Source organism: Scleropages formosus, chromosome 13 (assembly GCF_900964775.1).
Source record: "Scleropages formosus chromosome 13, fSclFor1.1, whole genome shotgun sequence".
Classification (NCBI taxonomy): domain Eukaryota; kingdom Metazoa; phylum Chordata; class Actinopteri; order Osteoglossiformes; family Osteoglossidae; genus Scleropages; species Scleropages formosus.
Genome location: NC_041818.1, coordinates 6,393,591 through 6,535,422, shown reverse-complemented (window position 1 = coordinate 6,535,422; position 141,832 = coordinate 6,393,591). Strand labels below are relative to the sequence as shown.

At 45.2% G+C, this 141,832-nt stretch overlaps 9 protein-coding genes across 12 annotated transcripts; 3 read left to right on the top strand and 6 right to left on the bottom strand.

The window, feature by feature from the left end:
* Positions 1-22,162: 22,162 nt before the first annotated feature.
* On the top strand, positions 22,163-30,560 carry plp1a (proteolipid protein 1a). The gene is made up of 7 exons (XM_018737478.2): positions 22,163-22,228; positions 25,810-25,996; positions 26,809-26,965; positions 27,055-27,223; positions 27,350-27,423; positions 28,892-28,957; positions 29,230-30,560. The coding sequence occupies exons 1-7, from the start codon at positions 22,225-22,227 to the stop codon at positions 29,308-29,310; spliced, it is 738 nt and encodes a 245-aa protein (XP_018592994.1). The 5' UTR covers positions 22,163-22,224; the 3' UTR covers positions 29,311-30,560.
* rab9b (RAB9B, member RAS oncogene family) lies at positions 30,552-35,863 on the bottom strand. Its single transcript, XM_029257590.1, has 2 exons — positions 35,733-35,863; positions 30,552-35,032 (listed from the first exon to the last, which is right to left on the bottom strand). The coding sequence occupies exon 2, from the start codon at positions 34,897-34,899 to the stop codon at positions 34,288-34,290; it is 612 nt and encodes a 203-aa protein (XP_029113423.1). The 5' UTR covers positions 34,900-35,032; positions 35,733-35,863; the 3' UTR covers positions 30,552-34,287.
* A 266-nt stretch (positions 35,864-36,129) lies between these two features.
* On the top strand, positions 36,130-44,318 carry pofut4 (protein O-fucosyltransferase 4). The gene is made up of 5 exons (XM_029257559.1): positions 36,130-36,604; positions 37,170-37,323; positions 39,640-40,325; positions 42,254-42,876; positions 43,572-44,318. The coding sequence occupies exons 3-5, from the start codon at positions 39,642-39,644 to the stop codon at positions 43,717-43,719; spliced, it is 1,455 nt and encodes a 484-aa protein (XP_029113392.1). The 5' UTR covers positions 36,130-36,604; positions 37,170-37,323; positions 39,640-39,641; the 3' UTR covers positions 43,720-44,318.
* A 223-nt stretch (positions 44,319-44,541) lies between these two features.
* On the bottom strand, positions 44,542-49,374 carry LOC108925483 (zinc finger protein 185-like). Its single transcript, XM_018737462.2, has 8 exons — positions 49,312-49,374; positions 48,043-48,084; positions 46,077-46,145; positions 45,894-45,971; positions 45,671-45,739; positions 45,226-45,325; positions 45,006-45,105; positions 44,542-44,792 (listed from the first exon to the last, which is right to left on the bottom strand). Coding segments are annotated over exons 1-7 (459 nt in total). The 5' UTR covers positions 49,314-49,374; the 3' UTR covers positions 44,542-44,792; position 45,006.
* A 538-nt stretch (positions 49,375-49,912) lies between these two features.
* On the bottom strand, positions 49,913-71,820 carry znf185 (zinc finger protein 185 with LIM domain). Its single transcript, XM_018737469.2, has 36 exons — positions 71,680-71,820; positions 69,622-69,675; positions 68,177-68,303; positions 67,941-68,054; positions 67,287-67,316; positions 67,140-67,196; positions 65,358-65,408; positions 65,166-65,246; positions 63,826-63,906; positions 63,575-63,619; positions 62,478-62,570; positions 62,300-62,365; positions 61,177-61,242; positions 61,039-61,083; positions 60,447-60,506; positions 60,248-60,307; positions 57,715-57,774; positions 57,501-57,560; positions 57,203-57,262; positions 55,528-55,587; positions 55,326-55,391; positions 54,896-54,961; positions 54,684-54,761; positions 54,378-54,428; positions 53,581-53,631; positions 53,419-53,478; positions 53,166-53,213; positions 53,016-53,063; positions 52,716-52,787; positions 52,500-52,550; positions 51,124-51,174; positions 50,962-51,021; positions 50,714-50,761; positions 50,564-50,611; positions 50,261-50,335; positions 49,913-49,982 (listed from the first exon to the last, which is right to left on the bottom strand). Exons 2-36 carry the CDS (start codon positions 69,629-69,631, stop codon positions 49,913-49,915), a joined length of 2,169 nt encoding a protein of 722 aa, XP_018592985.2. The 5' UTR covers positions 69,632-69,675; positions 71,680-71,820.
* A 3,695-nt stretch (positions 71,821-75,515) lies between these two features.
* On the bottom strand, positions 75,516-80,552 carry nsdhl (NAD(P) dependent 3-beta-hydroxysteroid dehydrogenase NSDHL). Its single transcript, XM_018737215.2, has 8 exons — positions 80,464-80,552; positions 80,176-80,255; positions 78,418-78,579; positions 77,035-77,181; positions 76,738-76,866; positions 76,364-76,506; positions 76,134-76,236; positions 75,516-76,042 (listed from the first exon to the last, which is right to left on the bottom strand). Exons 2-8 carry the CDS (start codon positions 80,194-80,196, stop codon positions 75,710-75,712), a joined length of 1,038 nt encoding a protein of 345 aa, XP_018592731.1. The 5' UTR covers positions 80,197-80,255; positions 80,464-80,552; the 3' UTR covers positions 75,516-75,709.
* Positions 80,553-81,013: 461 nt separating this feature from the next.
* Positions 81,014-86,270, top strand: cetn2 (centrin, EF-hand protein, 2). Its single transcript, XM_018737049.2, has 5 exons — positions 81,014-81,190; positions 82,912-83,070; positions 83,158-83,286; positions 83,934-84,071; positions 85,192-86,270. The coding sequence occupies exons 1-5, from the start codon at positions 81,188-81,190 to the stop codon at positions 85,279-85,281; spliced, it is 519 nt and encodes a 172-aa protein (XP_018592565.1). The 5' UTR covers positions 81,014-81,187; the 3' UTR covers positions 85,282-86,270.
* A 3,287-nt stretch (positions 86,271-89,557) lies between these two features.
* On the bottom strand, positions 89,558-94,659 carry gcna (germ cell nuclear acidic peptidase). Its single transcript, XM_018737137.2, has 12 exons — positions 94,570-94,659; positions 94,227-94,410; positions 94,060-94,138; positions 93,085-93,131; positions 92,766-92,829; positions 92,604-92,683; positions 92,134-92,508; positions 91,679-91,853; positions 91,368-91,512; positions 91,124-91,259; positions 90,593-90,797; positions 89,558-90,241 (listed from the first exon to the last, which is right to left on the bottom strand). Exons 1-12 carry the CDS (start codon positions 94,657-94,659, stop codon positions 90,010-90,012), a joined length of 1,812 nt encoding a protein of 603 aa, XP_018592653.2. The 3' UTR covers positions 89,558-90,009.
* Positions 94,660-97,729: 3,070 nt separating this feature from the next.
* ogt.1 (O-linked N-acetylglucosamine (GlcNAc) transferase, tandem duplicate 1) lies at positions 97,730-112,145 on the bottom strand. Of its 4 annotated transcripts, none has more exons than XM_018737344.2 (22): positions 111,742-112,145; positions 110,191-110,371; positions 109,179-109,422; positions 108,598-108,666; positions 104,996-105,112; positions 104,758-104,837; positions 103,103-103,298; positions 102,868-103,008; positions 102,565-102,665; positions 102,220-102,373; positions 102,026-102,127; positions 101,737-101,916; positions 101,462-101,620; positions 101,075-101,164; positions 100,840-100,965; positions 100,518-100,688; positions 100,262-100,378; positions 99,984-100,148; positions 99,733-99,885; positions 99,162-99,414; positions 98,774-98,924; positions 97,730-98,687 (listed from the first exon to the last, which is right to left on the bottom strand). In XM_018737344.2, the coding sequence occupies exons 1-22, from the start codon at positions 111,776-111,778 to the stop codon at positions 98,507-98,509; spliced, it is 3,168 nt and encodes a 1,055-aa protein (XP_018592860.2). In that variant the 5' UTR covers positions 111,779-112,145; the 3' UTR covers positions 97,730-98,506. The 4 variants fall into 4 exon arrangements, with proteins under 4 accessions (XP_018592860.2, XP_018592862.2, XP_018592861.2 ...); XM_018737346.2 differs by having other exon boundaries at positions 110,191-110,341; XM_018737345.2 differs by having other exon boundaries at positions 98,507-98,687; positions 98,774-98,897.
* Between the last annotated feature and the right edge of the window lie 29,687 nt (positions 112,146-141,832).

Genomic DNA, 141,832 nt, shown 5'->3' with positions numbered 1-141,832 from the left:
AGACTTGCGTCGATTGTTACTCCCAGACCCTTAGCCAAGGAGGTAGGAGAAATGAGTGAGTTATCCAGTTTGGTCAACAGATCGTGACAAGAGGACAGGCCAGCTGGGAGGTAAAGAATCTTTGTGTTACTGCCTGCCCCGGTAGGCTAACCTCTGGAACTTCCCACCTGGAGCAAAACGTAAGTGACCCCCTTCAGCCTGCCTCGCAGCACTTGGTTCCCACTGTCTTATCTTGGAGGATGACTTAGATCTTGTCTATGACATGCATAGACAATGGGGCAGCAAGCAGTTTCATGGATCTTGCCTCTGAGGAGTCTCAAGGCTTCTTCAGATGAGATAGTGATATGTGTTATGGGTTAGCACTCTCGATGGGCAACCACTGGGGTCTGGCGTAGTACATTCCAGAACTGTGCTGCTTCAGCCCCAGGTTGGGGCATGTAGCATGGCGTACATCTCCTTCTACCTCATCAAGTCCCCTGACAACCCTGTCATTCTGGGATATACTTGGTTGGCTAAACACAGTCTGGTAATCTTTTAGACCACTGGGGAACTCAAGGCATGGGGGCCACAATATACCCTGTCATGTTTGTCTCTGCATTGCTGAGCCACTTCATAGAATGCCTAGGGACTGCTCAACAGCTAGTGTTAGCTGAGGTCTGTCACAATGTCTTGGAGATCTTTAGAAAAGAGAGTGCCGCAGCCCTGTCCCCACATTGACTATTGGATTGCGCAATCGATTTTTTTGCCAGGTAGATCTCCCCATAGAGACCGAGTACATCTGTCATCCCTCCCTGAGCAAAAGGGTATGGAGGATTATATCTCAGAAGCCTTGGCTTCTGGCATTATTCAACCTCTCTTGCATCCATGGGATCTTTTTCATTGAAAGGAAGGATGGCGGGTTGCGTCCATGTACCAGTTACCGCAGCCTCAATGACACTGATGATTAAATTACCATTACAGGAATGGAGACATTGGCTGGAGTGGGCCGCTCACCTTAGTACTACTGACCACTGCAAACTGGAGTATTTGCAGAAAGCGTGCCCACTGAATTCCCAGACAGGTGCGGTGGGCTTTGTTCACTTGATTCAGGTTCACGGTCTCATATAGACCTGGGTCCAAGAAGACCAAAGCCAACACCCTGTCCAGGGGGCATGATAAGGACCCAGAGCAGGCTGAAGTGGAGCCTATCCTGCCTCCCTCCTGTTCCCCTGGCACCTTGACCCCGAAGAAGTATCGGCGGTGGATTCCTTATAACAAGGGAATGGGGAGGTCTGGAGAGTAGTCCATCTCTGCCAGAGTGTCCAACAGAGCAAACGGCAGGCAAACACCGCACCTTGTTCTTCTAGCTGCGACAGAGGGTCTGGTAATCTACCCGGGACATGTGCTGAAACTGCCACGTAAGAAACTCTGCCCTAGGTACATAGGACCCTTCAAGATTGTCCGGCGAGTAACTCCAGTCACGTACTGCTTGCAGTTGCTTCCACCTTTCCTAGAACCGCCTGTGGAGGGGGGGTACTGTTAGGCCCACAACTGCTCCTCAAGCAGCAGTACCTGGTGCTAATCAGCAAAGAGGAGTAAAAAGGGTGCGACACCATCAAACCCAAATCTCCTAGAAACAACCATCCTAACCTGTGCTCTTGAGCTTCTTCTTGACCTTGCCTGTTCCTTGCCCAGTATCTCCCCACTTTGCTCTTTCGCCCACCTCCTGCTCCCTGTACCCAGTCTCCCATGACATTGATCTCTGCCTAGCTCCCTTGACCACGACCTTGGATCATCCCCGGAACCACATTCGTGCCTTGCTTCGGACCCACGCCCAACTCACGAGTATCACCTTTCCTGTCACTGTTTGAGCCCCTGGCTCTTGCATCTGGGTCCTACCGCCATCCTCCACCATAACAGATTGTTCGTTTTTTCTGGCACATAAAAAAAAACATCCGGGTGTGGTACCTGGAATAACAGACAGTGGGAAATAGTGGGGCTGTTGTGGTTTACTATGCCACGCAATTTTTTACATGTCATTCATAGAAAACTGACAACATCAAGCAAAATTTGATCTGTCACTATACAGTTTATACTGGCATGCCACAAAACAAAGTATTTTAAAAAAATGTACCTTTTCTGTAGACTTTTCCAAGATGTACATGTTGTACAGACTTTAATGCCTTGTTTTAGGAATTTTTTTGAAAATATTTTTCTATCAACATAAATTTAAGCCTGTAGTCTGTGTGCCTTTTAAACCCTTTTAGCAGCAAATTGCAGAATGCACAAATTGGTAAATTTCAGAAAAAAGTGTGCAAACTGGATAAACAATTTAGACTCTGTCTGTGTCCATTAATGTTTGCCTGTATGCCATTTGCTGTACAAATTAACAGCTATGCATTACTCATTAACTGAGCAAGGTAGATTAGTAGCATTGAAATCAATATGTTCCCAACGTAAGGCTTCGGCTGGTTTCTAAGCATTTTATAATTTATTTACAATTGGTGGAGCAGATTAAGATGAAACAATTTTCAGTTCCTGACAGTGTACTACATCTATGTTTTCATATAATTACAATGCAATGTAGAAAAATGAATTGCATTTATGTGATCTCCCCCCCCAAAGAATATTAAATAAATTTTACTGGAGCAATTCAGGGTATGTACCTCAATCAGTGGGACTGCAGCAGCAAGTGGGTTCTGAGCCTGTGATTTCTGTCTGGAAACAGCAGGTCTAACTACTACACTACCTGTTGCCCCTGTTGCCTTTTCATATCAAGATACCTTACAAATTCGTTTGCTTTTTTATTTGCAAATTTTTTCAGATTATGTAACCACTTAAATAACATTATCAAACACCAGGCACCTCATTTACAGAATAATATTTGCATGCGATCCCAAATTTCAGCTAGTCAGTTCTTAAAATGTGTTTTCGCATAATTCATAAAAATAAGAGTATGCTTATTTAAAATTGCAAATTTAACACATATGAGTAATAAACTGAGTTCAGGTAAACAATCTTTGCAAGTCTACCTTATAAGAACTTCAATCCAGGTTCATTATCGTGTAAAAATCTAGCATATTTTTTCGAGCTGAAATGTGATAGTGATCAAAAAGCTGTTGGTGGTTCTACTGGTGATAAAATATTTCAACATCCATTCACTTCATATAGAAGCCTTGCCAGTGCCTTTGTTCAAAAAGTATTGCACTTTACTGTTGCACTACATACTGTTTTAATTTATTTTAATTTATTCAATATACTTTTTATTCTTTTATTCTTCCAACTGTATACATAATTGTACATACTTATATTTTTATCTTGTATTTTTAACTTGTATTTTTCCACTTGTTTTATATGTTTTTTTAAATATATATTGCAAGTATTTATCTGACTTGTGTTCTGCTACTGTAACATAATTTCCCTTGTGGGATCTGTCTATCTATCTATCTATCTATCTATCTATCTATCTATCTATCTATCTATCTATCAATCACACGTATAGGCTGCTACAAGAAGGTTCCTGAAATGCAAGTCACCTTGAAGCCAGATTGTATTCTGCACCCATTCCTATATCAAGATCAGTTTCTACGCTTCCTAGGGCTGATCCTGGCCACTTAAACAAACAGCGAGCGTCGCCACACAGTTGCACATAACAGGATGAATGAATGATAATACTTGCAGCGTAGATATTTACACTATTCATTTATGAGATACCTTTCCCCAAAGTGACTGACAATGTTAAGCTGGTTACAGTTATTTACCCATCTACACAACTGGGTAATTTATCTGGACCAAGACTCTGGACCTAGACTCTGTGTCCATTAATGTTCGCCTGTATGCCATTTGCTGTACAATTTAACAGCTATGCATTACTGATTAACTGAGCAAGGTAGATTAGTAGCATTGAAATCAATATGCAGGGGGAGTGCGGTGGCGCAGTGGGTTGGACCACAGTCCTGCTCTCCGGTGGGTCTAGGGTTCGAGTCCCGCTTGGGGTGCCTTGTGACGGACTGGCGTCCCGTCCTGGGTGTGTCCCCTCCCCTTCTGGCCTTACGCCCTGTGTTACCGGGTAGGCTCCGGTTCCCCGTGACCCCGTATGGGACAAGCGGTTCTGAAAATGTGTGTGTGTGTGTGTGAAATCAATATGCAAGTAAGTACTTTGCTCAAGGTTATGAGAGCTGGAGGTGGGATTTGAACCTGCAGCAGCTCAAAGCGCTACGCTAGCAGCTGCCCCATGTACAATAACTTTTAATTAGTATTCAGCTGATACCTTTATACAAGGTGACTTAGTGTTAGATACACTGCACTAAACTTTCAACAAGTATTCACCCCCCCATACATTGGAGCAATGTAAGACTCATACACACAGTGCAGGCAATTTGGAGTCACCTATTCATCTGAAACACGTCTTTGGACTGTGGGGTAAAACCCAGATGAACACGGGGACAACGTGCAAGCTACACACAGACTGAACTGGGGCCGAGCCCACGTCCAATAGCGCTGCCTACTGAGGAACTAGCACTACCCCTCGTGCTAACATACCAATGCAACTTTCCATTTATAGACCAACAGTAAATACACTGATAACTTTGCAGTTTAAGGTGAAGAAGGCAAATTCCTTTTGCTTCAAATACTGTATACAGAAAATAAACCTCATGGACAATGATGTCTGAGTGCAACACACATGCGTTAGGAGGTGTAGGACTGGTAGGAGGTTTCCAAAATTCTTGATCTGTCAGCTAACTCCCCATTAGCCAGACTGCCGTTTCTGGGTGGGGCAACAACTGGCTACTCCAAAGGTTATCACGGCTGACTTCCTCACTGCAGAGAAGAGTGGGTTTGAGGCAGTGCCGAGGATTTTTGCAAATCAGTTGAAAAGTATATTTGTAAAGAAGTTAAAAAATATATTGTGGTTACCTTTTGACTTAGGGGAGAACGGGGTAAGATGAGCCAGTGGGTAAGTTGACCCACCCCCTGTATCTAGGCAACTATGCACATTTGTTGTCATGTGACCATAAATTTATGAAGCTTGGATCTTTTATATCTGGCTGTAATGGACTGAAGCACTTGGGAGAAGAGGAAAGTATTTTTTGACACCAAAATTTGTTTTTTGCATGTCAAAGTATTTTCTGCATGCCAGGTACAATGTCTGTTATTTTGAAGCAAATTTATCCAGGTCTAAAACAATGTATCATACATATTGGTGATTTACTAATGTCTAAATCCACGTGGATAACTTAGTTGAAGATTGGCCTGAATTGCTACACTATGCATTTTTTTCCAAAACGGTGGCTATGGGGCAAAGTGAACCAAGTGCTTTGGGGTAAATTGAGCCGGTGCTTCAACTTAATTCCCCCCAGACATGATTTATAATGTTGATGAAACAGGTGTGACAACAGTGCAGACACCAAAGCAGGTAGTGGCAGAAAAAGGAAAGACACAAGTGGGAGCCATTACATGTGCTCAGAGAGGAGAGCTTGTGACTGGTCAGCAGTCAGTGCAACTGGAATGCAGTTCCTCCCATGTTTATCTTCCCAGGGGTTAGATACAAAGACCACTTAACTAAAGGAGCACCTCCAGGATCAGTTGGTACCTCCACCAGATCTAGCTTGATCAAGGAAGACACCTTTGTTGAGCTTCTTGAACATCTGGTTCAGCACACCAAGTGCTCCACTGAGCAGCCCATGCTGCTAATCCTCGATAACCATGAGGCACACATTTCACTGAAGGCACTAGATATTGCAAGAGCAAAAGGTATTGTCATGCTTACAATTCCACCCCACACTTCACATCGCTTGCAGCCATGGATAAGTGTGTTTGTGGTCCATTTAAGACCTATTACAACAGAGCTCTTGATGGTTGGATGAGATCAAACCCAGACAAAACAGCCAGTACATATCAAATCCCTGGATGTGTAAATGAGGCTTTCATGTCGGCGATGACATGATGGGCTATCTCTTCTGGAGTCAAGTCCACAGGATTTTCCCTTATTACAGAGATACTTTCTGTGATGAAGAGTTTCAGCCATCGATGGTGTCAGACAGACCAAACCCTGAGCTGCAGCCTGCTGCTCCAGATGTATGGATGAGTGACCCATTGTAAGTAGTGTATCTAGCAGTGTAAGTCACCTTGGTGAATAAGGTGTGTGGGCTAGTAACACTACATAGTATCCATTGTAAGTTGCTTTGGAGCAAAGCATCTGCTAAATGAATAGTTGTTTTTGTTGTGCAGTGGTCTTGAACTTCTAACTATGGCATATTTGTTTGTTAAGGTCTGGTGGTTTGTTTTCACAAGTTCAAAACTGCAAAACTGCTTGTTAAATTATGTTCAAGTTTTAACTTAAAAAATCTGTTGGTCAATTTACCCCCAGATGGCTCAACTTACTTGGATCAATTTACCCCTAATCTGGGGTAAGGTGAGCCACGTGACCACTTTTGTTTGTGAGAAGTCATATTTCCAAAGCTGTTTGCCATAGATGCATTCTTACAATTTTGTTTGATTGCAGACATCCTGAAATATAAGATGTTTTCATTTTACTTCTTTCTCATTTTTTCTTGCCTAGAGGACAAGATAAGTCAAAATTGTCTCATCTTACCCCATTCTTCTCTACCCTTGTATGCTTATATAGATTTAGGCAATACTTTTCTCCAAAGCAACTTACAACCTTAAGCTACTTGCAGTGACATGCCCATTTTTGTATCTGGGTAACCTTTTCTGGAGCAATTTAGGATAAGTACTATGCTCAAGGGTAGTACAGCAAGAGGCTGCATTCCAACCTGGCTCCTATGAGTGTAAATCAGCAACTCTTACCAGTGTACCATAAACTACCCCCAGCACTCAGCAGATGCCCCTACATTTTGACAGGCAGTGGTGGTCAGGGTGCGATCAAGCGGGGTAATAGTCCTTCCTTGCTGTCTGGAGTGACATAGTTCTTTGCTCATTTCAAAAAGTTACACTCACTACCCTGGTGAAGTTCAGGGTGGTCAGTTAGATATTATTTTATGGAAGGACTGAAGGTCTGTAAGATAGTTGCTGTAATGGTTCTCTGTGCTTCAGGGTATGCTTAACTCAATAAACTGCAGCCAATTTGCTGTTAAAATGGTTAAGAAAAGCCTTAAATTATGGTTCTGATTGATCGCTCCAACAAATTATTATTCCTGAATGTGTCACACTCTGGAATGTCACAGGTCAGTACAAGTTGGCTGTCACTTTTTATCATCTGAATCATCTGAAAACTTAGGGTGAATCACGTCTGTCTCAGACAACAAATCACGTAACAATGCAATTTTGTTGTTCACCCACATTCTGCTCTTAATGCGTCTCATAAAACGTAGTTAGCAGGAATCTACTTCAGCTTCCACTGAATGCAAGTCTGTTGACTTATCTGCCAGTAAAAGAAAAAAGGGATAACAGATGTTTTTCATATGTGTGAATCATGGTATCGTGGTTATATTCCATTATTATATCCCAGTTTTGCATGACAGAATCACCCAAGAGGAGCTGATCCTTTGGGGACAAAAGTAAACTGTTTGTGGTGGGTATGCACTCATGTTATTTCCCACATGAGTTTTCCCATGCCATTTTGTTGTGTATATCCTGTCCCCAGAAAACGCAGAAGTACTGTGTGGCATCATCCACACAACCTTTGAGAGACATCAAACCCAGCACCCTAATGCATTCATGGCATTTTTGTGACACTTTAATCTTATCACACTATCTCCACTTTTTCCCACTTTCAGTTAGTTATTTACATGCAACATTTGAGAGAACAAGGCTCTGGATTAGCTGCATGCTATGTTGCTGATGTATATGGTTCCAGACTGGCCGTGTATCAGATATGACTGTGTTCGGTATGATTGCTCCTCAAGGGACAGTCCCAGCTCCCTTCCTGTTCACCTTGCTCACCTCTGAATTTAAGTCATGTCATCTGAAGAAGTTCTCAGATGACACAGCGATTGTTAGTTGTGTCAGGGACAGGCAGGAGGACAGGTACAGGAATCTTGTGAAGGATCTTCTTGAGTGGTGGAAAATGAACCAGTGGCATCTCAGCCTTGGAAAGACCAAGGAGATCGTGATGGACTTCAGGAGATCTGAGGGTTCAGTGTACCCAATGTTGATTGACAGACTGGAGATGGAGGTAGTGGGGACTTACAAATACCTGGGGGTGCACCTGGACAACAGGCAGGAGGGAACATGCTATATGGAGGCCCTGTACAAGAAAGAACTGAGTCACATTTTCTAAGGAGACTTAGGTCCTTTGGAGTGTGCAGATCACTGTTGCTGATGTTCTACTAGTCAGTTGTTGTGGGAGCAATATTTTCTGCGGTGGAACACTAGGCCAGCAGGATTACTGCACAGGTTGCTAACACACTCAAGATAATCAGGGCTGCTGGCTCAGTCCTGGGAGTGAGGTTGAATTCCCTGAAGGACATGTGATGGAAACAGGCACTATATAAACTCTGGTCCAATACGGACAATGGCTCACACCATCTGCATGCCACCGTAGTTAAACAAAGGAACTATCAGCAAACTTCTGGTCCAGTTGCAGTATTCCAAGAAGCTACCGGAGGTCATCAGTAGCCGTCAGGCTCTAGAATAAGTTCTTAGGCTGCAGTGGATGACTTAATGACTAACCAGCACTTTCTCTGTGCCTTACCATACAAAGCAACCAAAGTGAATTTCCCTATGGAATTAATAGTTTTATTCATTCATTCACTCATTCATTCATTCATTCATGCAATCACGCATTCATTCATTCGTTACCTGGTTTTCTAAACAACACAACAGTGAGCGAATAGTTCTTCACCCAGTCTTCAGCTGTTGCGGTGTCCATTGACAGATGCTTCCAGGAGACAACCTGCTAGCTCAGGACAATGAACACACCTCTGTGTTATTCTGCATTTCTTAGCTGTGCCCTTGTCTCTCAGGAAGTGCTGCGCTTCAGCCTTGAGGCTAACGCATTTGTCACTGTGTTAGGCAAGACACCAGCTCACTTTATTCATGTTACCCTTAGACCTGCAGATGTATTTTGTGGTAGGATGTCATTCTTTCATCGAACACAGTGCCAAAGCATCATTCTGATGGTGTTGATATCAGCCCTAACTGACAAGGCAATGCTGGGTTCACGAAAAAAATGTTCCTTACCTAGAAGGTGGCTGATAGAGGAAGTGGGGTAACAGTCAGGAAATTATGCAGCACAAGAGGAGACTCGATGGCAACTAAAATGTGGCATGGTTTGTTGCATACATAGGATCAGTCCTCAGCAGTCTGCTAAAGGGTTCTTGGTTGAGCAAAGAGGCAACACAGAGACTGCAGACCTGACCGTATTGACGTTTCTACACTCTGCTCTGTTAGTACACTGATTCACTGAAAAAGAGCAGGGTGGAAGAGCAGGATCAGTGGCTGGAACATCCCGCTTTAGTTGGAATAAAATGCTGGGGTAAAAAAAAAAACACCTAACCATTATTAAATGTATGAAAATAAGACCATTTATCCTAGTAATTGTTCTGCTTTGCAATATATCCCATTATGCTGTTCTTTGTTAATGACCTCTTGAAAGAGGGAGCAAGTATTGGCATCAGGGAGCTCTGCAAATAATGAATTAGATTAATATAACAGGCTCTTCCATGCTTTATATTGCATTTTAAAATTAGGTTCTGATAAAAAAAAGATTTTGCACAGTGTTCTTAGCAGTAAACAACGTCAGCCTTTTCATAGTTCATTATTTTCTGCTAGTAATTTCATTTTTCACTCCTTGGGACTCCTTTTACTCTTCATTATTCATTTTGTTTTGCCAACTTTGGAAAAATTTAATTGTGCTGCTCTCAGTGCTGATGTGAAACTGGCCTGTAATTATTGTTTGCCCGATCTCGGATTGATCAGTGTGTCAGGGATCCATTTATCCATTTTCACTAAGTGCTTGTCCAATACATAGTCATGGAGGTCCAGAGGATACCATGGGAGCATAGTACAAAAGGTACAGCAAATAAAACCCTGAAGAAGTCAGCAGGACTGTACATTGCAGAGCAATCGCACTCACAACAGGTAATGTAGAGTCATGCTTGTGGAAGGAAAGCAAATTGACCCTAAAAAAACCTGCATAAATACAGGAAGAACAATGCAAATTCCACACAGACTGAGCCAGATTCAAACTATTGAACAATGAACAACATCCTGTTTCAAAGAGCTCATCCTTATGTTCAAGAGGTCGGATGAAAATTTGTATTTATTCATTTTGCTGATGTTTTTCTTCAAACAGCCTTACAATGTTGAGCTACTTACGATAATTTACGCATTTATACAGCCGGGTAATTTCACTGGAAAAGAAGAACCCCAGATAAACTGTGTAGATCTGTCACACGAAACATGGGGAGCTGGGACGGCTGGACCCAAGTGCAGCGTCGTTCGTCCAGAGTTGAGGGATGAGATAAGTTCGCTGTATCGGGGACAGGCAAAGGGTCAGTCGATCGGCCGTCAAGGTTAGAGCGAAGATCCATGAGTGAGGTCAGGGGACTTGGCGAAGGGTCAGTCAAGCGGCGAACAGGACAGGAACGAGGATCCATGGACGTGGTCGGGAAACGAAGCGAGGAGTCGAAAGCCGGAGAACGTGAACCGAAAGCTAGCAAAGCGTGTGAGCGAAGCGTGCGAGCGAAGCGTCATGAAGAAGGGCGGTTGTCCCTGACGAGATTCTGCAAAGGTATGGGAACTGAGGAGGGTCTTTTAAAGGGTGAGTGATCAATAAGGTGCAGGAGCATCATCGGGTGCTATCAGTTGCGTTGTGGGCATGGACGTGACAAGATATGAGTGGACTTGGGCCTCCATCTCTCTTCATATGGCTGCTTAAATTGCATGATTCTTACCTCATTCAATCTCTCACTAATTCACACTTTCTGTGTGTCAAACCACCCTGTTGCATTTACGTGAATCTTTACTCAGACATTGATAGGTGCCGGTGCATCTCTCCCTGACAAACTGAACACGTTTTATGGCCGTTTTGAGCTCACAAACCAAGACCCTCCGGTACGAACTCCCGCAGCGCTTCATGACTCCAGTTTTAGCGTCTCTGCGGCACAAGTGAGAAAAACTTCTAGCCAAGTCAACATCCGCAAAGCTGCTGGTCCGGACAGAATTTCAGGATGAGTTTTAAAAACATGCAGGGAGCATCTGGCTACTGTTTTCACAGACATATTTAACACCTTCTTAAAAAGCTCAGATGTACCCATTTGTTTCAAAAACACCATTATCCCCATTCCTAAGAAAACAAAGTGAGCTGCCTTAATGACTATTGCCCAGTGGCACTGACCGCCATTGCAATGAAATGCTCTGAGAGGCTGGTGCTGGGATACATTAAGGACACCATCCCCGATGCTTTGAACCCGCTGCAGTTTGCCTACCGCCACAACAGATCAACTATCACACACACACTTCACAGCACTCTGGCTCACCTGGACAATAAGAACTGCTATCCAAGGCTATTATCTGTGGACTATAGCTTGGCATTTAACACTGTCATCCCAATCAATCTGATCTACAGACTACTAGGTCTGGAACTGAGTGCCACATTGTGCAACTAGATCCTGGATTTCCTCACCAACAGACCCCAGCGTGTGCGGATTGGCAGAAGCACCTCCTCCCCACTGATCCTCAACACTGGCACTCCACAGGGAAGCGTCCTGGGCCCAGTGCTATACTCCCTGTTCACACATGACTGTGTGGCCAGTCACAGCTCCAACACCATCATAAAGTTTGCTGACAATACCACCGTTGTGGGTCTGATCACCAACAACGATGAGACGGCCTACAGAGAGGAGGTGAGGCTCCTGGGAGAGTGGTGCCAGGACAACAACCTGTCTCTCAATGTCAGTAAAACTAAGGAGCTGGTGATTGACTTCAGGAAACAGAATACGGTTCATGCACCCATCTACGTAGGAGGGGACATGGTAGAGAGAGTCAAAAGCTTCAGATTCCTCGGGGTCACCCTCACTGCCAATCTCACATGGACTGAGCACACAGCATCGACCATCAAAAAGGCCCATCAACGCCTCCACTTCCTCAGGCGTCTGAAGAAAGCCCGGATGTCCACTACAGTCCTCACCACTTCCTACAGGTGTGCTGTGGAGTCCATCCTCATAGGGTGTATTGCATCCTGGTGTGGCAGCTGCTCCATACAGGACAAGAAAGCCCTACAGAGGGTGGTCAGAACAGTTCAGGAAATCATCGGCACACAGCTACGAGCAGTCCAGGACACCTACACCACACGCTGCCTCAGAAAGACGATGCGGATCATGAAAGATCATAGTCACCCCGCACAGGCACTTTTCTTTCCTGCGGTCTGGAAAGCGGCTTAGGTTTATTCAACCTCGCACTGCTAGGTACAAGAACAGTTTTTACCCAACTGCTGTAAGAGTATACAACACTCTCCAATGTACCACCTTTTGAAACTAGAGGCAGCACGGTGGAACGTCGAGTAGCGCTGCTGTCTCACAGCGCCTGGGTGGTGCGAGAAAATGTGGATTTGATCCTCGCTCAGTCTGTGTGGAGTTAGCATGTTCTCCCCGTGTCTGCGTGGGTCTTCTTCAGGTGCTCTGGTTTCCTCCCACAGTCCAAAAACATGCTGTTCAGATTCCCCCATAGTGTGTGTCAGTAACACAGAAAGAGTGTGTTCCACTGATGTATGGGTGAGTGACCCATTGTAAGTAGTGTATCTAGCAGTGTAAGTCACCACGGTGAATAAGGTGTGTGGGATGATAACACTACATAGTATCCATTGGAAATCGCTTTGGAGAAAAGCGTGCGCTAAGTGAATAAATGTAATGTAAACTAGAGTTGGACTGTTCCCTCCAAGCACATCGGCACATTACTTGCATTATCACTTTAAGTGTTCTTAGTTTTAAGTACTCTGGCTGTCTATTGTTATTTATTGTTACTGCTCTTTATTGCAATTTTTATTGGCATTGTTTATTATTGGTTTATTTTTGTGCTGTACTATCTATTGTTTTTTATTCATAATCTGTGGAGAAGCACTAAGAAAAGAATTACATGGTACTTGTACACAGTACTTGTACTTACGACAATAAACCTTGAACTTTCACTGACATGGGGAGGAGGTGCGGTGGCGCAGTGGGTTGGACCACAGTCCTGCTCTCCGGTGGGTCTGGGGTTCGAGTCCCGCTTGGGGTGCCTTGTGACGGACTGGTGTCCCGTCCTGGGTGTGTCCCTTCCCCCTCTGGCCTTACGCCCTGTGTTGCTGGGTTAGGCTCCCTGACCCTGTACGGGACAAGCAGTTCTGAAAATGTGTGTGTGTGTGTGTTTCACTGACATTACCTGTTTTGGTATAGAAAAAGAAATGATATCTTTTAGCAGTTACTTAGCCATCATGTGATGCGCAAAGAAACACACACACAGAGTCCCGGACACATCCCGTACTTTAAGGACCCTGGTGGTACAGTGTTATTCATCAGTGCTGCACATTGCACTTTATTAATGCACATTTTTTTGTTCTCTAAATCTTAATTTTAGTTACGCAACGCAGAACGCAGGGCAGGGGACACACCCAGGAGAGGACACCAGTCCGTCGCAAGGCACTCCAAGTGGGACTCGAACCCCAGACCTACCGGAGAGCAGGACCCAGTCAAATCTGCTGCGCTGTCATGCCCCCCTGCAATGAAACAGGGTGCATCCATATTGTATGATCATAAAAGTTGTCCTAAAAGTGACTCCTGACATGTACAATGAAAACTGTACTTGATCTGCTACAAAGATCTTCATGCGAAAGGCATCACCTGCATCAATGTGTACTGCAAAAACACTCCATGTTCCCATGTAAAATGATATTTTGTGGTATTCTAGGTATTTATAGCCATCCTGTATGTTAAGAATAAACAACAAAAGAATCTGAACCCTTCTTTCTGAAGAAAGATACAACCAGCAGAACAACACATGCAACAGCTTGCACTGTTACCTGTGAATCTTTCTTCTAATCTCATTTTCAACAGCATCTCAGAAATCTGTAGAAATACTGGTAAGTAGGGGTGTATATCCGGATAGGCTGGAGATCCCCTCTGACAGCAATACAAAACAAAAGAAAGGAGAATAGATCTAAAGACAAGGCAAAGTTTGATAGGTTTAATAGAAGACATGAGTACAGCTCTCCCCCCAATTTAGGACAGAAAAGTGGACAGAGATGGCCCGGATGCTACGAGAAACATTGCAGATGTAGGCGACCTTGCTGTCCCTGGCGAAGTGGCCGATCAAATGCTTTGGAACATGAGAACCCAACTTGTCAAGAGTTGAGCACCTAGGGTGAGTACCCCAAAATCTGAGCTGACCTTACATTGAGGTTGGAGAAGGATGTCACGCAATGGGGTTACATGAAAGGTAAAGTGAGGTGGAAAGGTCTCTTTTGGCTGTAACACCTGAAAGTTGGTGGTATCTGTTCCATCCTTGGATAAAGAACCTGCTCCACCTGCTGTGCCAAATTGATTGAAATTTTCTCTTATGCTACCTGTACAACATGAAAATGTTCTGTGTAGCAAAGAACATTTGTGGCTTTTAACTGTTGTATGTATCATGGCTTGTCATCTTTGGAGTGCGTTTTACTGATATTGCGCAATAACCTGGGGTACATAATGGCGTGGTGTGAGATATGTGTCTGGTAAATGCCAAACAAGTTTTTAGATTTAAACCAAGCATCTGCGATCTAGCAAGTCTTTATTATGACACATGACTCTGTTATTGTTATGCCAATGTTATTAGACTTGGAGGAGTTTAGTCTTTTCCCTTAGGAGACACTGTGCCAACCCTACAGGAATTGAGACGTAATGTCGAAATCATTGTTTTAAAGACTATGCCGATTCTTAGCAGTCTGTGGATCCAGGCATAAGGTGAGCAGGAGGAGAGGGGTGTATAGAAGGTCTTCTCTAGGGACCCCAAGATACAAGCACCCAGCCTTCTAACATTTTATGTGTTTATTAATGGAGACAGATGCTTGTCTTAGTGACAGAGAAGGAAATCTTCAGTTATACTGATTATTCATCCAGACAAAATAAATGAATTTCCGGATTTTAGTTTTTCAAAATAGCCATGGGTTTTCATGATGCACTTTACAATAAGTTGTCAGTTATTCCCTTGGGCAAAAATCAATCAGGCACAACTTTACTTTGTCATCTTCATTTGATGACATTCAGAAAGTATTCTGCGCCACTTGACTCATGATCAGTCTTTTCATTTGTGTTTCTGGTGCCAGATTCCAAAAAGAAATACAGAAGAAGTGATAATGTCAAGGAATGAAGTAGGAAAAAAGTTGTAACACAACATTACGTGACCATCTGTCTTTCATACCTGCATTATAAACACTTATGGCGTGCTTCCCAATTTTGGACGAGATCCCCAAAAAAGGATGATATCTCCAACACGATCCAAGGGATAAAAAATCTAGAAGTGCATGTTTTCTTCTGCTCTACAGAAGCACGATGAGGATGCTCCCCAAGGTTAAATATTAAATGCGTTGAAAGCCATACTTCTTTCTCACACAATGTTTTACTGTCCAGCTCTCATGATAACCCTAAAAGCAGAACAGTTATGTAAATCCCGGATTTAAGGGCCCAGATGTTTCATCTTCATGTTTCACCGATGCACTTGAGAGGGGCCGATTTTACATTGTGCTCATAATTTCACGTTGCACATACGCAGCAGCCCTTGGGCAGGAGGATTTGAGTTTGAGCAGCTGGACCGAGTGCTTTTTTTAAGGGCATAACAGCAGAATCCTGCTTGGGATTTAAACCCATAGGCCTCAGTTTGTAAAACTTGAGCTCCATCCTCTGCATTACAGGCATCTGATTTATTTAAAAAACTTTGACTATTTATATGAGCCACTTTATTATTACGAGGTATCAAAATGGCTGTCGTGGCATCCGGATGGAAGTCCGACACGGATGCGCATTGCTGTTAACGTCCGAGCACGAAAGGAAAGTAAAACGACCTCACGTGCAGAGTGTTTTTATAAGCGCACGGTGCAAACCATAAAGCACCGAGTAGAGGTGAAACAATGAACACGGGACAAGGAGACACACAGTGTATTCGCGCAAAGTTGAAAAGTAAAACGTGAATCTGTGAGCAGGACTTGAATAGGGAGACATGATGAAATACCGGACTGGAACACTGGACCAGGACTGGAGCACAAAAGGCAGGAGTGGACAGGACGGGCACTCGGGACTGGAACCTAAATACCTGTGGAGCAAAACTTGGGAAACAATGAAACGTTGCTTAAGAATCTGCAATCTATACTCGGCCACATGCTTCTTCCATACTTTGCTAACCACCGGAGTATGAAGAGGTGCACAGGTTCGGGCTACTGGCACTGAGTGGTGCCTTCTCTGGCCCGTAGGGGTATTGCCCCTGTGGGCCATGATAGCAGTTTGTTAGAACCATGTCATTACACACGCATCATCTGAAACCGCTTGTCCCATATGGGGTTGCAGGGAGCCGGAGCCTAACCCGGCAACACAGGGCGTAAGGCTGGAGAGGGAGGGGACACACCCAGGACAGGACGCCAGTCCATCACAAGGCACCTCAAGCGGGAGTCGAACCCCAGACCCACCGGAGAGCAGGACCCGGTCAAACCCACTGCACCACCACATCCCCCACCATGTCATTACCTGAAAATATATTTTTAAACGTTTATTCTTTCTTTTAGAGTAAAAAAAATTTTAATTGCTTATTGCCCACTTTCTGTCATCACCACAAAACAGCAACCTTGAAGCTTTCCTGAGAAGGCAATTACAGTGGATCATTTTCTGGCACTTTGTCATGGGCGCAGTCATTTCCTGTTCAACTGGAATTTCAGAAGTCCCAAGAGCTGCGACAGACTGGTTTTTTTTTTTTTTTTTTTTTAAATCTCAGAAACCACACATTGCCTCTGTATGAAGTGTGACTGTCTGGTATGTTTGTATGGACTATGATTTAAAAAAAAGAAAAAGAAAAACATTGCTCGTGTAGTTCAATAAAGGCATTCGAGAAAGATTCACATTTGAACAAAACGAAAGGTTATTTTACTTATTAATGGCTTCACTGAAAGATTGACATAATGAGGTATAAAGCTGTGCGCTCCAACTAGCAGGTTGTTCAAGTGTTGCCGGTACGCCTGTTCCTTTCTAGAACAAGTTGTTACCAACAATTTCACAGGCAGATTTCGCAGTGGGAATAAAAACAACAATACTGAAATACCTTTTATTTTGTCAGTATGAAAAAAAAGGAAATGCCATTGCCAGGGTCTTAGAAAATATTTCAGATTATATACTATATATACTTATAGCTCTATAATAAGTTCTTCATTATGGTAGCCATAAGTTGACTTTCTTCTTTGTTTGTATCAATTTTTATTGCTTTATGCCTGTGTTAAAGCGCTCTGTGTCACTGCGTGAGAAAAACGCTCTATAAAAATAATAATAATAATAATAAGAATAATAATTATTATTATTATTATTATTCTTATTATTATTATTATATTGAAATTTATGTATAAATGCATGCATGCATGCAGGTGCATGTTATTGCGTGTTGAGGACAAATTTTGCAGGCCAGATATTAGGACAAAGCTATTAAATGTCTGGAACCTGCTAGAAATAGAGGCTAAAGTAGGCAGAAATAGGGAGAGCTAGAAAAGGCAGAAAATACAGAGAGCAGAAAGGGGACATTTGTTTGTTTGTTTGTTTGTTTGTTTGTTTGTGTATGCTTGAGGTAAGAAATTAAGGAATAAAATATGCAAATTAATCCTTTCACTTTATTAGCGTTATGATGTCATTCAAGTAAGATGAAATTTCTAATGAAATTCTTGCTGCTGATATTTCTAGTGAGTGTTAAGCTATGACAGAGTGCCTGCCACCTTGTGGGTATCAGAGCAACATCACTGATACATCTACACCACTCGAGCTGTGGACTGTGGACAGAAGTACTGTGCTTCACACAGGAATTACGGAACATGCCGATGAGTCAGATTCGACTGATGGCGATCGCTCGCAAGGTTTTCATGGTAAGGGAGCAAACACAAGTGGTTTTCCATTGTCTTCTACTTACATCTTCAGATTGTGAACTGGAGTAGAACAATCAAACTCTGCACAGGCTGAGCGGTATTCAAACCTAAACCCAAACACGCAGCTTGGGTACTGTTAGACGTTGGGGTTACGTAAGGCACCCCATGCCACTTAGAGAGTTTTGTAACAGCTTTAAAAGTAGAACAAACAATAACAATACACCCCCTCCTCGTGTAAAAGTGTTAATTTATTGTGTGAACTCGTGCTAGTAATTAAATTCTCGTTAGTGGATCAAATTGCAGTGATTTCTTAAAGAAAAAATAATCCGTTTCTGGAGTATGAAAATCACGTAATTAACTCCTGAATAAAATGCATTCTTACATATGAAGCCAAAATCATATTTTATATGTGTAGAAACATTTCTTGCTTGTCCTTTAACGTTATTTTTTCATCCATTTCTTTATTATCAAGGGGGGTGTGGTGGTGAAGTGGGTTTGACCGGGTCCTGCTGTCCGGTGGGTCTAGTATTCGAGTCCCACTTGGGGTGCCTTGTGATGGACTGGCGTCCCCTCCTGGGTGTGTCCCCTCCCCCTCCAGCCTTACGCCCTGTTTTGCTGGGTTAGGCTCCGGTTTGCCGCAACCCCGCTTGGGACAAGTGGTTTCAGCCATTGTGTGTGTGTGTGTGTGTGTGTGTGTGTGTATTATTTATTACCAGTTATAACTTGTCCAAGTCACAGCTCAGGTCGTGAGGCCAAGTAAATCCTGGAGAGATATTTTGCTCATTTGACTGAAAACAGTTCATAACACTATTAACCACTTTGGAAAAATTAATAGTAACAGTGTGGCATCTGTTATTTCGGTTGTATAGTTAGATTTATCATAACCGCGGACTGTGATTGGTTGAGATTTTCTGTGGGATAGTGTAGCCGATTTACACATACCCCGGTATCCCTAGAAAGAACAAGGAACGGCACTGATCTTTTCTGCTGGAATTTACTAAATATAGGAACAAAAGAGACAAAATTGCTCTTTACACATCAGCCTTAATTTTATAGCTGTCGTCCTCTCTTGGACTGAGAGAGAATCACACAATATAATTAATTAAACGATAATTTCATTATAAAATAAAGTGATTACACACATTATTTTAAAAAAATTCAATAAATGTCAATCCTTAAATTGGAAAATTATTTAGATTAACAACTGCCAGAAGCTGATGCGAAATTACAAGTATAAATATTACATAAACCAAGTGCCCTCCCAGCAAATCAGAAATGTTTTTGGGACAAAATATGTCAAAGGCTTCACAATAACTCCCCAGGAATGTAACACAGCAGTGTTTGTGATGCAGAGCTCATTGTGGAGAGCAGGTCTTAACAGTGGCTCGGTCTGCAGCCGGGACCCGAGGCCGTGGGCAGGGGACTGCGGCTGGCAGGCCCACAACGTCCTCATTGTCCCCACATTATTCTACTTCATCAGCGTCATCGGCATCTGCATGACTCCCCTTGTCCCTCTTTCTGCATTTGCTTTTGTTCATCCTGAATATCTTGCCCTTTGCCCCGTCCACCTCCCACCCCGTGTCCCCAGGGTGCTGACCGCCACCTTCTGGAAAGATCCCTTCACATAAAATTTATTATATTTATTTATCGATACAGGGGGTGAGGTGGCGCAGTGGGTCGGACCGGGTCTTGCTCTCCGGTGGGTCTAGGGTTTGAGTCCCATCCTGGGTGTGTCTCCTCCCCCTCCAACCTTTTGCCCTGTGTTGCCGAGTTAGGCTCCGGCTCCCCGCGACCCCGCATGGAACAAGTGGTTTCAGATGGTGTGTGTGTGTGAGATTCATCAATACCTACAGCAGTAGCAATTAACAATAAGCGGTATTTATAACCAAGGGCACAGAACTAATTAACAAGTAATGCTTTAAGAAGCGAGACATGGGGAGCGGTGTAAAACACGGTGTGACGCGTGAGTGGGCAGCTCGCGCATTCTGTTGAGCTGGTGTTGCAGCTGCAGTCGGGCTGAATGGACCCAGTGAAACCCTGGGACCTGTGACCCATGTCTTCTCGTTCGCTGCATGGCAACAATGGCGCCGCTTTAGTCCCGTGTCCTCGTGATGAGGTCAAGCCACAGCAGGACCATGGGCGCAGCTCCAGCATCAAGTGACTAGTAATTATGTCACAAAATACAGTGATTTGGTACCCTGTAAACTTCCCTTGGTCACCTGTAACATGAGCAGATGAAGCATCCAGCCTGAAAACCACAGTTATAAACATCTTAAATTCTACAACATTATAATATGGTTTTCGCACATTTCCTTTTCTAATGTCTAGTTCCTTTCTTTATTAGTTGTACTGTATCCAGCTTATTGTAGCTCACCCTAATTTTATCATCATAATGTACTTTACTCAAGTTATTATAGTCCACCCAAGTTTATCTAAATTTAGTTAGTGCGCGTTACCCGAGTTAAAGCATTTCACCCAGGGTTGTTATTTCATTTTTCCCCAAAAGTGTACTAAAAAGACACTAATAATGATGGTTTTATGCTAGGCCCACAGTCCTTTGTGTGCTACGTATGCTGTGAGAGTAAATCATCGCTCGTTCCTGTCATCAAGGTGATACCTGTAAAATTAAGTACATAAATCACAGCTCAGCAAGCAACTGATGGGTATGAAAAAATTGCCAGAGCAACATCGCAGTGTGCTGATATTCAGCCTCCAGGTACTTCACATGGAATGAACTAACACACACACACACACACCTACCTCACATGCCCCAACGCATTCTTTCCTTGTCTGAACCTGATCACATTTTTTCAAAGGTAATCTAAGCAAATCACTGTTATTACTGGCTGGCAACACAGACAGAGACACACCAAGATGCACCAGTTCTTATCTGCAAACAAAACACACTAAAATACAGTACGTCACATGAGAAGACATAATCATGTAAAATTATTTTAAAATACACTAATAATTCCTGCATATCGTATCATCCCTGTCCTTACTGTACCAGAGAGTGCACCATTGATGAACATTTGATAGAGCAGTTAAAATACACTGATTGACACTCACACCTGCTTAATGTTAAAAGACAAAAAGTTTATTAAACAAGTGTGATGGTAAGAAAGATGTAATAATACAGATTTGTTCCATTGATTTTGTTACTCCACCAATACAAAATACTGTACAGCACAGAAATATTAACTACACTGCAGAGATTAAATCTATTCATTTCTAAAGGTGTTTAGAACTAATAGTGGGGATAAAATAGAAATATACTAGAATAGAATAGAATAGAATAGAATAGAATAGAATAGAATAGAATAGAGATGATAGAACTGTGGTTACAGTCCCTGCCTTTGGACCTGAAAATCAGAGGTTCAAATCTTATCTCCAGCTATTAACATCAAAAAAGTTGCTCAGCTGCTTCGGTGGCATGGTGGCACAGTGAATAGCACTGCTGTCTCACGGCACCTGGGTGGTGTGAGAGGACATGGGTCCAATCCCTGCTCAATCTCTGTGGAGTTGGCATGTGCTCCCTGTGCCTGTGTAGGCTTCCTCTGGGTGCTCTGGTTTCCTCCCATAATCCAAAGTGATGCTGTTCAGGTTCCCCCATAGTGTGTTCCACTGATGTATGGATGAGTAACCCATTGTAAGTAGTGTATCTAGCAGGGTAAGTCACCTTGGTGAATAAAGTGTGTGGGCTGGTAACACTATACGGAGTTCATTGGAAGTCACTTTGGAGAAAAAGTGCTGCATAAATGTAACAGTCATTTAAAGTAAGGAGCTATTGTATGAATGTGGCTCCATTTGAGGATTATTAATGAAGAATGTATCTTCATTCATCAGCCTTTTCACTTTAAGACAAGTGGAGAGAGTCGAGTGTTAAGTATGAGAGCTGGTGAATTGAGTGCAGCTGGACACGAACACACACACACACACACGCACGTGGTCCCACGTTTGAGAAGCTCTGCTCGGGGGGGTGGCCAGAAACGAACCGAGTATGAGACACGCTGAACCTCTCGAACCCGGGCTTGTTCACTGCGGTGGGATCGCGCATCGCACGGCCTCTGCTCATTGGTCCATTGTAGTTGGGACTGACAGGGGCCACACACACACACACACACACACACACACACACACACACACACACATACATACACACATACCAGTGACCAAGCCAAGCCGAACCGGCTAAACAGTCGCCCGTCTGCCTGGACATGGGTAAGAAACAGCGACGCAGCTCTCATACGTACTTGTTGTCATATTTCGTAATATTTCATAAGTGCAGAAAGATGCGCTATTATTGGCGTTATAACAAGCAGCTGTGCACATGGAGGGGGGTGAGAGTAATCGGCTGTTTCGATTATTTTTGTTGTTGTTTTCAGTGACTGAATGGGTGCAGACTGCTCTGGGTGCAGATATTGTCTCGTGTATTTTCTCCTCTAGGAAACATAAAGCGCCACTTTTCGGGTGGTTATGAATTGATGAGTTTTTCTGAGTGAGGAAGGTGCTCTGAGGTCTTCGGGTTCATATCGGGGCAAAACAGCCTGCCTTTTAAACCTCTTTAAGTTTTTTTTTTTTTTTTCCCCTCTCCCCCAACCAGTTCTGCTCTCGCCCGAACCATCTGTGTACATGTATTAAAATTATTAATCCTGAAATAATTAGGACTGCAGTGCAAAGTACACCAGCTGGGCAAACAGGTTTCCACAGCGTGCCCTTTGAAAACATGAACTTTTTGGAGTAACGTCTGTGGTGTAACACTAGATGACCTCACTACATTACAGTACACACTACAGTACCTCTGTGAAATATGAAATACGCTGATTATGTACCTTGGTTCTCGCAGCGGTGACATCCTACCAATTAATTTATTGGATCATGTGGGATTGTAGTATTTATAATGGTTTTTTGTTAATCCTGGCAATAATGTCAAGTTGGTGTTGTTTTCTGCAGCATGATGTTCCATCCTGGGTTGTTGTCTGACGATCTTAAAAGCTGGTGAGAGCTTTTTGTCCAGATTAAACATTAAAAGTTACCTTGGAAACACTGAAGATGATGATGATGCACGAAGGTGATGATGATGTATTATGCCGCACATGACCATCGCTTGTGCTGGACATTGGCAGCTGAACTGTTGAGGAATTAGTGTGTGTTACCATAGTAACTAACATTCACCTGTGTCTATTTATGGACCAAATAGCCACTTAATTGATAACCTCCTGGACTGAATGCTGTGCACTTTTTCCAGCTTCCCATAGTCTTGTGCAGAAATCCTGGTGTCCTCATACCCTCAGGTGATATCAGGGACCATTTTCATGCACTCTTACCCCAAACATGCGTATGTAATGCTGACATGTTCACCTGCCCCCAATATAAAGGACTATATGGTTATGGGCTGTGAAGCATAATTTAGTTATGCATCACTGCTGAACTATTAATATATTGATGTGCTGGTGGATTTTGCAGGTTGCAGATGCATCGATAATTAAAGCCCCGTCTCACTTAATGTACATTCCCTATGTTAAAAGCCGGATCTTGGACGCAGTGCATCCAAGTATGTGAACCCTATAGGGATGGTCTTCAATCTTGTACGAAATATTTAAGTAAAATTATGAAATCTAAATCCTAAAAAAAACTTATAAAATGAATAAAGGATTGATTTACGCACCCGATTCTACTTACCCTCTTGGCTTAACCAATTCAACTTTGAGTTCACTTATTTTTACACCTGCACTATTTCCGTTTTTCTACTACACACATCATTTCCTCTAAAGTAACATGGAATTGGGCCCAAATATCATTACACACGGTGCAGTGGTGCAGTGGGTTGGACCGGGTCCTGCTCTCCAGTGGATCTGGGGTTCGAGTCCTGCTTGGGGTGCCTTGCGACGAACTGGCGTCCCATCCTGGGTGTGTCCCCTCCCCCTCCGGCCTTACGCCCTGTGTTGCTGGGTAGGCTCCGGTTCCCCGCGACCCCGTATGGGACAAGCGGTTCTGAGAATGTGTGTGTGTATCATTACACACCTATTATGTCAGATGAGAAACACAGCTTCTCATTAAATGACTATTTTGTGGTAAAACTAAGGGACACGGGGTTCACATACTTTCACGCAAGTTACTCTTGGGTGAACTGCAATAACTTAGGTAAAGTACAGTAAAATTATTTATAAAGTAGATATAATGTTCAAATATAGGGATGTCCAGGCTTTTTTGGATGCCCTTGTGCGGGTGACAGGGTCACAGTCGTTACGGTAAACTGGTCAAAGAGCCACGGCTGTAAAAATCATAAGTGACTTACTGAATAGTAGATGTCCGAAGTGGGAAAAAAACATTGTTGTGTTTTATTCTGGTGCGGTAAGTTCAAGTGTGTGTCTAACTATTATCACGTGTTTCAATAGAATTTTTAATATTCATAGCAGATATTATATATTAATGATTTTACAAATTTTTCTTTATGAATCCTTCTGGGTCTGGAATATATTGAGTCCACTAGCTGTGGTAGTACCAGTTCCCGCTGGGTAGGACAGCAGGTGATCCCGGAGTCAGCCGCTCTGCCTGCGTCCCCACGCGGTCACATCCCTCTCCGCCTTGCACCGTCTCTCAAAAGTGCATTTGTTGGAAAGCTTTGGAGAGCGAGCCACCCCAGCCTTTGTTTACTTGACACTGCTGGCCTTTGTGCCCCCCCCATCCCCCACCCTCAATGTTGCACAGACACAAAGGCCGTAGTTTCCCCGGCCTCTGAAAGGAGCCTCTTTCCTTCAGGGCCAGGTTGCTGGCGAGCTCTTCCCGGACCCGCCCGTCCCCGCGGGGGCTGGAACCGACGCGGGCCGACTACTGGCTGCAGAACCGTGCAGTCATCCGGATAGGAAGCGCACCGGTTCAGTAAATGCACCGTGGCTGGAGACGGGAGGGGAATGCTGCCTGGTTGTGGCCGCTGTCCCTGGCAGCTGTGCGAGTCGCAGTTTGGCACGGCGGGACCGGAGATGGCCGGGTTCAAAGAGATGTCAATCGCCCAGTGTTTTACTGTCCAAGGGCGTCTGCTGTTTGTCTCAGGGTGTTATGAAAAGGCATTCCTTTATCGCACACTATTTTACATTTACGTTTACATCGGAACGGAATTTGGTACGGTACCTCGTTCTGAAGGTGTTTTTAAGTAAGGCTGATATTTTTGAGCGCTTCTTCAAAGCTCTTTTCATGGTATGGTGGTCACGTTCTAAGCGTGACAATACCATCGTGAAGGGGAACAGCAGACGATTCCTTGAGTTGCTGGCACGTAGTTCCCTTGAGAATCTTTTTACCATGTACTATGCAACCGTTGCTTTCCTAAGAAAGGAAATTACATTGCATTGCTCTGTCAGTTTATTTTTACAGAGATAAAGATAAAGCAGGACAGTTACACACAAGTGCTTATCTATGGCTGAGACTGGCAAGTAAGGCAGCCGGTAGTTGAGGAGAGGAAAACAAAAGAACTCCCATCCGTGACGAAGGGGAGAAAAATAAACCTGAGGATCTAAGTGCTGGTGGCAGCCCATCCCACCTGGACTTTCTAATGTGGTCACAGCGGATCTGTGTGCGGATATCTATGGCAAAAGGACAAGCATGGAAATAGTACAGGGACGAGAGTGTTTGGTCAAGTCCCCTGTGACTGATTCATTGTGGGTAGCGAATGGTCGGCCACTCAAGAGTAGATCATCATGCTGCAAGGCCAACAGAAAATTTAGGGTCTTCCTACAGTGCTCATAGTCAACATTGGCTCACGTGTGGCTGATCTTGGGCCCTGTGTTTCGCGGTCTACCTTCCAGGTTGCTACGATTGCTGTATGCGCTGCCTGGGCGGCATCCCGTACACTTCCCTGGCGGCCACCCTGTTGTGCTTCTCTGGCATCGCCTTGTTCTGCGGATGCGGACACCAGGCGCTGACTGAGACGGAGAGGCTCATCGAGACGTACTTTGTCCGCAACCTGCAGGACTACATCACCCTGGCGTACATGTGAGCGCATCCCCTAAACACAGCACTTCCTCTAGTGGCTGGGAAAGAGGATTGGAAACGGCTTTCAACCGGCGTTGGCCAGGCCTGCTCGTGGAGGGGGGCGGTCAGATGCGTTGTTTAATTTTGCCACTTGATTTGCACCTGAGCCAGCAGGTGAGATGACTGCCTTTCCAAATGATTACTTTGATAAAGGAGTTGAGCCGCAGCGAAACTCAAACTGCAGACACTAAGGATGAGCATTGAAATGGAGCTTCTATCACTGGGCCAAACACGGTTACTGGTGTTTTCAAAACGCAAGTATAACCGGGCAGGGCTTGGCAGCAGGAAGTGTGGAAGCGGCAGTCGCTGCCTCTGAGGTCTCAGGTTCGAATCCCACCTTATGTAGTACCCTTGGGCAAGGAAATTACCCTGAATTGCTCCAGTAAAAATTACCCAGCTGAATAAATAGGTAAATAATTGTAAGAAGCTTAGCCCTTGGGAAGTGTGTTCCACACATCTTCATATTGTTGGTGTCCCAAGGTTGTGTGGTCCATCAAAATGTCTTTTAAATTTTTAATTATAAAACATACTTCATTATCTAATGTTGTCACGCTTTTTAATCGACTCGATGCCTAGTCACCACCGCAAGTTCTACGCTTCATTTGGTAATTTATGGTCTGTAGATACCACTTGTGCGTGTGAATTTGATATTGTTTATTTTAGTCTCACCCCCAATAATTTGCAGAGAGTTAACACCGGAAGTCGCTTTGGAGAAACGCGTCTGCCGAACGAATAAATGTGAATCGGCTGCTCCTCTCCGCTTCCCTCTGCAGAATTCAGTACTTCCAGTACATCACCTACGCCTTGGCCTCCTTCTTTTTCCTCTACTGTGTGCTGCTCTTAGCCGAGGGCTTCTATACCACCAGTGCCGTAAAGCAGATCTTCGGCGAGTCCCGGAGCACAGTCTGCGGCCGCTGCCTCAGTACCACGGTAAGCAGTTACCCCAGAGCTAGTTAGACTCAACGATATAGGCATTGCGGTACAGAGTGGCTCATTGCAAGGACTCCCTCCACCTCTAGTTCATCGCGGTCACGTACGTCCTGGCCGTCATCTGGCTGCTGGTGTTTGCCTTCTCTGCGCTGCCCGTCTACTTCTTCTACAACATGGACTTCACCTGTCACACCATCACCGCTCTCTCGGAGACGACCTCCAACATCAACCAGCTGTGCATAGACGCCAGGCAATATGGTACCGCGGTCGCTTCCGCTCCTTTAATTCATTAACCGCATTTTTTGCCAAAGATCAGTACCCTACAGTAGTTGTATTTTGCATTTCAGACCAGTGAAGGCCCCCCGCTTTATTTATTCCCCTTAGGGCTGCTGCCCTGGAACGCCATGCCGGGGAAGGTTTGTGGAGTGATGCTGTCGAATGTGTGCAAAACAAAAGAGGTAAGGAGGGTTCGCCAGGTCTGGTGACAGGTGCTCCGCACGATGCGGTTCTGCTATGATGCAACGTAACATTCATATTTATTCATTTAGGAAAGGCTTTTCTCCAAAGCCACATGCAAGAGACAGTGGAGAAAGTGCACCACAGGATTGCAGATACCGTATTTCTCCTATTTGACGCTCCCTCTCTAATAGTAGCCCCCCCACCCGATAAGCCAGGGCACGGCTAATATTTTTCTGCCGATTATGTTGATTTTTAACATCCTTGTGCAAGTATATGTAAAACTTTAGCTTCTTGAAAATGATCAACGATTAAACCTTAATTTAGAGAACGCAGTTTTCTTTTTAACAACTACAACAGATTTCAAGCTGTCTGGCCAAAAAAATCGATGCGGACGCCTACACCTAATGTTCGTCGCTGTCAACGTCGGTGCCTTAAATGACCGGCTGCCGTTTTCACGGTGCAATCTCGAAGCCTCGTGCCGCAAGGATTTGCCGGTGACTCGAACCCCGCATTGACGTCGTTCCTCAAACCAGTTTATCGGAGCAGTTTCAATATCTTCATATCTGATGGGCCGACCAGCTCCTGACTTTCTCTTCTCAGATTTAGGTGTGTTTTGTAACCGTATCTTCTTCTGGCACCAATCTTGCACTCGCCGACGGTGAGCAGTGAAAGCTTTTGCGGCGAAACGTTTTCCTTTTTCTTCAGCAACTGCAATAGCCTTCAACTTAAAAGCAGCTGTGTAGGACTTTTTTGCTCGCCCTATTTATCCCGTGTTTACAAAATGACGTCACTCAGGCCGCATGGTTACCACGTGCTACATGCTAGGGAGAGTTAGGCAAACTGCATAATTCGCACAATCAGGCCTCAAATAGACGCGCCCAGGCGCGATAATTAGGAGAAATACGGTATGTCTAACACTAGCCCTTAAGATCAAGTTCAATAGGTTACAATATATCACCGGTGTGCTCATGTAACATGTTCTCAGTGGCACAGCAAGTAGTGCCACTCTCTCACAGTGCCTGGGTGGTGCGAGAGGACATGGGTTCGACCCCTGCTCAGTCTGTGTGGAGTTTGCATGTTCTGCAGGTGCTCTGGTTTCCTCCCACAGTCCAAAGACATGCTGTTCAGGTTCCCCCAGAGTGTGTGTGTTCCGCTGATGTATGGATGAGTGAGCCACTGTCAGTAGTGTATCTAGTAGTGTAAATCAACTTGGTGAATAAGGTGTGTGGGCTGATAACCCTACATAGAGTTCATTGAATGTCATTTTGAAGAAAAGCTTCCGCTAAATAAGTAAATGTAATAACTTCCAGAATGGTGACCAAACCTTCCAGAATTTCATTACAGTTGCCGTCCTTCCAGCGGGAGAAACTTAAACTATTCCGTCACCTCCATATTTACAGAGGGAACTTCTGGGGTGGAACACAGTATTAAAATATATTTCCTTTTTTTTTTTTTTAAAATCAACAGTTCTCCCTGACCTACGACCTGTTCATATCTACCTTTGCTGGAGCGGGAATCACACTGCTGGCGCTGGTGAGTGAGCATATCTGATGAGCTGAAATTCTGCACCCGGCACCGTGGCGAAAAGGCACGTATGCAGTCCCGTGTAGGTGGCCAGGAATGCGAGGCTCGGGAATGCGCGGACACTGCCGTCTTTGAGCGCCCAGGACCCGACGCTGGGGATGCCTCGAAACGGAATACTAACACGGAACGTGGAAACGATCGCTAGTTTTATTTTGACGTTGGAACGACGCGCTCGGGGCCCTTCTTCACTTGTCCGCTCTTTTCTCTGTGTGTCCCTGTAGCTCACCTACATGACGTCCACCACCTACAACTTTGCGGTGCTGAAGTTTCTGGGGAGAAAGGGCATAGGCACGCGGTGTTAGACTCCGCCATCCCTCCCTCCACGGCAAGTCACGAAAAGGGGCGAATCCGGAGCTTTCCGCGTCCGCCCCGGGTCCGACCGCGTCTCCACCCCCATCGCTGCCGAAACGTTCCTCAGACGGAGACAGTAGCTTCGTGGGACTTGTCTGAAAATCAAGCAGAGGTTAAAATTATGACTCCCTCCCCATGTCCCTTCCAAGTTTAGAACATTTAAAAACCCGATTATGAATTATTCTGACTTCACTATGGACATTTTTCTTATTTTAAAACAGTACTCTTTATGCACTCCCAGCTGTCCTCTGACATTCTTCCGCTTGCCCGTCGTTCCCTTGGTATGCAACGTTGGAGAGATTATCAAACATACTGATAAGATGGGAGTCACCCCACTTGCAAAAGTGAAACAAAACCATACATTTTAACACGGTAGAATGCATCAGACGTGTCCACAGCGCTCCACGTTCAAAGAAAATAAGTTGCGGACTTGAGTTACCGTGGCGCTTCTCGCATCTCGTTGCCATGGCACCAGACGAGACAACAGTAGCGGATTCGTTGCGACTCTGGGTTTGTTTCTCATGGTTTCTTCCCCGCAACAAAGCGGGGCATCATCAGTCTGATGGGGAGGCCCAACCTCCCGTCTGTCCCTGAGCTCTGCGTTGGGGGGTCTTTTTGTTCTCTTTACGAACCTCGCGGTGACTAGTCTCTGGGGGGGGGGGGGGGGGCGACACTGGTTGCCCCACATGGTGGTTGGACCACACAGATTTGTGGTGAGAACATGAAAGTAAACATTGAATATACAGACAGAGCTTTACTGCAAAGCCAAATTAAACAGTTTGACCAGCCCAGATGTCCTAATTGCCCTCCTTAGGTGCAACTGATGGACAAAGAGAAGCTCAGACATGTGGCGTTGGAATTAGAATAGGAATTTAGTAGCTGATCACTGACGTTAATTGTGTGAAACGATGGGATTCCCACGTGCGGTTGACACCTCGCGTCGAATAGAGACCAACCCGCGGTTGACGACAGCTCCCCGGAACCTGTGCGGAGGTCTCCCTCACCCCTCGCAGATGAGCAGCTTCCTCCGCCTGGATGGAGTTGGAGGAGGTGCAGCGGAAACGTAGAGCGTGGTCGCTCTTCGGGACCCCGGTCGGGGACCGGAGAGAGCGTCTGCTCGTCCTACGACCACAGCAGCCACCATTTGTGAAAACCAGACATTTCTCATGGAGGGGATCCTGCCTGCTGGGGTGGGGTGGGGGGAGGTCACGTGGCAGCCCAGGTTATTCCTCAGGAACAGCCATATTTCCAGTGCTGTTCACTGGTTCAAACGTAGCGCTAGAGGGCACTACAGCACCGTTTGAGAACGCTGGTCCCTCTTACTGTTTTTCCCTCCTTAAATTTGTAAGAAATACAGTATTTATGTACACAGCTAATAGCAACTACTTTGAGTATACTTATGTAAATTCAAGCAGGCTACTGCGGTGCAAAAAGTGCAGAGAAAATAAAAGGTTGTGCTGAAATCATTTCTAATTACACAGTATAATTTTAATTGTCCAGCGTAACTTATCACATTTATTTTTATTTATCGGGCAGACGATTTTCTCCAAAGCGACTTCCAATGTTAAACACCAGGCCCGAAATGAAGACAAAATCAGTTTCTGCGAAAAGAAAGAGTCGTACCGCTGCTTCGGTTTGTTTATTTTATTGACAGTACTGGTTGTACCCGAGGTGAAGGCTGTCCATGTAGTCTGCAAACAGCTCACGGGTAACAAAGATCACTTACAGCAGAGTGCAAGCAGTTTTCTTAGTAACAGAGCAGCCCACTCACAATTTGTACAGTAATTACACGTTTTTTTTTTTTTTTAGGAGGGCCGAAACGAACAATCATGGCATCTTTATACCCACGGTACCTGTTATGTAGCGTAATGCTGTGTCAGTTGGCAAGCCTCATGGAAATAAACCGTTTCCAAACACGATGCTGTAAACTCTGACTTCACAGGAAACGCGCCGACAAGGACGAAACACAAACGCGTAGGTGGTAAGAACGAGAGCGCAATTACATTATTAATTTGCACTACATTAACCTGTTGTGTTAACGTTCGACTTTAAGCTCCAAAAACGGTGACGTGACATTCACTAAGCGAAGGCGTCCGAGTCTTCACGACTGCACGGTGCTCCTTTTAAATATCGATGTTCAGGCCTCACGTGGCTCACGTCCGGAAAAACGCAAAGTGTCCATCGCTGCTGCACCGGACACGTACAGCACGGAATCGCGGTTCCCGGTTCCCACGAAACACCCGCACGCCGCAATCTGCTCAGGTTAGAGGGACAATGCTTCCAGGTATGCAAATCGGCAAAAAATTTGACATCCGTCACCGTCCAGTAATCACAGCATTTAAGTGGAATGTACCATTTGTAAACTCTAGTAAAACACCGTCCTCAGTTCTGCGAGAGTTGTACGGACCATGACGCCAACGACGGGCGCAGAGTTGCTCAAGACACGTATAAAACTTTCCATTTTCACAGTGTGCAATACTTCAGGAATTAACTGGCAGACATGATTAGGTACCTAAGAGGCTGTGAAAAAAACGATATTAGGAATTTCCGTAACAGAAAACCCGTACTAAAAATGAAGCACTAAGTCAAAAATAAAGTAGTGCCACACAGTATCAGAATAGATTGGTCCATCTTGTAATAAAGAACGAATGAGAAAAAATAAAGTCTTCCACTAGAACGCTGAAAAGAATCAGAACAGCTCCAATGAAACAAAAAAAAAAAAAAAAAGCCATCAGATGCCGGTCATGTGATACCGGATTATCATCTTTATCTAGGATCATGTGGCATTTTACTACAGCATACAGGCTGCTGAGCATCATGTTGCCCAGAAACAAGACATAACTGCAAAGATTTATACAGTGCATCGTGGAATTTGAAACGATGCAGTGCGAGACACGCGTTACAAAAGCGTACCTTAATCCATACACCGAGGCAGCCCTGGGTCCAGCTTAGCTTATGATTCAGTGGTCGCTTGCTCAGCACACCAAATACTATGTTTCCATTTCCCTAGATATACATTTAATTCCTTTTTTGCTCATCCGTTGATATATTAAAGAATTTAAGTGCCTTAACATACAGCACGGCAGCTTCGTCACTCCTGAGACCTGAACCTGCAACTCATCGTACCCAGACAAAGCTCGTGAACCGCTGCGCCACACCGCGCCTCCCTTCACCGTGATGCCCTTATAACAACGCCGCTAAGCAATGCGCGAGTAAATACTGGCCGTTGCGTCTTCGAATCGACGACAAAATTGAATTAAAGTGACTCAAACCGCACGAAAAACACGGAAACTGAGAGCTGCTTTAACTGTGATGATTTCGTTGCTCGACAATAAAGGCAACAGGCTTATTTATAGAACCCCGGGAACCTTAAAGTCTCGGAAACACAGACCGCATTCAAAGAGTTCCCAGTTTTGTCATATTTTAGAGAGACTTATCAGCTTTTTGTTGCATACTTCACGGATTCTGAAGCTTTCCCTGGAGACGAACAGCAGGCTAAATCACGTATTATTATTAGTATTATTATTATTACTACTACTGTGACTGCTCACAGGCTGCTTTTATTCTATTGCAACTTACACGGCTTCAAAGTGTCCGGTTTCACACATTTACACCACCAGACATTTCTGAGTACCTTGCTACTGGGGCTTGAGTTGGCAGCCTCTTGAGTACAAGTCCATGTCCTTAGCCACAGCGGTTTCTCACCTCCCTGTTTGGAACGGTTTGTATTACAAGTCCGTTCCTTGAACCTGTGCTACATTTAACCACAGCAGTTTGATGGATTTGGTAAGAATGCCTATAATCAGCTTAAAAACTGTAGGTGCTTTTGAGCTGCAAGAGGAAACCACCGAGAGGGGCTTGGTAAGAAAGCATCATTAAAAGGACAAAGACTGAAAATGGTTCCGAAACGGAGATTTCTGAAACATCACACACACACACACACACACACACACACACACACACACACACACACACACACACACACACACAAACAAACAACAGGCACTATCAGACTGACGTAGATCGTACCGGAGAGCCGCAGCTGGAATGACTATGCGCCATAAAGAGCGGCGCTCACACAAGCGCACACCCTGCCCAAGAGGCACAGAGAAGCACTCGTGCCGCTTAAAAATCAGAATGGAAAATCATCACGCTAAACTAAAGGCCCGAAGGAGGAAGAGAAAGAAGTACCACCGGTGGCACCGCGTCCCGCCTTTCATTCATTTACCGAAATAAGTGCAGTGAAACAGACACGCCATTTCCCTTTTCCTCAAAAACAAATCACTGACATCCTAAATCACTAAAAACACAGTACAGTTTACCCGTGCGTTTTGCTGCTTTTCAGCTTTTCCTCGCAAACAGAAAAGGGCAGACAACTAAAAGGTGCAACACTAGTCCATAAATTAATTAATTAAACTCGTGGTAACCCTAGGAAGCCCCTCGCGTTTAGTGCAGGGCTTAGCTGACGTGCAGGAAAATGAGAATCCCGTGATTTTATCAGACAGGTTATTTGGCAAGCAGATGCTTTAACGTCCCTTTTCAAAGACCTTGTGCGCCAGGGAGGTAAAAAAGTGAAATAAAATGAACCCCCGACTGCGTGTGAGAACTGTGCTTCAGCAGAGTTGGGGTGCCAAAGGACACGTGACGCCGGAGGAGCGCAAAGGTGGGTCTTAACCTCGAGCCCTTGCAGGCTGGGCGAAAAAATGGAGAGAGGAAGGGCCGGAGATGTGCGCCGCGCCCCGCTGCAGACCCGTCTTCCCATTCGGAAAGTGGAAACAAGTACCGGTCGCACGGAACCTCCGCTACAGGTACTCTTTCAAAGCATATTTAATACGTAAGCTTCACCACGTGCTCCCGCAACTGGCCTCGAGTTCGCAAAACGCAAGCATGAGAGGAAGGGGGACGGGGGCTGGCGGCCCCGGGACGCCTCAGCAGCAGGAGGAGCGCGTGGCCTTGCGGTTGCCGTGAAGGTCAATGGCGCTGCTGAGCAGCGAGTGGTCCAGCTGCTCCTCCGCTGCCAGAACCTCGCGCACGGCGGCCTCGAAGGCGGCGCCCACGTTGGTGTCATCCTTGGCGCTGGTCTCGAAGTAGGGGCAGCAGCCGTTCTCCTGGCACCAGGCGCGCGCTTCCTCCTCGCCCACCTCTCGCTCCGGCCCTTTGTCCACCTTGTTGCCGAGGACGACGAAGGGGAAGCGCTCCGGGTCCCGCACGTCCGAGTAGTACATGAACTCCTTCTTCCAGCAGCCGAGGTTGTGGAAGCTCTGCAGGTCGTCCACGGCGAAGGTGAGCAGGCAGCAGTCGGCGCCCCGGTAGAAAGGCGTGCGGAGGCTCTTGAAGCGCTCCTGCCCCGCCGTGTCCCAGATCTGCAGGGTGACCAGGCGGCCGTCCACCTCCAGGTCCCGGTTGAGGAACTCGACGCCGATGGTGTGGAAGGACTGCGAGTCGAAGCGGTCCGTCACGTAGCGATTCATCAGGGAGCTCTTGCCCACGCCTCCGTCCCCCAGGAGGATCACCTTCAGCAGCAGGCTCTTCCCGCTCATGGTGACCCACGGGTTGGCGGACTCTCCGGCTCAGAGCCACCCGCGGGGACAGGCAGCGGGACACGTCGGACGAGCTGTGCGGCTCGCACCGCTTCACGGGCGAAGAGCAGCTCCGACAACAAAGGACGGGAGCCTTCAGGAGAAATGGGGATGTGAAACCACTTCATACTGTATGCTGCTCACGCTGCACATGCGCAGCTGACTGTGCGCCTCGAGCTGCATGCACGAGAACCGGGATTCAAAGTGCAAACGGTAGTAAGAGTGAAATAATACAGTATATCGAAATAAACTGCACCAAACCCACCTCTCTCGCTGCTTTTTACACCTGTGACTTGGCTGTGACCCGGACAAAGCCGACTGTGTGTGATTTAGTCAGTGGTGCGTTTTGTTTTTTTTATTTACACAGACTAGACTAGTGGTGTAAAGTGCGTTTTGGGCACGACCCGCGAGAAACTGTGGACGTGCAGCTGCCCAAGTTCCGGACGGACACTTGTTGATGTTTCCTCGTGGCCATTCTTCTGTCAGCGCGACGAAACCATCATACGAGCGTCATTAGACATGTATCAGAGCTGCGCTCCCGCGAGCGGCGCGGCGGAGTCGCATCTTTAAAGGGCGAGTGCGTTACACTCAAATCTCGCGATACAAAGCGGGAGCCACCGACTAGCTGCAAAGTCATTGGAAATACTAGCTTTAGTGTGCCAGCTCCAGTCTTTCGTGCATCGCATCAAAACACGTTATCGTCAGCAAACATGCACGAACGGCAGCAACGTTAATAACGACATCGCTCAACTGAACAGTCACAGGATGGTAAAATTTAAATGATCACGCTTTACCTCATCCTCCCTAGCAGCAGCTCCGCTGCGGCGCGCACCGCTACTCTGGAACTGAGATTTACCGTGAACGCGCTGCTGCTGCACGACGCGGCGCGGCGCGGCACTCGGAAGCACTGCGCATGCGCGCGACTGTTCACCACACACAGAGCCGCTGCATTGGGAAAAGTGAGCGCTGGGCGTTATCCGCTCAGAAGTGGCTTTTGTCTAATAAAACACAAAGAGCACACGGTTTCAGTGCTTACAGGAAAGAAACACGTGTGGCAATAGTTAGCTTCTATAGCGCCACTTATGCACAGTCTAATGTGATGTAAGCTTCAAGTATTTATTTAGGCGATGCATGGTGATGATTATCACTGTGTTCACCGACACCGCGTTGTCTGCTCCAGTAGGGCGTGTGGTCCATTTGTACAAGTCAGCTAAGGGAGGAGCACTCGTGTTTCTGTGGCCTCTAGTAAATATTATATTGTTTGATGCGTGCGAGAAAAAGAAATAACTTGCTGTAGGTAACGGTATAGATACCTGCACACGCATTACCTGAATCTACATTTCAAACATTTAATTATGTATTTCGCTATTGTTACCATATTTTTATTGCTGCCACACTGTGTATTGTAAGAGTTTTGCACAAAATGAAACTATAACAAAAGCGACTATTTAACAGTTGTAAATTCTACGTGTGTCACGCGCCGCCGTCCCTCTCCGTGCTCGTTCCCGGAGCATTCCGTGCGCATGCGCATTTCCGTCTCCTGCCCTCCCACTTCCTGCCGACAGGCCGAGGCTCCCGCGGCGGCGCGAGCGGTTCCATCAGCACGGGCTGTGCGGTCGCGACTCTTTTCCAGCGTGGCGACCGACGGCGCAGCGGCACTGAAACGGTAGGAAACGGATCCGAACGGATCTTCACAAATCTGTCCGTTTTTGAGCTTCACCTGTGATTTTTTTTAAAAAAGAAAATTGTAATTTTTCCTGCTTTGATTCTTGTGAGTTCCGCTACGTTAGGGTTCGAGTCCCAATCCAGTCCTGCTGAGCTCACACTGTTAAAACACCCTCTCTGCTGTAAATCACTGTAAGCTGACTGCCTATATATATTGGCATTGCGAGTCGCATTAGTCAAAGGCATCATTTCAATAAAGGTTATTGTTACAGTCAGTAGTAGTATTAGTATTATTAATATTTGTAGTAGTGGTATCGGATCGGTATTTGTTTATTAAACTACGCATTTTATGTACACATTCAAAAAATTTTCATCATGTGAGGATAGTGGATTCCTTTCTCTTTTTATAATAAAAAAGTTCCTTGGAAAGTGTTGCACTGTAAATGTATATAAGCTTCTAAATCTCAAAACTGTTTTACATGGTTTATTAATTAATATTCTTTTATTTTTTCTTTATTTCTCTACTACTTTATATGTTTTGTAAATTAGATTTCTTCATTTGGCAGATGCTTTTCTCCAAATCGATGAACATCTCAGAGAAGAATACAAAGAGTGCGTTACACCAACACAAGGAGAGAGTGGGATGAAGACATGTGATTTTAATATTAAATATAAACACTTATATGACCTTAAGAGAGCAGAGAAGTTAGTAGGAAAGAGGTGAGTTTTAAGACCTTTCTTAAATGGTGATGGAGATTCAGCAGTTCTGAGTGAGAGGGGGAAGTCATTCCACCACATCAGAGCCAAAACTGGAAACCTTTGTGCTTTTGATTTTGGACCTGTTGTGTGTGGGACCACCAAATGAGCAGAAGTGGAGGGGCACAGCAGTCCAGTTGGGGTGTGGTGAATGGTCTTGTAGATATTGGGGAGCAGATCCAGTGACGGTTTTATAGGCTGTAAGCAGAATGTTGAATTTGATGTGAGCAGCTATTGGAAGCCAATGCAGAGAGATGAGGAAGTTGGGTACATGGAAACAGTAGCTCAGGTGGGATATCACCATGGATTGGAGTTGTGTAGAGTTTGTTGTGAGACAAGGACACATCCTGTGGATTTTATGCAGGATGTATCTCCATAAAAGTAGGTTTTCCTCATCTGGGACATTGTGTGCTGTTGACAGGAAGAAAGAAGTATAGAAACCCATCACATTAACACTGTCAAAAAATCACAGTCATTCATTAAGGTAAATATAATGTCACAACTGAAATAACATTATTGTTGTTGTTGTTATTATTATTATTAATTATGATGATGATAATTATGAAAATAATGATCAGAATAATAAATTTACCCAATAGCAAAGTGATACATAGTGTTAAGATACTTAATTATTTTTCTCATTTATAGAGCAGGGTAGTTTTTGCTTTGAAAAATTCAAGCTAAGTACCTTGGTCAAGGTGCTAAAGCAAGAGCAGGGATGAAACCTTTGTCAGGAGCACCGCAGAGTGTCTCAAACAGCAGTGACCGGACGTGGCGTGAACTTCATTTGTTTGTATCGTAAACATCCGTGAGCTGCGTTATCGGAATTTCTCTGTCCTGTGAGAACCTTATCTCACACCCTGTGTTTACTGGATAGACTCAGGACCTAAGTGACCTGCACCAGACAAGCAGTGTGAGTGGATGGATGGATGGAATGTAACCTTTAATGACGGTTTCTTCGGAGACAAAAAATGTCAGTGTTATTGTTGTGCATAAAATACCTTTTGCTGTTTTAATCAAGTTTGAGGGCATATTTTTCATAACTCAATATTTTGGTATTTTACCTGCCTCACAACAAGAATTTGGCTAAAGGGGTGATTCCACTGAATGGATTAACCACATGCTTGTATGTTTTATTCTTGACCCACCCCCCCCCCATCCCATGTTTTGTGCCCTCCTGTACATTTCATTTTTTTCTGCCCAGAAATTTTAGATGAATTGATTTCTATGATGCTCTTCTCCAACGGGGGCGTAGTGGTACAGCAGGTTTGGCCTGTGCCTGCTCTCTGGTGGGTCTGGGGTTCGAGTCCTGCTTGGGGTGCCTTGTGATGGACTGGCGTCCCGTCCTGGGTGTGCCCCCTCCCCCTCCGGCCTTGTGCCCTGTGTTACCGGGTTAGGTTTGCCACGACCCTGCTTGGGACAAGCGGTTTCAGATAGCATGTGTGTGGGTGTATGTTTTCTCTCCAATAAAACTTAAATGTTAAGCTCCTTCGCATTATTTACCCATTTATTCAGCTGGATAATTTCACTGGGACAATTTAGGGTCAGTCCATCGCAAGGCACCCCAAGCGGGACTCGAACCCCAGACCCACCGGAGAGCAGGACTGTGGTCCAACCCACTGCGCCACCGCACCCCCATGTAGTACGTAATTATTGATAATGAAAATGAACAGCTATGTTACTAGTTTATGTATTTACTATACTGTACTTTTTATCGTTATTTTAGAGCGTACTTATAAAAAGTTTACTGTAAAACACTATGCTGTGTTACCCCAGCAGCAGCGTCTTAAATCTCATGTTTACCGTGGTTCTTGACCGCATCAAGGCTATACCACATAGGTTTGTATAAGTATACTATGATTGAGGCTATACAATCTAGGTGTGTATGGACTGGCGTCCCGTCCTGGGTGTGTCCCCTCCCCCTCCGGCCATGCGCCCTGTGTTGCCGGGTAGGCTCCGGTTCCCCGCGACCCCATATGGGACAAGCGGTTCTGAAAATGTGTGTGTGTGTGTGAAATTTAGGGTAAGTACCCTGCTCAAGGTACTGCGGCAGTAGATGTGATTTGAACCTGCCGCCTCTGAATCCACAAGCAGCAGCTCTAACCACTACACCGCCACCTGCTGCGTGAGCTGCGTTTCGCATTGCGTAGGTTGTTTTATCATCTCACCGAAAGCGTATGAATATATTCTGTGTTTTGTCGTACAAGATGGCAAACATCAGGACGCAGAAGGTGCTCTCCTGTCAACAGCTATGTGTTAAAGAGGTGTGCTTTCTTGCAGAGATGGCTGTACAGGCCCGGGCGCTCGTCTCGCTTGGGCTCTGGCTGCTGCGTGCCGGGCTGTGCCGCTGTCAGGACCCGGGGGACTCGGCAGACAGAGCCGCCTTCCAGCCGCAGAGCGCCCTCTCCGACGTGGAGTTCGCTGTGGCGAGCACGTACCGTGGGCCGGGCAACAGCGACACGCGCGGCAACAAGGAGCTGCCCATCCTGCTGTGGTGGAGCGCGGGCCTCTTCCCCCACTTCCCCGGGGACACGGAGCGCGTCGACTGCGCCCTCTCCTCCTGCTTGGTGACGCGCAACCGCAAGGTGCAGCTGCACCGCCGCACGTCCGCCATCATCTTCTACGGCACCGACTTCCGGGCGTACGAAGCCCCGCTGCCGCGGCTCCCTCACCAGGCGTGGGCGCTCTTCCACGAGGAGTCGCCCATGAACAACTACGTGTTGTCCCACGGTCCCGCCGTCCGGCTCTTCAACTACACGGCCACTTTCCGCCGGGAGTCGGACTACCCGCTCACCCTGCAGTGGCTGCCCACGCTGGAGTACCTGCTGAGCCCGCCGGCCGTCTCGCTGCAGGAGAAGAACCGGTGGCGCCGGGCAGGCCTGGCCCCGGTGCTGTACGTGCAGTCGCACTGCGACGTGCCCTCGGACCGCGACCGCTACGTCCGGGAGCTCATGAAGTACATCGAGGTAGCGTCGCCTTCTCGCCCTGCAGCTCTCGAGCCTCTTGATGCTGTAGCATTTGTCCCGTTTTACGATTATTGATTGCTGGAATATCTTGTGGTCGATTCGCTAGTTTTTATATACAGTGCATTCCGAAAGCATCGAGACCCCTTCGCTTTTCTTCACTTTTTTTACGTTGCAGCCTTATGGTAAAAATCAGTCAGATTCGTTCTTTCCCCCCTCATTAATCTATACTCGATAGCCCATACTGACAAAGCGAAAACAGGACTTTAGAAATGTTTGCTAATTTCTTTAAAACGAAAAGCTGAAATATGACAGTAACATAAGTATTCGGTCCCGTTACTTAGTACTAAGTACCGTAGGTGCAACTTACAGTCTGTTCTGCTCCAGACATTCATAACTCAGGATTTCCAGTGCAGTCACATACTACATGTTTCATTTACAGCTTTACAGCATCACACATCATCTGAACCGCTTGTCCCATACGGGGTCGCGGGGAACCGAAGCCTAACCTGGCAACACAGGGCGTAAGGCTGGAGGGGGAGGGGACACACCCAGGATGGGATGCCAGTCTGCTGCAAGGCTCCCCAAGCGGGACTTGAAGCCCAGACCCACTGGAGAGCAGGACCCGGTCCAACCCGCTGCGCCACCGCGCCCCCCCCCCCCCCCCAGCTTTACATGGGCAAATATAAATAATGATATATAGAAATGGATTACCATGTGCGAGTAATTCTTCTGAAAGTGCAGGACAGGACCTAAGCCACCTACTAGTGATCCCGCATCAACTCTGTCCTCGGAAAGTCCTCATGCACTGCATTCTTTCTCATTTCACACGTCCCCTCTATAATTGGCACCTCATTTATGCGCGTTCATTTAGCTGATACTTTTTCTTCAGAGTGACTTGCAGTTATTTGCGTCTTTATACAGCTGGGTAAGTTCTAGGTCAGAACCTTGATCAGTGGTGGTAGAGTTGGAGGTGGGATTTGAACGACCTGTCGGTTGACAGTGGTTCTGACCAGTAGGTTACATACTGCCACAAAATAAAAAAAAATAAAAATAAAAACAACTCATCTAGTCATCGAATCCCACTTCCAGCTGTTGTATCATTGCGAAGGTACTTACCCTGAATTGCTCCAGTAAAATTACCCAGCTGTATAAATGGGTAAATAATTGTAACATTAACACTGTAAGTCGCTTTGGGAAAAAGTGTCAGCTAAATAAATGAATGTAAATGTCAATGTAAATATGTTCATCTTTAATCTTCACTTCTTGATGAGGCATCATGGAAGAATCAAACTATTTAAACTTTGTCTGTAACTATGACAGGAACCTGAGCAAATGTAATGGAAATGAGAAACGTGTATCCGAACACCACACACACACACACACACACACACACAGACACACAGAGGCTGAAACCGCTCGTCCCAAGTGGGGTCGCCGCAAACCGGAGCCTAACCCGGCAACACAGCATGCAAGGCTGGAGAGGGAGGGGCCACACCCAGGAGGGGACGCCAGTCCATCACAAGGCACCCCAAGTGGGACTCGAACCCCAGACTCACTAGCGAGCGGGACCCAGCCAAACCTGCTGTGCCACCCTCCCAATTTCACTTAAAATATTTTCATTGTTTATAGTGGACTGAGATTTCTAATAATATTACAGCCAAGATTTTAATTTTGGTTGTTAAATAAAAAATAAAGAATATATTTACAAATTAGACGTTTTATATCCGCAGCCGTTACCATACTGATATTTTCAGTAAAGAAAATATGGTTATATATTTGAAAATGACTTTTTAAGGAGTTTGGAATACTGGTAGGCCATTTAACCCCGAGCTGCTGAAATCACCGCAGACGTCATTTGTGATTGATTCACGATACTGGCCCTGATGTGAGCAGGCGATCTACAATACCTCCCCGGCCGCCCTCCACAGGTGGACTCTTATGGGAAGTGCCTCAACAACAAGCGTCTGCCGGAGCGTCTGGAGGACACGGCCACGGCCACCGAGGAGGACCGCCAGTTCATGAGCTTTGTGTCGCGCTACAAGTTCCACCTGGCGCTGGAGAACGGCCTGTGCCCCGACTACGTGACGGAGAAGCTGTGGAGGCCGCTCCACCTAGGCTGCGTGCCCGTGTACAGGGGCTCTCCCTCCGTAGCCGACTGGCTGCCCAGCGATCGCTCCGCCGTGCTCATCGACAGCTTCCCCTCTCCTCGCGCGCTTGCCGAGTACCTGCGGGCGCTGGACGAGGATGACGCAGCATACGCCCGCTTCCTGGAGTACAAGAGCCCTGGGCGGGCGACCAACGGTCGCCTCCTGGAGGCGCTGCAGAGCCGGGAGTGGGGCGTCAGCGACATGAGCAGGCCCAATTACCTCAACGGCTTTGAGTGCTTCGTCTGCGACCAAGAGAACCGACGGCTGGCGGCCGAGCGGGCGCACCGGCGCGCTCCCAACACGCGCCCGGCGCCGCCGCCCAGGATGGCCGACAACTCCCACATGGGCTGCCCGGTGCCCAGCCCCGGCTACGGCCCCATTGAGGACATTCCCACCAGCGACAGGTGAGACGGGTATAATCAGCCTCCTTTCATCATTCGTGTTCCGTTCTTAGGCGCTTCATCCCAGTTAGCTCTTATAGCATTTTCCATAGTCTTCCCCACTCTTGCGGTGGTCATTTGTTCCTGCAAAACCCTTCGTAAGGTGAATTCTCCTAACTTATCTATGTTATTACCGTGGTGCATATTTTATTCTAAAGTACCACCAAATCCCATTCAAACGGACACAAGTACTTCAGCAGTTACCACAATGTTATCAGAGCAGTTTCCCTTCATCAGTTGCTCTGTAATACTGTATGACGGTGTATCTGTGCTCATTCAGCTCGTTTGTGTGCATTACACACACATTTAAAGTGTGACTTTCCTCCCACACTATAAAGACGGGTGTTTTAGGTGGATTGGTAGCTCTAAATTGCCCCTGGTGTGTGTGTTTATTCTGGGCAGTGAATAAACCAAGGGGGGGGCGTGGTGGCTTCGACCGGGTCCTGCTCTCTCCGGTGGGTTTGGGGTTTGAGTCCCGCTTGGAGTGCCCTGTGATGGACTAGCATCCCCTCCTTGGTGCGTCCCCTCCCCCTCCACCCTTGCACCCCGTGTTGCCGGGTTAGGCTCCGGCTCCCCGCGACCCCGTACGGGACAAGCGGTTTCGGATGATGTGTGTGAGTGAGTAAACCAGCTCCGGGCTGTGTTTCCCTTGTCGGCAGCTGGCTGCAGATGTGGCCACAGGATTACTGGCAGAGCTTGGACCAGGCGGAGGGGCTGGAATCGCTGATCCGGCACAACGAATCGGACCCCGGGCTGCTGTGGCACCACATCCAGAGGCTGGCAGCCAGGCGTACGGCGGGGCGTTAGCCAGGGGACTCCCAGAAAGCATTGCTGCAGACGCTACTGCTCATTCTTAAGGAAGGTTGGCCCACGACAGGAGTGACCGCCCCGATGGACACGAAGGACATTCGCTGTCAGCGTAACCAAAAGTGGTAAAAGTTGGTCGTGGAAGTTCATCGACAGGAGGTTCGGCAACGAGCGGCGCTGTCGCACTTGTCTAAATGCATCCCTAGACACTGAGGATCGGTTGGCTAAGCACAGCGTTCAAAGCAATATTCACTTTTTCCGGAACAGGTGTCATTTCCGAATGGAACCAGTCTCATCTTCTCAGGGTTACATGTTTCCAGGTCTGAACTATTGATTAGACTTCTTCGCTGACCATAGTGGCAGTAGAAGGTCTTGCTTGTGCAAGATCTATAATCATTAGTTATTGATGAGTGCCACGGGGCCAATTTCTTTCAGCTCGAACACGACGTATTGTCATTGTGCTGAGGCCATGTTATCAACAGTGTTACTGTACAGCTCCTCCTGTGTGTGCGCGCTAACAAAAATATATTTTTAGTAATGTTCCTATTAATATTGCTTGTTTTAAAGCGTTACTGCATTTTTGTAAGGGAAAATAAAGATAGAGGAAAACTGGTTTGTTTCAGTTTATTAGTAGAGAAGAATTCTGAGAAGTAAACATTTTAAGAAATACTCTGCTGCATGAAACATTGCTATGTTCTACCTCTGCATTCCTGTTTGACTTACATAACGGCTGCTCATTGTAGATCAAACATCAGTAATATGTTTACGTTACCAGGTGGAAAATGGGTTGATGGAGGGGAGAAAACAGTGAAGGCGAGACAATTTTTTTTTTTTTAATGTGATACATCATCAGTCTCACCCAAAAGTTCTGGAGAAGCTCACACCTTGGAATTTCTGCCAAAGTTGTTCCTGGCCCATTATCAAATTCACATTTATCACTTTAATTGACAAAAATAAGGCATCATGATAATAAGGCATTTTGGTGCATTAAAATATGTAATTTCCCCCCCCAGTCTTTGAGCTGGAAAGGGTCCAGAGTCACATCACTGTCCATCATGGCCTCTGTTTTATTTCTGGGGAAACCCAAAAAAAAAAAAAAGTTTGGTGAGGATTTTTCACAATCACAGTGGCACGGAGTAAGCAGCCAACGGCGTTCTTCTAAAAACATTGCTTTCATAGCAGCAGCTAAGTCATGATTTCTGAGAGTCGTGTGTGTGTGTGTCTGCTAGGTGATCAGTCTTAGCTGAAGGGCAGGAACCCTGAGAAGACCCCCACAGACCACCTACCCTAAAGGGCATTGGAGTAGCAGCTCTCGCAGTGGACCACCCCCTTGTGCAAGAACATGCTGTATAGCAGGTCTCCCATGGGCTTGCTGCACACGCCACACTGCGGGACAGTGACATCATGACGAGCATTGACACAACATCGGTGTAACACCAGGACTGAATTACCATGAGCACAGTAACCGTTGTAACGCAAGGTGTTCTGACCACGACAGGACGGTACCTTGAAGCAGGTCGGATGGCACAAGATGTTGAGATGCTCGATGGTGATCTTGTTTTCGCTTCCCACCGCCTTCCCGCAGTATGTGCAGGCGCTCATGTTCCTGTGCGTCATGACAGATGACCATTACATTTATTTCACTGTCGCTTTTCTCCAAAGCAACATCGAGCTACTTAAAATGATTCACACCAATTGTACAGCTGGATAATTTTCCTGGAGTTATTTAGGGTAAGCACCTTGCTCAAGGGTACTACAGCTGGAGATGGGATTCAAACCTGCGATCTTTGGACCTTAAGGCAGCAGCTCTAACCACTATGCTAGAGTCTTTCCTGTAAACCTTTAAAATCTGTTCTTCTGCTGCAGGAAAGGGCTCAGACAGAATAACTGAGGCTGTGCCTCTGCATGTATATATGTGAGAGATGGGGGGGTGTTTAAAGACGGCTCTCACCCAGAGTAAGTGGAAGGGCTGCTGTACGAGTAGCTGGACGAAGTCGAGTACACGTAGTCGGACGAGAGTCTGCAAGGGAAGACGGTGCACGAGCGAGTGACCCACACGTTCGGCGTGAAATTCCGAACCCACGACTGTTTGACTGACTGAATCGACATATGAAACCAAAGCACCCATCGCTGGACACACTCCTGTATAGACGTGCACGAGCGAAGAGCCTTACTGCTCATTGAAAGGGAGTCCCGTGTTCTGCAGGGACACGGCCGACGCGTTGACGTACTCCTTGACGAACACGAAGCCCCTGAATGAGAGAGAGCGCAGAAGGCAAAGGGTTCAGGTCAACGGCTTCTCTCTCTTCTCTTACTGGTCCATTGTGTCCACCCGGAAAGTCAGGTCAACAACTTACTTCTTGGACTCAGAGTCAGGTGAGTTTATCTCCTGGCTGACAGTTTCCACAGTCCTGCTGATGGGAGGGCTAAAAGATCAGTTGTGAACAAAAGTCAATGTAAAGTGGGCTGCTGGAGGAAAATGCCAATATTTTCATACATATTGAGTTTGCTTTAGGGTATGTGGTCGAGCTATGGGTACATCTGCATGCAGAAACAGCATTGAAAGGGGACAACTGTTCAAGATGTGAGGACAAAACAAATGGAGTGTCTCACTTAGCTGTTCAAATAACCAAGCATGACTGACCATATACAAATAAATTACAATAACACTACTTTTATATAGACAAATAGGAAGAGAACATGTCAAGCCTTACAGTATTTAATCATATTAAAAATCATATTTGAAAAATAAATCACATCTAACTAAATTAGACAGGTACTGATTTACAGCAGCCAAACCTTTAGAACCTGAAGAAAAACATTTTGCTATTGAGGCAGGACAGGTACACAGACGTGCGTCGCTTAACGATGGGGAGACATTCTGAGAAATGTGTCATTAGGCGATTTCGTCGTCGTGCGAACATCATGGAGTGTATTTATATAAACCTAGATGGTGTAGCCTCGATCATACGGTGTATTTACACAAACCTACATGGTATAGCCTCGATAACAGGGTGTACTTCTACAAACCTAGGTGGTATAGCCTCGATAACAAGGTGTATTTACACAAACCTAGATGGTATAGCCTCGGTCACAGGGTGTACTTATACAAACCTAGATGGTAAAGCCTCGGTCACAGGGTGTACTTATACAAACTTAGATGGTAAAGCCTTAATGCAGGAAAGAGATACGGTAAACAGGAGATTTATGACACTGCTGCCTGCGTAACAGCATGCTGTTTTACAGTAAACTTTTTTATAAGTAGAAAGAGTACACTGTAAAATAACAAATGTCCAGTATAGTAAATACAAAAAGCAGTAACATAGGTGTTTATTAAGTATTGTGTACTGTACATAATTGTATGTGCTATGCTTTTATATGACTGGCAGTGCAGTAGATTTGTTTACAGCAGCACCACCACGAATACGTAACACGTTGTACTACGATGTTACGTCGCTAGTCGATAAGAATTTTTCAGCTCCATTATAATCTTATGGGACCACCGTCGTATCATCTGCAGTTAGTTGTCGTCCGAAATGTTAAGAGGCACATGACTGTACTGGGAAAATTACATAGTATTCTTTAGAGCTGGGCAATTTAGGGTACGTACCTTACTCAAGGGTACTAACAGTTGAAACCGAACCCACGACTTTCGGGTCTAAAGGCTGCAGCTGTAACATTACTCTACCAGCTGTCCCTGAGGAATTGCCGTCCAGGAATTGCACATCAGGTAACAACTGAGACATCATTGTTCAGGAATTCCAAATCCCGCCCATGTGCGGTTTCACAGTATGATCCCTATCATACGCTGCCTCCTTCAAGGTTGCAATTTCACAGAAGGCCTCAGCATCAGCAAGTTGGGCCAGTCTGGTGAACCTAGTTGAGGGCGTGCGCTCTGATCCAGGGAGGGACGCTCTCGAACCCAATGAAAGAGCGCCTGAATAGCAGACCGAACCACCAGCACTGACACTTCCCTTTTATGTCAACAGCGGCTCAGATCACAGCACATTCCCACGTATAACCATCCATTAATAATGGGACACACCTTTGCAGCTGCTGCCATACCAAGCATATCGTAACAAAATGAACCGCCTAGCATTCTTGTGATTTCTACCCCTGGAAAAAAATGCACGCCAGTATGGCAGCGTAGTATGAGGTTCGCATGTGTGGAATTGTTGAACTGAGCTACAAAAATTGGGTGAAAATTAAATCCACCTGTTACATGGATGTTAGTATTTCAGATTAATCTTTCAGGTGTGCGGCCTCTCTTTGGCGTCTTCTCTCCAAGGCTTGCGGGGTAGTCGAGAAAAAACAGACACCTACCTGTCCATTGTGGACGGGGACGAGCTGTCAGTCTTTGGCTCCCTGTGAAGAAGAGGACGACACTGTCTCACTTTGGACGTACGGAAATGGCTCTAGAGCAACGCCTAGATGTCGGCCTTGAGTCTTGCGGTAACCAAGCGGCGCGTGATCCTTCGAGGTCACGTCCCAAACATGGGCTCCTGTCTGACTAAAATTTGTACGAAGTTCTCGCTGTTGCGCTTCTGTCCGTGTGCCACGGCGGAGCCCAAGAAAGACAGCTGACGTACACTGAGCCGAATGTCTTCGAACAATCCAGACAGAGAGGTGTCGCCTCTAGTCCCTGCCCACCTCTACCGCCACCCTACCCAACCGGATTTGCACGCGCTGCAATTAACCCTTCAGCTGCATGCTTCTATGTCCTCGTTCTGCCTCTAAGATGGGTTCAGTCCCATTAAGGTGCAGTACATGGTTAACATCTTTTATGAGCTAAATGAAAAGATCGATAGACAGGTATCAAAATAACCCTTGCGTTGTGTTTGAGGCACCTTTCTATGTAGTGTGGATACAAAAATTGTAGTTTTATTTCTAAACCCATTTTAACCTTTCTTGCATGAAAAAATGTCACATTAACATTAAATATAAAACTTCATTTCTTGGGTTGTCTTCTGGTCACGTTCGTCCTATTTAAATACTTTTATTGGTCATGACTATAGTTTCTTTCATCCAATTGCCATAAGTCTTCATGGCATTCTCTACCAGGCATCTGAACACATGACATTAATGACCATCAGAGTCATTGAATTTTCCAAGTTTTAGTTTCATTTTTTACAACTCTGATGTGTGTGGTAAAATGCAGCATTACAAAATGAATGGATGAGATTACAATAAAGATCACAGAGTATCGGATGCAAAATTCAGAATTCACTCTCTCTCTCTCACACACACACGAGCGGTATCATTAGAGGAAAAGAGGTCCATAGACCATAAATTCCAAAAAGAAGTGTAGAACTCATGATGGCGTGGAATGAAGTTGGTCGAAAGGTGTAACATAACGTTCGCTGCTCATCTGAGATTCATAATGGGTTCACAACATTACAACAACTACAACGGGCTGCCCAGTTTTGGACTGGATCTCTTATACTAACATAAAAGATGTGCAAGTGTCATTTAAAAGCCTTTTCTATACAAAACAGAGAGGAGTCATTAAGTCAAGATGACACAAAGTGCACAGAAGCCCATAACAACCTGAAACCACACAGAAAGAGTACAAAAGAGCACAGTGTTACATACATGTGGTCTGCTACGGTGGGTGATGTCCATTTGCTCCACGGGGAGTTATTTTTTAAAGATCTAAAATTCATATAATAAAAGGAAAAACTTAATTATCACTCTGGAGTCCACAGGGAATGTACATTGTTATTCGTGTATACTACCCATACAAGGACAAGGTCACTTTGTAACCTGGTGATCAATATTTTACAACTCAATTTACAGGTAAACGCATGGAAAAGAGGTTGCAGGACTGGATGTCTAACCAGAAGGATGCAGGTTCGAGTATCAATTTAAAATCAGTCAAATTGATTAATATCTTATATTAGTTTCAAGGCCAAACATTTACATTTATTCATTTAGCTGACACTTTACAATGTTAAGGTACCTACTGTATTTACACATTTATACAGCTGGGTAATTTTACTGGAGCAATTTAGGGTAAGTACCTTGCTCAAAGGTACTACAGCTGGAGATAGGGATCGAACCTGCTACCTTTGGATCCAAAGGCATTGATCTAACCACTAGGCTAAACATACAAGCTATTAAGATGAGAGCATTGCTATGGGAATTATATTAACAATACATGTAGGGGAACAGGTGACATTTGAAGGTATGGGACTTACTTCCTCTCAAATGTGATAGTGTAGTTCTGGAGGTCACTTGCAGGATCACCGGTGGTTTCCTCTGGACTACAGCACAGAAAACAAAATAAATGCTGCTGTTAACACCTCCCTGCCCCAAGTAAGATGTGCGATATTCGTGTGCCTTGTTATCCCATGGTCAACCAATGAAGCTATAGGTGGATACATAGAAAGGTGCTCTGCTTTGCTGTCAAAAGTGGGGGATGATTCTCCAGAACTGAGTGTGAGGGACTGAGATTAAAAGGTTAGTGTGATCATGCATGTTGTGTTTTGATGCTTAATACTGAGATTTATTATGACTCATACAAGGTGTCTCATATTCATACCTTGTTGTGTTTGTGCTGAAAGGAATAACAGTATCTGCAAGGGCATCCAGAGCACCACCCTCCATGCTCTCCATCCTACAGCGAAACAAACACATATACTGGACTCGTGCTATTTAATGGGGGCTTCATCAAGTGCACAGGCAACTGCTCGTCACAGTAAATATCCTTAGTTTAAAACTTTGATTAGCTTTGCCTTATCGGTAACTTTTGGAAACTCCAACATCTGATACAAATTTTCATTGTCCTTCATTCCTACCTTTCCATGTACCTTCTGGGAAGCAGCAGCATCGCTGCAGAACTCACCTCTGCTCGCTTTCTGGGGATGTCTGTGGGCGTGAAGGGGCTGGGGAGCTGCAATAAGGAGTGTGCTCAGTATTCATTGTGATAACGCTCATGGTGTGGGTTTGCATGTCGTTAAAAAAGCATGATGATAATGAAGGAGCATGAAGATACCTCTTGGTGTCCACAGGGAATGGGTCGAGAAGGTCCACAGTACTGTCACTGAAACACAACCATTGAAAAGAGCTTTGTTTCCTTATGTGAGAGAAGACTGTATGACTAAACTACATTGGTCAGTTGGGATAAAAGCTTATAGACAGGAATAATAAGATATTTGTCACTATACTCATAAACTATGCATTACTTTTTAGTAACTTGGGGAAAAAAATCTGCCGTTTTACAAGCGTGCGTTCAGAGCTCACCTGATTTCCGTGGGTTTGGAATCCTCAGAGATTTCAGAAAGAGCAACTGGATCTATAGTGCTGAGCCACAGTAAGAGTACGGTTAGGTTTTGGCCTGTTCAACTGCATCATTCCCTCACCATGAACACATGATAATATAACTAGAGACACTCAGGAGCCCACCTCTTGATGGAAACAGTCCTGACTGGAACGGGATCAGCTGGCTTTGTGAAGCTGAACAACAGGAAGTTCATAAATTTATCAGAAATTACAGTATACATAATACTAGTATGAATTTTTTTTTTTTTTTTTTTTTTTAAGTAATACACTTTATGGTTGTATAATTGTCTTAGGAACTAAGGTGATGACAGTCTTCTGGATGGAAGGCCTCCACCTGTCACTGAGGGCAATGGGTGGAAATCAACAAATAAACAGAATACAAGAGCTATTCTTTGTCAATTTCTTTTCTAATAATTTTGTTTACTTTCTGTTTTCCTGAAGTACATCACAAAAACACCAATACGACTGTCCATATTCACAGCTATCTTAGGTCACATTTTATGATATAACACACTGAAAAATGTGAGACCTCATCAGTAAGCTGATGATCTTTCATGCTACTGTTGCTTTAGGAAGCAGCCTACTGATTAGTTTTCCAGTGACTAAGGACTAGAATTAAGAACTTCTTTGGCAAATAAGAACATAATAGAAAACAATAATATACTGAACTAATATACACCGATAGCACAGTGATTAGAGCTGCTGCAGCCTTTGGATCGGAAGGTTGCCCGTGCAAATCTCATCTACTGCTGCACCACCCTTGAGCAAGGTACTTACCCTAAATTGCCCTAGTAAAATTACCCAGCTGTATAAATGGGTCAATAATTTTAAGCATCTTAACACTGAAAGCAACTTTGGAGTAAAGCATCAGCTAAAGATAAAGACATTTAATGGATGGTGTATCTGTTGGATAAATTATTGCTGTTAACTGTAAATTTCTTCGGTTTAAAACACTGACTTATCAGACCTGTAGGTTTCTAACGTCCAACATTCCAGTTTTGTTGCCCCTAAAAATTCCCTCCGCTCCATTCCTGTCTTTTTGCAGGTCTTCTGTAAAACAGTAGCATCACTGCGGAGCACACCTCCGGCCTTAATGTTAGCGGTGTAGACTCCGACGTAATGTAGCATCCCCCCATGGAGCTACTAGAAACCGGCTCAGGAGTCAAGGTAAAAGGAAGGTGCTCTTTAATAAACGTGTACCTGTCTATTGCCAGCAGTCTTAACAAAAACACTTCAGACAGTACAAAAGGTACAGAACACCGGAGAATCCCCCTGGGTCACTCCCAGCCCCCCTACTGCGCCCCACGGTTGAGGGAGCTATCCCTGGAACTTCCCAGAATTCCCCTCTCAAACACTGAACATAAATAGAATGACAACTAATCAGCACAAGACACACACGAACACCAACATCAACTTTTTACATGACACTGGTATAACTCCCCTCAGCACCGTTACAGTAATTTAAATATGAAGATGATAATTAAGGAGCAAGAGGATACCTTTTGGTGGCTTCCACCGGGAATGGGTCGAACAGGTCCACAGCACTGTCACTGAAAACGCAACCATGAGAGAATTAAACATAAATGGCTCTAGTAAAATTACCCAGCTGGATGAATGGTTAGGTCATTGTAACATTGGAAGTCACACTGGAGCAAAGCATTAACTAAAGGTAACACTTAACGAATTAATGAATAGCAAATCTTTCATATTTGTACCTTGTGTTTGTGTTGAAAGGAATAACAGTATCTGCAAGGGAATCCAGAGCACCACCCTCCATGCTCTCCATCCTACAGCGAAACAAACACATATACTGGACTCGTGCTATTTAATGGGGGCTTCATCAAGTGCACAGGTAACTGCTCGTCACAGTAAATATCCTTAGTTTAAAACTTTGATTAGCTTTGCCTTATCGGTAACTTTTGGAAACTCCAACATCTGATACAAATTTTCATTGTCCTTCATTCCTACCTTTCCATGTACCTTCTGGGAAGCAGCAGCATCGCTGCAGAACTCACCTCTGCTCGCTTTCTGGGGATGTCTGTGGGCGTGAAGGGGCTGGGGAGCTGCAATAAGGAGTGTGCTCAGTATTCATTGCGATAACGCTCATGGTGTGGGTTTCCATGTTGTTAAAAAAGCATGATGTTAATGAAGGAGCATGAAGATACCTCTTGGTGTCCACAGGGAATGGGTCGAGAAGGTCCACAGTACTGTCACTGAAACACAACCATTGAAAAGAGCTTTGTTTCCTTATGTGAAAGAAGGCTGTATGACTAAACTACATCGGTCAATTAGGATAAAAGCTTATAGACAGGAATAATAAGCTATTTATTTGTCATGATATTCATAAACTATGCATCACTTTTTAGTAACTTGGGGAAAAAAATTCTGCCGTTTTACAAGCGTGCGTTCAGAACTCACCTGATTTCCGTGGGTTTGGAATCCTCAGAGATTTCAGAAAGAGCAACTGGATCTATAGTGCTGAGCCACAGTAAGAGTACGGTTAGGTTTTGGCCTGTTCAACTGCATCATTCCCTCACCATGAACACATGATAATATAACTAGAGACACTCAGGAGCCCACCTCTTGATGGAAATAGTCCTGACTGGAACGGGATCAGCTGGCTTTGTTGAGCTGAATAACAAAGTTCATAAATTTAATTTTCCTCATAAATTACAGTACACATAACACTAGTATGAATGAAAATGTATTTAAATGAAAAAAACAATATATAATTTATTGTTCTGTAAATGCTCTTTGGGGGGGGGGGGTGTGATGGTGCAGCAGGTTGGACCAGGTCCTGCTCTCTGGTGGGTCTGGGGTTCGAGTCCTGCTTGGGGTGCCTTGTGATGGACTGGCATCCTGTCCTGGGTGTCTCCCCTCCTCCTCCAGCCCCACGCCCTGTGGTGCCAGGTTAGGCTCCGGTTTGCCACGACCCCGCTTGGGACAAGCGGCTTCAGACAGTGTGTGTGCGTGCGTGCGCGTGTGCGTAAATGGTCTTAGTAACTAAGGTGGTGACAGTCTGCTAGATGGAGGGCCTCCACCTCTCTTTTGTTCCTTAACATTGGAAACAAATACGATGCCAGGGGTATTCTTTCTGTCACGTCATTCCTTTTTTAATAAGTGTGTTTCCTTCAAGTTTTCCTGAAGTACATCACTAAAACACCAATACGATTACCCATATTCACAGCTATCTGAGATCATATTTTCTGATAACATATCACACCGAAAAAAATTTTCCCTCCACTTCATTGATAGATTTTTGCAGTTTTTCCATAAAACAGTAGCATCATTGCGGAACACATCCAGCTGTAATGCTAGTCTTGTCGGTTCCCACGTAGTTTAAAAAGCATGATGATAATTAAGGAGCGTGAAGATACCTCTTGGTGGTGTCCACAGGGAATGGGTCGAGAAGGTCCACAGCACTGTCACTGAAACAAAACCATTGAAAAGAACCCAATCATTTTACAGAGTGCCTACTCATGGCACAAAACTACGCTGGAAATTATAGATATTCTATTTTATAGAGTCACTAATTTATATGGAAATGTCACTCAAACCCTGACAACGCTGCTTACAAGATTAATAATTTTTATTTTAATTGTGAAGTGCAGAATTCATTTAATATGCATCCCCTAATAAATAGAATAAGAAGCATGAGTGAAATGATGACTTGTTGTACCAACCTGTCACCCACTGCAATGAGGTCATCAATGTCCAGATCTTCGCTCGTGTCTGAGGTTGCCGGAGCTTCAGGAGGAGAACTATACAGATTGCAGAGAAACACATGACTACTGAATATTCATTGTGGCTTCAGGTCAATTACAGTGAGGATAGCAGAGTTTTCATTCACAACACCCCCCCACACCCCCCCAATGGGGCAAATTACAATTTATACCTGGGTGTGTTTGACTTTGGAGAAATGAGTGTGTCCGACAGAGCTGTGAAAGTATTCACGACAGGGCTGTGCGGGAGAGAGAAACAAAATGATGGTGTTGATGGTAAATAGAGAATAAAGAGGCAGTGAGCTGGCAATTTTTGTTCGTTCTTTGACAACAATAAAAGACAGAAGCGTTTTTTTATGAACAGATGTCACTGTAACGCTGGATCATGACAGCAGAAAGAACACACTGTTTCGTTGCTCACTAACCTTACATTCAAACCTAAGAAAGATAAATAATCGTGATAATGAACAATCAATTTATGCCAGGAAAAAATGAACAGGTTCTCACATTTAAAAACACACACACATTTTCTGAACTGCTTGTCCCTGGAAAAATAAGGCACTAATGTGGTGTGATTGTTTTTATATCTTTCCAGTTCCCTACCTTGGCTTCACTGGGCTGCTCTCTGTCTTTGGCTTCTGTTCAACAGACAGTTTAGTGTCTTTGGAGCTGTGACAGAACAGGATTATCATCAGATTTTTTTTGGCGTTAGAATGAAGTCAGGGAAACTGGTAGAGGTGATGAGAGAGAAATGCAGTGAAAATGAGAATAAGGAGAGGCAACATGCTGGTCACGTGTACAGTACCTGGTTAAGACCAGGGGGCTGGGGCCCAGAGCAGGACTTAGTTTTGATGCTGCCGCTGAGCTGTAAAATATGATGTGATGACAATAATAAATGTAGCTACATACAGAATTCATAACAGAGATACTAAATGTTATTACAGTATTTATAATGGAGAGAGAGCGAGACAGACATGGGGACAGAGCCTTTTACATGCTCCATTATTTTCGCATTGTCCTTTAAAATTGTCCCTATTGTTGACCGACTGTAGCCTAACGTTTTTCCCGATGTTTATGGGAAGTTAATCTTTTTCCGACCACTTTATTATTTCCACTCTAGTTTCAATCAAGATCGTTTTCCTTTTCTCTGATGCATCATCATCACTTGCCTGACATTTATGCTTTGGTGCCATGGTTAAGAGGGTAAAAACAAAACAAAGGCAAATACAGTAACACGAGACACTTAACAGCAAAGGTGGTCTGTGTCATACTGAGCCAGTAGGAGACTAAGGTAGGTAGGTGTGTGTGGGGACCCAATCGTGGGATCTTTATTGTCGCTACACAAGGGAGCAGGCGAGACTCGTGGTCGGGGACAGGTGTGGGTCGGCTGATGCACAAACGTAGGTCTTGGAGAGAATCCAACGTCATAGTTGAGGAGGCGATGCAAGTGTCAGGAGCCGTGGACATCAGAAGTGGGAACGAGGGATTGAGAAGAATGAGGGACTTGAAAGGAATGGATACCGTAGGGTGTCCTGGGTTCACTCGAAAGCACTAGAGAGACAGGTTTCTCAAACGAGATTTCACAACCACACACAGGGCGTGTAGGTGTGGCTTCTTTATTCCTTGCTGCTCTGATTTCGGGCAGGTGCGGACGTTCAGGGCGAGGTTGTAGTCGTGGCCGTGACAGTCCGACTAAAAAGAAGGAAGTCTTTGCCCTGCCTTGGGCTCACGTGCCAGCCAACGAACCGCTGTAGACGTCCAATGTTTTGATACACGTTGCAAAGTAGTGCCGTTTGTCAATACAAATCATTGCACGTAACTGGAATTTCAATATAATAGGCTTTACGGGGGGGGGGGGGGGGGGGGGTGGTTCGTAACTACGTGTTGAATAAAGTCGGACGTTCGTAACCTGGGGACTGCCTGTAATGTACTGTAGTTGGCGCAACAGTACCATCAACTGTTTCCTGTCATGTTCGCTTTGTGCAGTTGCGGCGCAAGAATGACTGCCAAGTTGCCTCCCTATTCTACTGAGCAAAACTCAAAATCAACTGGTCTTCTCTTCACTCACTGAGTACATTAACAGTTCACTGCAGTAAATTACATTGTTTCTTTATTTTGAATAATTGTCCCCACTTATTTACCATAGCTTTTATTACTGAATGTTCGTTGCTGTCCAATGAATGTAAGGGAAACAAAATTTGTTTAAAAAAATAAGAAAAAAGTACTGCCTAGAGACACACCCACTGTTGACCTAAAATGTTGGAAAATCATGAAGTGTTTGATATTGCGCAAAAATCATGGGTCAATCATTTGGCTTCTGTTCAACCGACAGCTTAGTGTCTTTGGAGCTGTGACAGAACAGGGTTATCATCAGATTTTTTTGGCATTGGAATGAAGTCAGGGAAACTGGTGGAGGTGATGAGAGAGAAATCAGGGAAAAACAATGAGAAGAAGCAACATGGTGGTCACGTGTACAGTACTTGGTTAAGACCATGGGGCTGGGGTCCAGAGCAGGGCTTAGTTTCGCTGCTTCGGCTGAGCTGTAAAATAAAGAAATTAACCCCAAATTATGTCACATGGAAATGAAATTAAATATTAGCCTTTCTAACATCACGACAATGCAGTGTCTCCTTGCCGACTTTATATGTGTTGAAATTCATAAATGGGAAATTACTGTATGTTGCGTATTGCACTAATGGGGCTCACATTTAACACATTTCAATATATATATAAGAATGCTGTGACATCATCACCGTCCTCAGATCTCCAGACCCCTACCTGGTCTTCACTGGACTGGCTTGTCTCTTCTGTTCAACAGGCAGCTTGGTGTCTTTGGAGCTGCGAGATCAACAGAAATGCGATTAGCAGCTGTACGCAGCTATAAATGGGGAACTGAAGACTGGGGGAACAGGAGAAAGTGAGATGGTGAATGTGTTGGAGCAGAGCAGAACAGAAGCACATTGTAGTTCCATGACTGGGGTTAGTACAACACCTTGCTGGGGTGGTGGGACTGGGCTCAGGAGCAGGGTTCACTTTCTGTACGTTCACCAAACTGCAAGAGAGCAAACCCACACAAACACCCATTTTCAGAATTCATTTTATTCATTCAGAGTCATACTAATTTTACAACTTTCCTAGAAAATACAGGGCGTAAGGAGGACTGCCCCCAGGTTCGGATGCCAGGGTACACACAAAATCTTGCTAACAGGGACACACAAAGGACAAAGAAATTGTTAATATTGTGAGACAACAAACAGAAGTTAAACTCACAAAACCCCAAGAATAATCTACATAAATCCTTCGACTTGCAAATGCAAATCCTCTGTATCCAAAATCTTGGAATAACTGCTCTTGGCTTTTGATACCCCATCTTCGATTTCAGTAACGAAAAAAATCCAAATTAAGCAAGTTATGTGAAGTGTGTCCAACAAAATTTGAAAGCCGTGCATTATGCGGGAGAACTGGAGGTACAGTAGAGGCAGTTCACCGGATTACGAACGAGTTCCGTTGCTCAGTCTAAGTCGAATTTGTACGTAAATCAGAACAGTTAGGTACAGTTTTTATCTAAGGTCTGTTAATCAAATGTTTGTCTTAGAATATAGTATATCGTCTACCTTTCGATGCATAAAAACATTAAAGAAATACTTCCCGATACACTAAAACATCAACACAGTAATAAGAAATGTAATGACAATAAATGTAGCTACATACAGAATTTATAATAGAGATACTAAATGTTATTACAGTATTTATAATGGAGAGAGAGCGAGACAGACATCGGGACAGAGCCTTTTACATGCTCCATTATTTTCGCCTTGTCCTTTAAAATTGTCCCTATTGTTGACCGACTGTAGCTTAACGTTTTCCCCGATGTTTATGGGAAGTTAATCTTTTTCCGCCCACTTTATTATTTCCACTCTAGTTTCAATCAAGATCGTTTTCCTTTTCTTTGATGCATCATCAGCACTTGCCTCACATTTATGCTTTGGTGCCATGGTTAAGAGGGTAAAAACAAAACAAAGGCAAATACAGTAACACATGAGACACTTAACAGCAACGTGGTCTGTGTCATACTGAGCCAGAAGGACACTAAGGTAGGTAGGTGTGTGTGTGTGGACCCAGTCATGGGATCTTTATTGTCGCTACACAAGGGAGCAGGCGAGACTCGTGGTCGGGGACAGGTATGGGCCGGTTGATGCACAAACGTAGGTCTCGGAGAGAATCCAACGTCATAGTCGAGGAGGCGATGCAAGTGTCAGGAGCCGTGGACATCAGAAGTGGGAACGAGGGATTGAGAGGAATGAGGGACTTGGAAGGAATGGATACCGTAGGGTGTCCTGGGTTCACTCGAAAGCGCTGGAGAGACAGGTTTCCCGAACAAGATTTCACAACCACAGGGCGTGTAGGTGTGGCTTCTTTATTCCTTGCTGCTCTGATTTCGGGCAGGTACGGACGTTCAGGGCGAGGTTGTAGTCGTGGCCGTGGCAGTCCGACTGAAAAGAAGGAAGTCTTTGCCCTGCCTTGGGCTCACGTGCCAGCCAACGAACCGCTGTAGACGTCCAATGTTTTGATACACGTTGCAAAGTAGTGCCGTTTGTCAATACAAATCATTGCACGTAACTGGAATTTCAATATAATAGGCTTTACGGGGGGGGGGGGGGGGGGGGGGGTGGTTCGTAACTACGTGTTGAATAAAGTCGGACGTTCGTAACCTGGGGACTGCCTGTAATGTACTGTAGTTGGCGCAACAGTACCATCAACTGTTTCCTGTCATGTTCGCTTTGTGCAGTTGCGGCGCAAGAATGACTGCCAAGTTGCCTCCCTATTCTACTGAGCAAAACTCACAATCAACTGGTCTTTTCTTCACTCACTGAGTACATTAACAGTTCACTGCAGTAAACTGCATTGTTTCTTTATTTTGAATAATTGTCCCCACTTATTTACCATAGCTTTTATTACTGAATGTTCGTTGCTGTCCAATGAATGTAAGAGAAACAAAATTTGTTTAAAAAAAAAAACATAATAAAGTACTGCCTAGAGAGACACCCATTGCTGACCTAAAATGTTGGAAAATCATGAAGCGTTTGATATTGTGCTGAAATCACAGGTTGATAGTTCTAAAGGTGTTTTACAGCATTTTCGTGATATTTGAAAAAAAATTGGTTTGGAGGTTTCTGTTTTTTTTTTTTCCCCCCTCTCAGTACCATTTTCATGAATGGATCAATTTCATAAATCAAAGGATACCTGTATAAACTCAGCGAGCCAATCTCATGGAAAGTTCCAGTATCTAACCCTGGAGCTGCAACACAGCACTAACTGCCTTCAGACTGAGTCAGTAATGAATATGGCACACACAGGACAACTTCAAATTATTTTCTTTGAAAACAATATTTTGTTTCCCGTTGGCCAATCTTGCATCACTGAGGATGCAGTTCACAACAGTATCACAGTAAGAAATGCTCAGATCAGTAAACAGCGCTGATGCCATATTATTATTATTATTGTCCTCAAATCTAGTTCCCTACCTGGTCTTCAGTGGACTTGTCTCCATCTTTTGTTCAACAGCCACCTTAGTGTCTTTGGAGCTGTGAAATACACACATTTATGATTAACAGTGGTTTAAAGATTAAAAAAGGGGGTAAGAAGAAGCTGGTGGATGGTGTGAAAGAGAGAGGAAGAGTGGTGGTAATGGAGAGGGGGAGATGGTGGTCCCATTCATAGTACCTGGTTGGTTTCAGGGGGCTGGGTTCAAGAGCAGTGCTGGGTTTCTGCGTCTTCACTGAACTGCAGGACAACAAATTAAACAACATTTTGTCTTAGAGATAAAAGTACATATTAAGTCACATCACTTTTGTTTTACTAACTTACAATATATTTAAAACAATCTATTCAGTATTAAGGGAGGGGTATGGTGGCGCAGCGGGTTTGGCCGGGTCCTGCTTTCCGGTGGGTCTGGGGTTTGAGTCCCGCTTCGGCTGCCTTGCGACGCACTGGCGTCTCGTCCTGGGTGTCCCCCCTCCCCCTCCAGCCTTATGCCCTGTGTTGCCAGGTTAGGCTCCAACTCCCCGCGACTCCACATGGGACAAGCGGTTTCAGATAGTGTGTGTGTATATTCAGTATCAGATTTGAGAAGCCACAGTGATTCACATTCAGGATGTTTGCTCTGTGGAATGAACACGGTAATAATGACAGTTGGTGTGTAAAGTTTTTCTAAAAGGGGTCGGAGGAAGGGACGTGGTGAGAGAGGGATTGAGAGTAGGAATGGAGCAGGGGAACGTGGGTCACGGTGCTCATATGGAAGGTGTGTGTACACTACCTGTTAGGGTCCAAAGCAAGGCTTGGTTTCTGTGTGTCCACAGCGCTGGGAGACAGTGAGTAAACACTGGATGAGGACAGATTTCATTCACAACAACCCCCGCCCCCCAACCCCCACGGTGCAAATTACAATTTATACCTGGGTGTGTGTGACTTCTGAGAAACGATTGTGTCCGACAGAGCTGTGAAAGTGTTCACGTCAGGGCTGTGCGGGAGAGAGAAACAAAATGATGGTGTTGATGGTAAATAGAGAATAAAGAGGCAGTGAGCTGGTAATTTTTGTTCTTTCTTTGACAACAATAAAAGACAGAAGCGCTTATATGTACAGATGTCACTGTAATGCAATGCTTCAGTTTGTTTGTTTGCTCAAATATGCATTGAACACCAGTGTGGAGATATTCAAGTGTTTGGGAGCCCATGATGAGCAGCATTATAATTTACATTTTTTTCACATTTATCTGACGCTGTCTCCAACGTGGGTTTGACCGGGTCCTGCTCTCCGGTAGGTCTTGGGTTCGAGTCCCGCTTGGGGTCCCTTGCAACGGACTGGCATCCCATCTTGGGTGTGTCCCCTCCCCCTCCAGCCTTACGCCCTGTGTTGCCGGGTTAGGCTCCGGCTCCCCGCGACCCCACATGGGACAAGCGGTTTCAGAAAATGTGTGCATGTGTGTGTCTCCAACGTGACTTACATTGTTAAACTACTTAATGATATACACTAATAGTGATGGGTAATTGTTACTGTATCAATTCAGGGTAAATACAGTGCTGCTTGAAAGTATGTCTACCCTATAAGAATGGTCATCATTCTTGTATAAAACGTTCAAATAAACTTCAATCCAAAACTTATAAATTTGTATTAGCATTTTAAAATGACCATGATTTACACCCGATTCTGCTTATCTACTTGATTTAACCAATTCAACTTGAGGTTCACTTATTTTTACACCTGCATTACTTTCCTGTTTCTACTACACACATGATTTCTAAAGCAACACATGGGATTGGTCATTACACACCTATTATGTCAAATGAGAAACACTGATTCTCATTACATAACTATTTTGTGGTAAAACGAGGGGACAAAAGGGCTTTGTATACTTTCAAGCAGCGCTGTGCCTTGCTGAAGGGTACCACAGCAAGAAGGGGGATCTGATGAACCTGGGTCCGTCAAATGCAACACCAAAGCTGGAACAACTACAATACCTGCTGCTCCGCTATCTGAATTATATGATTCTCGAGTACATGATGCAGATGTTCTGTACCTGGATTTCACCGGGCCGGTTGGTGTCGCTGTCTTCAGTTCAACAGTCGGCTTACTGTCTTTGGAGCTGTGGAATAATCACAGCTGGGATGAGCAAAGGTCTCTAGCTCCATTTGGGGCGCAGAGGAGACGGTAACACACAGAGGCGTAAATGAGGAAATAAAGCAGACAGTGCCTACCTCGGCTGAGGAGCTGTGCTCTGCGGGGTGAGGGCAGGGAGTTTGACCTCCTTCGACATCTCTGTGCGCTCATCGTCCTCATCAATTACCACCCTGCACATGAACACACACACACAAATACGCAACAGGATAGTAAAATATAAGCTAGGTAGTTTTTTTTTTTCCCCCCCAAAAACAGTTTAGAATTATCTAATTCATTAGGAATGTTATATTTAGACATAAAATGTTTTTCATACACACAGACACACATTTACATATATGTGGCCTTCCCGCTATTGTCATCAGACCTCTGCAGCTGATACAGAATGCTGCTGCATGGGTCGTATTTGACCTCCCAAAGCGTTCCCATGTATCTTCTCTACTCGTTTCTCTGCCTTGGCTTCCTATAGCTGCCTGGATCAAAATTTAAGACCCTGGTTATTGCCTACAAACGCATCAATAGAACTGCTCCTAGCTATTTACAAGACTTGATCAACCGCTACACCCCAACCAGACTGCTTTGCTCATCTACTTCTGCTCGCTTGGTAGTCCCACGCATGAAAAGTAAAAGCACGGAGGTTCTCAGTTCTGGCTCCGTTGTGGTGGAATGACCTCCCCCTCTCACTCAGAACTGCTGAATCTCTGTCCGTATTTAAAAATGGTCGGGGGGGGAAAAGAAAAAAATCATTTTCTGGACTCACTTTACCCATGATCTCTTAAGCTCATGTGAGGTGTAATAACTTTATGATCATGCCTGGATAAGCCTTTACACAGCTGCTACTCCTGTATTGTACGTAAATGTTTGTGTATCCCCCCCCCCCGCCCAAAAAAATTTGGTAGGAAAGTGATCAGGATTCGTCAATCCTGAGTTTTATGCAGCTACTCGTATAATGAACGTCAGTGCTTATACTGCAACTATGTCTCTTTCTCCTAAATTAAAGCACAAATTGTATTTTCCGAGATGTACATTGCTTTGGAGAAAAGTGTCTGCTAAATGAATAAATATTATATATATAGATCTTCATGTGTTTTTTTTTTTTCTGATATACTAGCAGTGATACATTTGTTTTTTCATCAGCGTTTAAAATAAAGGTAAATTTGCAACAACAACTCCTTACCTTTTAACTACGAATGACGGAATGACTTTTGGTTGGTCCACAGCCCTGGAGATTGAAGAATGAGAAACCACTCAGAAAGGAGGCAGGAGCCCACAGAGCGTGCGGTGAATTCATCAGTACGGACGCATACAAAGAAAGAAAGAAGGAAGGGGTAAGCAGCTCGTGTTTGATAGACATACAGATCTGTGCACAAACACACACACACGTACGTGTGGGTCATGGTGTGCATGCAGAAAGACAGCATTACTCACTCATATTTTTTGGCTGCCGAGAGGACATAGGAGCGCTGTCGCACGGCGGAGCTCCTGAGAACGCCGCTGGCCGCCTCGGTCCTGGATCCAACGGAAACAAACATTTTAGAAGGTGAGGCGAGTCATTCTTCTGAGGCTCACTCAACAAGTGAGTTTCTTCCCCGCAGACCATGTGAGCACAATGGTATTTGGAAGAACGAGAAACGCTTTCAGTAGCTGACAATAATAAATTAACAAGCTGACGCTACCTTTGCGAGCATATCCCGAAGTTTATTCTGGGTACGTGTTTCTCTAGTCTTTAAGAGAGCAACATGTCAAAAGCGGGCGGAAGCCAATGAACAAAAGAATTGGTCGCTGGATTTTTGTCATGTTAAAGTATTTGTGCACAGGGCTGGATTTGGTGTTTTGGCTCTAGGCACTTTCACTATGAAGTGTGCAAAAACGGGCGTAAACACTAACTTCATTATATCAATTGACATAATACGCTTCAGACTATTATAATGCTAAACCCCATTATGAATGGAGAAGCTAGAGAAAGAAACTGAGGAAATGGGCAAAAATTCCGAAATTGTTTTTAAAATAAATATGAAGTTCTAGTGGCATTAGGGGAGTGCGGTGGGCAGTGGGCTTGGCTGGGTCCTGCTGCCTGGTGGGTCTGGGGTTTGAGTCCCGCTGGGGGTGCCTTGCAATGGACTGGCATCACGTCCTGGCTGTGTCCCCTCCCCCTCCAGCCTTCCGCCTTGTGTTGCCGGGTTAGGCTCAGGCTTGCCGAGACCCCGCTTGAGACGAGCGGTTTCAGTCAGTGTGTTTGTATTGGCATTAAATTTCTGCCTCCCAATCTCCCCTCCCCCCCCATTATTTTTTCTCCTCCTTTATTATTTCCCTCCTTCATATGCCCTAAAAATTTGGTGGGCCCTCAGCACCGTGCCTACATTTCCTCATTGGAAACCCAGCACTGTTCAAACAGCATGAACAGGTTAATTCAACAATAATTTGTTAATTAATTTAATCAGACCACAAACAAATGAGAAAATATTAATATGCGTGGGTCTGGGAGAGGAAAATGCTGAGTTACTTGAACTGTGGCCAAAGGCAGTTGCTATGGTGACACACTCAACCTTAATGGCATTTTTGTTTATCCAGTGTCATAAATGGATACAGTATAAACCAGACTGCAACGCAGCTAAATACTGTAAATATAATCTTCTGCGCAAACATCTTGGGCGACCTGTGTCGACAATTTTAAAATATGTCAGCAGGTCCGCGATAGAGTGGCAATAGGCCGCTGAAAGAAACAGTAACAGGGTTCGAGTGCGGTGTTGTGCCGTGTTCCTCCTCACCGTCTCTCATGCTCCTCGGTAGACAGCAGGTCATCATCCTGAGCGAAGCCGCCCGTGCCCGACCGCAAAATATGAGGGGCTCTGGGGAACACGCAAACAGCTCATGACACCGTGAAACACATATACAGTAAATACATGCGCACACATTGAGACAGATCCTGCTGACAAACATCGCAACTGATGGTGTCTCACATTTTCTTGTAGCTCTCAGTGGGCTTCTTGATGAAGGTGGTCGAGGTAGCACTGAGGAACAGAACAGAACAGAACGGGGCGCCACACTAAGATGGCATTTTACATCTCGGATCGTAATACTCCAAGTAAAACCACTGAACATCTGGATTTAGCACAAAAATCCAACACAGCTAATAATGCATTCCTTTTAGCCCAAACTCCAGATATATAGTACATACACTCATTGGCCACTTTGTTAGGCTCAACTGCTCGTTAACGCAAATATCTAATCAGCCAATCACATGGCAGCATCTCAATGCATTTAGCCATGTAGACATGGTCAAGACGATCTGCTCAAGTTCAAACTGAGCATCAGAATGTGAAGAAAGGCGATTTAAGTGACTTTGAACGTGGCATGGTTGTTGTTGCCAGACGGACTGGTTTAAGTATTTCAGAAACTGCTGATCTACTGGGATTTTCATGCGCAGCCATCTCTAGGGTTTAAGAGAATGGTCAGAAAGAGAAAATATCCAGTGAGCAGCAGTACTGTGTGTGAAAATGCCTTGTTGATGCCAGAGGTCAGAGGAGAATGGCCAGAGTGGTTCGAGCTATTAGAAAGGCAACAGTAACTCAAATAACGACTCGTTACAACCGAGGTATGCAGAAGAGCATCTCTGAACGCACAACACGTTGAACCGTGAAGCAGATGGGCTACAGCAGCAGAAGACCACACCGGGTGCCCCTCCTGTCAGCTAAGAACAGGAAACTGAGGCTACAATTCGCAAGGGTTCACCAAAATTGGATAATAGAAGATTGTAAAAACGTTGCCTGGTCCGATGAGTCTCGATTTCTGCTGCGACATTCAGATGGTAGGGTCAGAATTTGGTATAAACGACATGAAAGTATGGATCCATCAACGGTTCAGGCTGGTGGTGGTGTAATGATGTGGGAAATATTTTCTTGGCACACTTTGGGCCCCTTAATGCCACAGCCTCCCTGAGTATTGTTGCTGACCATGTCCACCCCTTTATGACCACACTGTACCCATCTTCTGATGGCTACTTCCAGCAGTATAACACTCCATGTCACAAAGCTCAAATCATCTCAAACTGGTTTCTTGAACATGACAATGAGTTCACTATACTCAAATTGCCTCCACAGTCACCAGATCTCAATCCAGTAGAGCACCTTTAGGATGCGGTGGAACGGGAGATTCGCATCATGGATGTGCAGCTGAGAAATCTGCAGCAACTGCGTGATGCTATCATGTCAATATGGACAAAAATCTCTGAGGAATGTTTCCAGCACCTTGTTGAATCTATGCCACAAAGAATTAAGGCAGTTCTGAGGGCAAAAGGGAGTCCAACCCAGCACTAGCAAGGCATACCTAATAAAGTGGCCAGCAAGTATAGCTCTACAGTATATTTCACTGAGAATGATCTGTCAGACACGGTTACAGCACATGTATAAGATTAAATTTCGTTCAATTTGCTTTATTTTTAGAGCATTGGATAAAGTACAGAAGACAGTACAGAATAGCTGCAGTTGTAGCTGTTAGGATGTCAGCTGGCAGCTGAGGAGAGGAAAACAAAAAAAGACTCCCACTGTGAAAGAAGGGTGGAAAATAAATCTGTGGGGGTCCAAGTACTAGTTTCTGCTTACCAAATATAAGAGAACCTTAAGAATAACAGATGCGAGGTAAGTTTAATGGCCTAGTATGTTTGCACATGCAAGGAGTTTCACTTAGTCGATGCTCTTTCAACGTCAGTTAAAGAATAACATTATCAGTGTATGCCAGCTCACCTGGTGCCGTTGGTCACAGACGAAGCTTTCTCAGTGTCGGTCCGTGTGAAAACTCCCCTGTGGAAAACAAAGGATGGCACCTGCTCATTTCCTCACAATAACTCCTTAGATCCACAGTCCATCGGCACAACGGCAGGACTGCCTTACCTGATCAGATACCCGGAGGATGCCTTTGCCCTGTAGGAAGGAAGACAGAACGACAGTCACTTCCACTCAGTTTTTTTCTTTGCGCCTGTGAACCTCAACTGATTTTTAAATACTTACCTTTTCATTTTTTTTTCTCCCCCCCAGTATGTTAGAAATGGCAAGCCCTGATACGTTCAAAGACTTAATCCACCGTCATGCTGCAGAATTATAAAAACGTACGTTTTTTTTTTTTTTTTTACGGCACGGTGCCACAGCGGGCACCACTGGTGCCCCGCAGCTCCTGGGCTGTCCAAATAGATGTAGGTTCAAAAAAACAGCTCACTGTGTGGAGTTTGCATGTCCGTTCTGAGTTTATGAGGGTTTCCTCCTACAGTCCAAAGACTCGTGTTTCAGCTGAATAGGCGACTGAACTGACCATGGTATGTGTGTCAAAAAATGTGTTAAATTGCCCTGCAGTGTAAATGGATGTAGGCAGTTTGCTGCACTATATCCAACACTGGAAGTCACCTTAAATAAAGGTGTGAGCTAAACACTAGTTAATAACCATATACGGCTTTTGAGGGAAGCATCCACTAAATGAATAAACGTACGTTGAATCTATACTGCGTGATTCCGGCACGGCAGTGCAATTGCAGCAATATCGTGAACATTTACCCTTCGCTGGAGGTCGGAGAAGCAGGTGGGGTAGAGGAGGCAGCAGCCGGGGATGCGGAGGGGTTAGGGTCAGCAAAGACTCCATTAGTGCGGTTTGCCCTCACCTCCGCTACCCTGCGGACAGAGCGAGGGCAGGGCCAAGAACCCGTACAAGAACCCATCAACACCACTGCGCTTTTCATTCAAAAAACATTTCAAACGTGGTAAAAGTAAATCCACGCAGACATATGGGTTACCATGGCTTCTCCTCCTGCTCCTGCTCCTGTTCTACCTCGGACTCCGAGCGGCGCTGTATCCAGCTGTTGTCCCCCTTTAGAGCGGTCCGAACCTTTGTGGTCCGGAACACAGACTGTCTGTCCCCTTCTGCAAATCACAGTTTGGACACGTGAGATGGGGACGGCCGATAGCGTAGTGGTTAGAGCGCCTGCCTTTGGACCCACAGGTTCGAGCTTCACCTCTGGCTGTAGTACCCTTGAGCAAGGTACTTACCCTAAATTGCTCCAGTAAAATTACCCAGCTGTATAAATGGGTAAATGATCGGAACCTTAACATTGTAAGTCGCTTTGGAGAAAAGCATCAGCTAAACGAATAAATGAATCGGAGCCCTTCACAGGGCCACAAACACGCCCTGGATACATGAAGCATATACAATGCTGCTTGAAATTATGGGAACCCTGCAGGGATGGTCATTATTGTCGAATAAAATACTAAAACTTGTAAAATCTAGATCTTAAATGTTAAAAATAAATTTAAATGATTATGATCAGGTGTGCACATCATAATCGTTTAATTTTTACTGCATTACTTCTGTTTATCCACTATACACATGATTTCCTCTAAATCAACATATTGCACGTGATAACTGGTCATTACACACCTATTACGTCAGATGAGAAACGCTGCTTCTCATTACATAAAAATTTCAGGGTAAAACTAAGGGACACGGGGGGGTGCATACTTTCGAATGGCACATCATCATTGACCCTAAAGCAAATCGATATTACGTACATGTCCTGGTCACCCACAAAACATGCACAAATGCACATGCGGGACACTCAGAAACAGGGGAGCTCACGAGCGCCGTACGCAGATATACATGCAAACGACGTTACACGTTAAATCGAAGGGCGGGAGCTCGGACTGCTGACGCAACCGTCCTCCGCATAAATCACACACCCGTTCACGGTTTACAAAAACTGAAGAGAATGTGAAGAATGAGCGGAAGAATGCAAATACATCCCTTTTCAGGTTCACGGGGAAGTAAAGCAGCGGTAGAATGCCACACGGCGCCTTTACTCGCAGCTCTCCTGCGGCCGCCACACGGCTCAGCGACAGCACGTATCTTAAAAGGCCAAGGATGAGGGCAATTCGGAGCTGTCATATCCGTTTATTCAGCACGATACTGAAGCAGTTCGTGATCATTGCTTAGATTTACCATGTTAACCATCTTAAAATTATTTTGCTCATTTATACACCTGGGTAGTTTTTCCCAGAGCAATTCAGGCTGAGTAGCTTGCCCAACGACACTACAGCACGAGGCGGGATTCGAACCTGGGTCCTTCGGGTCCGAAAGTGACAGTTGGACGTAGGGCAAACACACACGTGGTGTGTAAACTCGTGTCTCGTCATTCGGGTACGAGAACCGATTTCGATTCCGTTTCAGTCCGGCATCAAGACTCACCTTTTGACATGATCAGCCGCTGTCCTCTGTTTCAGCTCTCTCTTCGGGATTAACCTGCGTCGGACACAAACAAGAACAGTGTGGAAGGTTCTAGTACATTCCTGTAGTTGCTACTAGTGTGGCACAGCGAGTAGCCCTGCTGTCCCACAGCGCCTGGACGGTGCGAGAGGACATGGGTTCGATCCCTGCTCGGTCTGTGTGGAGTTTCCATGTTCTTTCCTTGGGGTGCTCTGGTTTCCTCCCACAGTCCAAAGACATGCTGTTCATGTTCACCCATAGCATGTGAGTGACAGAGTGTGTTCCACTGATGTATGGATGAGTGACCCAGTGTAAATAGTGGATCTAACACTAAGTCACCGCGGTGAATAAGGTGTGTGGGCTAATGACACTACATAGAGTTCGTTGGAAGTCACTTTGGAGAAAAGCGTCTGCTAAATAAGTGTAAATGTAGCAGCACTGCCAAAACAAGGCAGGAACTGGTTCACCGTGGGCAGTCAGGACAAGGTTCAGTCCAATCAGTGGCAGGTCATTGTGGATTCCACCAGACACCTGTTTGACCACACCGCATCTTTCGGTCCCACCAGACCCCTCCCTTGGCACCCATCTCCCAGCATTCCTTAGTATCGCTGTCCGACAACGCGGCACATCTCGTCCTGCCGCATTCTGGCAAGAGAGCCAAGAAAAGCATGCAATGTCAACACACTCAGTTTCCTACTCACCCCAACAAAAATTCCAAAAACGTGGAGCAAACTAGAATAAATCGCATTCATGTGCATGGCCACTTCTCGAGCGACTTACACGGAGCGGCTGCTAAATGTGTCACCCTGAAGCAATAGCGCGTGGCTCATAACCGATATGCCGATTGTATAATTTGCATTCAGTCATATGGTATCAGATGGTATCCGACAAGCAGGAATGTGTCGGACTTGCACTTTGGCAAAAATGATGCAGCGCAGACATAAAAATGCTGAATCCACATTGGGGGGGGGGACCTGTTGTTGCCAGGAACTTAAATTTACAGCTTGTTACACTGTAGGCCTAGAACGGCCGTAAACGTGCGGAAAATTACGCCTGCTACGTCTAAACGCAGCGCGAAGGCGTTAAAAAGCACTTTACGGGGCGCCCTCTCCGGGGACACGTTTGTTGTGTTTATACAGGTCTGTTCATTGGTCCCGTAGCGCTGTCGCCGCTCCCGAGACGGGAGGCGCGGCAGCCAGTTTGGCAACGCCAGCTTCCAGCGTCACTTTCCCTTCGTCGCCATTATTTAACAAGAACAAATCCGCCTGCGCCCAAAAATCCATCATTACGCACTCTTTCGCAATTTCCCACAATCCCGCTGGCAGCCAGGAGTGTTCCTTTTCACCGACACCGTGCTGGGATACAGGGAACCGGATAAAGCCAAACACACACAGAGTCTGAAACCGCTTGTCCTCAGCAGGGTTGCGGCAAACCGGAGCCTAACCCGGCAGCACGGGGCGTAACGGGACACACCCAGGACGGGACGCCAGTCCATCACAAGGCACCCCAAGCGGGACTCGAACCCCAGACCCACTGGAGAGCAGGCACAGGCCACACCTGCTGCACCCCCCTAAAGCCAAATCAAGTTGGCAAATGTTGGCGATCCAAAGAAAGCCTTTCAAAGAGCCTTTCCACAGTCCACGCTGTGAAGCACCTGCTATTCCCCTCCCTCTCTTTCTCAAAAAGAGGAGGCAGCAAAGTAAAACCAGGTACACGCCCGGCACAATACAGTCGGTCATTCTCCCGAGTGTCAGTCTGGACAAAAACAGCAGGAGCGCATAGGAAGGAAATATTTAATAAACACTTTTAAAAGATGAAGACATAATGGAAAATTACGAGACGGGAGGTAAATAGAGATTTGCGCTTGCGATCACACGCACACGACCGTAGCGCTGCCGTTTACCTGCCGCTCGTCTCACTGCAAATCCGCAGGTTCCTGCCACCAACCCTTGCCCTCGCCAGAACGACGCGGACTGCCTTACGCGGACTTCGGCCTTCAGTTCCGGAGCCCGAGAGGCAAATTCGAAGGCAAAAACTCACCTGAAACGGCGTGTGCAGACGCTACGCGGTCCGTGAAGATCCTCTCGCTGCGACAGGTGTCTCGCACACTGATGGGGTACGGGCGTCACCACAGGACAAGCTCAACCAGTCAGTGAAGCTCAGCCTCGCCCCAGCAGGAGGAGGCGTAGCAACGTGTGTGTGTGTTTGCACTGCATGTTGATTTGTTGCTCTCTTCATTTCTCCCATTCTTTGGACCCGTGACTTTGGCCCGATGGGACTGTGTGGCTGCGGCTTGAGCTTAGCAGGGGGGGCGACCTCCCTCCGAAGCACTGGGGGGGGGGGGGAAGAGCACAGCGCCCAACATTGTGGTGCAGGCTTTAGAAAGAGTCACCCCCCCCCCACTCACTCACCCACGGCCCTTACTTCTCACCCCAATTCCACAGATGCCGTGACGGGTGGCTCTCTCTCGTTGTCCTCTTTTATTTTGCTCTGCGGTCAAGTGGCAACCTCATGCCCCGAACCCAAGGATTGGTTTCTAATCCTCACCTCTCATAGAGTAGAGGAAATAGCTCTAACACTCATCCTGCGTTTTGGGAAGGAGAGGCACTTTTGATGACCACAGATTAAGGTCACGTAACATTATCTGAATGCTGGTAATAACAGACTAATGACCCGAGTTACTGTTCTGAGCGGGAAAGGGGTTTTATTGTAATTGGTTAGCGTTCGGTGACGTATGGGGGAATATAAGGGGGAGAGATTGCGTCTGCCGGGGTGAGAAAGAGGGGAGAGCCTGGGGGCGCTAAGCAGGCTGGCTAGACGTGGGGGTCCAGGAGGAAACGGGGTCCTCGGACCGAGAGCGTTATTTCCCTGCGCGGTGGTGTTTGAATAAAACTTTCGAGATGAACGCTGCCTCTGCGCCCTTCTTCGCCCCATCCAAACCCCCGCTGCTGTGTGCCACAATATGGATTGTGCAGACATAGATGGCACATTGTATTTTCATGAATGTAAGGGAGGAGGGGAATTTGGAAACCAGTACCTGCCGTTGTACCCTTGAGCATGGTACTGACCATGCATCGATTGATACAGTAACAGAATTAAAGTTATGGAATGGCACTGTCAATGGCCTGACCCAAATCTGACTGAGGTGTTGTGGCAAGACCTGAACAGAGTTATGCATGAAGAAATAGCCTAGATTGCTGCCCCCCCCATTAAGACTCTGATCAAACAGCTACAGGAAGCATTTAGTTGCAGTCATTGCAGCTAAAGGTGACACAACCAGTTGGGTGTGAAACGTCCATTGTTTATTTACTTACATCTACTGATTACAGTGAGTACAAAAAAAATACAGGTGTTATGTTTCCTTGCTCAGGATATGTTCATACACAACTAGACCTGAACAACAAAAGCTTGTGGGGGGGGGGGGGGTGAGTTGGCACAGATCTTTCACAGCACTGTAAATTGCTTTGAATAATCAGCAAAATTTATGAATTTATACTGGTGCTGAAATATATGAAAGATACAATCACAAACCATTTTTTGTAGCTCTCACACTCACACACACACACACACACACACACGATTCCCTACCTAAACCCTGCATCAGTTGTTTACAAAAGGACTTGCTGGGCTCTTCAGGTGCTGCAATCAGGCACATATACAAGTCCGTAAACAAGCTCCCTTGTGATCCTACCAAGGGCTGGGATTGGAGCACCTGAGGGAGGGATGGGCGATGATTCATATACTTCACAGCAGAAATCCTGCATGTGTCTGCCTGAAATCATGTTGCCAACAGCAACGGAACGCCGTTCCCACTGCGGTCGTCACAACTCCGCAGCGCAGAGCTTCCAGAAGCTTGATCCAGCCCCCAAGGCCACACGGAGACGCAGGTTAAGCAGCCGCACACATGCCATGTGGACACAGGACACACCAGTTCCATATAGCCAGAGACGTGTGACGTCCAAGGGCTCATTAACACATCACATGATGCCCACAGTGGGGATGATCGACAGCATCGCTGAGAGGGAGACGGCTCAGGGGGCGTCACCTCTGCCCCCTGCCCTCGTACCTCTCTTGCACCCCGCTGGATCCAGGACAAAACCAGTATGACTGCTTCCGTCAACGTGCCGCAATCCGCCTCTGCGTATTGTTCGAGGGAATTCCTGGCATCCCGCAGAGCACCCACACCCCCAGCACCACACCAGGGGACGGAATGACAAAAACTCCCTGAGACCAAGCATCACCTCAAAGGCAGCCATTAATCATGAGCCGTGCCGCTACGACGACGGAGCAATTTCACGTGCGTCTTCATCGCTCATTCCGATGACATGAGCAGGGTGTCATGGGGCAGAGGAAGGGTTAACGCGGTTAAGAGGCAGGAGCAGCTGAAGTGAACGACCAGGTTGATGGAACATTAACAGAGCAATAACACGGGGTGGGGGGGAGAAGAGCAACAAGCTGTCGCTGACTGTGGGGTATGGTACCTGGGTTCCATCAGGGTCATGTACCATCTCTCACACACACACACACACACACACACACACACACACACACACACACACACCCACCTACCTTTTGGCCCCATCTGAAACCGCTTTCTACAAAAAGGCACAACCAAAGAAGCGGCGCGAACAGCTCTCGGCATTTTCCACGTGAAATAGGCTGCAGTTCTTCGCCACATATTGAAATCCTGCCCAGATGAGCCGGCAACCTTCACGCTAGACTCGGCGAACTGGTTTGGAAGAGACCTGTAGTTGAATTTTCATCGTCGCGCTAACAAGACCAGGCGAGCAGAGGAGGTCCGTAAAGATAAAAACAATTTTCTTTTCTGCTTGGGGCACAAAACCCAGTTAGTGACAGTGAGAACAGCAGGTTCCACCATCATTCTCAGCAGAAGTGAAGTTGTGAGTTTTTTTCCTCATCTCTAATATTTTGGGTGGGCAACTTAAAAAGGGAGATGGTTGAAAAATCAAAGCCTGAAAAACTGTTAAAGAATTTTAACTTAAGCCTGCACGTATTTATGCACCACTTCACTGTACAGAATTAACTGACTAATAAAAATCAGTGTTTTTCCAAACTGTTGCGAAATCCATTAGTAACCAGGGCAACAAAATGATCATAGAGAACAGTTTGGATTATCTATAGAAACAGCCATGGGCTGGATAACAAGAAGTAATATGAGATGTATTTCAAAATGTTAGACTGGCTGAGTAATGAAATAAAAAGCTATGAGGCAGTAATCATTATTGTAATGGTTTTTAAAAATAAAATCTGAGATGAAACTAAATTACAGCACGCAACTAACAAAATTTGACAACTACTCTTTAGATTGAAAAAAGTACACAAATTCTCCATATGGAGTAAGATGTTTGAAATATGGGGTTTTAAAAAAAAAAAAAAAAAAAAAAAAAAAAAAAAAAAAAACCCCACCCAAGACCTGCAGTACAAATAACAGAATTATCAGGACTCTGCTGTGTGAAATAAGCGCAATGTGGGGGCAGAGTGGACACGGCCCTCCCAATGTCTGTGTTCATCTGTTGAAGACAGACAGCTTGCCCCAAGTGGGGTCGTGGGGAGCTGGAGCCTAACCCAGCAACAGAGGGCTGAAGGGGGAGGGGACACACCCAGGATGGGATGCCAGGCCATCGCAAGGCACCCCAAGCAGGACTCGAACCCCAGACCCACCGGATAGCAGAACCCGGTCCAATCCACTGCACCACCACACCCCCCTTCTGTTGAATACAGCAGGTCATAATTTTTACTCACCATGAATCCTAAGGCATTGCTACAGCCCTGCTGGAAAAGCATCGAGACCAGCAATGTAGAAACTGACATCACCGAAAGGCCATGGGACCGACAGTTGGATTTTGACAAAGCGTTCAATGAAAGGGGAAACAAGGGGGCAGTTGGTCATTTCTATTTAATCAGATTCTCAGCCTAAGGTGAGCAGGATCGCATCTCGCACATATGTATAGCACATCCATCCAGACAATTCAATATGAAGTGATGGTTCACGTAACCGTTCGTTGGGTCGGACGCAGACTGCTGGAGCCTTGATCAGCGTGCCGAGCGGTCAGGCCCCCCGGCGAAGGTGGGGGTAGCTCTCCACCGTGCGCACGATGGCCTCCTGCAGGCCCACTAGCGGCTTGTAGCCCATGTCCCGCTTGGCGCGGGAGCAGCTGTAGTAGTGGTGGGTCCCGGCGAGCGCCACCCGCATGGGCGTGAAGGTGGGCTGGAGCCGCAGGACGGGCCGCAGCAGCAGGGCCAGCAGCCAGAGCAGCAGAGCCAGGCCGTAGACCAGCCAGTAGGGCAGGTGGTAGCGGGGGGCGTCGTAGCCCAGACCCACCAGCACCTGGGACATGAAGTCCCAGAAGCGCACGGGCTCGTCATTGGTGATGTGGTACGCCTGGAGGAACGGAGAAGGAGAGGTGGGAACGGCCGCACCGAGCCGTTCGCACGTCAAGCGCGCGCGGCTGTTCTTCGACGGCGCCCCCTACCTGCCCACAGAGGGGAGACTCCGGACGCAAGAGCTCGGCAGCCAGAATGTGGCCGTGGACAACGTTCTCCACAAAAGTGAAGTCCACTAGGTTGCTCCCATCCCTGCAGCCACACATTGACCAGCAGGGTTACAAAATCCATTCATTCAAACAAATTATTAATAAAGTGTGTGGGTGTGACCGACTGCATGGCGCACGCAGAGGGGCAGCGGGAATGGAGGCGAACCAACCCGATAATAAACTTCATCTTCCCTCCGCGCGCCATCTCCACCAGGGTGGGGACCAGCTGGGGGTCCCGTGGGCCGAAGATGCCATGCGGTCGGATGGCCACCGTGAGAAAGCCCTTCTCTTTGTCGCAGGCGTCCAGCACCAACTGAACAAAAGAGCACAAATTTCTGGAATAGCCCCAGGAAACACACCCAGAGGTGAGCGAGCCCCCTTTGTCAGCTGGATAAACAGGAAGAGGAACCTCTGCCTGGAAGCAGAACTACTTCACCAACTACACATGTTGACGGTTGCTCCCTCAATCAAGTCAATAAGAGGAGCAGAGGAGGTTTGCCCATGGCCGAGGGGTGAGCTTGAGCAGCCTGACCGAGATCCATACCTTCTCCTGCTGAATCTTGGTCTCCGTGTAGCAATCAATAGGCTTTTTGGCGTAAGGCAGATCCTCCTTCCCATCCTTGATGTCTCTGCCCTCAAACACCACGCTGGCACTGCTGGTCAGAACCAGTTTCTAGGCGAGTCGGAGACACAGTGTGAGCACCAGGGATACACTGGAAACACTGGACTAGCTTGGCTCCCCTCCACTGCCAAAAGACAAAGTCTTTGTTCCACACCCTCACTTGCCGTTTATGAACACCGAGGCTCATCTTTCCAATATGGCCTCGTTGTCGCCCCCTACCTGCACCCCTGCCTCCCTACAGGCCTGCAGCACAGTGCGTGTGCCGTCCACGTTGACCCTCTGGAAGAGGGCGCGGTCATCGCTGGCCGGAGCAGGGGAGGCACAGTGGAACACCAGCGACACTCCTTGCAGGGCTGACAGCAGTGCCTAGGGAACAACACATACACACATGCTTTTTTTACCCCCTCAAATCAACTGCATTGTATATTATGCATATATACAGTATTCCTGTTACATATTTATTGCCCCGCTTGGCTCCCTCTGTTCATCACCTTCAAGGTGTGCGGGAGACACGCAAGTGGAAGTCTCAGCATGCATTGCGCACACGTGCTTCCGACATACGGCAGCAATAACCCTGAAAACGTGAACAGTCACTCCGGTGGCCTTCCGGCCTTTTCTCAATGATGGTTGGGTGAAGAAGTTTCTAGAAGGCTTGCAACAGGCTGGGAAGGAACCCAAGCAGCCAGCACTTGACCTCAGCTGTTACGCGCTGGCTCTGTGCGTTAGGAATAATCGAGTTCTGAGTTTCCTGTAATGCAAACATTTTCTGGATTTTTTAAATAAACTTTTGCATTTTATAAAATTACTACCGACAGCTGATATTAGCGCGGGATCGCCTTCACTCAGCTCCCTTCGACAGTGTTCACAGCTCGCGTTAGATATTCCTAAGTGTCAGTGATCGATAAGAGGCTGGACTTCGCACATATTTATGGAACAAAATCGGTCAACAATTGGCTGAAAATAAAAATGTAATTCCTACCAGTTACCACTGATTGCCATTTCAAATTGGTTGTAATGCAGTTCAAGGTTAAAATAAGTTGTATTATAAATATGAGACACACACATCTGTATTGACTTGAACATTAAATATTAGTTTTAGCTGAGACTTTCACAGAACCTGACCTGTAAATAAATCAAGGGAGGTGTATTGACCTTTTGACTGTGTACATAGTAAAGAAAAGCGAAAGTGGCTGAAAGCTGACAATGTTGGACACGTTTATGGGACAAATCAGAATCAAGCAGTCAGGATTGATTAGGAGGTTGTGGAATGAATTTTTTAAAAATTTATTTTCAGTGATTAAATTATAATAAATAATTTACTTTAAAAAGATTCTCTTTTTTTTTTTAAAAAAAAAAATTTGTTAATTTTTTGTGAAGTTTTCAGAGAACCCAAGCTAACCAAGTGGCATCTGCACAAGTTTTTACTGACTTAACGCGTGCGAAAAGCAACTTTGGATTTATGAACAATACGAGTTACAAACAGATCGTTTCTGAAAGCACCACCTTCTATGCTTTAAACCATCAATTTTATTCAACATCAATTTGCAATAGATCAGCCTTATCGTGCGGCCAGAGCACATGCTGGCGAGCAAACGCACTCACCTGTTTATCACACAGGTCACCCAAATGAAAGGTGACCCCCTGCAGTTCATAGCTCTGCCGCATGTCAAACACCGACACGCTGTAACCCCGGGCAACGAGCTGCTCCACCAGGTGCCTCCCGAGGAAACCGGAGCCGCCAATCACTGCGCACCTCTTGCTGCTCTGTAGGAAGACAAACACACATTTACATTATAGATGTAAATATATTTGGCCATCAACATAAGCCATAGAGAAATTTAAGTTTGCTTGTTTGTCAGGTGGGGGCACGGTGGTGCAGTGGGTTGGACCGGATCCTGCTCTCTGGTGGATCTGGGGTTCAAGTCCTGCTTGGGGTGCCCTGTGATGGACTGGCGTCCCATCCTGGGTGTCTCCCCTCCCCCTCCAGCCTTACGCCCTGTGTTGCCAGGTTAGGCTCTGGCTCACCACAACCACATATGAGAGAAGTGGTTTCAGACAATGAGTGTGTGCATTTGTCAGGTTTCACTCTGTGAAATGGTTAAGTTAATCAGGGGGGGAATTGTTATGTTAAACAGGTCACTCAGCACCTAATCTTTTACCATCAATGCTACCCTGCACCCTACTCATTACTAAAAGAATGAGTTTTTTTTAATCTTAATACTTGCATTTACTTATTTATACCAAGAATGTTTGGTCATTTTAAGCAGCTCTTCCAGTTTTAATTGTTCCCCTTTGGGACACGACAGTAATGGTGCTCAAGGGGTGAGACTTTGAGAAACACTTTGAACATTTTTTCACCGTGATCAGGGCGTCATTATGGACGTGTTACTATGTTCAGCCCATTATGGGGCATCTCTTACCAGCAGACGCGTGACTGACCGCTCACCGCTTCTGAATGAATTCATCTGTTTCGGAATGCTTCCCAAAGCATGACATTACAAAACGATATCTTTCTGCCTGTACTTGAATGAAACACTAATTTTAAGGCAGTTTTAACAACAAATAAGGTTTTCATTGAGGGTAAAGTACCATTTGCACTGGAAACATGGGCAGCAGGTGGCATAGCGGTTAGAGCTGCCAACTTGTGCTGAAAGGATACAGTTTCAAATACTACCTCCCCCTGTAGTACCCTTGATCAGGCAACTTACCTTGATACAGTAAAAATTACCCTGCTGTAATCATAGGTAGATCAGTAAACTGACAGTCCTTTTGGAGAAATAGAAAAGTAAATTTGTTGCTGGGCTGACACTTTTAACTAGCAGTGTTTGAGCTTTTTCACAGATTGGTATTTTTACTTTATTTATTTTTATTACCTGAATAGGAGAGGGACCACCCCTTATCAAGGATTTTTTATTATTATTATTATTATTATTATTATTATTATTATTACTACTACTACATTTGTATAGAACATACATAATGTACAGTGACTTGTCTATTGTGTACTTTATATTTTTTTATCATTTATTCACATATTCTATCATCTCATCTATCTTGCCACTGTCATTCTGTCTGTGCTGTGGAAGTTTCTGTCACCAAGACAAATTCCTTGTATGTGTGAACATACTTGGCAGTAAAGCTCGTTCCGATTCTAATTCAAATTCAATACCAGGACCGCAATCAAGGGAAATGAGACAGTTGAGGGGCGGCTTGAACCAGCAACCACGTGTCCGGAGATGCGTGTCCCGCTGCGCCCCCTGCTGGCCGACATCCTGTGTGGCGCTAAAAGCCGCGCGCGCGCTGATGGAACGAGCACAAACACAGACCGGTTCCGGTTCCCACGGGACAGGTGCCACTCACCGGCCGTAAGCGCGTGGCCATTCCTCGGGAGCGTGCAGGCCGTAGCGTAGGAGGATAAGGAGGGATAAGTGGCGATCAGCCTACAACAAAAACGCACAAACTGAACTCATTCAACGCGACTCAACTCGGAACTCCGAAAACCACCCGCTTAACTTTTTGCGGTCGCACCGTACGAACAACATAACATTTGGAGGAAAAACTTGTTTTTTAGCATATGCAACACTTTAACTTCCGAAACAGAATCAGGTTAGTTTAGTCTAAACAACCTACAACATGACTAAAACTCACCCGGTAAAGCGGTGCGCGTGAACAGACGACTGGACCACATATTCATAATAGGGCCATCATCAGCTGATCGTCTGGAGCACTTCCATTGGACAGCCCAGAAAGCTACTGAGAGGGTCCCACAGGGACACGTCCAATGAAATCGGGCTAACACGGAACAAGACAACCAAGGGAACCAATTAAAATAATGATATTAAATAGCTCCTGCCGCGAAGTTCCTAAACCACGCCCTAGAGGCGTATCGTGCCAATATAATAGACCAATCATGACATGAGAATGCCTGTGCGCACCATCAGGACACAGGTGTGAAATAACGTAGAACACGTAAGCAAATCATGATATGAGAAATGCGTAGAAAGTACGATTCTCAATCTCAGATTATTGTGACACTGAAAACAGATTTATTCCTCTCCACCGCTGACGTGTTCATCTTCATCTGTAGCCTGAAAATCAAAAGTACACCTTCCAAATGAGAGTATATTTACGTCTCGTCTTCAGCCAATAGAAACAGCCGATTAAACGTCACGTGTTTTTTTTTCACCCAATGAACGTGCGCGTCACAATCTGCATCTATTTGCAGTGTGATGCCCAGTGTGAGCCGTGTTTCTGTCTGGCGAAAGAATTCAGTCTTTCACCTTTAGGCTGAGCTTCTGCACTAGTCTAAAGCGTTTCTACGACCTTAAGCACTGCTACATTGTTGTTACCTGATATCTACCCGCCGCTGAACATGGTAAGCAGTGTTGTTATTTTTCATTATGAACCATGGCATGACAGCTCGCCATGATCATCATGATGATGATGATGATGCTCATTCATTGATTCTCTCATTGATAATGAATGATGGGGGTTTATCTTCTCTTACTTATCATATACATGGTTTGATTTCTTGTCATTTGTAACTGTCATTTCTAACTAAGATTCTACTTGCGCAGAAATATTTTCCAATTATAATAGATGCTCAGATTTTACATATAATTATATATATATATAATTATATGTGTGTTTATGTATATACACTGTCTGGCCAAAAAAAAGTCACACACTCTAATATTTGTTGGATCGCCTTTTGCTTTTACAGCACACATTCGCCGTGGTATCGTTTCGATAAGCTTATGCAATGTCACAACATGGCATGCATTTCCATCCAGAGTTGCATTAATTTCTCGCCAAGATCTTGATTGATGATGGGAGAGTCGGACCGCTGCGTAAAGTCATCTCCAGCACGTCCCAAAGATTCTCCTTGGGGTTAAGGTCTGGGCTCTGTGGTGGCCAATCCATGTGTGAAAATGATGCTCCCTGAATCACTCTTTCACAATTTGAGGCCGATGAATCCTGGCATTGTCTTCTTGGAATATGCCCGTGCCATCAGGGAAGAAAAAATCCATTGATAGAAAAACCTGGTCATTTAATATATTCAGGTAGTCAGCTGACCTCATTTTTTGAGCACATAAAATTGCTGAACCTAGACCTGACCAACTGAAGCAACCCCGGATCATAACACTGCCCCCACAGGTAGGCGCTAGGCGTGATGGATGCATCACTTCAGCCGCCTCTCTTCTTACCCTGATGCGCCCATCACTCTGGAACAGGGTAAATCTGGACTCATCAGACCACTTGACCTTTTTCCATTGCTCCAGAGTCCAATGTTTATGCTCCCTAGCAAATTGAAGCTTTTTTTCCCCGATTAGCCTCACTGATTAGTGGCTTTCTTAAGGTTACACGGCTGTTTAGTCCCAATCCCTTGAGTTCTCTTTGGATTGTGCATGTGCAAATGCCCTTACTTTCACTATTAAACATAGCCGTGAGTTCTACTATTTTTTTACAATTTGGTTTCACCAAATGTTTAAGTGATCTCCCATCACAATCATTCAAGATTTTTTTTTTTTTTCCTCCCCAACCACATTTCTTCCTCGAAGATGATGGTTCACCACTATCTTTCCAGGTTTTAATAATGCGTTGGACAGTTCTTAACCCAATTTTAGTAGTTTCAGCGGTCTCCTTAGTTGTTTTCTTTGCTTGATGCAAGCCAATAATTTGACCCTTCTGAAACAGAGTAACATCTTTTCCAACATTCACATTGTGGTTTAAGAAATGAGAAGCTACTCACTGCATCAGTTAGGGTTAAATAACTTGTTGCCAGCTGAAACATATTAATCACTGCAGTAATTCTTCAATGGAAGGCTCTTACCTATTTGCTTAGTTAAATCCAGGTGGTGACTTTTTTTTTTTTTTTTTTTTTGGCCAGGCAGTGTAGATTAATAGCTGATATGACATTGTATACCTCACATGTGATGGGGTATACCTCTAGTGCCCACATGAGTAAGTAAACGACATATACAGTATTCCTGATGTGTTATGATGCTCTTACAGGTAATGAAGTGTTACTTAGAGACGTGTAGTTCTTTAGTTTACACCTTTCCTGTTGTTGCAATGATGGACTGTCACTGCCAGGCCACCAGCGCTAAGAAGCCCTCTCTGGGGGCCATGGCCCCTCGGAAAAAGGCGAGCCCCAAACCCGAGTTGACGGAGGAGCTACGTCAGGAAATCCGGGAGGCCTTCGAGCTCTTCGACACAGACGGCTCCGGGTACATCGACGTGAAAGAACTCAAGGTAACGCCCTTAAATTGGAACCCGACGCCTGTTTACATCACCGTTTGACACCGCTGCATTTTGCGGCTCCATCTCCGTCTCTGGCAGGTTGCTATGAGAGCGCTGGGGTTTGAGCCCAAAAAAGAGGAGATCAAAAGGATGATCGGCGAGGTCGACAAGGAGGGCACTGGAAAGATCGACTTCAATGACTTCCTGACAGTCATGACACAGAAAATGGTAAGGCCTCCTTGTCTGTGTGTGTGTCTATATACTGTATAATTAGACAGTACAAGTATCAGAATTGGGAATTCATACTGATTGCATGGGTCATACGAGCACAGTTACTTCATGCACGTCTACATAAATAGTCTCCACCCTTTAGCCGAGGAAACTTCTTGCCTGTGGGTACATTAGAGTTTGAAAAAGACAGCTAGTCAGGGTGTGAGTAATGGCAAGTGAAATGTCAGATTTTCCCGAGGCAGACCTTGAATATCCGGCAAAAAAAAGGCTTATGGATGTATTTGCAGGATGTCTGTGAAGTTGTCCAAGCTCCACCCCAGACATCTGGTATCATTCGAAAGCATAGAATGTCCCTTATTTGGCGCCTTAGGTCTCAGCATCGCATATTAGTTAGAGAGGCACAATTAAGAAAATATGTCCTCTAGGGTGACAAAAATTAATGAATGCATTCCTGGAGGGTGTTATTTGTGCACACAAACCAAGAAAGCCAGTTGCTCCGCTTTCATGGTGGCTTGTATGGCTCGATGTCTCCTGTCGTCGTTTGCTCGAAACGCAAGACGCAGCACCCCCTTTTTTTGGATCGCCCTGGTCATGCAAGGTTGACCATCTGTTCAAAGTGGAGGTCGTTGACTGTGCTTCCACAGGCTGAGAAGGACTCCAAGGAGGAAATTCTTAAAGCCTTCCGCCTGTTTGACGATGATGAGACGGGAAAGATCTCCTTCCGCAACCTGAAGAGGGTGGCCAAGGAGCTGGGGGAGAACCTGACGGACGAGGAGCTGCAGGTGATGGGGCGTAGGAGGCACGCACGGACACACAAGCGCACACACACCCTAAAAGACTCAGCCCTCTGAGGTCACCATACACAGTGTTGCAGAACATCCCAGTACAACCGTAAAGGTACATGAACATCCCAATATATGGCCAGTGAGTGGCTGCTCTTCCATACAAGTTCGTTTCTGAAGGTACTACGTGTGGTTCTGGTATCAATGGCACTCGGTAAAAATTGAGATATTGCCAAAGAAGTATGAAGTCCACCCAAAAAAAACTTTTGATTAGAAGTTTGTGGCCTTAATTAATATCTTGCATCAAACTGCCAGTGCAGGTGGTCCTCAACTCACGACAGGGTTCCGTTCTGACAACCTTTTCATAAGTCCCAAATCCCCTTATGCTATATGATACAAACCTTAAGGATATATAAAAAATTAAGGTGCCTTAAATTGCATTTTTCCACTACTTTCACATTATTTGTTGTCACGCCTCGCCTCTTGGTGAGGGGTGAATGTGCTTCGTCTACTTCTTTTCTTCGAACAGCGGTAAGTCGCAAGAAACCGTTTTAGTGCCAAAGGTGTTTATTAAAGTCCCTGAGTAAGTGAGGAACGAGAACAATGTACAATATTTAGAAAAGATTAGAATTCTTCTAATCTGCCATCATCAGCAGCACACACCATGTACATGTATACCTGTCTAGAGCTCAAAAAAGACCTTTAAATAACCTCCCTTTGTTCTTACACACACGCACGTGCACACTGTCTGAAGCCGCTTGTCCCAAGCGAGGTCGCGGCGAGCCAGAGCCTAAACCGGCAACACAGGGCGTAAGGCTGGAGGGGGAGGGGACACACCCGGGACGGGACGCCAGTCCGTCGCAAGGCACCCCAAGCGGGACTTGAACCCCAGACCCACTGGAGAGCAGGACCCGGTCCAACCCACTGCGCCACTGTGCCCCCCCTTACAACCAAACATCGGGGCTCAAATATTATAATAAGGTTGGTGGGACAACCCTTGTAAGTCCAAGACGTCATAAGTTGCGGACCACCTGCACTGTTGTTTCTCATTTTAACATCGTTGTTTGATGGACGATTTCTGACCTACTTGTGTCCCTGTGCCCTGCCACCCCCCACCCAGGAGATGATCGACGAGGCTGACCGGGATGGGGATGGGGAGGTGAGCCAGCAGGAGTTTCTCCGCATCATGAAGAAGACCAGTTTGTACTAATGGTGGGCAAAGGCATGAGAAGGGGGCGGGGCATGGGGACGGCGGGGCACAGCCATTCTGCTCCCTCCCAGGGCACTGTATATGGAGTGTCCTAAGACACCTCCCAAAGTGTTCTCTTCACCCTTTGGGGGGTGTCACTCTGGGACCAATAATTACCTTTTTCGTGCGATATGCTATGGTGAAAAGGAAGAAGCCTAACCTTTACCCACCAAAAATCACCTGTTGAGGTTCTTGGTCGTGAGATGAATTTGACAACGGAATTTATTTTCCAGATAGAGCCCTTTTTGAAAACGCAATTTTAAGGGGTCCCTGGAGTCCGTACAAGTGTGTGTGTGTGTGTGTGTGTGTGTGTGTGTGTGTGTGTGGAGCTTTGCTTGGGTTCTGTACACACTGGGTTTACAGGTGAGCTGGAGGCGTAAGACGAATCCGTGGAGAAACACATGCATGCAGAAGGCTGAGGATTCATGTGTCAAACGGTGGGTCTGCCTCGAGGGAAAAACCCCCGAAAGTGTGTGACGCGCCCTCCTCGCGCTGCTTTGCAGCACTTGGTGTGCGTTCTCATTAAGGCGTGCGCGTTCAGGATAGGGGTGTTAGTGGCAGCCGTCGCTCTTTCTGCTCTCCCAGCCGAGGAGCCTCGTTCATCTCATCGCATCTCAGCCTTTGAGCCTCCAAATGGAGGTGTCAAGCTGCTGCTTCTGTGGGTTTTCCTTGCGGGGTGTTTCGCTGCAGACGTGACGTACAGCCGAAGCTGCAGCCTTCTCCCGACCGTTGCTTTCTTCCACCGCCACTCAGTCGCGGTGATGGTGATGGCAACGGGTCCTTTTGGCTCACCTGTACCTGAACCAGTCCGTTGACCGAATCCCTTCTTATCCCGGCCCTATATTTCCGTATGTTTCTATATTTCTGCTCCGTTGTGTACTGTATGTTTTGTACTGATGGATTGCATATTCTATTAAGGTAAAAAAGAGACTAATAAAAGATTTAAAGCTGGAGGCTGGATCCCTCTGTGTGTAGTGGGCAAAGGTGGGGCCATCGCTTTCAGTGTGCTTTGCTTTTTTTTTTTTTTTTTTTTTTTTTTTTTAACATTGATTTAGCAGACACTTTTGTCTAAAGCAGCTTCCCAGGAACTCCATGTAGTGTTATCAGCCCACACACCTTATTCACCGCGGTGACTTACACTGCTAGAAACACTGCTTACACTGGGTCACTCATCCATACATCAGTGGAACACACACACTCTCTCTGTCACTCACACACTATGGGGGAACCTGAACAGCATGTCTTTGGACTGTGGGTGGAGAGCAGAGCACCCAGAGGAAACCCGGGCAGCGCTATGAGCGGCAGGTGACAGCGAGGGCGGAGGGCGTCTGCCTGCATCCTGCTGAGAACCACGCAGGGAGGCGTCTCACGTGCCTAGTGTTGCCAGGCACTCAGCAGCAGCTCGTAGCGCAGGGGCCACTTGATGGCCACACATCGATCGACGGCCAGGGTGGCGCTGAGGAGCACGTCCACCATACAGCAGACCTGCGTGTCGGCCAAAAACACGAGGCACTGGGCCACGGGCATGCCCAGGTGAGCGGTGAACAGCGCCGCCTCGGCCGTCAACAGCAGAAGCTGAAGGTTGTCGCAGCAGAGCAGGTGAGCGAGCAGCAGGAAACACGGTCGGACCACCGCCAGCAGCAAGGGGGCGCTCAGCACCACATCCAACATGTAGCTCAGGCTCCGCTTGATGTTGTAGAAGAGGTGAGAGGTCATTTGGACGAGGGCCCCCGGCGCCATCACATTGCAGGTGCCCATCCCTCCTGCAGTAACAACGTTTATCATGGTATCAACTGCTGGCAGTTAGAAACACATCACTGAAAAGCAGAACAGCGCCTCCCATTGGATCATGTTACTGTTACTCTGTTCAACTACTCTCTCAAGGCTGAGCTTCCATTAAGTTGAACCCTTAGGGTCGGTCTCATCAACCACTGGTAAATGACGTCCGTTACCGATGACACTTATGGATGGACTTGGGTCTGTCTGTGCAACTGGGCACATGGGCAGCAAGCACTCTCAAATGATTTCGATTGGCTTCTACAGTTTGTGCATCTGCAAGTTGGAGGCCTTCCCAGGCCAAATCTTCCTCGAAGATGCTTCTCCGAGTCTTTTTGGGTCGGCCTCTTTTGCCAACTCCTTCCGATGGCGCCCAGGTCATTGCCGTCAAAGGGCGCCGATGGTCCGGCATTCGCAACACGTGTCCTGCCAGCTGTAGTCGATGTTTTACCACTATCTCGGATAGCGGCCGTGTGCCAGTCAGTATTAGATTTCACTGATGTCACTAACTTAGCCTTAAATATGCTCCTGCTGTTCAACACTGTTTTGAAAAACAAAGTATTTATATAATGACCCTTCTGTTTTTAGAAGTTTTATTTTTTTAAAATCACATTAAAATTCTCATTCTGTATTACTATAATGCATCTGGATTTAAAATGTCTATAATGAAGTTTAGTAATTTTTTTCTACAGCAACCCAAAAAAATATAGGGTTATAAATACAAAATGTGTAAATGTTAAAAATCTCACTTCACTATAAAAAATATTTTAAGTTATGGCATCCAGACACACTGGTATTACATTTGTTCACATCCATGTCATAGTCAGACAGGGTTTAAATTGTTTGAGTCTTCCATGATGCCTCATGAAAAGGTGAAGATTAAAGATGAAGTTGGTTTTCATATCTTGAAAATATCACTCTTTCCTCTTCGCAAGTTCTCACTACTGAAAATCAGTGAAAATCATGTTAAAATAAAATGATTAATCATTTTGGAAGACACTAAAGGGCCGAACACAATGTTTGCAAAATTTTCCTAAATCATCATGACTGTAAGTTTTGTCATCTGGTTTGGTTTGAAGTTCATGGTACTAACCCTTCAGTTTATGACAAGCATTTTCCATGTATACGTACACTTTCTGTCAAGTAATATCTACCCTAGGGAAAAAAATACTAAACGGTAAAACCTGGGTTGATGAGGACCAGAGCGGATGTTTTTCTTTGTGTAACAATGAAGTACAAGATACTAACAGGATCAAGTGTGTTTTCTGGGCAGTAACACTCATCCCTGTCTTCAGTACACATCGGAAAGCAGGAACTACTCCAGGAACTTGTCGCTGCCTTATATGTTCAAATCCCGGAGGGCCTGGTTCAACCATCACTTGGAATAAGTGAACATCTCCCACTATAGGAAGTTGTCACGCATATTAATTGAGTTGTAACATTCAAATATCCACTTTCTCTCACGGTAAGAATTGGTACAGTGCAACCCATCATCCTTTCTAATTCATCAATGAAACCATCGACGAAACCATCAACAAAACCACAACTGCTGCGTGAAGGAAGAGGCGCTCACCCCAGTGCCGTAACCTGTCGATGAGGGTGCCCCAGCAGGTCTGTCTCACAGACAAGCCGGAGCAGATGACGCAAGGGTCTAAGGCAGAGGATGGCAGCATGGCATGATGGGCGAGGCGAGAGATCCTGCAGGCCCTCGAACTGCTGGTAACCATGACAACCACAGCTCCCCCTGCTCTCCCATTACAAAGCAGCACACAAACGCTTGTACCCTGACAATGCCCTTATTGCAGGTTGTTAAAGGACATCTATTTCACCAGAGCACCACATTAAACACACACACACACACAAACACACACACACACACACACACACACAAAAACACAAGCCGCTTGTCCCAAGCAGGGTCGCAGCGAGCTGGAACCTAACCTGGCAACACAGGGCATGAGGCTGGAGGGGGAGGGGACACACCTAGGATGGGACACCAGTCCGTCACAAGGCCCCCCAAGCGGTACTCGAACCCCAGACCTACCAGAAAGCAGGACCTGGTCAAATCCATTGTGCCCCCGCACCCCCGTCCACATTAAACAGAAAGGGGTAAATGAAATTTTTAAGCACTTCTTATTGGCAACAACTGCCATCAGGTCAATATTTACCCCTCTGCTGGGTTACCGCTAATGCCGAGTGAGGTAGTGGAGCTATCACCGTTGTCGTGAAGGGATCTATAAATAAAGTCAACATCTAGTGTAGGTGTGCATATTCATAGCATATGTTGCAGAAAAAAAAAACTTGCAATCTTTATTAAATTCTCCTGGAAACATTCATACATTTACACAGGAAGTTCCGCATTCACAGGCTGCACTTCCACTGAAAGGAATTGTAAGACATGAAAGCACAACGACACATTCAGAAATACAAAACGCTACACACATTATGAAGGTGGCTTTGTCACAGTTGATGGCCTTTTGGTTCCCTTGTCTATGGCTGCATAGCACTGCACGTAGCACCATTTCACCACTGGAGTCACAAGTCATTCGATTTCGACTTCCAAAGTATGAATAGTGAAGACTGTTCTCAAACACAGTGTATTTCACAGTTTAAAGCTGAAAAATAAAATATTCTGTGAGAATGCAGACAAGCAGCTGCTCCTGCACAGATCCCATGAGGTACTGTTGGATTTCGGCCCAGACTCCCCACCCTGCTGCGAGAGGAGAGTGCTCCACAGCCCGTTGATTCCCAGGCTGCCGTCATGCTGAGGATCGCTCATTAAACTGGTGCCTGTTTCCCCTACAGACCCCCAGCAGCCCAAGAAGGGGAGTCTCATCTCCCAGCAGAGAGTTGATCGACTAAGAAGCTGCCTGATGACTCTATCGAGACTGAAGGGGCACAGGCAGCAGAATCTCAGCTGCAGCTCAGCCGAGCCTTGGCTGCAAAGTCGGCGCTGAGCTTGCGCATCACTTCAGCATGTCCCTGACCCGCCAGCTCCTGGCGCACACTACTGTAGTGCTCCTTGACGAAACTGGCAAAGGGAGTGGGGCCCCGCGATTTTCCAGAGGACAGCAGGACGAGTTTGCCGGCGCAAAGAGCGCACACGAAGCGCTGGGTGTCCAGAGACTTTGAGTGACGCCCAATGCTGAATGGAAAGGACACACAATCATTTCAATCTCAAGCTATCGTTGTATCACAGTAAGCGTGTTGGTCTGATGCCACGATACATGAAGAAAAGGAGAATGATTTACTTGTATCTTTCCACAACATATTTACTAAGACTTACACTCTTAGACAGTTAAATTTAAGCTTTAAAATTGAATTAAATGATCACAGTAGTGGATTAACTCAGGTTAATTGTCTTGGCAAATGTACAAAGAAGGTTAAGTTTAACGTGAATGAAATTAGTTTTTTCCTCTATAATGAGGGAATTGTCTAAGGTTTTCACTTTGTGGTCATGAAGTGGTGCAGTGCAACCTGGGCTCATGGGACTCACATGTTCTTGCAGCAGCTGCACTGGTACTGGTACTTGTAGTTGATGTCGTAGCTGTGGCAGCGGGTCACCATAGGCAGCTCGGGGTGTGCCAATGTAGCCTTGCGGGCGTACAGCTTCCAGAAGGGACCATGGCCATCGCGTACACCATTGATGAGCCAGGTGGCTGCATGGCACATCTCATGCACCAGTGTGTCCCTCAGGCGGTCTAGAAAAGTGGTGGGGATGAAGGGATTGAATCAACACAGCCACACTACTCCTTTCTTGACCCAAAAAACCTCCTCCGCTGTGATTAAAAAGCCAGATTCACTCTCAGACTAATTATGATTAGACAGTTTCCCAAAAATACTTCTCAATTGCCTTTTGTGGTCTGGGAATAATTTAAAAAAAAAAACCCTGTTTTACCATCTATCATTCTGTTTCTTGATTCATTAGCAAAGATATGCTTTGCATCAATATACTTGTAAAATGAGGTAAATTAACATCCAGCTGGCTGCTCAATTTCACCGTCTGCCGTGGTTCCTGAGAACTTGCCTGCAGAGTCACAGACTTTCTCAGAGAGCTCAATGCGGGCATAGCGACTCCCACTGCTGCGATCCTGCCCTGTGATGCAGTACCCTGCCGTCTTCCTCATCTTTTTATTCCAAGTGACCGACATGTCGGTAGGGAGCTGAGGAGCAGAATGCACACCATGCATGTCATCGGCACATTATCCACACAACATGGAAAGCCAGCCACACACGTGTGTGGGCATAGTGATGATGTGCACAGTGCTGACCTTGCTGTCAAACACACTCCTGTTGTAGAGCTGGTACAGCTTGCCGGTAAGCTCTTCCTTGAGCTGCTTGAAGCTGCGGCAGTAGACTGATCCAGGGGCAGATAAAGACTGCAGGAAGCAGTTGGGGGTCTTGCAAACCACTGTTCTGAAACATACATTTAGGCATTTGTTCACTTTGCATTTGGGGAACAAACGTCAATCGACCTTGGTTGCTTTCTGAGCGGTGTGTAAAAATAATGAAAACTATACATTTGACTTTTCCCTCACACACAGGAACAGAAAAGTTACTTCCAATTACTGTCATCCACTACCTGCCGCCGACTACAGCTCTAGGCTCCGTGTGGCTCTCAGGTTTGCTTTGTGCTGGATGCACTGGGGTGTTGACCCCTTGGGCTCCTTTGTCCACCCTCCAATGTCCAGCTCCGCCTGAATCCTGCCTCAGGCCCTGTCCAGACGGAACTGACAGGGAGGGCTTCTTCTTGGGCTCTAGTGGGAGGCGATAATATCTCAGTAAAACATGCAAATGAATACATGTGAAACGCACAGCAGAGAGTGGAGAGTGCAGACAATGAAAGACAGCAAAGGCATGGAAAAGAAAAAGTTAAGGTATGTCCTCTGCTGGCAGACACCACTACTGGACTTGAGCTGTCTGCAGCCAAGAGGAAAAAAGCAGATATGAAAGGATTCCTTCCTGTCTGTAACGGTAGTGCAGGATTGCTTACAGTGTGTATTCCAAAAGACTGTAAAGATGAGACACAAGTACTACCTGCTTTGGGCTTGGGTGTCTCTGTGTTCTTCCTGTTGCTCAGGCTGTTCTGTTTCAGCCTGTCCAAAAGGGAAAGAAACTCCTCCTCTGAGCTGGAGTCATCCAGCCGGAGTGGCGTGCGGTACGTCATCTTTGAAGGGGCAGAGGAGGGAGGCAGAGATCGGACTGGGCTGGAAGCTCTGGGTGTCAGAGCCTGCTCTTTAAACACCTGCCCTGTGAAGCAAGAACTACGTGGGGGGTGACGCGACTTCCAGGTGCTCGTAATAACCACGTCTTCATCCTCGTCACTCAGGAAGACTGGTGACTCAGACTGAGCAGGGGGTTGTTCCAATGCCGTTGGAGGGGTCTGAACAGACCTTGGCGTTTTTGAGACAGCTGCAGTCAGGTGCAGAGACACAGACAGAACACAGAACAGGTTACATGGCATCCAAATGTAACCCTGGGTGTCTTCAACTCACTCATGTGCTCACCTCTGGAAGCTGACTTCTTCTTCCTCCCATCTGTGACGAAGTCTTCATCCGATGAGCTGTCCACTATGAAATCTTTGAGACTTAAACAGACACAGCAATTTACTTGAGTTACAAACATTTGTGCGAAACAAACTTCCTGAAGTAATCACAGAAGACGCACACCTGTCATCACGGCCACCCCTTGGTGCCACTGGCTTAGTCTTCGGTGTTTTGACACGGCTCAGGACTATAAAGACAAAAGAAACTCCACTGAAGACATAGCTTCTGGTTCATCTAGACCCATGAGCAACTGCTGCGGACATGTATGAGGTCACGATGACCATTGACCTGAAGGGGTTTTAATCACACAGTTTTACACAGAACTGGTAGTTTCCCCCACAAACCAAACTATTTGTGTAGCATTTAGTTCTTCGATTTGAGTCAAAGTTCAGCAATTGACTCCAGATTCTCTTACGCTACACAGTCCATCTGGCACACTTACATGTCTCAAAGTCATCAGAGTCTGAACTCTCCACCTGGCCTTGTGGACTAGGGGAGAAAGACAAACAGAGTAAAATAACACTGTAACCCTCAGTTTACCAAACAGAGAAAAACTGTGTCCCTTCCAACATTTACTATTAAAAATATATTCCCTCCTCTGCATACTGCCATTACTTTTATTCATTTAGCTGACACTTTTCTCCAAAGCAATTTACAGTGTTAAGGTACCTGCAGTTATTTTACCCATTTATACAGCTGGATGATTTTATGGTAAGTACCTTGCCCAAGAGCACTACAGCTGGAAGTCGGATTTGAATCTGTGACCTTTGGGTCCAAAGACAGAAGCTCTAACCATTATGCTAGCAGCTGTCCCATTAAAAATCAGAAATGTTATGAACATTGTATACTGCTCAGGAAATTCAGATTTACAAGAAAATGACAGATGACCTACCATTATATATATATATCTATATACACACACACACACACACACACACACAGCTGCTGCTTGAAAGTATGTAAAGCTCTTCTGTCCCTCATTTTTACCATTAAATAGTTATTTAATGAGAAGCAGCCTTTCTCATGTGGCATAATAGGTGTGTAGTGATATTCAGGTCCGATTCCCTATGTTGCGTTAGAGGAAATCTCGTGTGTAGTATAAAAAAGGAAGTAGTGAAGGTGCAAAAATAAGGGAAGCTCAAGTTAACCTGATTAAACCAAAGTAATTAATTAGGTGTGTATATCATAATCCTTTATCCATTTTATATGTTTATTTTATTAAATTTCCGTGTTGAATATAAACAAACATTTTCTACATTTAATATTAAATTATGTGATTTTAATATTTTTATTTTAGAATAATGATCATCCCTGATAGGGTTCGTATACTTTCAAGCAGCATTGTATGTGTATAGCAGTTTTATTCATCGGACTTTTTTGTTACAGTACAACAGACATTTTGTCCTCCGAAACAGACCTGTCACAGGCTACGTTGTCCTTTGGTGGGCGACGTGGGCGGTGGACACCAATCTGAGGTGTGGTCTTCTCGAGAAGAACTGCAGGACAGAGTGGCAGATCAGGAGAAGCATCTTCCATCACTGCTGCTATTTTCTCCAAGCTACTGTTCACTTGAGGATCACTCACAGAGGTCAAAGTCATCGTCATCGCTGGAGTCCAGGTTGAGCACCTTACACCCCTTCGGCGACCAGTTCTCCTTCGTGGAGTCGTCGCTGTCCGACAGCTCGCTCTTGGTGGATTTCACACGGGAGCAAGCAGCATCGGACCTCCCAGTAGCAGGACGCCTACTCTTCCCAATGCTCCTCAGGAGCTGGACATAAAACAAGACATAACGAAAGCTGCTGTTTCTAAAGGCTACACGTTTCAACGGTATTCACTGTTGGGAAACAAAAGGCAGATTGGAGAAGGCTAAGAGAATTTCTGCAGATGTCTCCGGATGAAAATAACCACGGCAACTGCAGTCCCTCACCTCCTGCTCAGCTGATTCCAGCCCCCCCTCACGGGTCCAGCCCAGCTTGTGGGCCACTTTCTGGAACAGGACACTGGCATCATGGTCCATCACAGAGCTCAAATTCTGCGGGGGGGGGACGACACAAACTGAGCCATACGTGGAATTAGCATGAAATCTAAGATGCATTTCATTAAACCACCAATTGTACTTGTAATTGTACTACATACTGATCAAACAATCTACCACGTGGTACACAGCAAGTGTTTGTTCATCTGTATATCTGCAACATCTGCCATCACATACATACATAATGCATACAATACACACACCCACCTTAAGGCTTATTTATATATACACAGACACAGTTTAATATAATTGTGTCTGTGTATATTTAAAGTTTAAATTCCTTGATAATACACCATACAGATTAGCTTGTACTCGTCTACATACTTAGAGTAGACTGAGAAAACAGATTCTGTAACAAGAAAACAGTGCAGTACTCATACCTGACTCTGACTGGCGTCCGCTTTAATCGTTACGTTAGTTTAGATACATGAGCGCTGCCGAATCAATGGTTTACTTGTCTTGGGCTTTTGTTAATTGTTGGAAATACAACTAAAACGGACCCTGTGTGTAGATGTGTCAAATACTCTTCTTCGCGACCAGCTCGTCGCTTACAAATTCAAAAGTGCCGCGCCGGAAACGCGGCCTCTGACAAGAGCGGCGGGAAGCGCGAGGGGGGGAGAGCGATTTGTAACAGCGCCCCCTGGCGGCGCGGCGCCGTTTGGCTCACAGCCCAACGCTCACTTTCAATGAGCACGAGAACAATGTTTTCACTAAGACATTTCCATGAGCGTAACTGAATATAACGTTCTGCGTATTTCATATAGTTCACATAAACGCAGTGTGATGTCCGTTGGGCTGCGCGCGCGATGTTGGCCTTCAAAATAAAAGGAGTAAATGCTAACTGAAGGAAACTACGTACTGAAAGTTTTCCTGCGAGTGTACTTTTTTAAAAAAAAAAAGCTTAATTTGTGTCCGGTAAAAATGTTGTTCGGCGTTTTGTTTTGAAATACTTGTGAGAGACTTTTTTTCAGTTAATACATAACCAAATAAATCATTAAATGCAAAAGAAATAAAAGACCGAGTAGTACTGTAACGACCCGCGTTACTGCGGAGTGTCGTGTTTGAGCGGGAAAATGGGTTTATGGTAAATAGTCGAGAATTGTGGGTAAAATGTCAACTAAGTGTTCAACCGCGATGGGCACTCACAGGGAGTATCAGGGGGAGGGGAGAGGCACGGGCGAAGGGGAAAGTCTGTCAGATATTAAGTAAGCTTGAGGTGCAGTTTAATTTGGTTTTAAGCCTTGGGGTTTTTTTAAAAAAAAATATTATAAGGAGTATTAAAGGTTCCACCATGCGTTTTTAGTTGGTCTTATTGATTTTATTTAATTTTGTTTTTAGCATGGCAGTTTTTTAGGATTTATTTATTGAGTAAAGATTTTAATTATCAGAAATGATGAATGGAGATGTTAGTGTCTGTCGATTTGGACAATGCGTGGAGTCAGACACCTTTGGGTAGGCTGGTGAGCCATTCTGATCCGTAAAAAAAATAAAAAAGGGGTGCAGTTTATGGAGGAAAAGGGTTTGAGAGCAATATTTATTTTCTTTCTCCACTGCTGTGCCGAAGTTCGTAATGAACGGTGTCCGCTTGTCCTTCTTCGCCCCGGCGGAACCCGGAGCGCTACAGCACTTTCCCGCTGCACTATTATTTTCACGTTCATTTCAAGACCTGCTTTCTTTTACTTCTCTGCACCATGTTTTTCTAAATAAAACAGTTGCTGACAGCCACACTGACTGAGTCAATGTTATTGTACAACAGATGGAGGGTCAGTGTTGCACGTCATGACCAAATATTGGGACTCAAAAATGATTTAATAAGGTTGGTCAGACTGTAGTTATAAATCCACGTTGTCGCAAGTCGAGGACTACATGTGCTATCCATTCAGGAAAATGTGTTCACAGGAATCACAAGCTGCAATTTACAGTAAAATGCTAATAAATTTTGCAGAGCTAGTGCTCAGATGCATATTACATTATATAATTTAACAGCCTTTTTACTAATTGAACAAAATTAATTTCCAAAAAACCTAATTTTACTGCCATTGTTGACCATTACTTTATGTAACTAGCAGATCAATTGGTATATTTGCATCTTGTCAAGTTTACAGAATTTGGTTCTAAAATTAGATATTTAATCACAGGTATCCAGAGGAAGTTATAAGTGAGCGCTCCCAAAAAAATTTGAAAAGTACTAAACGCACAAAGTGAGGTTTGCTCCTATTCTCTCGGTGTTTGCTTTGCTCATCCAGTCCAGCTATACATTTCTGCTCAACTGGTGATCAAACTGAACTGAACTTGTGTTTATGTGCTGCACCCTACTTAGCCACGTGCCCCGGGCTTCCGGAATGGGCTCTGGAGCACCGCTACAGTCCCTTAGGTTAAATGGTAATCCCAAATTCCAGGATTATCATTTTCTACATAGCTTTATCCAAGACTTTTACAGAGCCTAACTAGTCAATGAATTGAGGAATATTCCCACCATTTGTTTAATTTTCAGTGGTCAGAAGCAGATAAATGTCGCACATGTTTATGGAATGAATCAGAACACAGGACTAATAGGAGGTTATGTGAATTACTGTTAAAAAAAATTGAAAGCAGAAAGAGAATTTCACAACTTTTTACAGAACCTAAAATCAAATCAAGGTACATCTGTATTAGGCCTTTACTGTAAAAAAGATTTACAATGGACTCCCATCTATAAATTGAAGAGCTCATGTACTAACTCAGCAGCAGACCAGTGGGTGCATGTGGTAATCTTACACCCTTCACAGCAAGTTGCATGTAGATACCAGGAAACTATCTTCCCATTATCATTGTTTATTTAACTGTCACTTCTGTCCTGTAGGTTCCTTCAGATCAGGAACCAGTCCCAAATCACTGTGCTAACATAGATTCTACTCTTGTGTGGAGCACATGTGGAAATGAACCTGTTTCTAAGAATTTAACCAGGTCATTGTAAGCAAAGCTCTTTTATCCAGAAGGAACACAAACAACATACATTCTTTAAGACATGATTTGCTGTTTCAATCAAATAATGACATGAAATAAATACATGTCCAAAACATTACTGTATTTATTGCAAAGCAACACCAAATGCTTTTCAACATCAGCGCCATTACATTAATGCAGCTGAGGACAAAAACAGTGAGAGAAAGAAGTTCTGTTATGCCCTGTGTAATTCTTAGCTTTTACAGCCTTACACTGATTGAAGATAAAAGAACAGAACATCCAAGCATAAATAAGGAACAAAAACAGTTTAAAAAGTAAAAGACTAATACTTACCTGGGAGTCTAATGGTAAGAATAAAGTTCATCCTTACACAAATAATTTTTTGTTAAAGCTATGTAAGGCCATTTTCCAGTTCATTTGTCCAACGACAGATCTTCAACTATTTATTTTGGTAGGTTGGGAAAGGGAAGATACGGACATTTGCCAAAACCACTATAGAATGACTTTTGGTCAAGAAAACTGCCAAATGAAACGGATGCAGTTACTTACAGAGATGTGAAAGGTGTAAAGAATTTCAGAGAAACATCACACTGCTCACATGGTAAAGTGGAGCATTTTCATATTAATCAAAAGCTGAATTTTCTTTAGCATCTTACATTTTATCTCTCAGCAAAGCTTTCTCTTTTCAGAATGCTTTTCATTTTCAAAGTGAAAACAGTCACACTGTTCCAAAAGCAACTGAGAGTTTAGGGAAGAAAAGTCCTCAGCACATGCAGCACAGTGTATTTGGCTGTTCGTGCGCGTGTGAGAAAACAGCCCCCGATTTCAAACTCCCTGTCCTTTCAGTGTTTGTGATTGGGGGGGGGGGGGGGGGGCACTCAGCTTAAGCACTTTCACTGCTCTCTATGGACTGCACTTTAATAAGGTGGTCTGGCTTGCCCCCTGCAGCATGATGCTCCCACATCTGCAGGTACAGCCTCTCCAGGTCCATCGTGTACTGCTTGGTATTGAAGAGTGCACTGCAAATGCGCTGCTTCCACACACGAGCACGCATCATCTTCAGGCTAGCGGGGGCACGGACAAAAGAAGAGGTTAGAAAGAGGACGCACGGTCCTTTACAGAAGTATCAATGAGATCAAGAAACACTCACTACTCCATGTCAGTGCCCAGTTTGACAGCCACATCCTCATACTCCTGGCGATTCTTTGCAATGAGCTCAGGGCAGCCAAGACAAGTCAACTGGGAAGCAGCTACTCGAGAGGCCAAAGTCTCACCTGGGAAAGGGGGGGGGGGAGTCAGGACTATACAGCACATAGCAGCCTGTTTCATTTGGCACCAGTGCTGATCAAGCTTCACAATTCCACTGCAGAAAAGTCATTATTACTGAAGTTGTTAGCAATGCAAGAGTCACAGTTGTGATTGTGACAGGGTTTGCTGTCTCTATTAGCCTACATTTAAATTGCAAAAGTTCTCACACATAATAAGAATGAAAATTATGTGAGATGAGGGAAAGGGACCACCCCTCCCTTGATGCCCACCTGGCATGGTAACCATGGGGGTGCCAGCCCACAGCACATCCATGCCAGTGGTGTGGCCATTGCAAAGCGGTGTATCCAAGCACACATCAGCCAGCTGACCCCGCCGCACGTGCTCCTCCTTGGGGGCCACAGGTGAGAAGATTATACGAGTGGCTGGCAGACCCATGTTCTGGGCGTACTGCTGGATATTGGGTTCGCCCACAGCCGGGAATCGCAGCAGCCACAGCACGCTGTTGGGAACACGCTTCAAGATCTGCAGATAAAATGGGGAGAAATTTGTGAGCAAAGATCAGAAATATCAAGCAACAGAGGAGGGCTTATAGGTATGAGAATGAGTTTAGCAATAAGTGATTTTCCAGAAAGGGGGGACCTTCCATATGCTAGACACTTCAAGACGTTCATACCCGAAATGTCCTTGTATTCTACCTTAAAATGGCCTTAAACTCCAACTAAAGGCCCTGTTTCTAAAATCAAAATCTATCTGATAAACAATGAAAAAAATGTCAGCAACAGCTTGACTGGCCTACTTTGAAATCACAGGATTTTGAGCATATTTTCAATTTTTGCCTACATTAGCCCACATCTGCAGAGTGGGAGGGTCAATCTTGTAGAGCTGGTTGAAGTTGCAGTACACAATGGAGTCCTCCGGGAGCCCGTACTGGGAGCGTGTTGTGACAACAATAGTGCGTGGCACCTCTTCTCCAGTTGCAGCCTTGTTGTTGATCTACAAGGACAGAAGAGGGGATGTTCGTTCTTTGTCAGTCAGCTTTCTTGAGAGGTGGAAGGGTACACACACAGAATTGGCTTTGTCCATTTTCATACCTGGGTGGTGGCAAGTCCATTGCTAACTGTGAAACTGTTGATGGTCACCTGGATTTGGCCTTGGTTGATCATGTTAATGATGGCCTCAGCAGCTGTGTTCATGGGGATAACAGGCATGGAGAGAGCGCCATTGCCATCGGTGACCTCCTGGCCATCGCATTTCATCTAAACAGACATTACAGGTCAGAATCAGGGAAGAACAATGGGGGGGAACCTTCATGCAACTTGATGCAACTGTTCTTGTACTTCTTGCCTGAAGAAAAATACCAGTGACTCACCTTAACAACTTTCACATCTGGCAGGCTGTCTAAAAAGGCCTTTAAATCAATGCCATTCAGCACAATGCGGTTATCAAAAATGTGTCCATTTGACTTGAAGTCAATCACAGCCTTTTTCTGCAAAACAACAAATTGCCTCTTGGTTCAACAAAAATTGCTTCTGTGTGCCCAAGGATACACCAAAATTGTGTTTTGTATAACTTCTGTTCTGTGCTCAGGTTCTCACAGCAAGTATTTTCAAACAATTGGTTCCTACCTTCAGGTGGGGGAACATATTGGCATGGTCTCCAATGAAGAATGTGTTGGGCATGTAGGTCAGCTTCTCAGAGTACTGCTCTGCCAGCTCAGCAGGAGATGTCTCTTTGTCAGTAATTATGTAGTCCATAAAAGGTGCACCACTAGTCCCAGGGTAACCAAGCCACATAGCCTGTGGGGAAAAAAAAAAAGGGTATGAGCAAACGCTTTATATCACTTCTCAACAGTGCATGGGCCTATTCAGAAAAATCCAATCACTATACCTCTGCAAGACAAAAATTAAACAGAAGAGCCAAAAAGAACATCCCTACACAATACCTCACCTGGATGGGTGCCGGACGAAGGGCAAACAGTTCATTGCGTGCTCCCTTGGTGTAGCCATTCATGTTGATCAGGATGTGCACTCCATCCTGGTGGATCCTGTCTGCAGCCTTCCCATTGCAGGGGATCTGAAGACAAAGAGAAAGAGTGGAAAAATAAGTCATGCTGGGTGGCAAGATGGCATCTGCAGACGATAGTCTAAGGATTGTGAACATGGAACGCTCCCTAACTGCTTACCTGGGACAGGTCTGTGAAGTGGTGGGCCTCTGCCATCACCTTCACACGGAAGTTGGTGCCATCATCTGGGCTCAGAGCATAACAAAAGACCTGGACATAGGAAGTCAAAGACCCCCGATGATAATGCATTCAAATAGACTGTACTGCAAAACTGAAACTTAACACTGCAAAGATATTTCTACCAAAATCAACACCTCTGACCAAAGACTATAGCAGACTATATTTTGTCTGTTTATTACCATTTAGATATTTGGCTGTAGATATTCTCTGCAATAATATACAACTCAGAGCATATCCAAGTTTTATCTTAGAGCACACAAGTTCATGTCGAGGTCACCATTCAATAAGGACTAGGCACGTTTCAGTACGTTACCACAGGCTCCTCACCTCAAACTTGTCAGAGTTGTGCATGCCTGGGATGGACTGCATGAGGTGGGAGGTGGGGTGGTTTCCAAAGTCGGAGCTGACGTATCCCACACGTAGGCGACCCCCACTGGTCTTCAAGTCCTTGGGATGCTCATAGCCTGGCTTGTGTAGCGCGTTGATCTGTAGGTCAGAACAACATACAAAGAGACTTAATCCATCCGAAGGAGAAACTAAACTGAAGAGGCCTGAGAAGGGTGCTCTGACAGGCATTAGCTCTAACAAAAACGTGATAATACCTTGTCCAGGCAGAGATTGCCATGTCTTTCTGCAATGGCCTTGCGGAAGGCATGGGAGAGAGGATAAAGCATGCTGTGATGGGGGTGCACCGAGGGCAGGCGGTTCTTATCCAGTTGGTCTGCCACAATGCTAACAAGCTTCTTCATGCGCTCATCATAGTCTGTCCAGTCACACACAATCTAAGGGGGAACACAGAGAACTCAGCAGACCATCTCTTTTCACACAGACCAATCTGGGAATAACAAACCCAACAAGTAAGCAAGACTTGGATATTTAGAGAGTAGTCACCTGCAGGCAGTGAGCCAGATTGCAATAAGCATCAGGAAAGTCGGGTTTCAGTTTTAGGGCAGTACGATAAGATGCAATGGCTTCCGGAATATTCCCAGAGTCCTAAAGAGGAAAAACCAAAACAAAAAATGTAAGCCATCGGAACACATTTCATGGAGCAAAGGAAACGTGTGGCAGTTTGAGGCACGCAGCACCTTGTGTATAGATGCCAGGTTGCTGTGAGCATCTGCAAAGGCTGGGTTGATCTGTATGGCACGTGTATAGCACTGCAGGGCCCCCTGAACATCCTGCATTTCTTTCAAAGTATTCCCCATGTTGGAGTAGGCGTCAGCAAATGTCGGGCTGATCCTGAAAGAGGCAAAACACACAGCTTCACTGTCAGAAAAATGACAAAATAAAAGTGAACTGAAGAAACAAGTGCTGTGGAGATGACAAATTTCCATCAGTTACCTCATCTACTCCCAGACATCTGACAGTATGATGCTCAGATGTAGAACAAAATTACATGCATTTAGTGGCAAAAACTCTAGTAAAATTACCTGATGGCCTCCTTGTAGTGCATGAGGGCCTCCTGGAGTTTCCCCTGCTGCTGCAGCACACTGGCCAGGTTCGAGTGGGCTGCCGCAAACTCTGGAAACACCTGCAAAAAAAAAAAAAAAAAAAAACCTCTTTAATGTGTCATTTTGTTGTGAAGAGCAATTTATAAAAATAACTGAATCAAATCAGATGCCCCCACAAAATAAAAATACCACAACCAAAAATGTGATCACTGTAAGTTCAAGACCTCAATCTCACACTGAAGTCTTGCTTTGGTATTGCGCTAGGACTGCTCAACTTCCTACCTCCAGAGCTTTCCTGTAGAGCTGGATAGCCTCTTCGATATTACCCTGTTCACGTTTGATATTGGCCAGGTTATTGAGGGAGTCTGCATGTGTGGGACATAGCCGCAGTGCAGTATTGTAGCATTCCTCTGCCTCAGATACCTGCAAGGCAAAGCAATGTGTTAAAGTTTAAAATTTCAAAGTGTAATAAAGGAGCAGCTTACAAAACATTTTATTTATAGTTCAAGCTCCTCACATTGCCTTTCTCCTTCAATGCATTGGCCAGGTTGCAATAGGCATCAGGAAAGTGGGGCTGCAGTTCAATTGCACGCCGGTATGTATCAATGGCGAGGTCAATCAGGCCTTGCTCATAATAAACACAAGCTAGATTTCCATGGACAACAGCATGGTTGGGACTCAAGCTCAGCGCACGGAGGTAGCCTGCAACAGCCCTGTAGAGAGAGAAAAAGGAGGGGAATTGTTGGTCAGTTTCATTTGGCGTTTCTTCCTTCTCTTTAAAATTTTCTAGCCACTTATTCACTTGTCAGGTGAATTCCTGTTGCAAGGAAATCTGCCATATAATAAAAATGGTTCCTGCACACAAAAAAAAAAAAAAAAAAAAAAAAAAAAAAAAAAAAAGCATTTTTGGAGGGTTTTTTTTTTTTTTAAAACTTTATTTTAAAAGATAATGTCAGTAACGCCAACATATATCTTTAAAACATTTTCAGCTTGTCTTGTGTAATGTTACATTTTCATTGATTATTCATAAATTCTTGTCAAATGCAGGACTGCTGAGATCCAGAGCCTGTCCTGAAAAGAAGGGCACGAGACAAGGTACAACATGGACAGATACATTTTGATTATTAGGCTCAAGGATATTTAGTATTTAAAGAAATAAAGCTCACAAAATCATTTTACGCTTCTCACTGTGCAAAGTATGCAGATATTACTGTTAGAGCTGCTGTGTAATGTCAGTAATTAGCATTACTAATGTCTGACGTTAGATGCATAATTGTGAGATTAAGGCTTTGTTTATGCTGGTGTAAGCATATTCATGCTAAAGGAATTGTTTGAAGTGAGTGAGTTAACTACATGTTTATAGTTTATGAAGTGGCAGCAAGTTGCATGGTGGTTAGAGATTCCACTTTACACAAGGACCAAGGTTAAAATCTAGCTCATTTAAGATGTTTTCTTCATTAAAAAAAGTTACTGTATAGCCAACCTTTTGTTTGTAATTGGAAAAAACCAGATAAATTAATAATAGTACTCATGAGGTAAATGAAAATCATAACAAATACCTTAAATGATAGTTGTGTATAGCTCATAACAGCAATGTGCAGTAGAAACCCATTTAATGTTTTTTTGTTACGGAAGGCCTGTGACCATGTTAAACTGCTATTCTATCCAGAGAATATGTTATAAAAGATGAGTCCAATGACCACCATTCCAATCCTGCCTGTATACTAGTGGTTTATATGTTCTTGTACGCTGTTATAGCAGTTTTTTCGCTGTACAAGACATTACATTAAGGATGAGTATGTATCAAAACATAGGAACAAAGTGTGAAGTTTTCAGCTGATGTAAAGAAAATTTTTAGAAAATGAAAAAAAGGACACTGGTTCTTCTTACACATTCCCAGAATTCCAAAAAGGTAAAATGCAACAAATACAGGGGCAGCTGGAAGCACAGTGGTTAGTTGCTGGTCACAGGTGTAAATCCCACCTATAACTGTAGTACCCTTGTGCAATGACCCAAAAACTGCTCAAGTTTGAATTTAAAAAAAAAAAAAAAAAAAACCCCAGCTGTATAAACAGGTGAATAAGTGTAAATAGCTTAACACTAAGATGCTTTGGAGAAAGGCATCAGCTAAATTAGTAAATGTAAAACAAAGGGAAATATGCAATTACTTGCCTGTCAAAGATACGTGCTTCTTTAAGAACATTTCCCAAATTGATATAGGCATCCAAGAAGTTTGGGTCCAAAGTCACAGCCTACAATAAAACAGTTAAATGGAAAAACTATACATACACACACACATATACATATTCTATAAATCTGTATGTTTCTATATTATATATATATATTATATATGTGTGTATAAAATAGTTCTACTGGTAATCAGAATGTGAATGTGTATGGAACTTCTCACCTTTTCAAAATGGTGTATCGCCAACCAAATCTCTCCCTGGGCATTGAACACACATCCCAGGTTGCTCCAAGCCACCGCAAAGTTTGGCTGAGTCTCAATTGCTTTCAGGTAACAGGCCTTGAAAGGGTTAATAACCAAAACCAGAGGAGGAAGAGGCAAAGAGGAGCAGGACAGCAGGTAGGGGAAGGGGGGTAATAAAAGAACAAATGAAAAGATTGAATAAAAAGGAAGAAAACAAAAAGTAGACAAAAATACTGTTAGTGTTCCTTCTCCACAAAAGCAAAAAGTGAGTCTGCAGCATGGGCTCGCCTGCGCAAATATCTGCTGCGCTAAGCCACTTGCTTTTTCCTACGCTGCGCAGATCCGACCAACACCCACACTCAGACCAGCATCCTTCAGTTATGCTCAAGATTTAAACTACACTCATGTCTTCACTGCAGTACTGAAACACTAGAGGCACATTCAAAGATGCTATGAAGAGTTTAACAAACTACATTCAGCTCTAACACTTCATACAGCAGCCCAGAGGGTGGCAATAAGAGAAACTGTTGTAGACCAAACCTTCACAACCTCAAATGTCAGGCACTGAGTGCAGGTGAAGGTCCCTGTAATGCAAGCGCAAAAACCACGCGTGCGCCCATTGTTTCAGCCATGCTGCTGCACGCCTGCGCGGACCATGCCAACGGCCACTTGAATGCTTCGCTTGCGCTCGCTCCGGCTCCCTGTGCCAGGTGCAGACCGGCAGCCCTGGATACCGCCACACCAGCCTGCCACGCTCTTGGTTACCTTCCACCCACCATCTCAAAGGGACAGGAAAAGTACAAGAGCCAAACTGCTCTGCTGAGGGTGGATCTTTATGGACTGTTACAGAAGCACCAAGTGTGAAACAATGTGTTGAGTAATTCAATTGTGTCCCGTGTCCAGCAGGGGGGCCACTGGGTGACATGCTGGCGGGTAGGGCAGGGCAGGGCAGTCTGCAGCCAACAGGCCGGGGGGGGGGAGGGTAGAGGGAGATCGCTTGCGCATGCCTTGGTTGCCTGAGGATGTCGCTGCGCAGCCCCTGCGCTACTGCAGACTCACAGCGCATCACCTGCCCAGCAGAACGCTGCAACTCCAAATAAAGACAAAAATTTAAACAAAATTTAAAAAACAGGAAAAAAAATAATCAAAGCAAAGTGTTAGAGGGTTCTTAATTTTTTGTTTACTGCTTCCAATCCATGTTTTTTACTACTTAGAGATGCTATGCAGTAAAATGAAAGAGTGCCATGTTTTTTTTTTTTTTTTTAAATTTATTTTTAATTTACTTTTTTTCCCTCGTTTCTTTTGTTCTTCAATGGAAGCCACAAGACAGAAGAACTCAGGCATGGAGTGAGGTGTGTTTTTCTTTGCTGGCAGTTACAAACCCGTTACCATATTTTTGGACTTTGTCAGGGGGGGCGGCCGCAGCTGGAAGAGGAGGAGAGGACTGATGCTGCCCTAGTGTTCCTTTCCCGCCAGGCACCTACGCAGGAATAGTGTCACCCACCTGAAACCTTCTAAACAACAATATCAGTCATGGAAAAACCAAGAGAGACAAAATAAGAAACAAGATCGTTAGTAAGAGTTCACACAATACATTTTTTCCATATGGAAAAAAAAAAAAAAAAAAAATCTTATGCACATAAAAATAAAAACGACCGTCTACATTCATGCAGTATTTATATTCTTAAAGATAAATGTCGAGAAGGAACAGGAGAGAAGAAAGGCTTTGTGTTGTATTTTCAGTATTACATTGTAAATATTTCACACAAGATTAATTTCTTCCAGGCAAATTGAAGGAAAGGGGAAAAAAAAAAAAAAAAAAATGGGAGGTTGGCTGGCTTGATCTTCCCCAAATGAACTGATCACATTAACTGGGAATAATATAAGTCATAGCATACTGGGGAACAACAAAAAAAAAAAAAAAGAAAAAAAAAAAGTCATTCTTTTTCTTTAACTTCTCTTACTTTTCAGGTATAATGACTCACTCTCTTTATCCTGTCCTGCTTGCCTGAATCCTGGCTAATGGGTAAGAAAAAAGTCTTGGGTTTAATTATTTGTATCTAGAAGCCTCCACAGTTCTGAAATAAAGAGGTCAATGCTGTTGCTGCGCGAGCGTACTCTCTCTCTCTATCCCAGCAACTGTCGCGTGCAGTGGAGTGCAGAAAGTAAGCTGTCTGCCAGGCGCAGCCCAAGTTACCCCAGAAGAACCACAGCCTTTGACAAGAGAGACACATTACCAGTGTAGGTTCCCAGTACCATTAACTGGACCACTTTTCACAGATCAGTCTGCTGGCAAAATAAAAGTTATTGATATTATGATAAGGGGTGCCTCAGGGGTTCAGCAGGAAGATGAAACCACCTCGAACCCCTGGGTGCCCTCTCCGATTTGCAGAGGGCAGGACTGAAAGGGTCAGGCAGACAGCTCCATGCGCGCACACTCCACGGGCCCTGTGCAAGCGCGCGGGGGGGCGGAGCGACAGAGCAGGGCAGGGACAAGGGGCGAGCAGCACCCGAACGCTCCTCCCCACTTCACCCCCCTCATGCACCAAATAAGATGGCTTCTAACCGGCAAGAGGTGGACACACTAAGCTCCAGCCAACACCCAATCCAACGGCAGCTTCACTGCCCGTTCACACTATGGTAGGAGGGAGAAGAGGGGGATTCAAAGAGCAAAACAGAAGGAGGAATCCACTTGAACAGAGCTGCTGTTCATGTACTGGTGACTTATCATATAAAAGGGGAAAAGGGCAGTTCTCTGGAAAACTGGAAAGAATGTGGGTTAGAAGCCATCTTATTTTTTGCATAGCAAAATTAACTAACTTCATCAGTTCATTTATTCCATCGAGACCGAGCCAGCATTGTCCCACCAGCAAAGGAAAGGACATTTATGCATTAACATTTAACAGTTGGGTTCAACACATACACGATTTGTAGATACCAGCCTTTCTTCATGTGTGGAAAGGCACTGAATCAGTCAGGCCAAAGTGAAGCAAAAAAAAAAATACTCAATGAAGAGAAAAAGGAAAGAGCTGGTTGGAGTGGGGTATGACTGTAGCTAGCTACGAGTAAAAAGTTAAAAAGTGCTCAAATCTCACGCCAGCAATGACAATTAGAGGGCGTCTATAGAGAAAGTAGAATGCATTTAGGAAGAAAACAAGCATCCGGAAATGAAAAATAAAGTCAGCATTTAAGCTCCCCATTTGGTGTGTCAGTGCGTGTGTTTGGGTGGAAAGCTATTGCAATGTGGGGTGAGGTTTTCCATTCCTAAAGAAGACAGAAGAGAAAAGCTGTGACAGCCAGAACATGTTCCTATGTAGGGGGGATAGCTTACTGAGCACCTGAGTTGATGTGTACAGTGCAGGACAGCAGAAGAGTAAAGCAGCACATGACTGACAAGCACCACACACCAGAGAAAGACAAGAGTGTGCAAACGACAGACAGCAGGTGGAGAAAAAGAAACTCCAGAAGCTTCACACATTCCAACAGAAGGGCAGGGGTCACAGTGACACTAGGACTGAAAAATAAAAACCTCCCAAGACACATAAAACAAGCATTTCAGGAATAAACCCAATAAGACATACCTTAGCTTCTTCCAGACGCCCAAGTGCTTTTAACAAGTTCCCCAGATCACTGCGGACACAATAGAGATCCTGGCACAAAACATAAAGAACGTATTAATGTTCTGCTTATACAGTGTTTTTAACCAAAGCAACACACGATATGAAACAAATGCACACATCTATGCATTTATAATGGAGTAATTAACATACCTTGCCCAAAATTACTTCCCACAGCAGTTAAAAGTAAGACCTGAACTACCAACATTCAGCAGAAGGTGGCACAATTGTCAGATGAGCTGCATTTGGCCTTGGAGGGTTCAGGTTCAAATCCCTCTCTCAAATCCCACCTTGATAAAAGGTACTATCCCTAAACTGCTCCAGTAAAAATTATGCAGCAATATAAATGAGTAAATACAGCAGGTAGCGTAACACAAAATCTCTTTGGAGAAAAGTGCCGGAAAAATTAATAAAGGAAAACATCCAGGTGACAAGACCTACATCCTTAAGCATTACACCACCTGCTGACCAAATACTTGGGCTTTACAGAGCTTACTGAGTATTGACTGAAAAATGCCTGGCAAACACAGACTGAAAAAACTTACAGGGTTGTACTGCAGGGCAGACACATAGGCCTGCACAGCCCCTTCCATGTCCCCAGCAGCCACCAACGCCGCAGCCAAGTTGATGTAGCCATCGATGAAGTCTGGCTTCAGCCGAAGTGCATGTCGGTAGTGCTCGATGGCCTCCTGCAACTGTCCGCGCTCTTTATAGACGTTACCCAGGTTGGAGTACGCCTCAGCCAGCATAGGGTTCTGCTTGATGGCCAAGGTACTGAAGTGAGCCGACCTGCGATTCAGGGTTTAAAAAAGCCGTTAAGGAATTGGAACTATTGCGGGTTGCAGATCTGATTCCGTGGAGTAGCTCTGCCGTTGCACCTTCAGGAAATAAAATTTGCAAATAAATTTGGAAAAGGGCTTGTTAAGTGAAATATGGTTACTGTGTGGAAACAATTCATTCTGCAGTAACAAACAGAAAATGTTGCAGACATCAAAATGCAGTTTGAGATTTCACACCAATTGAAAATCAAATCATGTTTCAAACTGAGGGAAGGAAAAGCATTCCTATAAGAAGAAATACACCTATGAATAAATATAAACCTGAAATACTGATACAAACTGTAGTGTGGGTTCCTTCCCAGTGGCTACAAACTTGTGTGTGTGTTAGGTTTTCTTGTTTCACACCCAAGTTTACATTTACGTTCAATGTTTGTATTTCGAGTGATAACATACAGAAAAGTACTCAGTTTTACTGACCCTGGACTTGTAGTGCCTGAACTAACCACCAAAGACACATAGAACGAAAAGTAAACTAAATCCCAAGAAAAACCAAAACAAGGGGGAAAAAACTGGAAGTTTCAGCCAAGTGTGAAAGTTGCACACAAAGGGCTTTTTAGAAAGGCAAAGAGGAAGAAGTAGTTAGTCAAAGAGTCAGACTGGCAAACAGCATAAAACAAAAGCTCAATGCAACAATAGCAGCACCAAGAATGCCACGAAGCTGACCCAGCCCAGCCCGGTCCTGCGAGTAGGCGTCAACAGACCAAGCCTCCTCCCTCACCTGTCAAGCCGCCGGCACTGGAAATGGATGGAGGAGAGCAGCAGCAATACACCCGTGTTGTCAGGCTCCTGCCTCCACAGCTGCATGCAGTGGCGCTCAGCAGCCTCAAAGTCACCTGACTGGTACTCCCTGTGTGCCAGGTCTGCCAGCCCTTGGAAGGAAAGCAAACGTTTTGTCGGTTCTGGAACACCAACGCAACCCAAGGGAAGGGAGGGGAGGAGGAAACAACACGTTAGAAAAAAAATTAAAGGCAACAAAACATGAATCAAAACAAGAGACAAATGTAAAATGACAATGAAAGGTAGTGAGCCACACTGAGCATATTTTTTCAGTAACAAAATAAGGTTAAAGAAATAAAAAGTCTTAAGTGTACAAATTCATTTAGTCTCTTACAATTTACCTCCTTTTTCCAGAGGAAACAACATTCAGGACCATTTGCTAGTTCTCTACACACATATGCGCATGAGACTTATTTTTTAACTGAATCCTTATAGTAATCATAGCACATCTGGCAATGGTACTTAGGTAATAGAACAATCAATAACCTTGTCAATACTTTGCTTACATTGGGAATTACCTTAGAGCTGAATTGTGCTTTGTTAAACTTTAAGCATAATTAATTTTGTGCTCCTAATACAGAACTAATACATGTTTTGTGAGATATACTATTAACAGATTGTCAGTTTTAATTTTTGTGATTTAAATAGCCAAACAAATTTATGACGTGTTTGATTTAGAACTGAGCGAGCAAGTTCCCCTTGCTAGTGGAATGTGAAACAACCGGTGGACTTTTGCTGGATGGAATGTATGGGATGAATGTAATCTATAAAGATAAAATGAAAGGAAAACAACAGGGGGGATGATGAATATGAAAGGTAGTAGTTGGGGAAAAGATGTAAAGCCATTTAACACCAGCCTCAATCATTCATAATGCACATACATAACGTATTCATTTAGCTGACTCTTTTCGCCAAAGCAACTTAAGGTAATGTTAAGATAGTTACACTTATTTATATAGCTGGGTGGGTAATTTTCAGTGGAGCAACTGGGTAAGTACCCCTTGAGCAAGCAAGGTGTTACAGCCATGGCACAGTTGAGAATCGAACCTGTAACCTTTGGATGCAATAGACTAGTAGCTCGAACCACGTCACCAGCTGCCCCATAACATAATAAGAACCCAACAGCCGCTTCTATGGTACCATACTATACATAACTATATACTATAGTCTATAGGCACACAATTCCTGTTGGAAGGTTAAAAATGTTATGCGCAGGTAATCGCAATTATACGGTAAAGGCAGATAATTAAAACTAACTGACACCGGCCCGGCCCGGCCCGCACGTAAACCTCAGTCTCAGCTCAGCTGTGCGGACCAAAGTTATAAATAAAAACGATTGGTGGAGGAAAGGAAAGACCCAGCAGAGACAAGAAACTTGTAAAGGCAGTTTTAAGAGTAGCTGGCCGAAGAGGAAACCAGTCTCAGTCTGAAGCTACCAGGCCCCTCGGGTTCACAACACAGCAGCAGCAGCTAGTAGGTTCCACTCAGTCACCTGTGCTGTCGGCCACGTTTCCCACGGAGCTCGCCATTGGTCCTTTGGCAAAGGTTTTATTTCACTTTCTTATCACAGTTGCTCTTCCCTTTCGAGTGTATGGAAACCAGTTGCCCAGCGATCAGCTCGTTCCCACACCGCGTGTGTCTGTGGCGAGTAGTCAATTCGGCGTTTTCTGCGGAAGACCGGCGTCGTCGCGTTCTACACTCTACACAATCACCTAACTTAACCTACACCCAAACGTCTCTCACTAGGGGCTAGGCAGGTAAAAACTCGGTATTACTGTATTATTCCTACAATGTTTAGACAGTCGGAGACAACTAAAAGGTATGAATATTGCGGAAATAATTAAAGGTAATATGTCGCCTCGTCCTCACAAAACTGCTCTTTCACCCTGAAATGGCGGATCCGACCGGAACTTCTTCCCTTTCAAAAGTAGATCCTGCAGGAGATTTTGTGAAATTAACTGACATTCACTACGGCATATTTTAGATAACATTTATATGGCTAAATGGATATTTTTGTTATTGTTTTAGATAAATAACATAGTAGTTTACTAAACTATGTGGAGAAAATGTAATTTGCAATGCGGCGGAAGAAGTCATTGTGTGATAGGAGTACTTCGGACTGTTCTCGTATCACTTCGCGAATAGAGACATAGTGATGTCTTTTTCACTGGCCTCGGATCAGTTTTATTATTATACTTGATATTGTTAGTGCAGTGACCCGAACGCAAAATCTGACTCCAGATCAGTAAACACGTCAAAAGAAACCATGGCCATTGCCGCATTCCGAAATACTACGGGTATCAGAAGCGCGCAGTGGATAATTTGCCTACATAGAATCGGATGCATTTTGTAAAAAACTCCCAACTAAACATTATTAAATAATGAAATTTAGCAGATTTTTTCAATAAGACATTTTTAATTCTGCAGCAGTAGCAATAAAAATAAATCTTAAAAAAAGAGAACGTCCTCACCATGAGGGGGCAGTCAGTAACTGCTATTAACATTTGTAGTGGTCACCACCTTGTCCAACGCTTCACCTCTTCATAGAGTGCTGTAGATGGGAGACAGTTTGTCCAAAGAGGATTCCTTGGTGAAACTTCTAGAATTTTAGTGGTCTAAGCATTTCTGGTGTGTAACAAAACTATTGCACCTGCACATGTTAAATACCGCACACTTTTCACATTTGCATTAACACTTGTCGGGTCTCTCTGTGGGACATGAGCTGAGTCTCACATTTTCCCCACCATCTCTGTGAGGTGGGTCTTCCAAGTCTGTGTCAGAGCCAAGGAAAATGCCAGCATCTTGTCCTTGAAAACCTTTGAAACCTACCAGCTTTCCTGTTGGCCAGTGCTGCTCTGTAACTAAAGGTTAATATCAAATGATGATACAAGTCCATCCCATGTCCTGGGCACCCCAGCTGCCAAGGAGATGTGGGAGATTTGGTGAAGCTGCAGAAATCCTTGCTCTAAATATCATATAAACAGATTTTATACCAGGAATACCCTTACAGTTATCATAAATAAAGTGTTTCTCTTGCGGTCAACAAGTTGGTGTATGAAAGTGACACAAAAATTATTCTCCTCTTCAGTTCATGGTCCTAGTTGTAGTAATTTGTATAATTGACAGAATTATGTTCCATCCATGGTGTACTCTTTTAGCCTTGTGTGCAATACTTCCAGGAGATGCTCTGGTTTGCTGCAACCCTGCTCAGGAAAAGCGGTTCTTGAAACTGAATGGATGGAAGGTGATAGAAATTAAAAGAAAGTGTGTTCGGTTCCCCGCGACCCCGTATGGGACGAGCAGTTCTGAAAGTGTGTGTGTGTGTGTGTGTGTGTGTGTGTGTGTGTGTTCTACTGATGTATGGATGAGTGACCCATTGTAAGTAGTGTATCTAGCAGTGTAAGTCACCTTGGTGAATGAGGAGTGTGGGCTGATAACACTACATAGAGTTCATTGGAAGTCGCTTCGGAGAAAAAAAAAAAAAACACACACACACACGACTTCTTATCCCGTGCGAAGTCGCAGCAAACCGGAGCCTAACTCGGCAACGCAAGGTGCAAGGCCAAAGGAGGAGGGGACGCACCCTGGAAGGGATGCCAGTCTGCCGCAAAGCACCCCAAGCAGGACTCAAACCCAAAACCCACCACAGCGCAGGCTCCGGCCAAACCCGCTGCGCCACCACACCCCCCTTGGAGAAAAGCACCTGCTAAATAAAGATATTTTTAAAAAATCGCGAATACAAAATGTTGGTGCTATCATTGTCACGTGCAAAAAAACCTTTGTATTGGTTTTCATTTCAAAATTAAAGTTTCAGATTTATTTGACATGCTTTTTATTAATCACGAATCTTTTTTGTGTCAGTGTTTCATAAGAAATGACATTGCTTTGACCCCCATAATAACAGGAATTTGAGTAATGGGGTGATTCCACTGAACAAATTAGCCTCATTAAGCGAGACATGGCTATACAGTACAGCACTCCCGTGCTTGCACCTATTGCTGGGGTCTGCTGCTTCTTTATGTAGGCTTGGGCAAATAAAACACTAGAAAAGCAAACAGCCCCAGCTCAGCCCCTTTCTTTCATCATGTCTGTGTGACTGACTGATACGCACCATCTGTGTCAAAGCAGCCTTTGAGCGCCCAAGCTTCTGATGCGAGACTCATTAACTTCCCGCATTGCTCATAGGATGGCGAGGATGGGAAGAATGAGGGTTGTAGAACAACTGTTTGTTTCCCAGCAGCTCTCTGTGGAAGCAGGACTGACATCATCCGACACGTAGATGTCGCCTTGTGTGCTCAGCACACGTTGGCTCCGTGCGTCCCCGCCCCGCCCCGGGCACTGGCTTGGGAAAAGAGGCCCTTGGTGACTGATTTGACGGCCGTGTCTATAGCGATTGCATCCGACATCCTTTATCTTTGTGCAGGATGGACAACTACTTTCCCTTATATGGGTCACAGAATCCCATTACATAGCCATGGGCTATTTTGGGAAATGTGTGAACATAGTCAGGTCATGGTCCAGTCTGTGTTGTTTCTTAATAAAGCCCGTTTCCCACTGATCTATTGTTTCATTTTTTACGCTTGGCATTAATTAATGGGGCACAAGAACTATATTCTCTCAGCCCCATGGACACTGTTAGGCATATTGTTTCTTTTTAGTTAATTTAGTTTAATTTTTTTTCTTATTTTAATTGTTAAGAAGAGCGTAGAAATATGTGTTTACCTACGCATGTTTACACACCTGTGTTATTTTGAACATGTTAATGTGATTTTTGGTTATAGGGCAATAGTGTTTTGTTTTCGCACATCGGAATGGCAACCTGGTGCTGCAACCGTTGTCTGATATGCATCCCCAGCGCTGAGTCTCAGTTAAGCTCTGTTAGAGACTGCCAGTTTTAATCAAGTGAACCTAAGCTATTCCCAGGGGCAAGATAATCATACGTTAAACATAAGTTGCAACAAGGCACTTGTTTGCTTAGGTGCCGCTTCTTCCCTCAGGAAACCTTCAGAGATGCAGCATCCCTTTTATTTGTTCATTCTAGGCTTTTCAGTTCACCTGATATAACCTTCCGTTGTTACGTTTTCCTAAATTTAATTCAGTGTTTTTCCTCTCGTCTTCCTCCTCTTACTCTTACGATTGCTTTCTTATTTCAAATGACTGCAATGCAAGATGTGACCTTCAGTCTCTGCCTCAGCCTTTATTTTTTCAGTTTTTTGACAATTTTTTACATTTTCAGTTCCTTGTTTTTATGAACGGTCTTGCATGATGCAGAGGTCATAGAAGTGAAACAGGCTCAAAGAAACTGTTATATAGCAATGCTTCAGTATCCACAGCTCAAATCAAAGCACAGCACTCCAAATTCTCCTGTGTCTTTGGCCCCTTACCTGGGTCAGCACCCTGAAAATAACCCTCGTGGCCAGGTATATTTAGGATTTGGTTAAAACTCTTATTGTAATGTATTCCTCAGTGATCTTGTCAACACATGGTACCTGACCCAAACTGCTCTGTAACTCTGTCTAGGGACTCTCTGTCCCAGGTAGGGCGCTGGTTCTGCATCAGCTGTCTGATCTTTTCAAGCTCACTCTACGCCTTCACTGTGTGCCAATGAGATGAATGCTCCTAGTTAGAAACCCAATAACCTCCACCTAAAAAAACCGGGGCTCAAACATCAGCTAATGAAATAAATATTATTAAGAACAGGCTGTTATGAAGAGTAGGTGGTGAAATGGCTAAAGTCTTGAAATAATGATCAAAATGATGCTGAAAACAGAGACCTGCTGAAGAAATTTTGATCAGGGTCCTTATTATACACAGCCTTTAATTATTTTTTTTCCAGTTTTGTTATGCTACCTGTGAATTTGCCATCTTAAAGAGAGGAAGAAACGTGGGTGCAGGGGGGCCTTTAATGTCATCGCAAGCATTGCATGATTTATTACATTGTGGCTTATTTTAACATTAGCAAAGATATCCACAATAAGCATGCTGAGCTATACATGCTGCCTGTTGTTTAGCAGGGTGAAAGTCGTATACAGGTGGTCCCCGTCTTACGATGGGGTTACGTTCCGATAAACCCATTGTAAGTCGAAAATATCGTAAGTCAAAAATGCATTTAATACACCTAACCTACCGAACATCATAGCCTAGCATACGTGCGATGGCCATTATAGTGTTTGCCGCCTTCATGCCGAGCAATTATCTTTGAGTCTCTCCTCAAGTGTAGTTGCCCTTCTTGTCTTCTTCCCACCAATAGCAGGAGACACAGATGGACTTTTCGTAGACATGATGGATGCACAAAACACAACATACATACGGGGGGGTATCCAAAACAACACTGGCAACACGGAACACTGTAGAATATCGGTTGTATACACTAGCGACCATGTGACAGACTGAGAGATGCGGATTCCTGCCCAGCTGCCCAGCATCGTGAGCGAGTATTGTACTGCATATCGCTTACCCGGGAAAAAATCAAAATTCAGAATTCGAAGTATGGTTTCTACTGAATGCATATCACTGTCGCACCATCATAAAGTTGAAAAATTGTAAGTCGGACCATCGTAACTCGGGGACCGCCTGCGGTCAAAAAACTCAGCTTGGTGTAAGAATCCAGTTTAGGGCTTGGTTGCTCAGAACCTGTTAGTATATGTGAAATTCAAAGCAAAATTTGGAGAGCACGGGGGACCGTACTGAAATTGTTGTATTTCTCGAAAGGGGCGGATGCGTTTCGGTGGGATGCCTTCATCAGCTGAACAGCATCCGTCACATTGCAAGACACAGAACGATTTCAGTAATGTTGCGTGTATTCTCCCATGTGTGCTTTAGTTTTCGCACGGAGAAAGCAAGTTTATTAACTGTTATGAAATGTGAGAACTAAGCAGACACCTACAGACCAAACCATAGGTTAACCCCCAGCAACTGATACTTGCTCTATAAAATCTGCAGAGAAAAGTGTAAGTGAGTGAACATGTGGTTGAAATAGGATCTCCTTGCTCTTTCCACCCTTCACCCCCCCTCCCAACACCCCTAGTCGCTTTCCTCGCAGTTTGAGACCAGGGGCCCTTGAAAGTTCTCCAGTGTCAGTTAAACCCCTTTTTGTTTGGCTGGCAAATCGTCCGTGTTTATTTTCTGTTAGTCCGCCGTGCCAAAGTGCCTATTTAGGTCAGGAAATAGAATTGTATTGTCCGAGCTGGAATTGATGGCTCTCTGGACACTGGACACATGGACGCAGAGCTCCTTGGAGTGTTCCGTGTTAACCAAGTGGCAGAAACATCAACACTAAACTGTTTATTTAATTGGGAGGCTGGGAATGAATTGCCGGCATTTTCACAGAAAATTGACTGTTTATACAGGACAAATAATAGAATCCGTCTAGATAATGTTCAGTTTGAATCCGGCTGAGTCTGTGTGGAGTTTGCACGTTCTCTCTGTGTTCTCATCGGTTTCCTTTCACTGCTCTGGTTTCCTCCCACAGGCCAAAGACATGTGTTTCAGGTTAACTGGTGACTCAGAATTGACTGCAGTATGTGAATGTGTGATCCAATCAGTGTGTGTGATTGAACGACTGTGAGCTGGCATCCCATCCAGGGTGTATTTTGCCCCATGAGCCGTGATTCTGGGATAGGCTCCGGACAACTGCAGCCCTGTACTGGTCAAGGGATCACTGTTGTTGGATAGACAGAAAGCTTATGTTGGTAAGACACTGATAAATCTCATAAACTTATGCCAGAATTCATGATTCTTGACAATAAAATTCCACTGCAACGTTTTCCAGTATGGAGTAATGGCTAAATAAATTATGTGCATTGAATTATGGTAAATTTAATTATACACATTCGAAAGCCTTTCAAATTTTATTTCTTGAGATATATTCTTAGAAGGGTTCTGACAAAATTGTTATACTTTTGCGTATTGTGTTTATAGTTCGGGGGGTGTGGTGTTGCAATGGGTTCGGCCGGTGCCTGCTGCGTGGCAGGTTCGGGGTTCGAATCCTGCTTGGGATGCCTTGCGATGGACTGGCGTCCCATCCTGGGTGTGTCCCCTTCCTCTCCAGCCTTGTGCCCTGTGTTGCTGGGTTAGGCTCCAGCTCACCGTGACCGTGCACGGGACATGCAGTTTCAGACAGTGTGCGTGTGTGATTGATCCCAGGGGGTTTATAGATTTGTTTATTCCTAGCTTGAGGGAGGTACACAAGAGTTTGCTGTCACTCGGTGAAAAAGCGACAGTGTCACAAACAGAACTGTTTTCTTCTGCGCTCTGAAATCAATGTGGGTCTTTCCACCCGTCAAGTCCCAACATGCACGAACATTTCCTCCTGTAGAGTTACATCCTGAAGGGCACAAAGGCTCGGGCACGAAGCGCACATGCACAGCGGAAGCAAGTAACGCATTAGCACTGTGCTTGAATGTCACCGAGCTGCAGTGCCAGAGGGAGCGATGTGAATGCTGTCTCCCCTGGTTCTTTCCACAGGCATGTCAGCAGTGGCTGTGAAAAGGTGTGCGGTACACACAGCTGGGTCAGTCTCATGAACTTTCAACCAAACCGCATGAGAAAATGGTCTGTTACGATAATGAGAGCCCTTCACATCTCCGCTCACATTGGTGTCGGTCATGATGATCTAGGGAAAATTTTGCCATCATCATCTTAGGCCCTTCAATGCCTTTCTAACCCATTCATCATTTTAACTTCCTGAAGATTTCCAACAAGGTCCCGTTACAGTAATGAGAATACATGGTGTTATAGGGATTACAGAGAAAATTATATTTTTAAGGTATGAAAAACAAAAGATCAAGTCATCTTGTCTTCATCTTTAATCTTCACTTCTTGCTGAAGCATCGTGGAAGAGTCAAACTCTATTTAAACCTTGTCTGTAATTATGACAGGAACCTGAACAAATGTTACGGTACTGAGAAAAATGGGTCCAGACACTATAATTTCACTTAAAATATTTTTATAGTGGGGGGTGCGGTGGCGCAGTGGGTTGGACCACAGTCCTGCTCTCCAGTGGGTCTGGGGTTCGAATCCCGCTTGGGGTGCCTTGTGGCGGACTGGCGTCCCGTCCTGGGTGTGTCCCCTCCCCCTCCGGCCTTACGCCCTGTGTTGCCGGGTTAGGCTCCGGTTACCCGTGACCCTGTATGGGACATGCGGTTCAGAAAATGTGTGTGTGTGTGTGTGTGTGTGTGTGTGTGTGTGTGTGTGTGTGTGTGTGTGTATTTTTATAGTGGACTGAGATTTTTAACAATTTTATTTCATGTTTTCAACAAGATTTTAATATGGGTTGCTATGAAAACAGTTATGAAAAAAACTACGGATTTGATCATAGATCATTTTAAATCCAGATGCATAGCGGTAATTCTATCCATCCATCCAATTTCAGTAAATGCTTGTCCTGATCAGGGTCATGATGAACTGGAGCCTATCTTAAAAAACACTGGACGCAAGGCTGGGGGCGGTGGGGGGGTTACACCCTGGATGGGATGCCCATTCATCAGTGACATTTTCAGTAAAAAATATCATAAATTTGTTAAATACCTCAGAATTTATTTTTATCTCTAAAATATAAATACTTTGAAGACTGGTCATTTGTTCAAGGCTAAGAAACTGAAATCAAATTTCAGTCTCTGGTTATGGCCTACAAAAGCATAAGTAGAACTGTTTCCAGATATCTACAAGACTTGATCATCCGCTACACCCCAACCAGACTGCTACGCTCCTCTACATCTGCCCGCTTGGTGGTCCCACACACGAAAGGTAAAGCACGGATGTTCTCGGGTTCTAGCACTGCTGTGGTGGAACGACCGCCCCTCTCACTCAGAACTGCTGAATCTCTGTCCACTTTCTAAAAGGGTCTTAAAACTCACCTCTTCCAGACTCACTTTGCCCATGATCTCTGAAGTTCATGTTAGGTGTAAATGTTCATGTTCTGCAACATCAGGATCATGCCCGGATCAATCCTTTACGCAGTTACTGCTGTACTGTAATGTTTATACACACACGTTGTCTGAAGCAGCTTGTCCTAAGAGGGGTCGCGGTAAGCCGGAGCCTAACCCAGCAACACAGGGCACAAAGCTGGAAGGGGAGGGGACACACCCAGGATGGGACGCCAGTCCATTACAAGGCACCCCACATGGGTCTCAAACCCCAGACCCACCGGAGAGCAGACCTTGGCCAAACCCACTGCACCCCTGTGTCCCCTCATAGTGTTTATATGTATTTCCAAAAAAAAAAAAAGCTACCAGGAAGGTGATCAGGAATCCTTGATATTCTGGTAAGTTTTATGTAGCTACTCCTGTGATGAACATTGGTTCATATGGCAGAAAGAAACAAACTAACTGTAGTTAAGAATCACACATCTTCATCTATGTCTCTCTTTCTCCTAATGTAATGTACACGTTGTATTTTCTATGAGATGTACGTCACTTTGGAGAAAAGCATCTCTGCTAAATGAGCACATGTGCCGGTAAATGTAAATCACCACAGATGGCACCGATGACTGGTTCACGAGATGACCCTGCTGCTCTGGCCTCTTCTGATATGTCTGAGATAGCGCCTTGGAGCTCACAAGGGTTGGCGATCGCTGGCTGTGCAGTGATGTACCGAAGAAACAGCTGCTGCTTCAGATGGGCTTCGTGTGCTGTGGTACAGAGGATAAGAAAAAATTAGGCATGTGGTGCCTGCCGCAGTGGGCAGGGCTTCTGCAGACTGCACCGGCCGCGGGCACTTTAATGTCAGGTGCTGTGTGTTTGAATGGTGCGTGCAGCCTTGACTTGAGCAATTTTTCTCAGATGGAGGGTGATGCACTAGTTTTACAGCCACACATTTGCGGTTGCCTTGTGTGCCCCAACAAAACAAATATGTGGGGAAAATTCGGCTTGTAAACTCTTCGCAGTCCGTTTGAAGTCAGCTTTACTTCTGGAGCGAGAATGAAGTCATTTTAATGGATCTTGCAGATGGGAAGCGGGCAGAGCGGGGGCTTGTGTGTTCCTGGGTTGGTAATTCTGCGCCAAAAGCGTTGTCTGTGTCGAGAAGCTTAATTTCCAGGTGCTGGGATGTGTCTGTGCCCCCCGCATCACTTTGAGCACACACACACACACTTTCCGAACCGCTTGTCCCATATGGGGTCGCGGGGAACCAGAGCCTACCTGGCAACACAGGGCGTAAGGCCGGAGGGGGAGGGCACACACCCAGGACAGGACGCCAGTCCGTTGCAAGGCACCCCAAGCGGGACTCGAACCCCAGATCCACCGGAGAGCAGGACCTGGTCCAACCCACTGCGCCCCCACACATTTTCGGAACCGCTTGTCCCATACGGGGTCACGGGGAACCGGAGCCTACCCGGCAACACAGGGCGTAAGGCCGGAGGGGGAGGGCACGCACCCAGAACGGGACGCCAGTCCATCTCAAGGCACCCCAAGTGGGACTCGAACCCCAGACCTACTGGAGAGCAGGACCTGGTCCAACCCACTGCACCACCACGCCCCCCACTTTGAGTAACCCATCTGAAACAATACCCAGCAAGCATCCCCTGTCCGTTCCCACCGGTTCTTTACACACAGCTTCTTTGTTCCAGGGGTGTGAATGACACCTGCTGTGGCAGCAGCTGTCACTGCCTGCATATTTTGATTGACACTTCACTGGGCTTCCTAACCCCCACCTCTGGTCTCACCTTTGTTAAAGCCCTTGTCTTTATAGCCCCTAGAACGAATCAAAAAAATCCAGTCTTACATCACTTTCCATTTGTGCAGTTTTCACCAGTGTTTGATTCTCGACAAATTGTTGCTTTCACAGTTCGCTCCGTGTTTTTCTTTTGTTTATTATTATTTCATTGTACCACCGTATGGTTAGTGATGAATATATATACGTTACACGCACTGGCCTCTTTATTAGGTACACTCAACCATTTGCACGTACAGCTTGGGCTCTCAGCTAGTGAGTCACATGGTTGTGACTCGCTATGCAAAACACATAGGCAAGGTTGAGAGGTCCAGTTACAGTTGACATAAAATGATAAAATATGTGATCTGAGATTTTGAACATGGCGTGATCATTGGTGCCATCTGCACTACTTCCACAAATAGCCACCCCTCTTGGATTTTTGCACATAACAGTTTACAGAAAATGGTGTGATGGACAACCAAAAGTCCAGTGGGAGAAAAAGTGTCACTGGTGAGAGAGGTCATAGAAGAATGGCAAAACCTGGGTAAGCTACCATACCACAAAAAAAAACAAATAACTACTCTGGGGTTTGCAGAACGGTATCTTAGACAGCGCAGCTCAAAATCCCTTGAAGATGATTGGCTAGAACAGCAAAAGACCATGTTAGGTTCATTGGGTATAAATGGTTAAAGTAGTTGTAAGCTTGTGTTAATCGTAACCTTAACGTTGTAGGTCGCTTTAGAGAAAACTGTCAGTTAAATGAATAAATGTAATGTAAATGTACAACATTAAACAGTAAAGTTCATATCCAAGATTACCGTAACGAAATTTTTCTGGTTCTGACAAAGAAAACATTTTCATTGAAAAAACATGGGCGTTGTAGAGATGTAGCAGTAAACTAATGGATGTGTTCAAGAGACAGAATGATAATACAGTGTCTAGGACACTGTCAAGGACTGAATGATGTGTATGAATTCTTCTCTGTTGAGTATCTGTGCAGTTTGAAATATCTTTAGCATTCAGATGTCTTTACTCACAGCACAAAGGTTTAACAGATCTTGTGTATGGGGGGGGCTCTGTGCACAGGGAGCCAGATGATGTGTGAAATTAGGAAACCAGGCTGTGAATTTGCAACCCTATATAAGGGTTATCCCTGCATTTCATCACTACCTGAAATCTCGTGAAGAGTTATTCGTCTCATGAACCAACTATAAGCAAAGAAGCAATCTGATACAAAGCATAGTTGTAGGACAGGAGACCAATAATTTCCTATTGGTACCACTTCCCTCCCATCCCCTCCCTTTCCAACAGCCTACAACAGGTGAAAAAATTGTTCTTATCTAGTTCTATTCTTATATCACAATGAAGATTTACAGGAAACTTTTTCTTTTTTTCCCAACAAAACCAACATTATGAAGCCTTCAAGGTAATCTGATAATGACTGTTGTGCATGGCGATGACATCACTGTAATTAGCACAGCGTGAGAGGAGAGCTGTGTTCCCGCAGCCGGCCGACTCGCTCTCATGGCCTGGATACTGCAATTCTTCTCTTCGCAGATCTTCTCTCCACATGCTGCCTAATCTGCTTCTGTGGCTCTTTTAATCGGTTTAGGTTACCGGTCACCTTTCTAAGACAAAACCAGCCCCATGTAGACTCCTGCCCACCATGCGCACAGTCGAGGCTCTCGATCTCCTGCCAGCGAGGGCCACAATGCTTTTGACTTTCATCCAGCCTTGAGCAAATAGGGCTGTATTGTTCTGAGTTCTCACGCAGGACTGCGCTCTTCTCTTGTTGAAAAATTGCCCCTCCAACCACGAGCCGCCCATCTCGCCCCTCCCGCCACCCCGTTGCATAACAGGCAGCACCTTGTGAGCTGGGCACACTGTGGAACATTGTGTCCAGAAAGCAGGTCAGCACCGCAGCACACCGTTCTGCCTGGAAGCCTGGCTGTAGTCTTCTCCTCGCACCTAAACACAACGGTGCTCTGTTTGACCAATGCCAACAAGCTTGTCTCACCTCTCTCCTGATCTTTTGGTCTCCTGCATTGAAGCCTCCTTGCGATCTTCTGCTACCTTTTCAGACAACGGGGCTGAGTACAAATATCAGGGTAATCAGGCCTTGACTGGGAGTTTTGTACTTCTGGATTAAACCGCGTCGTGTGGGACATTGGTTCCAACGTTTCGCTTCTCTTGTTGGAAGCATCGTCAGGAAGCTGCAACATCTTGTAAAGGTTGACGATGCTTCCAACAAGAGAAGCGAAACGTTGGAACCAATGTCCCACACGACGCGGTTTAATCCAGAAGTACAAAACTCCCAGTCAGTTGACGCCAACCGCGGAAGCCTACGAGTTTTAATAATCAAGCCTTGGCTGTATGTTGACAAATGTTGTCACGGGACACCCTTTACAAGAAAAGTCAATGTGGAGACAAGAGATGAAACCGATATGGTCCAAGGACCTAGCATAGTATGACCTTTAACACGTGCCATGACACAGTCTTGAGGTAAACAGAATCTACTATAGTCTTGATTTCACGTGAAGGCAAACACTGCGTTCTGTTCGTATAGCTTGAGCATGTTAAGGTACGCCTGTAAATGATCAGACTTTCTATAATTAAGGTTTAGGTACATACTGTTTAATTCATGCAAGTCACATTGATGGCTAGAGTGAGATTATTTTAGATGTTGTGCTTTCTCTTTTGTTCAACATGTCATTGTGTCCAACTAGTTTAGTGCAGCATTGTTCAAGATATGAAGTGTACCTGGATAATAAGATCAAAATTGTCTTTCCAGTCATATTGGTTGTTTTTCCCATAACCATTCAGTTTTGATTAATCTCACCTTTCTTCTCTGAATGCACTTCTCTCTTCCTACTCTTATGAGTTTTATTTCCCAGGGATCTTGCTTACATGAGGCTCTTTATGTGCAGTACTCTGCTTCCGAAATTCTCTGTAACAGGGTCAAATCGTCAATGGTTGTATGAGACAAAATTTCATCGCTTGAATCCATAACCTTCTTATAATCCAGGTTCAAACAGCAGCCTGCCAATTAAATATGAATAGTTTCTCCTTTGCTGGCAGGTCAAAGAAAGGACAGATACAGTAGCCCTGGAGATATGTGTCAGGGAGAGGATGGCCTATATGTGTCATTCTTGAACAAATATTTAGTGATTTGGTTGAAGACTCTGTACTTCAGCCTGTGTGTGTGTGTGTGTGTGTGTGTGTGTGTGTGTGAGAGTAAAACACAGAAGCAGACTACATCGTCACAGACCTTGAAGGAAACAGCAGGAAGGGCTGTTTCTCTTTCTGTCTAGGTGGGAAATCTAGGAGAGCTGCCAAGGAACCACAGACAAGCCAACCGTTGAACCCAAGCCAATACTTCACTGCGAACATGGTCAAGGCCAGTAACACGAACTTTTGATTAATTTTGGTCCATGATGCTCATGAAGCACGAAGCGCGACTTAAACGAACGCTTGGTGGCTACAGCTGAGGTGAAGGTTAAACTCAAAGTTAGATGGGTTTTAAGGTGTCAGTCACAGGGATCAACACATGTCCACCTGACAGCCAGGCAGTCGAACATCCTCCCAAGTAATGTTCCTATATCGCTTTCCCCACATTAACTGGAATCACCAGCCCATCTCCAAAGCTGTTCTTGATCAGTTTTCAAGTTCTGAATCCCACGTGTGCTCTAAATAGATATGTGGGCATGCAGAACCCAAGTGCACACAGCTGTAGTCGCAGCTCTGGGACAGACATGGACATCTGCGTGCAGACATAGGCTGAGCTGCTCTTCTGGGAAACATACTGAGCATCTGGTCCAGTTCGGGGGGGGAAACGTTACTTGTGGCATCTGGAACCATGCTATAATTTGTAAAGCAACTGCATCAAACAGCTGATGAGAGTAAAAAGGGACCCATGCTGCAGCACTGTGGTTCAATGGTGGTGATAGTAATAGAAGACATCAGCTAACTCTGCCCCTGGCCATTTAGGCATCGAAGATGGGTGGATAGCCTTTGCACCACAAATGGCCTGTTTAGAAAAATGAGTGAGAAAATGGTACACTTTGTGAGTGTAATCACGAGGGGGGGGGGGATTATAAAGATGATAATGTATGTAATATGTAAGTGTCGGGTCAAATAAGGTTTAAATATCTATTGCGTGTTAAGTGAGGGAGGGGAGTGTGGGGGCTGTGGGAGTAGTGCTCCCAAGATGCCTGGACTGGAACGGTAATTTCTATGAACGAAAACACATTGTATTGCTAGGCAGCCTGTAAAACACATTGTTTCCTGTGCTCGGGTTCTGGGAAAAGGGTTTTGATTTTACCCTGGAAAGAAAATTACATTATTTGCTAGATATCTTAAACTATTGTAAACTGAAACAAATTCACAGAGCTGATATAAGGTTTGCACTTTTCCTGTACTACTGCATCAACACTACAGTGATGGAAGAGATTAAGGGTAGGTAGAAAGAAAACGCACACGTTGTTCGGGATGGATCTTTCTTCGCATGGCAGGTGTTAATCAATGTGCAGCAGATCACTGAGGGGTCAAATCCCTCCTCCAGCAGATAAAACAGCCTCTACATGTTCTGAGCAATGTCAGTTAATGCATGGATTGACCTTCTTCAGCCCCTGGATGGGTTCTATGACAGAGCCGTGTGAGAATTTGGAGCTCACATGAGACAGGGTGGAAAAGAGTGTGAGATGAGTGTCTTCGGTCAGCGCTTAGGGAACAAGGTGGGTTTTTTTTAATATGCAAGTGTGTGTGTGTGTGTGTGTGTGTGTGTGTGAGAGAGCGCCTGTGTGAAAGTTTACAGAAAGAGGATGCATTGGTCTGTTTTTGGGCTACACCATGCACTGCACTGGCAGCACAGGGTGTTGATCCAGCCCTTGCTGCTGCAGTGTCATCCGCCCTGAGACAAAAGCAGGAACTGCAGGGCCTTTCACTGCTCACTCCCTGTGCCAGGAGCACAGCTCCCAGGACCTTGTGTCCAACCAGCAGATGCCTGATCTCAGCCCTTCCTGTGCCGGACTGTCTGTGCCACTGGGTCATTGTCGTCTCTAGTCCAGCCATAGGGTCCTCTCGAACAATCAGGTCAATATAGATGATATACATAACGAGAGGATGTGTTCTTGCTAGATATAATAAAATGTGGGGCAGCAGCACACTCATACATTACTGTTTAACACACACCCACACTGTCCGAAACCGCTTGTCCCAAGCGGGGTCACGGCGAACCGGAGCCTAACCCAGCAACAAAGGGCGCAAAGCTGGTGAGGGAGGGACACACCCAGGACAGGACACAGGTCCGCCACAAGGCACCCCTAGCAGGGCCCGAACCCCGGACCTGCCAGAGAACGGGACCCGGCCAAGGCTGCCACGCTACTGCACCACTGTGCCCCCCTCTATTAAAAAACAAAACTGGAAAAATCCAAATACAGTTCTATAGCTCAACTACTGTCATTGCTGAGCTCACTAAATCCAGCACATGGATAAGAAAATTGATTTACTATACAGATTTATAAGGTATGTTTGCTCACAAGGGCATAATGATGGGATAGTGTGCAGCACTGGTCCCTCATGACTCCTGGATTGTTGGTTTGAATGTGGGCAAACTCTGTGAGGAGTTTGCATGTTCACATCGTGTTTTTCCGGGTTTCCTTTCACAGTATAAAGACATGGGCTTCTGGTAAACTGGTGACTCCAAATTGCCCTTAGTGTGTGTGTCTGCGAGTAAATGTGTGTAGGATTGCTGTGTAATGGACTGATACTCTGCTGTGAGTGCCCCTCTTCACACGCTGTCGTTTCAGGATGGGCTCTGCACCACAGTGACCCTGGATTGAACAAGCAGTTACTGATATATCCATCCATCCATCCATCCATCCATTGGGTAGAGTGGATGGATGGATGGATGGATTTTTCCACTGAGTGACTTTTTTTGTATTAAACTGAAGAATTTTAGTTGGATTTAATTAGAATTTTATTTAAAAAAAAAAAAAAAAACCTTAGCAGGCTACTTGAAAAAAATTGTATAAACCCAAATGTTTGTGTAATTGTATTTGTAAATGTGCTTCTGATATCATTTGTGTGTGACTGTTCCTGGCAAACCTCACAGAACAAACCAACAGGGTGAATTCATGGTGCTGTCCAGGTCTCAAATATGGGCTGCCGAGGAGGTGCGGGGGGGACGTGGACTCTGTCAGCACAGGTCACTGGACAGAGGTCATGACCCCCCTCTTGAGTGTCCTGGGGGTTCAAGCACAGAGAGGGGTAAGAGTGAGCTGTCATTGCTTCACATTTACTGCATGACTACCTTTCCAACCATCTTTTTGTCTCAACACCTGTTTTCCCTGGCCCACACACACACACACACACACACACACCCTCTGAAACTGCTTGTCCCACGCAGGATCGGGGGAGCCAGAACCTAACGTAGCAGCACAGGGTGTAAGGCTGGAGGGGGAGGGGACACACCCAGGACGGGACACCAGTCCATTGCAAGGCACCCCAAGTGGGACTCAAACCCCAGACCTGCCGGAGAGCAGGACCCTTTCAAACCCACTGCACCACCTCACCCTCTCTTTTCCCTGGCCCTCCATGGCCTTTTCTGCTTTTTTCACATATTTATGACTTACCTTCTACGTTTGCATATTGAATAAATTCTGAATCCATATTCATTTAAACATGTTTACCAGTACCCTTTCCTGAGTTTTTCAGAAGGGGTCAAGAACTGAACCATGGAGGAAACAATTCCATTTTATTGTCAGTGTTCACACTGTCCTGCAATTCTTACTATTCCCTTGGTAACTATGTGAAACGATGTCGATTGGTGGCTTTGTCTTCATCTGAGTGTATTTCGTCTTTGTGTTGGATCTGCCAGACTGGATGCTCGCTCTGGCTCTGCGAAAAGTGCCTTTAAAAACAAGAATTTAATTACTAAGTCATTAGGGTGACAGAAATTCTTTTCTTATCACGTAGCTATGACTTGGCCTCTATCAATACTATCACACATTTCCACATGGACATCAATCATGGGTACCGCACCCCCTCCCTTGTAGCCACCCTTTCCTCTGCTATTGAACTCAGAACCCCTCCCTCTTACCCTCCCTCCCTCCCTCCCTCCCTCTGTCTGATATTTACCACCCTCACTCTTATCTGGGGTCATCTAGGATAGCAGTAACAAAGCATTTACCAGGTCCGTCTCTCTCATCAACTGTCACCTCTGCTGTCCATGGCTACTAACCACAAAGACCTGCTATAGGGTCCTGCAACCCCCCTACACCCCCGCTTATGTAGGCTTAATTGGTTGAGCGCTCATCGTTCAACAGATCGGTTCCCTTGTTTTGCTTGGCTTGGCTTTAGAATGCCACTCTAAGCCCTTTTTGATGTGCTGGGATGAACTGTTAAATTGAAAAGCCAGACCGTGCGCTCCAATAAACTGTTATTGTCCTTATTGTTCTGCACTTGATGACTGCAGTACTTCAAGGAGTGGTTTCCTGCTTCATAACACATCAAGTGTTTTTGTGTTGGCAACACCGGTGCTGTGGTGGAGTGGATGATGTTGCTGTCACATAGTGCCTGGGCTATTTGGGTGTAGGTTCGACTCAGCTCAGCCTATGTGGAGTTTACATGCTTCCCCCACATTCTTGTGGGTTTTCTCCAGGTGCTCCTGGTTCCTCTTACTGTCCAAAGATATGTGTTTCAGGTGGATTAGTTACTCTAAATTGCATGAACTGTAGAAGGTGCGAGTGTGTGGCTACCCTGTGATGGGCCGGCATCCTTTCCGTAGTGTATCCTGAATGACCTAGTGCCCTATGTTTTAAAGATAGGCTCTGGGTCACCGTGCCCTTCACTTGGACAAGCTGTTCACAGTGGTGTCTGAGCAAGCACCTTCTCCAAGATTCTTTGAAAGACTTTCCTAAGTCTATGAACTGATGGAGAACAACTTTCTCCTTTAACCCATACTCAAGCCCCAGATGCTGAAATTCACCTGCCTTCTCGGAATCTCACTTCAACTTTCTCTTTCATGCAGAGTTGAAGATCTTTTTTTATGGGCGCTAATGTGTTTGCTGCACAGGAGGTGTGGGGGTTTGCTTTCCAAGGTGTGAAAAGGGGCTGGGCCTTAGTTTGGCCTGGAATCTGCTTGCTTTCTTGTGACCACAGAATATCAGTAAGTCTTGAGTAGTAATGCACATCTCTCGAAAGGCTTTGCAAGAGTACGTATCCCCCATCCTTCCTGAAGGCACCACTAAAAACCTGAATCTGGCATCCTCTTGCTGAGTATCGTCCATTGAATCACCACTGCCTCTTTCACCAGCAGGCACAGAGGCACCTTCATTACCAGGGTCCTCTGACACTGTCGATCTGTCGAATTTGACTCAGTCCAAGGGTTCAGAAATCATTGGAACAATTTCTGTAGGTTTTGCTTTCATCTCGGCGAGGGTGCTGTGTCAATGGCGGAGACGTGTGGTCTCCCATGTTGCAACGGTCCATGGTGCCCTTCGTATCATGCTGCCAGCATGGAGTTTGGTCCTCCACAATACTCCAGGTCAGCTGCTGGTGCCAGTCTTCACCACTACTCTATTTCATCTCTGAAAATTTTGAGTAACACCACTCCTAGTATAAAAAAAGGCGATTTGCCGCACAACACCAGACGGAACTTGTTTTCCCGCAGGTGAGTGTGCTTCTACGGAGAAGACTGCCAGCAGCAGCTTCAGGACCTTAAGAACAGCTCCTCTGTTTTTGTGTGTGTTTGTGTTTTCTCAAGAGCACACCATGTCATTACAGCCCAGCAGATTCCTGTGGCTTTGTTGTGAATTCTGCTTTTCCTCCAACTCTCAGATCTGGTCACCTGAGGCGAACGGACTGTGAGCGGAGCAGCTGTTAGAGCTCTGCATGAAGTGTGTCATTAGTGCGTGGCGCTCTCCTGGAGCTCATCGTCCTAGGGACTGCTTAGTGCCATAAATCACCTCCATGGGCTCTGCAGCCCCAAGCCAGGACCCTGACCTACTTGCTGTGGAAGCTGGGTGTAAGGCTTCCCACTCAAGGGTGCGAGGGGATGAAAGAGCAATTCCTGCTGCTCAGCAGAACCACCTGCTTCATCACCATACTATGGGGGTGCAGTCAAGCATGGCTTGTTAAAGCAAGTCCACTGAAAAAGAGACCAAGCGTGATCACGGTTTTAATGGTCTTACGGGGCACCAACTGTGGGCTTCGCCCATGTTGATGGCGACAACTGAAGCGGGAAGTACAATGGGAGCACAATGGCACTTTTCAGGGAGGTTCTCTTCAGAGAAAGCCCTTCATGTCCCTCATCCAAGCTGACACGTAAAGCTGTAAAAGGTCTCAGTTTGTAGGGAACATTTGGGCAAGGGAACCTAAGAAGGAGGGAACTTACTGGGGTCAAAAGGTGAAGGGCTGAGTTTATGGGAACTGGAAGACTTACAGTACATGGTGGAAACCAGGGTCAAAGGATCCAAGTAGACAATCCTGAATTTACATTCAAAAATTAGATGCCCTTACAATGTTCCTCTGTGTGTAGCAGGTTTGTATAGAGATTGAGAATAATTTTATTAACAGGTGGTGTTTTATTATTTCACTTTAGCTGATAAAGACATTACTTCAGCTGAGCTTGGAGACATGTCTGAATGGAGGTGTAGAAAGGGCGAGATGGAACCCACCCCTTGGTCAAGACTAGAGGACCTAATGGCAGAAGGGCAGAAGCAAACATACAACAAAAACAAACATTTAAAAGACTTTAACCAAATAATGGCGGAATAGTCCAACTAAGTCTTTCGTGGATTCCTCATAAACTCTCTGATGCTGAGCTTCATTCCACCCATCGTCAACAACTGATTGTCCCAGTAGGGTCATGGCAAGCTGGAGCCTTGCCCAGCAACACAGGGTGCAAGGCTGAAGGGACACACCCAGGAATGGGACGACAGCCCAGCGTAAGGCACTGCAAGCAGGGCTCGAACCCCAGGCACGCCACATAGCAAGCACCAGCTGAGCCTGCCGTGCCACCACGCCCCCAACTGAGCTCAATTTTGTATTGTTTTTTTAATCTCCAGAAGAGTCAGGTGACATCTTCATACAGTAAACTACTAAAAGATACATTAGGCCACAATCAGCTTGAGATATTAAGAATATATTGCAGTAAGAGCTATGACAAATAATTGAAAATGTATTCTGGGTTGGAGTGCGAGCAGCTTTTGAAATTAGGTATGAAACAGTATATTCCAGCCCTCACCTGTTTGTGCCGTGGCCAATGTATCGCCTGGTGCGCAGCCTATTTCCACAACCTTCCATTGTGGATATGTGAGCACAGTACAGGAAATGACCCCAGCAGCTCATCCCACCCCCTGCGGTTCACAGTGCACAAAAGCTGTCATGCCAGGCATGGATAGCACCAGGGCCACAGGTCTCGACAGCTGTATTGGTTTTCAAACACGGTTTTTCCTCAGGTTCTCCTACTCCTTCATTTTCATCCCACCTTTGCAAAGTAGTGGCAAATGTTTGTATGAAATACTACTCATTTATTGAATTTTAATTTAAATGGGATATTACTGCCTATTTAGTGGGGGATATGGTGGCGCAGCGGGTTTGTCTGGGTTATGCTCTCCCGTGGGTCTGGGGTTCGAGTCCCGGTTGGGGTGCCCTGCGATGGACTGGTGTCTTCTCCTGGGTGTGTCCCCCTCCAGCCTTGCACCCTGCCTTGCTGGGTTATGCTCCAGTTTGCCGCGACCCTGCTCGGGGACAAGCGGTTTCAGACTGTGTGTGTGTGTGATTATTGCCTATTTTGTATATGTTGTGGTCTTCACCATAGATCTCTGCCTCCAGATGATTCTCATCCATGTGCATCTAACTTCAAGTTCAGCTTTCAAGTCCTCTGATCTTTGCAGCTTTTGATTTGGCCGGGTAAATAAACCAGTTTTCCGATTTTAAAGGCCGGGGTCGTGAGAAACCATTTAAAAAAAAATCAGAAACCAGTACATACAAAGAATACGTAGATTTGATTGGCGTATTTGGGGAGGAGGACTTTCTGTATGTGTGGGCCTTGCATAAGTTTCCATTGTTTTCGCATAGGTGTGTATTTCAGCCTGCGTGCTGGGTGTATGCCTGCGTGTGCCAGAGAGAGGTGTCAGCAGGACAACAGCTTGGCTGGCGGCTGAAAAACAACTCTGTCGATCAATGACACTTCCACTTTTTCCAGAGGAAGGCTGCGCACGTAATAATCTAAAAACGGCCTGAAATTGCATATTTGTCTGCAGCGAAAACACCCCGAGCGGTACGTCACGTGACTGCGTGTGCATGTGCTGCGCTGCAGATAGGGGACAGATGGGCGTGGGGTCACTGGGGGTGCTGGGGCCTGCTGGAGTGGTGCCACCGGTGCTCATAGGCACAGGCTCACCTCCCATATGATCACTAATAACTGCTGTCGGTGTGTCGGAAAGCATCGCGAAAGCCAGTAGCTGTTGTTATGCGCAACGACAAAACAGCATGTGTGAGTTGAAGACTTTTTTTTTTTATGTTTGTTGCTGGTAGTCGAAGCACACACATTAAAGCTTACTTTCTTTTTTGCTCTTCTTGTGGATCTCCTACGATAGTCGCCCCAGCTATGCGTATGAGAAGTCTAATTGGTGCCGATTGCTGTTTGCGCTGAATGATTCTTTTTTTTTCTGCAGGCAAACAGGGCCTCTCCTCTTCACTGGCTTTTGGTTGCAGTATTTTTTCCCAGAGGGGCAGCCTAGCAACAGACCCTCCAATTTACTTGCTGTCGCCAAAATAACTGTGCCGTCCATCACGGCCCTGCAGCGGTCCCGCCTCCCCTGAAATGGTGCTTTCACTTTCCCTGCCAAAGCATGCCCAAGGGCCTCCGAGTGCCTGCTTATATGAGCATGCTGGCCTTTCTTTACCTTTATTCCACTCTACATGTTATTCACAAAATAACACGCACGCACACACACTTTCTGAACCACTTGTCCCATACGGGGTCACGGGGAGCCGTAGCCTAACCCGGCAACTCAGGGCGTAAGGCTGGAGCGGGAGGGGACACACCCAGGATGGGACGCCAGTCCATCGCAAGGCACCCCAAGCGGGACTCAAACCCCAGACCCACCAGAGAGCAGGACCCAGTCCAACCCACTGCGCCACCACACCCCCACAAAATAATACTTCTTGGGTAATCATTACATTACCTGCATGACACTTTTAGCTAAGGTGGATTTCTACCCATCCATACAACTGAACATGAAGCAGTGAAGTGTTATCGGTGTGGCTGTTTGTGAGGTGAAGGTGGTCAAACGGGCATGATAAAAAGAACAGCAGGGATTTATTAAAATATGGCAAGTCAAAGCCCAAAGACATTAAAAAATATGAAGAATGTGAAAACGGCAACAAAATTGTGGTGAAAAAATAAAAAAACTCAAAAGAAACTCTATCATACCTGTAAATCACAGAGCCTGCCAGTCTTTCCTTGGTGCTGGCTTTCCATCTTCAGACAAGCTGCCTCTTTTAACAGCCTGAACTGGTCACATTACTAAAGGCACCTGGTAATTGCTCTGCACGATCTGGCACAGGGCGGGCGATACGGAGCAGTCCTTGATGTCCAGCCTTGCCTTATACAATGATTTTGTCTCTGTCCAGCACAAAGTCGCAAATTAATATTCTAATCCGTTTCAGTAGCTTAATGTCCTGTTGACCGATTGACTGAAATTTTACCGACTGACATGAATTGCTGTGAGCAGAAGGTGGATTAAATGGAATTAAAAGTCAATGGGACAACAGCATTCTTAGTGTCAATGAAGCTCTTACCCAGAGTTGGGAAATCAATGCCCCTTTTTGCAGCAGTGAGAAATACCCAATGAGTGGGCACCTCCAATTTGCTTTGGGACTGAATCCTTGCCCAGAGATTTTTCATACATGGGTTGTCTGATGGTAAACAGAGAGGTATGTGGCTACAAGCCAGCATCAAATTACAGTCTCATTTGAGTCCACTGTTGTCCAGTCTTCAGAGCAGTGATGAAACCGTGCTACGCTTTCTTTTGCACGTAATGAGCCCGCTGGGGGAGCAGGCCTAACTGGACTGCTGTGCACCGTCCAAGCAGAGGCAAGACTTGTTTAACCAACATTTTTGAGGCTTGCAAAATAAAAGCGAGTGCCATTGTTATGTAACAGAACAGGGGCAACTACAAATGCAGCGGAGAAAGCAAAGGCCCAGTGAATGAGGGAGAGGGGAGCGGGAGGACACCGGGGATGGAGGTTAATCCCAGGAGATGCCTCGGCAGGCTCTCTCGCATCCCTGCTGGGGCTTTCTTTCACGCTAAATGCGACCGCCTCTGATTCAGAGGGATAGTAAATTGGGAAGGCCTTTCTGTTTGGCAGGTCTGGGAGCCAGGGCACTAATCTCTGTAGCCTCCAACATGAAGGCCAGCGAAAATTTGTCCAGCCCTGCACTCCCCCATCCCAAAACCTTAGGCACCCAGCCAGCTTTTCCGGGGTCTTCTAAAAGATGACATCACTTATTGGCACAGATGAGGAGGAGGGTCTGGGTAGGGGTTAATGAGGCTTGAGTCCTCATAGTGTATGTGAGTTTTGTAGCTGGTGTGGTTTAGGTGCTTCATGTTACATATATACATTAAATATGGAAGGAAGGTAGATGTTAGAATGAAAAAAAAAACTACAGCTGTACTGTGTGATCAAACTGTAAAAAAGCTTAGTTTCCCAAAAACCCATTATCTTCATTACCAATAAACCAGATTTAAAAAATTGTCAGATTTATTTTTAAATTACGTGTATGTACATAATAAAAATATTAAAAATATGATTTTTAACTTACGTTTCAATGTTTTTCTTTTCAATGTTTGTATATATGTGAAGTATTTAAAGCATTAAAGTTAAATGAATGAGAATGTAAGTTTATATACCTATATATAAAAATCAAAAATAAGACTATATATAGATAAGTTAGAAATCATATTTTTCATCCTGGAAACAATTATATTTTCACATAAGAAATACTTTATTCTTAATTTGATCCTCTCACAGCGGGAATTTGACTTCATGGAACAAATAATCCCCATGCGTTAGGCAGGGGCATAAATGCATTACTTACAACTGGGGGCACATCAGTGGAGTAGATCTCTATTGTTTTTCGTAAACATAGTTTCAGCAGTAATCTTCAGATGAGTGTGAAAGATGTGAGGAGGAGGAGGAGGAGGAGGAGGAGTGTTGATCGGCTGGGGCCGTGGATGTGGTCCACAACTCCTTGTTAAGTTGGCAGATTTCTGGACACTGCGCCATTTGCACCGAGGAGCACAGTCTGCTACGCTGAGCGCTGAGAAATGCCTGGTTTGGAAGACTGATGAAAGTGAAAGAAGAAAGCGAGTATTAATGAGGGGGGGGGGAGATATCCACAGACCTTGATCAGGCCTAATCCGGGATTAAATCGCATGTTTCACCCAAATGACTTTACCTTTCACAAGGCTATTGGTGGTCTGTGAAATACCTCCGAAGACAAGGAGGGTGGTGTGGGAAGGTTAACGGGACTGCGGGCAAGCGTATTTGGCAAGAAGGTCGCAGGAGTGGGCGCAGAGCGGAAATGGGGGGGGGGGGGGGGGGGGGGGGGGGGGGGCATGGCGATTCTTGAAGGTAGGAACATGCCAGGTATGGAATTCTGCAGAACGCGAAGAAAACAACGGCTGTGTTTGTGGATCCCGGATCATGAGGACGGAACAGGAGGTCAGAGCCGGGAAGAGAAGCAAGCACGTGGAGGGCTGGGGTGGGCGAATGGAGAGCATGCTGATCCCACCCATACCATATAGATGAGCCCCCCCACCAAGAAGGGCCTTTTCTTCCTCTCTCCGCCGTTAACACGGCCCATTTGGTGATGGGCCATTGTGTGCCGGATGTGCTTTGTCAGTTCCTCTTTCAGGCAGCCCCCTTGAACAAGGAGCGGGCCTGTGAATATTAACTGTGGGATCACTTGGGCCACACAAGCAGCCTCCTCCAGGCTCCCTGTGGTCCCCATGTTCTGGCAGCGCTTGCCGGGAAAGCCCAGCTCCAGATGGGCTCCCCGCCGCCGTGCAGCCGCTCCGCCCCAGCTGAGCTGCGGAGGTTGGGGAGCAGCCTAAGGCCGCTGACAGCTCTCCCCAGCAGGCTGCGGTTCCACTCGTCCCGCTCACGTGGTTACGCTGTTCTACAGGCGTTGCTTAGCCGCTCCGCTTCTGATGAAATTGAAAACCCGCCGTGGGGTGTACGCTTTAAACTCTTTATTCGCAGTACCGTGTTAGTTTAAGTAAAGACATTTTGCTTATTGTTACGCAACGGCTGCTTCCGGCTTCTCGGATGCACACGTCTCCTGGGCGCGATCTCATTCTCTCACACACGGTACACAGCAAGTAAAGAGGTGTTGCACCTCAAATACAGATTTACAGCCAAATCAGGTACTTTACATTAGAGCTTCGCTAAGTACTTGACTGAATGCTGTGCGGCGTTTTAGCGATTTAGAGTCGCGCGGTTTGAAACGCTTTGTGTGCTTAGTCTTGTTTATTTTCTTTAATTCTTTAATTTTCTTGCTTGTTTCCTTTAATGTGCAATCAGTTCTGCCGATCTTCCGACGAAGCGAACGAAGGAAGTCGCATAAATCCAAAATATAGGAACTGCTCTGAAGGAAACTCGTTTTTGGGGGGGGAATTATTAGAAAAAGAAAAAACAAAAGGAGGAAGTCTATTATGTGACCCATTTGAGTGCTGAGAATGGATTTCATTGCATTCTACTCAGTTAAGACATACATCGTGTATTTGTTCCCTGCCACTGTGGCATTTCTTTTTTGCGCTAAGCCAACACAACAGGTAAACGCTTGTCTTGGTAATAGCCTTGGGGTGGACCACTACGCCTGGATCCAACAGATGAAAGTTGAATGACCCCTTTAAAGCTTTTTCTCGATTATCTATGAAAGCTCTGAATAAAATGCGGGAGGCGGCCGACTTCGTCTGAAGTCAGGAACCTTCTCGCTCTTCTTTGGTCATGAACTGCAAGGGGAGGCCAAGAAAAGTAGACTTAAGTAATAGCTAAGTCTGAAAGGGGTAAAAGACACAACCTAGTTTTGATCAGAGAGTTTCCTGTGCTCCGTCTATCTTCCTTTCCTTGAGTATATTTGAGAACTTTCTGTATTCTTCAGAGGGGGGCGGGGTGGAGCAGTGGGTTTGACCGGGTCCTGGGTTCGAGTCCCGCTTGGGGAGCCTTGGGACAGATTGGGGTCCCGTCCTGGGTGTATCCCTGCCCCCTCCAGCCTTTCACCCTGTGTTGCCGGGTTAGGCTCCGGCTCCCCGCGACCCCGCATGGGACAAGCGGTTTCAGATGGTGTGTGTGTGTATTCTTCAGTAGTAGTGGGTCAGTTGATGAGGTTGATGTGGATCATGGACAGGATGCACATGATAGGCAGGCCATAAAAAGGACTCAGACGAGAGGCGTCTTTTGGTGTCTGTTCGGCCGGGGCACTTTCACAGTGACATGTGCAAACAGAGGGTTCAGTGTGGACTGAATTACGCTGATATACATTTTATTCTAATGCTAATCCACGTGACTGATGCAGAAGCCAAAGGAAGAAAGTTTTTCAGGAAATGCCCAGAAATTCTGGAATTATGTTTTCGAAATATAATTTTGAAACTTTAGTTGCATGAAATTTGTCTCTTTTTTCCTCTTGTTTTCAGATTTTTATTTTTTTGTTCTTCCTTCGACTTAAACATTTTGTAGGCCTTAAGCACATACGCCTGCAGTGTCAAATGGGGAAACCTGGCACTGTCAAACAAAGAAATACAAAGAGGACCTGTAAAACATATGAATGCCTAAGACTGAGATTTGCCTGAGGACAAAAACATAATAAAAGTTACCTCTTTTATGATTTGAAAAAAGTTCTTTAATACTTAAATTGTCATTTCACTGACTATAGTGCTGCTTGAAAGTACAAGAGCCCTATAGGAATGGTGATTATTATTCGTGTATAAAATATTAAAATAAAGGTATGAAATCTGAATCTTAAATGTTAAAATAAACTTATAAAATGATCACATGATGGATTTACACACCTGATTCTGCTTACCTACTTGGTTTAATCAATGTAACTTGGGTTTCGCTCATTTTTACGCTTGCACTACTTCCGTGTTTGTTCTGCACGCATGATTTCTTCTAAAGCACACACACACACACACACCTATTATGTCACAAGTAAACGACTGCTTCTCATCACATAATGATTTTGTGATGAGACTAACGGGACACGAGGGGTTCACATACTTTAAACCTACACGGTGTGTGGTTTTCCTTACATTTAGCAGATGCTTTTCTCCAAAGCGACATACATCTCATAGAAAATACAATGTGTACATTACATTACCAGAAAGAAAGACTTAGATGCAGGTTCTTAAGTGCAGTTAATTTGTTTCTTTCATCATATGAACCAATGTTCATCACACGAGTAACTGCACAAAATTTTCAGAATATTGACGATTTCTGATCACCTTCCTACTAATAATTTTTTTTGTATAAAAATAGAATTAAAATAAAAATAAATAAAACAAATAAAAAATATTTTTTTCATAGAAAAATAATTTTGTGTTGTTTTTTTTTGAGATACATATATCCTTCTTCCACTTTTTTTGTGCTATACTTATTTGCTTATACAAGCACCACTTCTCCTTGGAGACCAATTCCTGGTTTGAAACAATGCCATCACAATACTGGTGTGTTTAACAACAGGCAGAGTCACACAATGCATATCCTCCCACACCCCATCAGACACCCCTATGAGGACAGCCTACAGGAAACAAGTAAAACATGACCTATCCATTCTAAAGACACCAGAAGGACATTTTGAACACTACTAAATATTTAATTTAAAATGGCACACAATGGGAAATGTGGGATGGTGGAAATGCTTATGAATGAACACAAACAACAAGTACAATCAATAGACAGAAGCTGTTGAAAGTTGCTTTTGAGCCCACACGCATACGCTATCTGAAACCATTTGTCCCATACGGGGTTGCGGGGAGCCGGAGCTAAACCCCACAACACAGGGCAAGGGGCTGGAGGGGGAGGGGACACACCCAGGAGGGGATGCCAGTCCATTGCAAGGTACCCCAAGTGGGACTCGAACCCCAGACCCACTGAAAAGCAGGACCAAGTCCAACCCACTGTGCCATGTCACCCCCCTGCTTTTGAGCCATTCATCCTTATAGCTTGTGATTTTATCTCTACGCAGTAAATGTAACAGGTGCGGGACTTTCCGTGGAATTGAGAGTGATGAAAATCTTCTTTGAGAATAATTTCATTTCTGAAAAACGGACTGAAAGTTGGTGCAGTTAATAGAATATATACATATATATATTTACAGGAATTAAATGACAAGAGCAATCATTGTCATGTTGCAATCAATACATGTACAGCAACTTGACACCTGGCTTCCCAAACCTACTGCTGTAGTTTAAAGTTTTATGAGGGGGAAATTGGTGGTAGAACATGGGGATTTTCCACTACACTTTATCTTAAAATTTAATTTTGTAAAAATCCCAAAACGGCTAGGTTTGGTGAGCCACAAGAAGCAGTTACTTGCAACTGACTCTGCGATGTCTCTAATTTTTACCCCCACTGACTCATCAGTCCTTGATTATTCAAGCATTGCAAAAGTGTGAGTATTTGAGATTGGGAGGAAAAAGCTGCTCACAGTTTCATTTTAAAACAATAAAAAGTAAATGTACCCAATGGATATCTGAAATGTCACACACACACAATGTCTACAATCGGGTGTCCTGAGTGGGGTCACGGCAAGCCGGAGCCTAACCCGGCAACACAGGGTGCAAGGCTGGAGGGGGAGGGGACACACCCAGGACGGGGCACCAGTCCATCACAAAGTACCCCAAGCAGGGCTCGAACCCCAGACCCACCGCAGAGCAGGACCCGGCCAAACCCGCTGTGCCACTGCGCCCCCCCGAAATCTGAAATATGGAGATGAAATATGCATGTAAATTTATTTTTTTTCCCACATTGGCTATTTTAAATTTAATTGCTTCTGTATGTGTTTAGAGTGAAATTGTAAAATGAGGTTTGTTTTTCTTTGAAAGTCAAGACATGAGTGACGAGAAGTGGCTCTTGGGGGGGGGGGGGATGCATGCGGCGACCCGGGAAAGCGGGGGTTTTCCACACTGACGGACGGGTTGTGAAAGAGCTCTCGCCAGTTTAACAATTTGTTAAGAAGCAGTTATTGGTTTTTTTAGTTGTGCTGCCCTGGGCCGTGCTTTCTCACAAAGCTTTGAGGAACATTGACGCAACAAGAACGCTGAAAAAAAAAACATGCAGATGAACACTAAATCCTCATTCAGTCCCTTTGCTGGCATGTTTGATTTAACTATTGTCTCCGCTTGGAAGTATTAACCTTTGTTTTCTTTGGCTCCTTTAGGTGGGCCTAGTGTTACAGGGGCTGGATTGTGTTGACGTTACACTGTCTGTTGCCTCTGTTTGAATTAAACAAACACACTGCAAACAAAGTACTTACGAAATTTGATCTGACTGCAGAGTTACCAGCTGCTTGCATAAAGGCTGTATAAACATAAAGAGTGTGGAAATATGTCAGGGAATAAGAAGAGGACGAGAAGAAGAGTTCCACTGTCATGCCAGTTCCCTCCAGTACAAACATTGCTGCGGCTTTAGACTTATTTACTGTATATAATCTTCACTCTTTAAAAAACACAATCATCCATGATGATCTGTGATTTCAGTGTAAATAGTTTTCCTTTACTGACCTTATTCTATAATTTTCCAGAGTAACCCAGATGTGAAGGCAATAGTGTATTTTTATTACATTTATTTATTTAACAGACACTTTTCTCCAAAGCAACTTCCAGTGAACTCTATGTAGTGTGATCAGCCCACACACC

Bases quoted from the DNA above. Each gene is read 5' to 3' on its own strand.
- plp1a (XM_018737478.2), top strand. The intron at 26,966-27,054 runs GTAAGCAGTTAC...CTCCACCTCTAG, and splicing joins GCCGCTGCCTCAGTACCACG to TTCATCGCGGTCACGTACGT. The intron at 27,224-27,349 runs GTACCGCGGTCG...TATTCCCCTTAG, and splicing joins CATAGACGCCAGGCAATATG to GGCTGCTGCCCTGGAACGCC.
- rab9b (XM_029257590.1), bottom strand. From the start codon at position 34,899: ATGAGCGGGAAGAGCCTGCTGCTGAAGGTGATCCTCCTGGGGGACGGA.
- pofut4 (XM_029257559.1), top strand. From the start codon at position 39,642: ATGGCTGTACAGGCCCGGGCGCTCGTCTCGCTTGGGCTCTGGCTGCTG. The intron at 40,326-42,253 runs GTAGCGTCGCCT...CGCCCTCCACAG, and splicing joins AGCTCATGAAGTACATCGAG to GTGGACTCTTATGGGAAGTG. The intron at 42,877-43,571 runs GTGAGACGGGTA...CCTTGTCGGCAG, and splicing joins GACATTCCCACCAGCGACAG to CTGGCTGCAGATGTGGCCAC.
- LOC108925483 (XM_018737462.2), bottom strand. The intron at 46,146-48,042 runs GTAGGTGTCTGT...CTGATCTTTTAG, and splicing joins TCCCCGTCCACAATGGACAG to CCCTCCCATCAGCAGGACTG. The intron at 45,740-45,893 runs GTAAGGCTCTTC...CTTCCCTTGCAG, and splicing joins GGACTCCCTTTCAATGAGCA to ACTCTCGTCCGACTACGTGT.
- znf185 (XM_018737469.2), bottom strand. The intron at 68,055-68,176 runs GTAACCCATATG...CTCTGTCCGCAG, and splicing joins GAGCAGGAGGAGAAGCCATG to GGTAGCGGAGGTGAGGGCAA. The intron at 65,409-67,139 runs GTGAGCTGGCAT...TCTGTTCCTCAG, and splicing joins TCTGTGACCAACGGCACCAG to TGCTACCTCGACCACCTTCA.
- nsdhl (XM_018737215.2), bottom strand. From the start codon at position 80,196: ATGGCCACGCGCTTACGGCCG. The intron at 76,867-77,034 runs GTAGGGGGCGAC...CGACTCGCCTAG, and splicing joins GTAGGGAGGCAGGGGTGCAG to AAACTGGTTCTGACCAGCAG. The intron at 76,507-76,737 runs GTATGGATCTCG...TCTTTTGTTCAG, and splicing joins CCAAGATTCAGCAGGAGAAG to TTGGTGCTGGACGCCTGCGA.
- cetn2 (XM_018737049.2), top strand. The intron at 83,071-83,157 runs GTAACGCCCTTA...CGTCTCTGGCAG, and splicing joins TCGACGTGAAAGAACTCAAG to GTTGCTATGAGAGCGCTGGG. The intron at 83,287-83,933 runs GTAAGGCCTCCT...GTGCTTCCACAG, and splicing joins CAGTCATGACACAGAAAATG to GCTGAGAAGGACTCCAAGGA.
- gcna (XM_018737137.2), bottom strand. From the start codon at position 94,659: ATGGACCATGATGCCAGTGTCCTGTTCCAGAAAGTGGCCCACAAGCTG. The intron at 94,411-94,569 runs GTGAGGGACTGC...TTTTATGTCCAG, and splicing joins TGGAATCAGCTGAGCAGGAG to CTCCTGAGGAGCATTGGGAA. The intron at 91,513-91,678 runs GTAGTGGATGAC...TGTATGTTTCAG, and splicing joins AGAGCTGTAGTCGGCGGCAG to AACAGTGGTTTGCAAGACCC.
- ogt.1 (XM_018737344.2), bottom strand. From the start codon at position 111,778: ATGGCGAGCTCCGTGGGAAACGTGGCCGACAGCACAG. The intron at 101,165-101,461 runs GTGAGGAGCCTG...TCCTATGTCCAG, and splicing joins ACAACTCTGACAAGTTTGAG to GTCTTTTGTTATGCTCTGAG. The intron at 99,415-99,732 runs GTAGGCAAAAAT...TTTTATCTGCAG, and splicing joins CTCTGCAGATGTGGGCTAAT to ATCTTGAAGCGTGTTCCCAA.